The 131,581-nt window shown below is 42.3% G+C and overlaps 2 protein-coding genes across 6 annotated transcripts in view; one reads left to right on the top strand and one right to left on the bottom strand.

The window, feature by feature from the left end:
- The window catches only part of LOC117769123 (probable E3 SUMO-protein ligase RNF212), a 6,195-nt gene extending 5,682 nt beyond the window's left edge, over nucleotides 1-513 (top strand). For all 4 annotated transcript variants that reach the window (XM_034597764.1, XM_034597763.1, XM_034597765.1 and 1 more), the window contains one exon: nucleotides 196-513. In XM_034597764.1, coding sequence (XP_034453655.1) covers nucleotides 196-325 — 130 coding nt within the window. In that variant the 3' untranslated portion in view covers nucleotides 326-513. The remainder of the gene's footprint in view (nucleotides 1-195) is intronic.
- A 10,336-nt stretch (nucleotides 514-10,849) lies between these two features.
- fgfrl1a (fibroblast growth factor receptor like 1a) lies at nucleotides 10,850-80,887 on the bottom strand. Of its 2 annotated transcripts, XM_034597760.1 has the most exons (9): nucleotides 80,459-80,887; nucleotides 78,638-78,744; nucleotides 54,011-54,283; nucleotides 23,185-23,262; nucleotides 17,176-17,463; nucleotides 13,378-13,550; nucleotides 13,102-13,282; nucleotides 11,989-12,415; nucleotides 10,850-11,916 (listed from the first exon to the last, which is right to left on the bottom strand). In XM_034597760.1, coding segments are annotated over exons 2-9 (1,482 nt in total). In that variant the 5' UTR covers nucleotides 78,699-78,744; nucleotides 80,459-80,887; the 3' UTR covers nucleotides 10,850-11,915. The 2 variants fall into 2 exon arrangements, with proteins under 2 accessions (XP_034453651.1, XP_034453650.1); XM_034597759.1 differs by having other exon boundaries at nucleotides 10,850-12,415; nucleotides 80,459-80,886.
- Nucleotides 80,888-131,581: the final 50,694 nt, after the last annotated feature.

Raw genomic sequence — 131,581 nt, 5'->3', positions numbered from 1 at the left:
GAGTCTGATTCTATAACCTGATACATCTTAAAATCATAAAGGTCTTCCTTTTTGTAAGTGGGACATGGTGGGAAAGTTAAAAGTACTAAAAGCTGAACTAATACATGTGAACATTTTTTGTTTTAAATCGTCTTTGAAACATCAGTCAGTTTAACTCTGATTCGTTGATCATGTTGCTCATCTCTCCTCTTCCAGTCGTTTCCAGGGAGCACCAGTGACACCAGACCTTCCATACGGCCAGAGCTCAGGATGGACGTCTCCCATCTTCAGACCTCTGTCCTCCTTCAGACACTCCATGTCCTCCCTGGTCTGCCCTCTTCCCTAACTAACACACAGACATAAACACACATGGCCACTGACGTGCACGGTACATAGAGGTATGAGAGAGGTGTGTCTCTGGAAAATCAGAGTCACCAGCTGATTTGTGGGTTGTTTTTTATGAAGCATTTGAAATCTGACTTATTTAGCTTGAACCTGTGCCACGATGTAACTGTTCATTGATTAATAAATTCTACTTCAGTTTTATTGAATTGTAATTCTTCCAGTCTCCTAATGAATTAAACTTGTAACATTATGGCATAAGTCTTTATTTATGGGTTTAAGTGTAGCTGCCATCATCCTGCAGATATCCTGATGCAGTCACTCCTGTGGTGGTGGCTGGTGTGTAGTCAAAGGTCAAGTTAATCATTAGATTTTTTCGTTCTTTAGCTGTTGTTGTCATAAGAGTGAACTACTTTCAGTAATCCAGCACAGAGACCTACAGGCCTCATGTCACAACCTCACAAGATTTTAGCCAGAGGGACAATTTGACGTTATGCTCCATCTCTTCAATTTACAGTTAAACTGGGATTATGTTCACTAAAAAACTTTCATTTACTGGATTCCACAAGGTTTTGCCTTCAGTGCTGACAGACTGGTGTTGCCTTCAGGCTGCCGTACAGCTAACTACCCTCAACAATAGTTACTGCACTTCTGGCCTGCTGCATGTAACCTCAGGAACACGACTCATGATTTCACCCTGAAATCTTGTTACAAAACAAGTGGAGGCAAAGAAAAGTGTAGCCGTCTAGAAACATGATATCACCTGAAGTCATCGGAACGGGGAGAAGCTGCTGCGTGGAAGCGGGTGGCGAGGACGGCCTGATGTGTTCAGGCAGGTTGATTCGGTCTTTGTCGACCTGCGTTTTTGCCTCTATTGTCCCTGGTTGTCAGGGTGGTGAATGGTGTCTATTGAAGGGGGCTCAGGTGTGACTGTGTGTGTGTGTGGGTTCTGGGTCTGTGCACGCTATGCTCAGGCACTTACTAGTGTGTGTGTGAAGTTGAAGGGTATTGTACAGAGTCAGTAGGCTTGATCCCCCTCTATGCTTCAGTGGGATCCAAAGTCGTTTCCTGTTTTTTAAGGTCCACTTAGAGAGAAATGGCTCCCTCGGGCAGACTAAGCTGTCATGGTGTCACACACTGACAGGGAGAGGACTAAATCAGAAAAATCTCTCCAACACACACACACACACACACACACACACACACACACACACACACACACACACACACACACACACACACACACACACACACACACACACACACACACACACACACACACACAACACACACACACACACACACACACACACACACACATTGGAGGATCTTGGGTCCTGGACAGTAACAATGTGCGTGTAAACACAATTTTTTAGTTCAGCCACAGTTCTGGATACTTTTCTCGCACACTAAAACATCTCCCTCTCACTTTGCTTTGTACACACACATACGCACACACACACACACACTCTGCATGGCTCCAGGCTGTACAAATGAGTCCTGCCACTTCAGAGAGCTAAAGAAAACTATTCTGATGTCAGTTGTAATTATTCAGCAGCGTATTCCCACAGCTTGTCCTCCCCTCCCTCCCTCTCTCCCTCCCATTTCCATCTCCATCTCCATCTGTGTGTGTGTGTGAGAGGGAGAGAAAGAGAGAAGCTTCTCACTTAATCTGATCCAGATTTCACACTTTGTCACTCAGTATTTCAGTCCTGTGCCTTTGGTGCTCGAAGTGTAATCCCCTCCGGGCAAGACACGACATGAACTAAATGATTTCACACGAGAGCTATTTGTCTTCCTGAGGTTTGCAGAGAGTCCTCGTGTAGCTCTCCAGTGTCGATGTGTAATCTATGATCCCCATCATCGTCATTATTTGACTTCAGTGCTGAAAAAACACAGAGGAAGATTAGTGAAGATTTAATATGTTCTTTAAAAAAGCCACAAGGGAGGATTTATTTCTGAATATCATTTAATGAACTCTACACTTACAGCAAACCTTTATTACGATGTTCTTTTAGAACTCACTTTAGTGCAGTTTAGAGAGACACCACCTTTCATAGATCAATTAGTTTGAATGGCTTTGAGGATTCCAGCCCCCAGTTGGAAGAAAAGAAGGCAAAAATATCTGCTGCACAAATAAATACTATTAATACTAATATTACTTTATTTTGTATATGTTGTCAAATCCTATTTTTTCTTGTGACATACTCAAGAGTGTTAACTTTGTGAACAGTACTTTATGTTCTCATGATGATAATGTAATCATTTAAATAATAACGTGTTTTTAAAATGTGTCGTCATCAGTTCAGGGTTAAGGATCAGGGTTGTTAGTTTGATCCCCAGCTTCTCTTTTCATCTGTGAAAGTGTCCTTGAGCAACACACTAACATCCAAATGACTTCCAGTTGTCAGGCCTTGTAAAATACTTTGCCTGTTAAATGGATTAGAGTTAAAGTTAAAGGCGTGATGCTCTGTAAGTGCAGGAATCTACTATGTATAACTGATATCATTCATTCAATTGATTGGCCTGTAGATGGCACTATAGTCTGTGTCAGTCTTCTATCATGATAACTGCGATATGCATTCCTCCACTGTGTGTGTGAAGGTCTTTGGACCCCAGCTGCCTCTGATAGGGATCTACAGGATGAGGAAGGGACGCTCAGGAGGTCACACACACACACACACACACACACACACACACACACACACACACACACACACACACACACACACACACACACACACACACACACACACACACACACACACACACACACACACACAGAGGCATCCCACATGTGAAGGCAGGCTGTTGCCTTTGAAGGGGCCTGGCCTCCTCCAACTGTCCCATGCATGCTTGAATGATGTCAGCACGACTGTGGAAAGATTCCTTTCCTGTCATATACACACACACACACACACACACACACACACACACACACTACTTCTTTATCACACACAATCTCTTTTCACACAAACGCACACCAACTTGCCTTTTACTACTCTCCCAAACAAATATACACACGCTCTTGCTTGTAAAACACACACCGACTCTGATTCTCTTCCTCTCCTTTTCTTTCGCTTTTACACACACACACACACACACACACACACACACACACACACACACACACACACACACACACACACTTGGCAGGATGTGCGGGAAGAAAAAGGGGCCGAAAGACAACACCGAGATTAGGAGGCTTTTGTCACGGCTCTGTGGCAGACTTTAAAGGCCTTGGCTCCCTTCCCATCTGCCAGACTTCTTTCTTTTCTCACCCTGTATGTCCACATCCCTCTCTTTTCATACTGGTGGTGGGGGGTTAACATTTGGTACAGAGGAGAGACAGGAGAAAAGGAGAGAGGGATGGGTGGAAGAAGGATGGAAGCCGCCCGCTGCCCCCTTTTAGCCTCCCTTTACTGTTTTTGTTTTCCTTGTTTTAATGGCGGCTTTGTGGCCGTGTGGAGGATGAGTGGAGAGAGGGAGAGGTATGCAAACAGAGGAGAAGCCTCAATGCCAGCCAGGTGTCTGTGTTGTTCCCGTGTGTGTGTGTGTGTGTGTGTGTGTGTGTGTGTGTGTGTGTGTGTGTGTGTGTGTGTGTGTGTGTGTGTGTGCATGTGTGTCCATGTGTGAGACGCATCTGTGCTTTTGTGTGTGCACCCGCGTGCACATGTTGCATATGCACGTCACTAAACAGTCAATCTGTTTTCTCATTCTTCTGTGTGTGTGCATGTGTGCATGTGTGCGTGTGTGTGTGTGTGTGTGTGTGTGTCAGAGCCCTTCATGGTCACTGACTCCATTCACCTGAGCGCTTCTTTTCACAGTGAAAAAAGGCGGTTGCCGGTAAAAAAGCTCTTTGGACAGCTTCTCCCCATCACCAACCACAGCTGCTGTTGACTCAAGCTCGCAGGAATCTCCTCCACGGGCTCACACCCTTTAAACCAACCAACCGCACACTAGACCCCTCCGCAAGCGAGCAAAAGGTCCTGCAAGGCCTCGACGTCTGAGGGACCAAACATTTGTCCTGGCAGCGCACGAGAGTTTCACAGATAATTGTGACGGCTTCATTTCTCTAAAAGAACTTCTGGTAAATGAATGAATCGCTGGTTCGTGCAAGTGCCGCAGCGTTCAGAGAAATGGAACATTCTTAACTTTCAGCTTCCTGTGTCGGGTATAAAGTGATATTGGTATTTGAAGTTTAGCTCCACCTGCTAAAAATCAAAGCTTGAAACAACCATCACAATTTAGATTTCTATTGTTTTCTCAAGCTTTATGTGGAATGAAAAGAACAAACGATGACTTAAAGTTAACAAAGGATTCCTCCTGCGTCTCAGCAGCTCAGGAATGTCTTCAGTGGATTCACACACTTCTGCTCGGCCTGTCTGACAGTGTCACACACTGGAGGTGAGAAACCTGCACAACCACACGATTCATTCACAGGAAGATTCACTGAAAACACAAAGCTTCAACTCTGACAAAGATGCTTTTCTATGCTGTCCAATTCTTTGTAATAACATTTTTAAGCCTCCTCCTCATGTTGAATTCATCTGTCTATAAAAAGAAAGCAAACATTTACTCTGTGTGAGGGATTCTTTGTATTAATAAACAATGTCTGAAGGATTTCAGTACATTCACTGATTTTATTAAACCACTCAGGGGTTAAATTCGTGTTACTTTTACTTGCTTTTCTATGTAAAGTGAACAATTTATTATTATCAAAATAAAAAAGGTGCATGTTTCATCCAGGCAAAACTCCAGATTTCTAAATTGAATTAGAAAAGTTGTATAAGCAAATGATTAAGGATGTAATTTGTATTCATTAACGCATAATATTCCAATTAATTCAAAGGTTATTAAACACCCACTCACTTCTCGCTGCGAAATACCTTCTTAAATAATGTCACAATTTTCACATTAGTCACAGCACATTGGTTTTGCTACGGATTATTTTGATTTTGTTTCTAATTCATTTCAGATGCTCACTTGAGACCTGATACCTGCTCGTGTGTTTTACCAGGATCATCTCAGCTCTTCAGTGGAACAGAATCTCCGCCCCTGATAAACTTTGTGTTTATTGTTGAGTCGCATTTATTGTTTGCTGACGTCTTTACCCGACTTCTCTGGAGAAAGCTCATAATCTCAGTGAGACTCTCACCTGGTTAAACACAAATACACAGTGGATCATGTGCCCGCAGTGCAGATCACTCTTTTAAAGAGTGTTACTGAAAGAAAAGTGGTAGAATTTCTGACTTTTGTTGTAATAAACAATTCATTTTGCTTTCAGGAATTAAAATGACAAAGTGGAAAAAGAGAAAACGGAAGATGTAAGACGACCTTTTCTCTTCCCTTCCTGTTCTGCACATTTCTTTCCCCTTTCATTCGACACTTCCTCGCTCTCCGCTGATCCCTCTCTCCATTTTCTCATCTCCTCTCCTCCGTGCAGAGCAGCAGTGAGATCAACACATCTGTCAGCAGCTCTGTATCATCCTCCTCCTCCTCCCTGCTTTTCTTCATCCTTTCCACCTCTCTCCATCCTCCCCCTTCATCCTCTCCCCCTTCACCCTTCAAGTCAATCAAATTCACAGCAACACACACACACGCACACACTAAAAAAGAAAAAGCAGGAACAGGCTAATCTCAGAGATAAGAAAAGAATGAGAGTTGAATGTCAAGGATGGAAACGACCCGGCGAATGTTGTTTTTTTTCCTCCTCAAAATCTCACACTTACAAAAATGTGGAGTGTGATATCGTTCACAGCTTTAAATTCTATATATCACTGGCTCCGCTGTTTATTTATCACCGGTGAAGCTTTCCAGATGCAAGGAAATCCAGAGGTTCCAGGATTTGTAAATCCCCGGGTTGGGTTTTACAGTCATGAGTAACTGTTGACTTTGCAGAAATTTCAAAACCACAAATTCCTGTGAGGTATTTTCCTTCTTTGTATATTTTCTTTTTTTGTTCTTCTCAGACTTCTTTTCCTTTTTCCCGCACATTCAATACCCCCCCCCCGACCCCGACCCCCAGACCCGTTTATCACCTCACAGGGCACAACGCTATGAGACTGTTCTCTGCATCTGTAGTAATGATCCTATTTGGGACGTCTAATACACGAGTGGGAACCGGTCAGTGTCAGTGCATCTAATGTGTAACGTCTAATGTAATGTGGAATGACATTTGGAGAAACAAGGGGAAGCAAAGTAAACACAGGATGGGAGAAGATTTTGGCAAAGCTTTTCTTTTCCTTCTCTGCCAGACAGATTTTATTTGAATTATCCTTCTTTTTATGTATTGTTTTACCTGTTTTTGTTGGTTGATAAGTGATTCAAACTATTAATCTGACTGTCAAACTATTGATTATTATAAATTAAATATAGCATTGTAAAAAAGCTCTGATGAATACACTGTACACTCCCTGATCAGTTTTAAATAAGCATACAGAAGAAAGTCAGCGGTTATGTGAAGTGTTCAGCAGATCAAATATTTTCCTCGGGAGTTGAGGAGAAATAGAACTTCAGTTCAATTGGACTTTTATCAGTCATCAGGTTGATCAGAATCACATAAACTACTGCTAATGTTTTCCTGGATATTTAGTCTGCGTCTGAAATCAGTCACTTATCACTACATCGTGCACTGAATACTGAGTTCACTGTTATGCAGTGCTGCCTGAATGTTTTTATACCCTATATAGTGCACTCATTGATTCCCACAATCTTGTGTGTGGTCACTAATCGAGCAATATATACCATCATGCATTGCGCTGGCTGCCACAGTATTAATACTATGTAAAATAAACATTTAGAATTCATTATGGGAGTTTGTTGTAAGTTATAATCCTGTGACTTAATTATCGGTGCAGAGAAAATACGCAGAGTAGTGTCTTTTTTTTTCAATGGCGATGACCTCACTATATAGTTCTCTACATAGAAGTCGCTATATAGGAAAGAAGGGGTTAGTGGTTACTGGGAGGACCAGGAAGTGACCTGAAACGAGACAAAATGTGAGTTTCAAAATAAAACAGGACATAAGAGGAAATATGCAAAATAAAAAGGAAACTTACCTAAAGTGGAGTCTGGTTCTTGTTATGTTTTGTTTAAATTAGTGCAGCAGGTATCCAGAGGGCGGAGTCCTTTTGATGACCTTGGTTGGAAGCCCCTGGGCCTGGTGCTCCCATGGTTTAAAGGCATGAAGCGAATACCGCAGGTCAAAGTTCACCGGAGTTGAACTCCACGTGAAGCCACTCTGCGTTTCTCCTCGCCACAGGAAACTAACGCTCGCTCACTAAGGACCTAAAAAATGAACTTTTATGGCCGGCAATCAAAACACGCACACTCACCACTGACTACTGATGTTTATCTTCTTATTCTGATCTCACGTCCGCCCTTACTGCCTTCCTCCACCCTTTTCCAGTGCCCCATCATTTCAACAGGTTTTTTTCTTTCATCATCGTCCTCTCCTAAAGTGAGTCACACACAGAGAGCGAGAGAGAGAGAGAGACACTGGGCCTTCACACCCTCCGTCTGCACGCAACGCTTGTCCATCTGTCATCTCTCTCGACAGACATGTTGACAAGTCGAACGCCGGCTGCAGCCCTCACAATTGAAGGGCTACAGCTATTTAGAGAGGGACATTCGCTCAAAGACGCTCCCATGGTGCTGCGGTGTGTTGTGCTGCATGCGGCTGGAATCCACGTCTGTGTCTGCGTGACGGAGAATTAAAGCCGCGAGGCAGACAGATCTGGGATGTCGAGAAAAAAAGAAGAAAGACTCCCAGAGGTTTTAGTTTTTTTTTTTTTTTTAATGGCACCAGTAACGTGATTACAAAGGGAGAAAATAATTTTTTATCCTAAATGATGATGATGGGACTGTACAAGATTGTCGATACAAAGATTATCGATAAAATTTTGTATATTCTGTCGGCATATATAAATACAGTATCTTACAATGACATGAACATGGCGTTTGCTACATAGCTTACATTATGACTATAACACAAAATCCACTCATGCAGTATAATGCCCAATTATATGAAAAATAACAAACATGTTTTGAAGAAAATAAATTAGACGCACACTTAAAGAAGAACAACTTTTTTGAATGTTGAGACAATTTAGCATTTACAATGTTTCATGGGCCGTTGTGTTGCTCGAGCTACTTTATGGTCTGAAGCATTCACATTATAAATGATCTGATATTTTAATTTCCACATTAATGCCGTCTCACGTACATACTAGTGGTAGGTGCACGTACATACAGTCTGTCTGTTGGCAGTCCCTTAGCTTTGACACATCAAACTCACAGGTTTGAACATGTGAAATGTGAACAATGGAAGAAATGAGTGACGGGAGAAATGTTTAGTTTTCATCCTTCCAATAACATCTGGGTTTATTCTTATCTTCATTCAAGAGCGTGGACTTTTCAGTACGAGAGCAGGGCTTAGGTTCAGATTTGAGATGCTGTTAATGTTACCTGTCGTACAGATGATGTCTACATTATCTGTGGGCTGCATTTACTCTATTAATAAAAAACATATCTGTCAGTACAATCACATCGAGAACTCCACAGGTATCAAACAAATATTCTTGAGGGCAACTTCAAAACGTACCTGTGAGTATTATTTTAACAAAATGGGCGTATATTTATTTATCCATATTCATACACTTGTACATTTCTCTATTTGAGTTTAAAGATTTATGTGCAAAAATATATGCTGAAGAAAACGACCCCATGTGCAACCAAGTGATTTCAATAAATCACTTCCTGTCACATGGCTGTTTAAAGTTCTCACTGTTGTACTTCAGACATCCTGAAGAACGCCCGCTGTTTACTAAATACAGTACAAATATATAAAACTACATAACAAGCCTACAGCTTCTTTCATATTTCACATATATACAGTACATTTCTACATTTCTATCTTATTAAAACGTCTCTGCACAGCTGCCTCACTACTGAGTGAGAGAGAAACCTGTAACGTAAAACAGCTGAGAGCTAAATCTTATCACAGCGTATCGTTTTACAGAGTTTTCATTTAGTGGTCAGATTCATGAACACACAGGAACGACGAGATGGACACCTGAGAAAGAGCAAGTCTGGTACAGAGGGCTGTGGACTGAGGGGGTTGATTTGTTAACCTCCATCAAGGACGTTTTTCACTTTTCATCATGTTTTTTTACATTTTCCCAGCAAATAATTAATGGATGTTGATGAAAAATATATATTTATTTATGAGTGTGAGTAATTTGGTGCAGATCCTAACAAATCTGTTTAAAGATGATTTCATGATTTCATTTGTGATCTGAGGTTCTGGTCAATCTAAACGAGTTCATAACGGGCGGATTCAAACAAAACGTCCCAACAACTACCATTTATCATCTCAAATACAATATCCGTCCTCTCCTCCTCGAGCTTTCACTGACCAGTAAAACATCCTCTAATCTTCGTGCACTCATTTCTTTGGTCCTCACAGCTGCTCGTGACCTCACTGACACGTTTAAGGCTGCGCTCAGACACCCAGATGTTTCCAGTTTGGCAGATCAGACCTCTGCTCGGGACACTCGGCCACGAGGAACAGGGACCAACTCAGTTTACCAAATTCAATGCATTAAAGAAAGCCCCTTTAACTGTGCAACAAAAGTTGGAGAGGTGTAGATAGTTCAAATAAGTGAATTCCTCACTTGGCCTGGAGTAAATATGAAAACTTGGTGATCAAATTGTACTCAGATAGTTAGAAAAGGCAGAAAATCCACATGTTACAAACATTGTTTTCTTAAGGTTTGTGAAATTAGTGGTAAAGACGAGTTTATAAATGTGTATATGCACAGTGGGTGCTGCCACGGCTCTAAATGTAATGAGAACAAAACTGAAAGTCAATTCAGTTACCAGTTATATTGCATTATTTTACCTTTAAAGTATTTGTAAGGTGTTGATAATAACATTTCAATTTAATTAATCAGGGTGATTGAAGGCACTGCAGTGGAAAATTCAATATGTCGTAGAATGCATCTTAAAAACGTTGCAATAAACGTTTAAGGAGGGAAAAATCAATCAAGCTGAGTTAGTTCAGTTTGGGAGAGGTTCAGGTATTTCAATAAGTGAACACAAAACCTCTGGCAGTGTCGGAGCTTTGGCATTCAGTAAATATGAAACCATAGTGATCAGAGAAAAGCCATAAAAATCCAAACTTTTAGATCTTATTATTTCAAATCTATCAAGGAAATTTGTAAAGTGAGCGTCAACTCTGCAGACGACTGAATAAAAAACGTGCCAGACAGGTTTATGAAATGTGGAGACACTCAGCGTAATGATACAGATATTGGTTTTCCATTCAGTTACCAGTTGAAATGCATTATTTTACCCTTAAAGTATCTTTAAGTGGCATTTTCCATGTTATTAATCAGGTTGACAGACGGCCCTGCAGGTGAGAAGGAGCAGACAACAGACGTCTGAAGAACAGCTCGACCTGAAGAGTTGACGGTTGCAAGTCTCATCCTCGAGTTACATAGTTTAAGTCGCTTTTCTTTTTTTCAAGCCCTCTAAACCATATAGCAGATTAACAAGGACCTGTGATTTATCCGCGGAGCCGAGTGTGAGCCGTGAAATCTGGAAGCAATTCTCCGGAGGCAGCGTTTTTACACCGAGGCCTCGTCGATGATCCCTTTTTGTGCCTATGACACGACGAGAGCCGATATCCTTCAACCCCTCTCACAAGTCTGCAAGCATCAAACACAAGCCGCACAGGGAGACAATGCAAACAGGAAATGCCACCATTCTGCAGGAAGTTTAAAAAAAGGGGGTGGAAAGGACTTATCAAGAGTCTGGAGAGATCTAATGATTACTTCCGCAACCGCTGTCGGGAGAGGAGGTCCCCTGTTTTAGCAGAAATCCCATCATAGCTGCGGAGAGATTGATATCAGCTCTTTTCCAGCAGATAGAAGCTGGAACAATTATGAGAACAGCTGTCGGCCTGAAGAAAAGCCCGGCGGGCCTGATCTCTGCTGGAGGTGCGGGCTCGGAGGAGTCAGTCTCCAGTCCTGGTTCTTATGGCTCAGTTGGGCCGATATACTCTGAAGTTACGCTATTACATTACACACATGCTATATGTTCTTTATAGATTATCCAGGACGACGTAGCATGCTAAAAAGCCGTATAATCATATTCCACTATATACACGAGTAGCTATATTTGGAGGCTGGTAGTGAACAGTGAGCTGTGTTCATACTGAGGAGGTTGTGGTTGTACTGAAAGAACAGAGGCAGATAAATTGCTGGTTTGCTGTAAAAACTGTGAGTTCACTGTCGCCTCATGAGGCCTTTGAGCAACACGGTGAGAGATTTATACATTACACAGGAGGTTCTATTCCACAGGAGGCTTGATTCAAACAGGTTCTTTGGGTTTTCTCTCTGCGATGACGTGGTTCAAAAATAAAGAACTTTGTGTTCTCTCTTTACATTCTTCATCGTTTGTGTCTCGAGTCCACAGCTGCAGCAAAGTGAGGAAGAAATGCGTGATCCCGTGTTTCTTCCGCATGGTCTCTTTGCATGTGGTTTTCCGTGCACGTCAGCAGTTAGTGTGGACTGTTGGGACCGAGTCTGCATGCACAGGAACGGGCTCATGTGAGAGTTGAAGGTGAAAAACACCCAACGCTCGCTGCCATAGCCTCGCTGCTAACACTGGTAGTGAATGTGCTGGTGCTGGTGCACTTTGCCGTCCACATGCGAATGCGTGTGCGTGTGAATATCCGTGTAGATCTTCGGGTAGACCTTCGGAGCCGCCGGGGCGCCCCCTTGAGCCTGGAGCAGCTGCTGATGGGCGACGTAGTCCTCGTACGAAAGGGAATCTTTATCCCCGTTGGCCGGCTGAGCGGGCAGCGTCGGGCAGGCTCTGTCGCGATTGGCCGCGGGTAGACGCTGGGCGGCGGGCAGAGCGGAGGAGGAAGACGGGGAGGAGGAGGAGCAGGTGCGTTTTGATTGGCAGAACCAGAGGAGGGCGGTGCCTAAGATGAAGGCGACGCCTGCGGGTATTCCAATAATGACGGGCCAGGGGAGGCCTGGGGAGGTCGCCGTGGGGACAGAGTTGATTTGGGGCTTCAGATCTGTGAAAGAACAATAAAGATGTTAAATTAATTAAAAGACAAATAGATGAAAATAGGAATTATTTATCTGTTTGCATGTTTGTTTGTTTGTTTGGTGAGTGAAGCAGCATGTTGGCAGTCATGGGAACATGCTACTTAGCTTATATTTATCGCATTGTTAGCTCATTTTTGCGGTTGTAACCGTTGAGACTGCAATTCAAGATTATTTTCGTTACCAATTAATCTTCTCATTATTTTCTCAATTCATTAATCAAAACAAAATCTTTATTTTGTCTCATCAAGAGCCTGAAACACAAATTTTTGTTTACTACCATGTTCCACAAAGAAAAGCATTAGATGAGATTAAATGATAAAAGCAGATATCTTGCATATTTACTTAAAAATACCAAAAAGATCATTAAATTATATTAATAGACAAGTGGACTAATTGTAGCAGCTATTATAGATAGAGGTGTTTGTCAGGCCACATTCTGTGGATAGATATAAGCATCAGTATCTGCTCTTTGATCAGGTGAAATAAGAAATATGGAACAACTGTATCCTGGCTTCACATTAGTAACGATGTTCAAAAAACCTAAGTTTACTGCCTCTATTCAAAGCCGCTGGTCAACCATCTCCCGCTCTGGTATTTTAAATCAGAGGAATAAATACACGTTGATGTTATCTTGTCTCGTTCTTCCTCTGACCTGGTAGCACAGTCAGGTAAGCGCTCCTGAAGCTGTAGCCCATGGTGTTGGCTCCCAGGCAGATGTACATGCCAGCGTCCTCCTCCTTGGCTCTGGTTATCAGCAGCTTGTTGAGGTAAGACCCGTCAGGGCGGGACCACACCTCTCCTGTCGGCAGGACCACAAAGCGATGGTCTCCAACCTTTGAAAGAAAAGCAAACAAATGCATTGATTCATTCACTCAGATTACCCACAATCTGTTGCTGTGTTTTTTTTTTGGGCAGCCGGTGCTCGTACCTCTATGGTGGAGTTGAATTTGTTCTCGTCACCGGGCTCGACTCTTTTCAGCCACTGGATGACCGGCTTGACGTCACTGCGGACTTTGCACTGGAAAGACGTGGTTCCTCCGTAGTCCACGGTGGTGTTGACAGGGTGAGTGCCGGTCAGGATGGGTTTAGAGTTGGTACGCTCTGCAGGACACACACACACACAGAAAGAAAGAAGAATATTAATTTCACATTATTATTATTAAATTACACTGCAGTCAAAAGCTTTAGACCATTTTTCTAGTCTGGAGACTGTGCTGCATGTGGAGCCTCTGTCCAGTATTCACAGACACTTCCTGCACTATTGTCCTTATAATGCATCAGAGGGTGGAGTAATACAGGTGGTTCCAACACCACCTTTGTCCAGATGGTTGGTAAGTAAACCATCAGAAGTTGTTGTGATTTGTTTGCATTCAAATTAAAGGCTTAATTTATTTCCACTGCTACAGGAAAGCAGTAAATTGAGCAATTTCTTAATCCCTGAAAAACAGATAATTCACTTGATTTTTCAGTTTCTTCAATAAGATTCCAATAAAAAAATGGAAAACTGTGGGTCTCAGTTTCCAGAGTGTTAACTTAAAGAGCCAGGTTAATTGTTGTATCTTTTAAACTTGTCGATTTCAGCAGTCATCAGAATTAAAAACACAGAGAGGAAAGACTATACTCTGTTTATTCAATGTATTTGAACCGAGTGAAACACACACACTGGTGCTGAGAGAACGTGATATGTTTTGAAAGCATTATTTGAACAGTATCTTCTGCATTCAACCACCACATCCTCCGTCTCAGCTGAAGACACACAAACAGATCCCTTATCTTCAGCTCCGCCTTTTCTTTCTCAGAATAAACACACCTGCCAGAGACTTTCAATAGTCTCCTCTTCAGAATCTGTTCATGCAATCTCACGGGAACATAACAAGAGAGAATTAACACGATTTTTCTTTTTTCCATCAGCTGTTTTCAACCTGGTCTTGAGCAGAAGTTAAAAGGTTAATCCTCAGTTTGGGTTTTGTTAGAGGATGAATTCATGGAACTGGAAATAACAGTTTCTAAAGTGTCAGTGTCTGAAGGAGGAGGAAGAAAGGTGACAGAGAAATGCTGCAGGTTTAACACTTTGCAGCGCTTGCTTGGTTTTCTTTGTTGTTCTGGTTGACATGGCTACCATACCCCACTTGCAAACAACACGGAGAACTCACTAAGGCAGAGGGGAAAGTAAAAAGAAAAAGTTTATGTGAAAACTTTGGGCACTGATTTTTATTCTTTTGTAGTAAATACATTCTTTAGAACCTGGGATCCCAAACTTTTTCAGCCTCTAACCCTCCAGGTGAAGCTGCCAGAGACATGTGACTCCCATTATCCTCCGAGCTGTTTGAAACATAGAAAATACATTTACATGAGCTAGTTTGTCTCAGTGTTTCCTGTGGTGCTGCAACTGATGCTGTCGTTAATCTTTCATAGTAACTTCTGGAGACACGTGGGGTCAAAGAAAACAGAAGGATGATGACATTTTATTTCTAATTGCTTAAAATATTTAGTTGATTTACGGAAGTCATCTTGCAGGAATAACTCTGAATGGTGCAGCTGAATAACCTGCATTTCATTTATTTAATCCAAACATGATCTAAATCTCATCTTCTCAAAGGATGGTCAGAATGCTGCTTAACCAGGTGCAAACCCATTCACCACCATCAGATAAGTTATTATATTTAAGAATTCCGTGCATGTCGTTCAACTCTATTTATGGATTTATTATGTTTCGTAAGAGCCTCTCAGGTTTTCTCCTGAACGCCATTATTTATAGTTTTCTCTCTAACAGCAGTGAATGATTGACAGCTGAGTAGATCTCTACTGATAGAGAAAATATCACGTTTGACATAAGCGAGCAGCAGTTTGATTTAATCCCTGTGTGTGTGTGTGTGTGTGTGTGTGTGTGTGTGTGTGTGTGTGTGTGTGTGTGTGTGTGTGTGTGTGTGTGTGTGTGTGTGTGTGTGCGCGCACGAATGTCTTTGAGGAAAGACTACAGCTGTAGTCTAATGTACAGCAGATGTGGTGAGTAAAGTGAGAGTCAGGAGAGTTTGATTCTCTCCACAGAACTGTAACACACAATAACCTACAGTTCAGTACACACGCACGCACGCTGCAGCTGGTTCATCCAGCTCCACATTCCACACTCGCTCCAATGATGTTAATTGACAGAGACTGGTGGAGATCAATAAATGCCACTGAAGCAAAAGGAAACTTATAAAAACTATTTAAAACCTCTATATTTTGAACCTTCTGCGCTTGGTGCACACGTCACAGTCAAACCTGGGGGCAGTGGCTCTACGACAAAACCTTGACCACTTGCTTGAAATTAATAACAAGCAGCGTTTAGGATCGTAGTTTAAAATTGTGCTTGACACAAGAGCCCGGCAGAATCACTGGTTGGTGATAATATTGGCAGATTTGAGCCTTTCCCAGACATCAGTGTTTGTTGATATGCGCTGATATGAAAACTTGAATTTTTACAGCATAAACAATGCAGGAAACTTTTATGTATATTATATATGTATATTTCTTATCGAATTTTGTTGACTTTTTTATATTTTATGGATGAAACTGTACAATATGAAATCTCAATGACATTTCTTTGTCATACAGGATTGATAATAACATCTTGGGAATCATTGACAAACATTGTTGTCAGCCAATACAACTGTGAGGGAAAGTTTATTTATTTCTAGAAATCAGTATGGGCCTCTTTATACACAGCCTATGATAGACAGGCTCCCTGTGGTCAAATGTGAGTCCAATTTATTCAACCAAAACAACGGAAGTGTAATTTCCACAACGATGTTTGTGAGTCTAAGTCAACACTTTCCATGTGTAGTTATTTGACAGAGTAAGAAAACTGATGACTGACCATTGTCTTCAGGTCTTTTTCTCTTCAAACCAGATGGAAATCTAAACTCAGCTCTTTTCTGAGCACAAAGACGCATCACTTTGCCAACAAATCATTTCAACGGTTGAAAAGTTAATGATGGGGCTCTCTACCATATGATCTTAGACATTTTTTACATAATCACTGTATTGTGAGTCAGAATGGAAACAAAACCCTGCCATTAGGTCCGGCAGGCCTCTCAGTCAAACAATGATCTACATCCTGTGTACACAGTAGTGTACAGTATGTTATTGTTTGGGTGAGAGACACAATGTATCATGTGCCAGCCGGGACACTCACGCACCACAATTCCAAGAATGTACTTTCAGATGTGTCACGACATGAAGTGACCACATGCTCCACATCATTCACAATCTTACACACACATTTTCAGGATGTTTCAATTGTAGAGCTGAAATGGTCGAGTAAACACAATAACCATTTTGCCTGTTATCTGCTTTTAACCTTAGTCACATGACGTATATGTATGTATATGTCTACATTTTAATCTCATTATAACGTCCTATTGGAGCTTTAACTGCATGTAAACAAGATGGAGCTATGAGTAAGACACTTTAGGGGTGAGGAAGAACATTTTTGCTTCATGTTTTAAAAGGAAATTGATAAAATTAATATTTTGGATGGACGCAAACATCTTAATTTAGAGCTTTTCAAAAAGGTCGCTGGAGCCTTAGACATATGACACAGTGGACACAAATATAAATGAGAACTTGAATGGACCATTCTATTAACTTATATATTTGTGAGTTCTTCTCTCTGAAATACACAGAGATGGTTCTTTAATGGACTGACCCTATAAATGATGCATATAAATCATGGTGGACTCACGTATGACTTCCACTTTGTAGGTGGCGTTGATCTCTCCTGCTCTGTTGGAGACGTGGCAGGTGTATTTCCCGCTGTGCTCTGGGGTCAGGTTCTTCAAACTCAGAGTCCACCTCTTCTTCTTCCCGTCTTTTCCGCCGTCTTCTTCCGCCAGCGGCCGACTGTCCTTCAGCCAGACGATGTCGGGCCGAGGGTTACCGCTGGCCGTGCACTTCAGACGCACTGAGCTGCCCACCGGGCGAGCGATGACACGCTTCCTCATCTTTGCCGGCTGGGTAAAACGTGGACGCACTGTATGAGGGAAAGAGGGACACGGGAGGACAATTGAAACACTAGTCACAGATCTTTTATTGTAAAATAACTTTGACAGTTATTAGCTGCTTAGAGCATAAAGTTAGAATTTCAACGACAAAAAAAAGCCTCTTTCGGCCACTGAGCTGATGCAGATGCGAGAAAGAGAAGAGAAGAAAAGGAGAGAACAGAGGGAGCAGGAGAAGAAATATAAATGGTTTAAAGTGCAGTTTTATTTTTACAAGCACAGTTCTGTTCTTCAGACCAGAGAAAGAACAACGACTGGCAAAGGAATTCACAAGATTCTTATTTGACACTTTTATTGGACGTAACAAGCGATCAAAGCTACATCATCTGAAGAGGCAGTGACACAATGGGACGGTTCACGCATGTTTCAAGCCTCCTGTGGTTCAGATTATTTAACTTTTACATTTCCTAGACATTGTTTTTGCTATAAGAGAAATTTATATATTATTAGCATTTTGAAGAGACGTTGCTTTTATTTGATTATTAAAGGTTTTACTTTATTCTTCAATAGCTAACCAATTGTCCACAATTTGCAGCAATAAATTAGGCTGCAAATTAACAAAATAAAAATTTCACATTGTTTTATTATCTCTTTTAAGGACAAATCTATCTATCTGTCTGTCTGTGTGTAGGCAGCATATCTTGAGAACAGTTGTTTGTCTGTCGCAACAGCAAGTTCACGATAAGGGCAATAACCACTGATTTGTATTCGGTTCACAAAGAAAGCCGACAACCAGCATTAACACAGGCCAAGCAAACAACCCGATTCAGACAGACATGTTTAGAACGGGCACTACACCAGTTTCTTTGAATGAGAAGAAAAGCATGTGCACACTCAAACCTCTGAGTGTGCAGCTAAAACAGAGTCTCATATGTAGATTTTATAGAGAGCCGACAGTGACATGTTGATCCAAACACACCCCTGCTCTTTGTTATATAGTTAAATATCATTTTAAAAAGACATGAAGGGTTTACATCAAATGATTTGGGAGTAATTCATGTTTCCAGGCATCAGCATCATTGAAGCAAAGATCAAAGAGATCAAAGGCTCTGAAGCCACTAACAATCATACTTTACTGACTGCGGAAGAGAAACTACTCAGTGCGATTAGAGCTTGCGACAGAACAACTGCAACAAAGACTTGATTAGTCAACAGCTGAGACTCAGAGTTTGAGAATATGGGGCCGGCACGCAGGAACCTTGCTCTTAATGTCCCGATGAACAGCAGGGAGAGGAGATTGAATGAGGACAAGACACGGATGCAGGCTGGGATTGCGTCATTGCAGAGGGAATTGAAGAATGCCAAGGCGGTGCAGAGAGACGAGTTTGAGTCTATACAGTTCCTTAACAATCTCCCCAAAGAGCAGCAGGTGGACATGCAGAAGATACAAGAGGAGTTGATGGAGTACAAGATAAAGGTTGAGGATGTCACCTGGGATAAAAGATGAACTAATGGTCAATTTCAAAAGTGAAAAGACCGCGCTGGTCATTAAGAATGATGAGCTCATGGCCAAACTGAAGACCATGCAAATTGAGATCCTGCAGAACAAGGTGGACTACCTACTTCAAATCAACACTCTGGAGAATCAGCTATGGACTGAGTGGTTGGAGAAAGATATCTGCGTTCAAAGAATCAAGGAGCTGGAGAGTCTGGTTAAAGCCCCACAGGACAAGTTGCTCAGTGTGCAGAAAGACGTGCATAAGAATGTTGAGCTCTTGGAGAAACTGAAGACCACGCAGACTCAGATCCGTCAGAGTGAGACTGACTGGGATCCTAAAGTCAATGCTCTGGAGGATCAGCTCAGGAGGATCAGCTCAGGAGTGACCAGATGGAGGAAGAGACCTGCCTTAAAAAATCCAGGAGCTGGAGAGTCTGGTTAAAGCCACGGAGGAGAAGTGGCTCATTGTGCAGGAAGACGTGCATAGGAATGTTGAGCTCTTGGAGAAACTCATGGCCATGCAGACTCAGATCCATCAGAGTCAGACTGACTGGGACGTAAGAGTCAACAATCTGAAGAATCCCCTCAGGAGTGAGCAGGTGGAGAAAGAGACCTGCCTTCAAAAAATCAAGGAGCTGAAGAGTCTGGTTAAAGCCACGGAGAAGAAGTTGCTCAATTTGCAGGAAGACTCACAAATCAAAGTTCAGAAGATGGAGTAGGATATTAAGTTCCTCATTGTGAAGACTATTAAGCTTTATTTGAACAATAACTTGTTGGATTGTGAGTTTGTTTCAGATTTAGACTTTGAGAGAGAAAATAATGAAACACGTGTCATCTCTGTCTTTTCAGGAGCTGGCCCTCATGTCAGACAGCGACAAGGCCAGAAGAAGAAAGGATGAAAGAAAAGCTCAGAAGGAGGAAGAAAAGAGACTGAATACGGAGTCCGTCTGCCTTATTGTTTGCAGATCCAGGGCCGCGGCTGCAGCCACATCGCAAATCAGAGATCGGGATCTTAATGGCGGATCCTGTATCATGCCAGCTGATCGTAATCATATTTGCGGATCCTGTATCGTGTTGGCATTTGTGGACTTTGGTGGCATCTGATTGTTGTGGCTGCTGATCATGGACTATGATTACAACAAGACTGCTTGATATACAATGTGTCTACTCAGATACTCGATCATTACTGACAATAATTCCTTCTCGTGTTCTCCATTACACGTGGCATCTATTGCACTTCTCTCCGTCCTGGGAGAGGGATCCGTCACATGTGGCTCTCTCTGAGGTTTCTACGTTCTTTCTACCCTGTTAAAAGTTTTTTTTGTTTTTCCTTACTCTTGTTGAGGGTTAAGTACAGAGGATGTCACACCTTGTTAAAGCCCTATGAGACAAATTGTGATTTGTGAATATGGGCTATACAAATAAAATTGATTTGAAATTTCATTTGATTTGAGAATATAGGACTAGATGGTGAATATCCCAAGTGATTATCAGTTCGTATATAGACTGATATTTAAAAAAACGCACCCATGCTCCTCCAAATATGGTTTCAAAAGACCAAAATGGCGATGGACAAAATGCCAAGGCTTCACGTCAGATATGCTCCATCTTGTTAACAGATAAATTGAAATTATTACGTGAAATGTCAATACATTTTTCAGTATGTGACCAAATATGTCCACAGTTGCACTGTATGTGACAACGGGACTTCACTGTTGGCTTTTAAATAATGACACAAGGTTCCTCTTGGATAGCATGGAGCAAAATAATTATCACACACACACACACACACACAAACACACAAATATAGACACAGCAGATTTGTTATTTTCCACTGATCCAGCACCTCTTGGCCCCGGGTTTGTATGCTTCTGCTGCTCATTAAAAAAAGCCACACATTTTAACTTCAAATCGTTTTTTTTGCCGTGAAAGCTCACTGTAGAACCCACAGCTATGTAACATCACCGTAAATATCTGCTCACGACTCTGTGCACAAGTCGCACAAAGCCAGACAGCGACTGGCATCACACCCAAACCTCCTTTCACCCACGCAAACTCTTTCTTACAAAACACAAAGCCGCCAGTTAACCTCATACACGCATTCAAACAACCACATCCGTCCATACTGTTGCACGACTTGATCCCTTCAAGCCATTCACGGACACATATTCCCTCCTCACAAAGAAATAAAACAGTCAGACAATAACCCCATGCATCTATTCACACACACACACACATCCCTCTCTAAAAGAAGTCCAACAATCAACGAGCAGTGAAAACACATCAAAGAGGGGAAAAGAAACTCTCCAGCAGGGAGGGAGGAGAGGAAATCATTCACAGGAGCGCTTGATTTTTACAGCCCTCATGTTCAAGCCACAGCAGATAGCCATCAACCGGGGCGATAAATCACCCTGAAACTACTGCAGTTGCGTTTGTTTCTTTGGACACAGTTATTATTCCAACTCTGGGTAAACAAACACGGGGAAGAGTTATGTGACGGGTCTGTGCACTCGGGTCCGGAGATTTTACTACGGCTGCATTGCTCAGCGGAATATAGCTCCGAACCAAAGCTGGGCCCGCTGACAAAAAAAACATACCCCAAAGGCTTTTAAGTCTCACCTTTGTCCTGCATGAGTCTTGAGAAAAGCTACTGGACTACTGCTGAACTGGAGTCAATGCATCAATACAGCAGAGCAGCAGAACGCAGCGATTAATAGTTTAATGTTTTGGCAGCGGCTCGCTCTCATGACATAAATTCAACTGCACTTGCTTGAAATGAACAGAAATGAGGATGTGAGCAGCCAAAGCAAAGTGAATCTGATCTGATCTGAGGTGGATTGGATAAAGATGAGACTAGCAAAATACAGTGAGGCGCATTTGAAATGAGCTGATTTATAACGTCTACGCCGAAACCAAATCAAACAGAGGTAGAGGAGAAAACAGATGGAGAGAGAGAGAGAGGGCGAAGTTCGCGTGGAGGTTAAAACACACGCACGGCTGACGGATTGCTGAAAAGCCGACGAAATAAAATGGGAGTGATGGCAGAAAAATTGAGAACAAAGAGAAAGAGTTAAGACAATAAAACAAAGTGAGGGTAAAAGAGGGGGCACAGAGAGAAAGAAAAACAGAGGGAGGAGAAGTGAAAGCAAACGGAGAAAGTTAAGAGAGAGGAGAGACGGGGAGGAGGTGAGAGCCAGAGCGGGCGAAAGGGCAGGCTTGTTCTGGGTCTCAGGGGCCACTTCAACGCCACACTTCACAGTGTAAAAATACTACTGACCCTCCGACACGCCGACTTTGATCAGTGCGCCAGAGAGAGATAGAGTGAACCAGAGTGTGTGTGTGTGAGAGAGAGAGAGAGAGAGAGAGAGAGAGAGAGAGAGAGAGAGAGAGAGAGAGACTTGTGATTTCCAACTTTATATTCAGACACTGAGATTATGGAGATTTTAAAGTGAGGTAACTCTGGCTCATGTTGACTTGAGTAGTTGAGGGGAGAGCTTGTGTCGGTCTTTGCATTAGAAGTTACATCTATACATGTATCTTCTGTATTAAAGTGGATATTAATGTCTATGAGAATAGAAAATGCAGAAAAAGATGCATTTTATGCCAAAATATTTGTGTTTACCCAATTCAAGTTCTATTTGTTCGGTTGTACTTGTGTTGTCTATAGTTATTAATAATAAAGTTTATGGTTAAGCTGTAAATTATCAAGCCTCAAAATATAGGTCGTAAAGGTTTGATAACAACATCCTAAGATTCTTTGACAGTTTATAGACCAATATATCGCTATTGGAAACTTTTTAATTCATAAAAGTGGTATAGCTTCGTCGTTTTTTAATCTTATCAATCAATGAAAATGGATCCACGCCGCACAACTGGACTAATAGCTTCATGGTGATTGAGAAAGAAGAGGATGACAACAAGAGTGGGTTAAGTTACACGACAGGGAGACTATCCAGAGACACTTGGTGGGGGGTGGGGCACCAAATCACACCTCACACAAATAGACTCCTCTCCACTCTGTCAGAGTCAATTACCTACGCAAACAACCACCCTGCTGTGTGCCCGTGTGTATTTCTGTGTGTGTGTTTGTGCTTGTGTGTGTGTGTGGGCGTACACACCCTCACTTTCTTGACTCGGACAGTTTGCAAGGTGTTTATTGTTCAGTCTGCTACTGTATTCCTTTAAAAGTCACACACTCTCCGGTATCCCAAGTGTCACCTCCAGGCTTCCTTCCTATATGTGTGAGGGTGCTTACCCAGTTTCCCAGCAAGCTCCGGGGCGTGTTCGGCGTCACCATTGGCCATCCCTGCTCCACCTCTCGAGCTGGAGTCATCTGGTGAGGAAGACAAAAAGTTATGAATAAAACGCAGCGTGGAAGGAAGAGTTCTGACGCAGGAAGAAGAAATATTCCCTTGAACTTTAATTGTGCTGAATGTTCTTTGATGGGTTGATGATTTCTGCACCCATCTGTTGCTCCAGTGAGCTCACGATAAGCATGAATGATGTGCAACACACAGTTTGAGCTACACACTGAAGGGTTGACACGAAGCCTCAGGGGTGGATGGGAGTCAGGAGGAATTTGTCTGTTTTCTATCAGCGTCTGACAGTGGTTTTATATGATGTAGCCGTTTTAATGTGGGGTCACAATGTAGTTCGTTCACCATCGATTTGAAAAAGTTGCAAATTGGAGGCAGACTGATAGAGGTCAGGGAAGTGGGGACGTAAATACTCCTCAACGGTACCAGTAGGAAATCCCAGGTGGATCAGTGGTTAGAAATCAGACCGAGTGGCGACTGGGGCCGTTTTCAGACATGAGCTTTGGGAAATATCTGAACTATAAGGTCTGGAAATTGTCCGACACCACCAAGCCCTTTCGAATCTCGTCTTTCCAAGCTCACGTCTTCGTCTGTTTCTTTTATGGGCTCACTTGGACATTTTCCAAACACTTTACTAGGAGGCTGGCAGGGAAATATCAGGAATTCAATGCACCTGAAGCTACAGGTCGAAATGTAAAATGTGAAGCAAAACTGAAAAACATGTCCTCCCAATTTCTGCACCTCATTAGAGCTCAAACTTACTTTACAGCCAGAAAACTGCTCAACATGCATTTCTAACTTCTCAGTAATAGACCAGAATAACACTTCTTGTCAAACCCAAAAAATCAAATGACACATAATATGATACAGTGACTGTGTCGAAGACTTGGTGCTGCTGCAAATCACTTGTAATTGAATTCATGCAACTCCCTGACTCATGCCTATGAATAAATATTTTGTCTTAGATGTCTAAAAAGAGGAACAATTATCAGATTCTTTTCCAAAATTTACCTTTATAGGAAAAACAACACGGTACAAAGAAGAAATTCTGTTTTGAATACCTTCATTTGTCTAAATAACATTCTCCAGGATCACATTTCTTTTAATCTCAGTTTCCGACCATCAGCATGTCTTTCCACTGATTAACAAAAAGATGCAAACATCTGTCTGGACCTTCCTGCTTTAGGCACCACTTGAAGATGGAACCAATGTATCTGAGGGGCCCTGTAACAGGAAGCTGTGGAGGGCTCATACAGTGCAACGTCAGATCTGTCATAATACATGTGGGGGGGGGGGGGGGGGGGGGGGTTGCAGTTAACTTGGCTTGAACCTGAGACTTCAACCAAAACCTCATGGTCATAGAAATGAAGAAAAAACGGACTCGGACCACCTGCAGAAAGCACAGGGAGAGCGTGCGTGTAATTTGAGAGGGATCTGTTTATCATGCATGTTGCATGGTGCGGATCTTTTCAGACGACCACCTGAAAGCTCAGAGCGGTTAATGCGTCACCATTTGGATGATGGAATAAAAGACGCATTTGAAATGAAAAGACGGAGCATGACCTGCATCGCCGGGGCTGGTATTAATAGCAGGGAGGCCGCGTGGTGCAGGCCCCAAAGTGTGTGTGTGTGTGCGTGTGCATGTGTGTGTGAGATATGAATTCCTGAATAGGTGTGTCCGTGCATGTGTGTGGGTGCGTGCGTCCTGGCGTTATTTAACTACATGGTAACTTGAGGTGCTGGTATTCCCGTCCAGCCTCACTCCTCCTTCCCTCCCTCTGAGTCGCCCCTTCATCCCTCCTTCCTGCCACATGCAGGCTGTTCTGGGAAAGGGCAGCGCGTTTGAAGCCAAGGTGCGCGGGGGTCTCATCTGAAGGGGGGTACACGGTTTAGAAGCTAGCGGTGTAAACCCCCCCCCACCCCCACCCCCTCCCCAGGAATGGTGTGAGCCTGTAAACCTGATTTGGAGGGGGGCGGTTGGACCACTTCCACTGTCCATATACAATGCAGCCAAAAATCCACAGTATCAAAGTATTTTCTAAATTCAAAACATGCAGCTATATATGGTGATACAGAGACAAATCAGCCTGATAAAATAATATAAACTACACAAATAGATGAATATAAAGAGTGAAATTACCAGATAAATGCTTTTGAGATTTAGCAAAGATTATATTGGTCCTTGGTCATAAATCCAGAGGGTTGTTGTATTCTCATTTCTTGATATTCCAACATAGAGCTACTATTTCCACTGAGAAGGAAAACATCTCCAAACGCATTCAGCACCTTACTCTACAGTTAAAGTTTTGTCTCACACGAAGACAAGTTTTCACTGACATTTTCAGATCTGTAATATGAGGACCGGTGTTGAAGAGGGGCCTCCCATGAAAACCATAAACAGAACTGACTGCGTTTCAAAGATGAGCGACTGATTTCTACACTCAGCCCAACAGTGGAGGCCGGGCTTATTGATGTCCAAACAGAGTTAAGATCAGACTGTTAACACGTGATGTCGCACAGACGACCAGCTGACTCCTCCATTGTCACCTCGGCCATGACCAGAAGAGGAAGCTTTCATCCAAAGATGTTCAGAGAGCGGAGAGAGAGAGAGAGAGAGAGAGAGAGAGAGATCAACGCGTGTGGTCGGCGTCATTAACACCACGTACGACTTTGTCACCTCAGACTCCGGCTTGAAAAACCTGTTCCTCTATATATACATTCTTTTTATGTTTGGGATGTGACACCTTTTAAAACCTTCGGTGAGTAAAACTAAAAACAGCGTATTTCACAGTTAAATCACACGTCTGTCAACATGCTCGACATCCAGAAAACATCTCAGCCAGCAAGAGTCAGTTTCACACCTCTCTCCAGCTCTGTTATTCGAGCGCACGGTTATGGGGGTGGGTGGTGGCGTTAATGTTTCACTGTTTGTTTCGTGTTGAACACACACACGGAGTAGAAAACATATTCCTCCGTCCAGACTTCAGCTGCTTTCAATAAACACGTTTTTGGTTCTGATCCCGTTCCACCTTCTCATGTCCGGCCAGATACTTTGGCTGGAGGTTTTGTACGCAGGTTTCACAGCTCTGCTCACAAGAAACATTTGCTAGAAATAGAGAAGTCGTTTTTTCATTTTTCGTGGCTGCGGTGCAAGGGGTTGATATTTCACCCCCTTAAAGCTTCGGCTTAAAACTCTCCTCACAGTTAATGCTGACTCAGCGCTGATCCATTCTTTAGTTATGTTGCTATAGACGTATGTGGACTGCAGACGATCTCCCATGATGCACTGATGCACAGTTTGTGCTGTTCCTCCCTGTCCTAATTCTGCCGTCGTCTTCAAAGCTGCAAGTTCTTGTCTTTAGTTTTGTCCCACATGTACCATCATGTAGTTCTACAGTACTTAGAGATGATAGGATGTTTTTAATGTGACTATGCAGCACTGGTCATAAAGACAACAAAATATAATTTGCTTTGTGTTGAGTGTCAGATATTAACTTGCATTTTTCTTGTTTACATTTTAAACATTGTTGTTCTTGTATAAAATAAAATATTTTATGATTTATTAGTGTTGTGCTACATTTTACCTTCACCAAGAAGGTTATGTTGTCATTGGCGTTTGTCTGTTTGTCAGCAGGATTACGCGAAAACTACTGAACCGATTTCCATGAAATAGTGTGGAGAGGTGGAGCAAAGCATTTGGAGCAGATCCACATAAACGGCCAAATCCAGGATTTTAAAAAAAAACCTTGTGTCTCTAAGTTCCCTCCTAGATGGTTTATGTGTCAGCAGGAACTACTCAACTAAATTCAACCAAACCTAGTGGAGTGGTGGGCCCCGGGAAGAACACAGTCACATGTTAGTGCAGATGCAGATTCAGGGGTGAATCCATGAAATCTTACTGGACCACTTCCCTCTTTATTTTATATTGCTCTACTATTAGAACTAGACAATAATGTGTAGGACTATTGGGCATTGGTGCCATTTTAATTAAAACTTTAAAACCAAAGTTTGTCTCTCTATCTCTTCAGACTCATGCTTTGTATCCCTCCCTTTTTCATTTTCTGCCTGTTTGTCTGTCTTTTGTTTTTCATTCCTCTCTCTTTTAATCTTCAGGGGGAAGTGGTTCAACAGTGTGCTACATTTCACACATTCACTGGCTGGGTAGCCCTTATGTGAGTGTGTGTGTGTGTATATTTGTATAACCCCTTCTTGTATTTACTTTGAGGTCTGTAGAGAAACAGCAGTGATTGGACCTGAGCACGCTCAGAAATATGAGTCCCGAATGTCCAGTGTGTTACTGTATGTGTTTTCCTAAAGGGTCACGTCCTTCCAGGTTTTAATATAGAGACACTGGATATGTGGACAGAACCTTTCTGTGTGTGTGTTTGTGTTAAAGCTCATGTGTGAGGGGGATTGAGATGTTTCTGACCACTGATTGTTGGAGCCCCGGAGCCAAAACCAGCAGCCCTGACGTGAGTTCATGTGTCTGACGAACCCAGTAGACTACTGTTGGTCCTCCAAACACTGACCAGTATCTCTACTTTATCATGACATTGTTTGAGCTGTATTTCCTATAAGTTGCATCACTTCATTCATCGATTTATACTTAATCAGTGCTGGTAATGAATTGAGTCTTGTTAATGCTGTGACATCTGGTTGCTAATATAACCAAAGTTGAAGTTCAAGCATTTTTGAGGCGTTTACTCTTTTCTGTCCGTTTCATAGAAGTGTAATAAATATTAGCAGCAATTATCAGAACAGATTTGTCTAAAAAAATCCCAATCTCTATCTAATATCTGTTTCAAATGATGGTTTTTCAGTTTTAACTGGTGCATTTAAACTTTTCCAAAACATTAGCTGCAACGTAACTCTATCCAGAGATTATTAGCCAGCACAATGATCATCACTGAGTGAGGAGCAACTCCAATTTGAAACTTTTTTCAAACTTGTGGAAAGATGTGAGAGGAGCCTTTGACCTCTGACGGGACCACACAGACTGCTGATTACTTTTGGGCAGCAGCACAACCTGATAAATGCTGACTGTGTGCATGAGACAGATGAACTTTGGAACCCCCCCCTCCCCTCCTCCTTCGTGGCAGCGCTGCGAGGATCCATCCTGCTCCAAACCCATCGACTGTAACAAGCAGCAGAACAAACATCATTTGTCCTTCAGCAGTTGGTTGAACTGTCAGAGCCCCGACCTCCCGACTACAACACACATTATAACTCTGAAAACAACAAAACCACATGTGGCCTGGTTCTTTCAATGCCTCGTACTTTGGTGATGGAACAGCACGAGAGATGACACATTTCTGAAACTGACGGGATAAAGAGCGGGACATCCCAACACCTCTCTCTCTCAAAGTATTACGCCTGAGTTGTCCTTCATTTCGACCACACGCTCCAAACGTCCTTCCCTCTGCAGCTACAGCCATAGCAGGAACATTTATATGGATTCTGTTGCAGCGTATTGCAACATAACACACAGCGTTATTGTAATGAACGATTAGATTTACAAGCTGCGGCTCCTGATCCAACATGTAATACCGGCGATGTTATGTGGAAACCTTCTGTCTGCCGAGCGGCTCGTGTTTCACATGTAATTCGCGGCTCCTGTAATCCTCTACGGACAGTAGCTGTTTAATGCAGCTCGGAACAAGCCAAACCACTGATGACAGACTGTGCAGAGCAGAAACCGACACGGATATGAATGTAAAGTGGTTTATTTATTAATTTGATTTAGTGAGACCCCACTGTAGAGGAATTAAAAGGTTTTAAGGTAACAAAACATCTATAGGATGCAACTCATATTTCAGTGAGTCAATGAGACAGAAATGTACAAACAGTAAGTTAAGGTTTAAACAAACCAAACTTAATTCTCAAAATGGTCAAATTTGTAAATGCTCTCTCTCGGGTTTTCAACTGGATCAAATACACTTATTCTGTGAATGGAGTTGTCTCAAACGCTGCTTTCAGCCGTCCACTGAACTCAAGATGACTCTTGTCTGAATGCTGCAGACTTTCTCCAGAGTTTCTCCTGCCCCCCACCCCCCCGTAAGAACTCTGGAGAATGCTTGAATGAGCCCATGTGAGAATACAGCAGGAGATTCTCCAGAGGATTCACCCCGAGAGTGAAAAAACTGAAAAAAACAAAAGAATACAAATATCTCAGGACGACAAAGAGGAGCCACACACGTAAAAGACGGAGATGTCAACTTGGACAGACGACAAGAGTCGAAGGGTTTTGCTGACGCCGGTGTCCACAGTTCATGTCTGAAAACAGCTTCAGAGGATCCGTCCTAACGTGAGAAATCCTAAAAGTTTAGGGATGAAACCAGAGCAGCGACTGTGTTGAGCTCATGTGTCAACAGATCCATCCAAAAAGAAGCAAACTACGACATGATGGAGGTCACTGGATACAGCTACAAGCTCAGAAAACCCCACTAAGTGGCTCCTTGAAGTGTTTTCTCAAACTATGTCCGAGGTCAAAAAGGAATCTTTGTGCTCAAGGATGTTGTAATTTGTGGGTAGAACGATTGACTACTCAATTTTAAAAGTAACTGTCTGAAACACTGGCAACGTCTTTCATTATTTATTGAGCAAAGATTACATCAGGTTTCATCTTTTAAAATGTAAGAATTGCTGCGTATTACATTACTGTACATTATTTTGGGGGATCGGCTAATGAAGCAGAGTGAGGACGGACTCTAGGAATCTTATAACCATCACGTGCAAAGTTTTCCTTTTTTTTTACTCTCTGATCTCCTCTGTGTTTGATGTTTTTGGCCGTGTTGAACCTTCGCATTGTGCGATACAAGTGGTGAACTTTTCAAAAGATTAACTGACAATGAAAATAATCAAAAGTTTCACCCGCGATTTTACTGTGGTTTTAAATTCTCTGGTCCCTACAGGGGAGTCTTTTTCCTGTAACCTTTATGCAAGAGCACACACACTCACACACACACACACACACACACACACACGTCACTGTGATTTACGCTCTCGCCTGTGGAGACGCTGTGCAGCCTTATGGAAACCATTATGACTTGCGCTGCTACACAGTCCTCAATTAACAGCATGAGAGAGAGACATTGAAAGGGGCTGCGACGGAGAAAGAGAGCGAACAAGACGGGATCTGACTCAACTTCTTGCCGAGGTCAAGAGGCAGCAGGAGAGAGATGAAAAGACGGAGTTGGAGAGAAGAAACGCCGACAGCGCAGGGAGATTTATTATCTGTAACCACGGAACAGACAATTGTACACTACAGTTAACGGCTACTCGCGACAACACGGTCTTACATGACGGATTAACAGCTTATACATGTGTGTGTGTGTGTGTGTAAACCTGGAGTATTTAGTGGGCACCGATCACACTAATGACGTGTGTTTGAGGCGATGACTTTTTCCAGTGACCATAAAATCATTGAATCACAGCTACACACACACACACACACACACACACACACACACACACACACACACACACACACACACACACACACACACACACACACACACACACACACACACACACACACACACACACACACACAATTTCTAAGGTTGAAAATACCTCATAAACATCTTTTGCTCTGAAATGTTTCTGGAACATTTGATCTCATTACTCTTCGTCATTACACACACACACACACACACTCACAAACACACAGACACACACACAGTGTTTTCTGTTCCAAATATTCACCTCCTCCTCCTCCTCCCTCGGCCCCCTTGGACCGGGCCGGGACAACAAACTTTTTACGAGTGCAACTTTACGATGCTATTTACAAATGTGATTACAAGTTGTGGCATTCTGAGCTCGGCCTCTCTGAAATATGATGAACACACGTCAACGTTTGGCCGGGAATTGCTTCCAGCTTTCTGACCTATTTGGTACAAACCTACATGTGCGAATCAAACACACACACACACACACAGACACACAAACATAGACACGCATGCATTTACGCAGACAGTGTTTCATACCGACATCTGGTACCGTGTACGTGGTTTATTTCTCCCTTTGCTGGTTTAGGTAAGAACTAAAAGATAAGAAAAGATTCATGTGGCCAAATCCTCAGTCATTTATAATGTATTGTGAAATGTGAAAAACTGACATTCATGTCTGTTACGTAAGAATAGATGATGCACAATAATCTTTAATAACTGAACTATAAAAATAGCCAGAATCGTTAGACGATTGCAAGGTGACTGATTTAAAGTAAATTGGCAACACTATTGCTCATTTTCCAGCCAAACATCTTGTGGTTTTCTTCTTCAGATCTGAGGATTTGCTGCTTCTCTGTTTTACATCACAGTAAACTCACTTTCTTCCAGTGCTGGGCTGTTAATGTCCATTGTTATGTTTCTGACCTTCCCTGAGCTTTTCATTGACTGATGACTGTGATAGTAATTATTATTATTTCATTAATTGATAATGAAACATATCAACAATTATTTTTACTTCTATATTTTTTGTTTGGTAAGTTTGTTACTACAATCACCAGGCCAGGATTATCCTCTTTACAGCCATCAACATTTTGATTAAAGAACAAATCATACATCCAAAAGTGTTGAAAGTGTGTACAAATGTCCATGTGTGCATTTTATATATGGGGACATAATAATAAGCATCCATTATCTACACTGCTCATCCTTTGATGGTCGCAGGGTGAACTGCAGCCAATTTCAACCGACATTGGGCGAGAGACGGGGTTCACTCTGGACAGGTCGCAAACGATGTCATTAACACTGACATTCACATACAGTCAATTAAGAGTCTCCAATTAAACTAACGATTAAACTAAAAACACCAGAGTGCCTGTAGAAAACATGCAGACACGGGGAGAACATGCAAACTACACATAAATACCCACGAGATTCAAACCTTCAATGGTAACCTCCGCACCACCATGCAATCCTAAGAGGTTGTTCATCGAGTCATTTAACTTAATCATACTTTGTTTTATGGAACAAAATGTGCCACTTTTAATTTACAATTGAATCCTGTTGACAGAAGACTGACTGTGAAGCCCGGTGTAGGTTTGTCAAAGCAGAATTTGTACTAAGTTTAGTTGAAATGATAAAAATGCTTTTAAAGCTACTTGTCATTCAGGTAAAAAAACAAATGTAAAAACTGAGAATTCTGTACTTGAGTTCTACTGGAGGACAAAAGCAGCATTTAATATTCAGAGTGATGACTACCTCTCTTTTTCTGCTGCCAGTGTTTAGTGAGGCAACGTTTCAACCGTCAACGTTTTCGCCAGTTTTTAAAAAACCCGTCCAAGACCTTGACTGTTGAAAAAGCAGCCAAATGAAACAATGTTCCCGGTGCACTCTCACTTTCTTTTTCACTTGCATGCTAAACCCACGCAAGGTTTCATTACAAAACGGCTCATTGTTATCGTTCGATAATTCCAGTCATGTTAGGATATACAACAAAGAGACGGAGACATGCCTGGTCATCACTATGAAGCGCTGACCACAGAGCGCTCGAGGCTTTTCCTCATCAGCAGCATTATTACTGCTTTTATAACCTTGTGCCCAGCGGCTCGAGCTGCACAGGTTCTGCTTACCGCTGCAGCAAAAAACCAAGCCTGTGTATTCTTAAGGTTGACTGGAGATGTCGAGCATTTCAGGCTTATCTAACTCGTAATCCCCTGCCCTCCACCTTCGCTGTCTGTGTTCTCTGCCCGCGGAGGTAAACACTGAGTCTGTCCGTTCCTGCAGTCAAGTCAAACACGGCTCTGTTTCACTGCAGACTAAACAAAAACAGTTTCGGGGGGAACCTTTTGTACGCCAGCGTATCCCGTTGAAGAGAGAACAAGACAAATAAAAAGTGAGGGTGTATGCATCCGTGAACGTGTGGATATGTGTGTGTGTGTGTTGGGCTTTAGGGAAATACAGAGCCCTGCTTACACACACACACACACCGCAGTTTGATGTTGTGCCATGAATGGGCTCAGCACACTAATTACAGCCACCTGTGTGTGTGTGTGTGTGTGTGTGTGTGTGTGTGTGTGTGTGTGTGTGTGTGTGTGTGTGTGTGTGTGTGTGTGATCGAGAAAAACCTGCTGTTTCCACTCTGTCCACACACACAGGAAAAAATAATGTAGCGTCATACGTTAGAGAAGGTAGAGGGTCTGTTTTCCACTCTTGCGTTAACCCGCAGTGTGTGTGTGTGTGTGTGTGTGTGTGTGTGTGTGTGTGTGTGTGTGTGTGTGTGTGTGTGTGTGTGTGTGTGTGTGTGTGTGTGTGTGTGTGTGTATCTGGCATGTGTCAGACCTGCTACATTCACTCTGGCCTTGATCATATCTCTCGAGCAGGCAGCAGAGTGTCTGAGTTTGTCTTTCCAGCCGTGAGTCAGTCACTCAGCGAGTCCACGAACAAACCGGAAGACAGTTTGAAAATAAACACACAAGGAAACTCATCTTGTTTGGAACTAAATCCAGATCTTCAACGGGGAGACAATCAGCAATCGAGAAAGATTGGGCCATTTGCCACTTGCGTTCACACACTTATACACACATTGACACACAAAACGCACTCTACAAAATGCAGCTATGGACGAAAAAGTTCTTTGGTTCATTTAAAACGTTGAAAAGATGTTTTTCCAAATTGTTCAGTTGAGTTTGTCACAGAAGTGCAATGAATCATGGGATACGTTGGGCTGTGCAGGATCCACCTGGTGGAGCCTCCGCTGCTCGGGGGTGGAAGGATCCATTCGTTGGCTGTATTTGTCGGAGGCTTCGAATTGGAACAGTCTAGTTGCAGCACTGTGACGCAATCTGTCTTCAAGTGCAGCCTCCGAACAATGCGGCAAATTGAGACACAGCTTTTGTAAATTGATAAGAAAACACAGGCGTTTAAATGACATTACTTCGTCCGGCGCTTTGTCTTAAGAAGAACATTATTAAAAACCTCCTCCGTGTTTGTTGTTGTCAGAAACTCTCGACTCTGCGATGCCCTCTAGTGGATGTAATTCCACCATGCCAACATAAGGGATGCATGAAAGTATGTGAGCGGTGACGGTTACATTATTTGAAACAGACGAATCTCTTTTCGAGCGTAAATGCAGCATAAGTGAACCATACGTCAGCTTGAATGTCTCGTGCAGGATAAAGACAGCAGGTGATCAGTCATGAAGCCTCAAAGCACATACACACAGTGTCCTGGTCGTTTAAACAGGCGTTTTTATTGAAAAAAGAAGGATATAATAGTACGATCACAGCTCAAACATCTGGCGTTGCTCTGTTTTACTCATCAACAATGTAATCGTTACGTTTTCTTGAGAGCACGTACGGCTTTAGGTGAAGGTCAGGCAGAAAAAAAACAATTGCCACTGAGAACAGAAAAGCCCCCGAATGTTCCCAGTTCCCTTCCAGGTAACTAATTTAAGGCAGGGAACAGAGTTCTGGCTAAAAGTGTTCAGCAATAAAATCCTGGTCCAGGAAGTAAAATCCACACCCCAAAGGGTGAAAATAGTTCCAGACCCCTGGACTTCTATAGATCTATTGTACAGCTGCGGCACACTGCGCTGCTCTCTTTCTTCTCACCCTGACCACATCCTTTTATTTTAATTACTCCATATTTCATTTCTGAGTGACACATCATCCACAGTGTCAGAGGAGTAAAGCAGCAGAATCAACTCTTCATCACGATCTGCTACTCGTACGACACAGGAGCGACTAAACCGCAGCACATTAACAAAACTGATGAAGAGGAGATTACAGCGTCTGATGATCAGATTTAAATATCACTTATTGTTTTATTGTCATGTTAGTCTCATCCAATCAGCATCATTTTCCGTCGACAGTGAAGCTGAAGCCGTCAGGTAACGTTGACATCTGTCGTGTCAGTTGAGGAAAAAAATGACGCCTTAAGTCTCAAGTCTGTAAAACTACTTAAACTGACTTGTAATCACTTAGTTGATCTCACAGCTGCGTCCGACCATTTCTGCAACCAAACACCTCTCAGGCCAACGCCAGGCTGTGATTGGACAGCTGTGCTCAAGTAAGATTAGTATTTTATCATGAGTTACAAACACAAGCACTTTTTGTAAGTGCAACTCAATGCATATCCTCCTGGACAATGTAAAAATGTAAGAGAGCATTCATACTCAATCTCTGAGGTGAATGTGTTGCTGTTACAATCAACACAAAATGTATGTACTGCTGAGTTAACTGCCATGTATATATTCATCTTTACTGGACTCTATGAATCACTGGGTTGTACATGATCCAACTGGAATTTCATAGAGTGAATATTTCTGCAAAGGCTAAACAGTTAAATTCACCAAATCGTACGGACTCATAAATATCAGTTACCTAAATACGCCGGATTTTTTCCCCATCAAGATCCAGGAATTATTCCATGAGAAATTGGTCAAAAATTTGAAAATGTTTTGGATCCACACTAATATTTTATTCGTTCTTCCCTGACCGATACTGTATCCTGCCATCAGGTTTTTTTTACAAACCAACAAACCAAACAACAGGGTGAGAACATAACCTTCTTGGTGGAGGTTAGTACCGTCTTGTAATATTGGGGCTTGCTCTGTTTTCTTCCACTGGTCATACTTTGTTTTACAGTTTGTTTTCATATTATACTCATTCATTTTTAACATTTATTTAGTAAATTATGTCTATTATTTAACATTTTCTTGCTTTGTATTCAAGATTATTAAACTTTTGCATCAAATAACAAAAGCTCTTGGAAGAGAAATCCATATCTTGTTATGATAATGACTTCCTTCCTTTATGTTGAACATTGCTACAAAACCCTGAATCTAGAAAAGTTTCCCACAGGATGAAATGAAACATTACAAAACCGATCAATAGCAGCTTTTTTTGCCACGTGTAAGTGTGTGAGGAGATTTGTCCTTCAGGTGTCCTTGAGTTAGAAACTAATTATATATCTACTTTCCAGCAGCCGACCCAGGCCCCTAACCTCACTGCAAGGACGCAGAAGGAAGGAATTTGTTTTCTATCGGGTCAATAAATTATTACATTACCGATTCTGACTCTGAAATCTTTTCTTCAGCTGCTGCCTCGCTGAACTGGTGACAGGAAGAGAGAGAGAGTTCATCTGTGTCGCCTCCAGCTGACAAAGCACAGATCCGCCTCATTCAATATCCTTCTTATCCAAATTCAAAATGTGTGATCAACGTGCCACAGTTTTTACGAGGTGTTAATAAGTGCAGCCTCTAGCAGCGTCACTTGTAGATCCAGCTCTGGTTTATTTGCAGACACTGTGGCCAGGCACGAGCCATTTACCCTTGGCGGTCGGGTTAAGCTCAACTACCAGGCCTGGGTTTGGTAGTGACATGAAAAATGTTCTGTGAAAATACATCTAGAACCTTTGGCTCCTCCGACTCCGAACGTGGACTGTGTCCGAGCATAAGACATCAACAGAGCGATGAAATAACACACAGGCACGAGGCACAAGTGGTTCCACACTCGCTCATAAACGTCACAGTGACGGAGTTCATGAGTTCTGAAAACATACAGTGAGGGATCAGGTTTTGGGGTTTTGTGTGGTTGTTAATACATGTCCGGATCTGCACAAGTTAATTTTGTTGTTTTAAGCCCGAGTATAAAAGTAAAGCAGCCTCCTTAGCTGCCTCCTCTTTCTTCTGCTCTCGCATCATCTTTTCCAGATGCACATGTACGTGTGTGTGCCTGTGGAAGTGCATTCATCTTTGCATCTGCGGCGGGTGTGCTCATTCGCGTAGCTGTTTTACATCACTCTTCACACTTCATTGATGGAGCAGCAGGGGTCAAGCGTGCAACACGGACGGAGATTTCCCTAAAATGGAGAGGATATGGACTGCGCACAGGAATCTGGCAAAGGTACAGCCGCAGCCTGCAGCCTTCATCATCCAGCCGGCAGATTTACGTGATGGAGGTGATGTGTTCAAGGACAGAAATGATTCAGGGGGAATTAGTGAATTACTTCATGTCCGCTGCTCATGGGGGGGGGGGGAGGGCTCAGAGATCACAGAAGTGGAAACACTGTGTGCGTGTCAACATATACTATGAAGGTCACACATGTATACATCTAAATTAACTAAACAGACGTGGTTTTAAAGGCAAATTTTACTAAAAACAATACTTTGTTTTTTCCACAGTTAACTGTGCTGACACTGTGTGGGGGTTCACATCCTCCTTCATCATGATGTCATTCTGCTACGCACCTGTCCACCAGGTGTTCATGACTCTATATTCCCCTTAAACCAGTGGTTTCCCAACTGGGGGGTCCGACCCATAGAGGAGGCCTTGAGTTATGAGGGGGGGGGGGGGGGGGGGGGGGGGGAGGCACAGTGAGGTCGAATATAAATGATGCATGGCTGCGCGCCGCTAGCAAAGCATGTACAGGTTTGTGAAAGGACTGTTGGATAACATACAGGAGGTGATGAAGCTGTACCAAATGTCACAACTACCAAAACAAAGACGGGAAAAGACTGGTCAGTAGATCACAGACCACCGCCGAGTCCCAACAGTCCCCTGCAATTCAAATCAAGCCACATCAAATTGATTTTTTTTAAAATTATATCTCATATAAATAAAAAAGCAGCTGATTTAATTTTTTTAACACACGCCACTTTTTGCTGTGCCGATGATTTGAGGGCTTTTCTGCAAAATTTCAACTAACAAAGCAGCTGTAGACAAACTGTTCAATGTCATCCACGCTGACGTGAAGTGGAAGAACTGTTTGTGGGTGAATCTGCAATGGCTGCAAGTCAAGTACGTTTCCCCCATTTTGCATTGATCAAAGCGTATGATACGCCGAGCTGAGCGATGTAATGACAGCCATCACTGCCACAGTAAACTACATCAAAACAAGACCCGCCAAAGCCCAGACTTTTTCCACGCCGTGCGAGGAAACGGGATCCGATCACACAGCTGTTTCGTTTCAGAGCGAGTCCCGATGGCTGTCGAGTGGTTTTATCCAGGGTGGTTGAGTTGTGGGATGAGATCAGAACCTTCTTGGAGTAGAGGGTAACGAACTCGGCCGAAAGATAACAACAACAACAACGTCCTCATAAAACCTGCAAATCACAGAGACTTGTTTCAGAAACTCAATGAACTGCATCTGTATCTGGAAATGGACTTTTCTTATACAGGAGCCTTTCCAGTTTTATAATCAATCATCCACTCGAAGCGCTTTACAGTACACGTCACATCCTCCCTTTAACACACATTATACAGTGCTATACAAGTGCATACAAAAACTAGTGAAAAAGCGGTGACACACACGTAGAAGACACAGACGAAGATGTAGACATGTGCGATCATTGCTACACACCCTTTGGTGTCACATTTTCTCTGTCAGGACTCACGTGGTGCACTGTCTGTTTAAGGTGCACCTCGTCAGATATATTTAGTAATTTGCTCCAACCTCAAACCATCTTGGCTTATTAAAAGAAAATCCAGCCTCATATCCCGAAAATAGCCGCTGTCCCCATCAGTTAGGTATTGCCTCGCTGCCACGTGAGTGTCCACCACTCACCAGGAGGCAGAAACGTTACAGTAAATCCTGGAGGATGATGGATGACGAGGTGACTCACTAATGCTCGTGGCGCTCGTATATATCATCACTTAACTGCAAATATGTTTGGACAAAAAGCAAGAGAATAAATCTTCATGGTGCATTCAAAGAGTCACAGCTGTGGGGTTTGATGAAGAAATCAACAGTTGTATAAATGTGTCTTGGTTACGGAGGGAAATTTAGGTGTGTGTGTGTGTGTGTGTGTGTGTGTGTGTGTGTGTGCTGCGTGTGTGTGTGTGCTGCGTGTGTGTGTGCTGCGTGTCTGTGTGTGTGAGCTGTGTGTGCCCTTTTCATCTTTATTTTTATATACATCCAAATTTATCATCGTGTCTCTGGGCGTGTCCGTCCTATTCAATGTGTGTGAGCGTGTCAGTGTGTTTATGCGAATGAGCACATGTCTGAGGACATTTGCACATATGTACACAATGTGCATCCACATGAATTTCTGTGTGCATCTGCCGTAATGTGAGGACGCCATCTCATTTATCCAAGTGCCTTTGTGTGTGTGTAATCTTATTGTACCTGTCCGTGTGTGTGTGTGTGTGTGTGTGTGTGTGTGTGTGTGTGTGTGTGTGTGTGTGTGTTCGTCCAGCTGCCGCATGTGTAACTTTAGTAAACATCAAGGCAGTGCTTTGCTTTGCCGAATTAATGAATCTCTCACATCCATCGCCACGCGCCGCCTTTTGAAACATACCGCCGGGCCTCGGCTCAGCACTTTGAACTCTCAATCATTCTCTCCCTCGCGCCCACCCTGCTCTTCCCTGTATCAAATTATACTCCGGTTAAATAGCTACTCATTAGTACTTTAGCAGTTTTCTCCCCATTTGACCTCCGACATTCCTGAATTCATTTCTGCAGAGGACCATATGTGCGATCGCAGCTGCCGCCGGGTCGCATGGGACGGAGAAGACAGGAGGAACCAACATTTTGATTCTACTTTATTACTGACTATTTAGCCATGAGTCTTATCGGTCTTTCCTTTAATGGCTTCAACCGCCTGATTCTAATTAACCCTCCTTCTGTCTCTCAATCTGATTTATCGTCCTACTTGCTTTTTAATCTGCTTCAGCTTTCCCCCTGTTTATCACTTACTTATGTTTGTTCTGCACAAAAATACAAGGAATTTAAGATTCAGATTCTAGTGTTTAAGTAGACAAAGTCAAATTTAACAAATCAATAACACAATAAAATACATTTATTGTCGCAGATGCTCGTAATGCAGACTTTTAAGAACCAGGGAAATCAGATTCACTGACATTTTACATGGTTGTTTTTCTCTATGTGTTGATCCTGTGACCCTCTAAGTATAATATATGGATACATCTTAAGACAGGAAATTAATCGAAAAATTATAAATTATTTAGCAGCTTCTTTGTGACCCAGGTCTGTGCGGCTCTGCTCCGACTCCACTGTGATCCCTGCTGGAATGTACGAGACGCCTTAAAACAAGTCGCACTTCAAAGCAGCTCCTGAACCTCTTTACTGCGAGTGTGTCACATGCAAGTGCACAAACATGTGCAGGCGCTTGTTATGTGCACACACTTGCATGTACGATCATTTCTGCATAAATCTGCATACACGCTCACGAGTGTCGACATGCACCCGACATGCCTGTTGTGTGTGCTTTTTCGTGTGTGTTGAGAAAATGCGGTCGTCCTGTATAACTTCAAAGATGCTGGCAGGCTCTGCTGTGTGAGGCTTCACGCTGACAGACCGTCTTTGATGAACAACTATTTACAACAATGGAAAACCAACCCGCTCATCATGATGCACCCGCTGCGCGACGTTCCAACATGACTCACCTTTGTTCAACACTTTTTTTTTTTGTGTTGCTCAGAGCTGTTCTTGGATTAATAATAAAGCCACTTTTATCTTACTCACGTCCAATAGTCACGGTTTTGCGAGAGAACAATTTCAGCAAGGCAGGTGATTGCATGTGTTCAGTCTTGTAGTACAAAGCTGCTGCAGGTTTAGACTCTGAAGCAGTGAAACACGATGTCTCACACTGATATTTGCAGTATGCCCAAGTGGTAGATTCACCTTTGGATTTTCATAAACCTAACCCTTACCCATATTTACAAATAATTATTCTTAGTTTCGGAAATTGTTGCCTTTAAGACAACACATGGCCAGAGTCTCAGACGGATAGGTGCAGAAATCAGTAGTACAGTAGGAGGAGAAGAGTTGGCTGACAAGGGGTTTAACTCTGTGGCTTGTTCTCATCGTTTAGCGACATGTCTGACAGCATCTACACACCCACCGCTCTCCCTTTCTTTCTTCTTACTTCTGTTTCCACTTGTTGTGAGGGCTTTGGTCTTTTGGGCAAAGACCAAGAGGACACACTCGGCTTGTCACGGCGGCTTACATCAGACGAATTTTGGCACGGAGCGCTCCAATGTGCAATCAAAGCAACACCCGCGTTCAGAAAAATTGTCTAAGGATGTTAGCCTTGAATGAAAGCGGGGGGGGGGGGACAAGCTCGCAACAGCCCCAAAATCTCTGGGAAAGTCAAAAGAGATTTAAAAAGGCGTCAGTGTGAAATATGAAGAAATAATCATTCGGAAAGGTGGACAGAAAAACAGATGAAGATCTGAAAATGCAAAATAGTCAGGAGAGAGGAATGTGATGAAGAGATTATGGTCATGGCCACAGTGTTTGTGTGTATCACTTTTCAGCATGCTGTCACACTGATCAAACTTCAGGGTGATAGCGGAGGCGCCGCACAACCATCACTGTGTTTACCTAAGAACCGGGGGGGAACTGCACGCACACACACACACACACACACACACACACACACACACACACACACACACACACACACACACACACACACACACACACACACACACACACACACACGAGACAACACAGCAAAAGCATGTTGCGCATGCATTTATGTGAAATACAATGCGGGGGAATGCAGTGATATTGTACAAGTAAGGACATGCACACACACACACACAGACAAACACACCTGATGGATCAGTCTGTTGAGCTCATTTCTGACATTACTACACAAGCATTATAAATAAATTACATGCAATTTAGATTTTTTTCTTGTCTGCAGCCATTTTCCCTTTTTCATTATCTTTTTTTCTCCGTGTTTTTTACCTCAGTTATGTCAAATGTTAAATATACAAGAGATAAAGCGTTTTTATCAAACTTCCTGGCGCGACATGGCCCCGGTGAACGCTTAAAACACCAGTTGAGTCCACCTGCCTCCGACAGCCACGTGGCAGGAAAACACTGAATAGAAGACAAGGTTTATCAAATCCAAATAAAACACTGGCTTTGGGATACAAAGCTGAAACTCTGATAAAGCTTTTGATAAGCGCAGCAAGTTTTTCCGTTGCCTGCTGCTTTCTTCTTTTTTTTTGTCTCTATCGTCCCTCTCAGTGCGAGTGGTTTTCCGCGCCTGCTCCTTCTCAGTGTGGCGAGATTGGAAAAAGCCAGATGCAACTGCAGGGATCTGAAGAGTGACAAAAGAAGAATGAAGGGGGTGGGGGGGGGGCGGGATCTCTGAGCATAATTCGCTCTTCACATCATCATTAATAGATCAAAGCGGCTGCAGGAGATACAGGGATTTTTTTTTGGTGCTGACACAAAATGCATTCTCGGGCAGAAGGGTTACAAATGAGAGGAGAACGGGAGAGAAAGGAGAGGGAGGAGGGACGCTGTGTGCTGAAGAACCGGACTTTGGCTTTGATGACAGCACAAGAGTGAAGCGGCAAAAAAAAAAAAAAGGGGAGACAAAAGTTTCTAAAACTTCAAAAGGAGCCTTTTTGTAGCACAGGTCCCCCTCTCTCTCTCTTTCTCCTTGATTTTTCCATTCTTTTTTCTCTCCCCCTCCTCTCTTCAAACATGTCTTTGCTAATTGCCGGACCCCGCTCTGCCCTCCGTGGGCTCTCCACTGCTCTCAGGTCTATTCAGCAGGGGGGGTCGTTACAGAGGGAAGGCCTAATAACCAGCTCTGAGTGGGGGGGACAATGGAGCCTGCAGGGCCAGCGACATATCCAGGGCCTAATGAGAAAAGACTCCTTCAGCGAACAAGCAGGTCTGTCAATGGACCGGCCTATTATGAAGTTACAGGGTGGGGGTGGGGGGGGGGGGGTGGAGTATAGGGAGATGGAGTCTGGGTGTCTTTGAGTTAAGTTATAGATCAGTGATGGGTTCATTGTTTTATATGTGATAAAGAAGTAAAGGAACAATACTGAATCAAATAGAAAACAAAATAAGAAATAGGAGGAGAAAGTGTGTGTGTGTGTGTGTGTGTGTGTGTGTGTGTGTGTGTGTGTGTGTGTGTGTGTGTGTGTGTGTGTGTGTGTGTGTGTGTGTGCACGCTGGTACCTCCTGGGGTAACAATAGTGAACAGGACTAATCCTCCAGGCCGTATAATAGCCACTAAGCTGTCTATTCAGAAGTGCACGGCTCCCCTGCTAACTGCTGTGATCAGACACGAATACCAGCACTCACGCATTCACACATCCTTCCCTTCCTTCTTTTATTCATCTATCTATCTATCTATCTATCTATCTATCTATCAATTCTTCACAGTGATGGCCATATAACGCATCTAAAGTTGGATGTTTGTTTGTTTTGTTATGTAATATGTTAACTAAGCTTCATATAAAAAATATGTTTATACTTTGTACATGTTTAAAAACTTATAATCGCCAAGTATATCCTTGTGAGAATCAATTAAAGACATTGACCTATAACATTCTGGTTTATTTGTCAAATATTCCACCTGTTCTTCTATTTGATGAAGTTTTTGACTCCATCTCTTCATCTGTTGCTCATTTTAAATCCCGACTTAAAACAGCAAGAAAACTTTCACCTCTTATGTGAATTGTATTATTTTTTGGTTTTCTTTTATTCAATTTTTTGTTTAATACAATTTTTATTAAACTTTATTGTTTTACTCTTTTGTGAAGCAATTTGTAACTTGCTATGAAAAGTACAATACAAATAAAGCTTATCATCATCATCAATATTTGTAGTAGTATTAGTAGTAATGATAGTAGTATCTCTCCGTGTTTCCTAATCCCCTCTGCTTCTTACTTCCCCTCCTATTTTCTCCCCTCTCCTCCTCCTCTTGTCAATCATTTTTGCATTGTGTGTGTGTGTGTGTGTGTGTGTGTGTGTGTGTGTGTGTGTGTGTGTGTGTGTGTGTGTGTGTGTGTGTGTGTGTGTGTGTGTGTGTGTGTGTATTGATGAGGTTATGGCGAGGTTAAACCCTCTCTCGTGAGAACGCGGAGTCGTTGGAGTTGTGCGTGCGAAGGGACCGGGAGCTACGCAGTGAAGGATGCTGAAGAGCCCTATTTCCTTTCAGATGGAGGTGGGGTGAGGATGAGGAGGGTAGTTGTTAAGTGAAGGGCTGCAGGACACGTCTCCATTAAGAGCAGTGAGTGTCTCCTTGAGAGGATTTGTTGATGTCTTTCACGTCTCTGCTGAACTTTCCCTGCTTGATCATTACCTCAGTCAGTTGCATAATCAACAAACTTCAGCTACTTGAAGACGAGCACCGAACACTGCAGACATTTTCCAGAAATTTTCCCGAGGGGCTGTGAGTGAGAACGCAAGTGTCTCCGGACATTTTCCAGAACTTTTCCCGTAAAATACCAGGAGGGAACCCATGTGAGAATACAGCAGGTACATTTCTGGAAAAATCCAAGGCAATGTTGTTGACATTTCTAACACGTAATGGATGTGAAACCGGAAGAATTAAAAAATCTCATTTGACACTTTTTAACTGTACTCATATGTACTACAGTTGAATAGTTGTCACAGTTAGGTGCAGCACAATCTCTCCACTCCTTCACTCATCCATATATTTCCACTACAGTTTTGTCTTTCTCCCCTTATTATCATCAATATTTCTCTCCTCTCATGTTCTCCTCAGCTCCCTCTGCGTTCGCCTCCGCTCCTCTTTCACGTCTCCTCTCATCTTTTTGTTACCGTTGGACTCACACTGAGCAATTCAGTCTTAATTACATTAAACAAACTAAGGAACTGAGATACTTTTAAGAAGCCCACAAATATTCAGTTTCCCACAGTCGTACTCGTGTTTCAGGACAGCGTGCGTTTCGTGATGTGAGTAATAGTACACTAAATGACCCGTGTGAATTTCTGCTACATTTGTTACTTATTATAATTATACTTTTTAGCCCTACGGATGCCCGCGATGCCAAAACACACAGAAGTAAAGTTATACCTCATATTAGCTATGGGAGAGTTGCTGTGGAAACGCAGAGTGAAAAAACATTTGACTTTGGGAACAGCTGGTCGATGAAGTTAAAGGTAATTTCCACCCTGAAATGAGAATTTAAGAAGGATGGAGGAGACAGAGCGAGGAAAGGTTTGAACGACGGCAGAGAATCGATCCGTATAAGTTCCCGATGCTTAATAATTGTGGATGAACTCAAATTAAAATCAAACGGAAGAAGCAGAATCTGACATCGACAGTTTTCCCTGTTCAATATCCTGCGTTTCACAGCTAATTTGACTCAGCACAAACGTAGCATGACGGCAACACCCGAGTGAGAGGAGCTGGAGGATTTGTTGGGAGGAATGTGATTCAGGGAGGTGAGGTGGAGAGAGTTCAGGGCTCAATGAGACAACAGCAATGAAACTGTCGCACAGTCATAAAAAACAACACACACACACACACACACACACACACACACACACACACACACACACACACACACACACACACACACACACACACACACACACACACACACACACACACACACACACACACACCCTCTGTTTTGTGGTGGATTTCCTCACTGCCTGGAGAAAAAGGCTCGTTGACTGACAGACGGCATCTCGCACGGGGAGCTGGAGTCAAAGCTAGCGGAGGGTATTTAAGACCCATTAGGGGTCTATACGAGAGCTTGGCTTGGCATAAAAATCAGGAGACGCAGGCCATACTCACTTACTCACTCAACTCACATGCACGTACGCACACATGTACGGATGTAAATGGAGCATGAAGGCAGATAGGAGGGGGAAGAACGAGGAGCTGAGAGACGCCTTAAGAGAAGAGATCCCCTTCTATCAGCCGGTGGAGCGGAGGGGAGACAACAGGAGGCTTGTGAGAGAGGACGAGAGAGTCAGAGTGTGGAAAAGACAAAGAGACGAAGCGGAGAGAATATGACAAGCTTTTTAGTTTGGACCATGTCCCGTCCACTAACATGATGGAGGTATAGCCCTATTTACTGCAGCTAACCACTAGGGGGCAATCGAGATGCTTTGACTCACTTTTGGGGAGATGACATTTTGTCAATCTTTATTTACAGTCTATAGTTAACGTTATGTTTTGCTTCTCCGTGTTGCTCAGTGTTGGTCTGTTAATACACCGCACTTTAAACAGACCACCTATCCATCAGTGTGTGTGTGTGTGTGTGTGTGTGTGTGTGTGTGTGTGTGTGCGCGTGTGTGCGTGCGTGTGTACTGTCAAGTCTTTTCTGTCTTTCTTCCGTTAATGGACTTTGAGCTTCAATAGAGAAACAGCAGATACACCTCTCTTTATCCCTTCATCCCCTGTTTTGGATTCGAATGTGACATCTCATCCTGTTAGGACACAGATTATTATTCTCTCTTCTTTCTTCCCCAGACTTGTTGACGTCTTCGGACTGAAGCCAGGAAAAAAAAAAAAAAAGCAAGAGGCCTTTTTACTCTTTGCTTTCTCTGTCTCTCCATCCTGTCCATCTTCTTTCCGTGTCTTTGCTGGAAGTGAAACGAGGCAGAACGAAAGGATGTGGGACAGACAGCCGTGAAATGGAGGCCAGGGCCCCTGAGGAGTGTGCAATCTTCTGCGTGTGTGTGTGTGTGTGTGCATCTGTATTTGGTTCACATCTGTCAGTGAGGTGTGTGTGTGTGTGTGTGTGTGTGTGTGTGTGTGTGTGTGTGTGTGTGCGCGCGCACACAATGTTTTTCTGTCCGGTCTTGTTGATTTATGTAAAAGATACAGGACACATATCTTTGTGCATCTGAGAGCATTTGTCTCAACAGGACTCGACAACAAGGTGGAAAACATCTTTTGAAACTCGACTCCACTGTCGCCCAATGCTATTTCATATTATCACCCTAGCCCACGCGCACACGCGCGCACACACACACACACACACACACACACACACACACACACACACACACACACACACACACACACACACACACACACACACACACACACACACACACACACACACACACACACACACACACACACACACACACCAGCATGTTTATATCTCTGCTCACCACTGTGCCACCCTGATTTCCGGAGAGCCAGCTTTGTCTACTTCTCTGTGCGGGCAGCGTGTTGTTGTTACAACAGCAGGACCCACCTGAACCTAACATCTGATACGAAGCCTCAGGGGACGACAGAAAAACAGACCTAACCCTCCGTTTAACTGTATCTTTGCTTTTTGCAACCCTTGAGAAAATCAATAATCAAGTTTTGTCGAATTTTGTCCGGTCACGCAGCATTTACGCCTTTTAAGATTAATACTTCTGCAGAGCCAAAAGTAGAAATCTTATTGCTTTAACGCTGGAAGGCACAACAGATGTTTTTTCTTGGACTGAGAAAAGTTAAAAACAGTGTTTTCCTTACAAAGGCTCTGGATAAAATCACTCTGAGGTAAATCTAATTTAGAGGTTAATCCTACATCAGAACACTTCATTTCACTCTTTTCAAAATAAATACTTTTTTGGCTGCACACCTGTCTGAGGTGCGTTCACTGCAGTAACTGAGTCGAGGCTGCACCAAATATCACACACTCATAGATATCTGTTCCCTAAATGTGCCTGATTTCTTTTTCCCCACCAACATCCATGTGTAAGTCCCAGAGAAAACTGTAAAAATGTTGTTTCTCACAACGTTAAATCAAAATCCTGGATCCGGCCCCAGACCGGCACCAACTACTGACACCAGGTTTCATGGAAATCCTTTTCAGCTGTTCGTGTCTGATCTTATAGGAACCAACTAACACAAGAACAGGGGTGAAAACATTATCTCTTTTGGCGGACATGATGAAAGTTTTGACATGTACAGTTTATTAGAAAATTCGAGTGTTACAATAAAATAAATGTCTTATCCAAGTGGCATAAGAACACAAAGAAACACACGGAGGAAACTTCTTCAGGGATTTTCAAGTCTACTGACGAGCAGGGACCACTCCATCAACTCTGGGGCCCTTTTTAAAAATAACATCTTTTGAATGTTCTGTATATCAGCCCCCTCAAAAACACAAGACAAAAGAAATCCCCACCGAGGCCTCAAACCCTCAACTGAGCACCACCACAACCAGTGAGCTGCAGCTCCACGTTCACTCCATGCATTTTTCAGCCATTAGTGAAAAAAAAGTGTTGCGTGTAACCTGAGCAGAGGAATCTGGCAGTAAAAACACTAACTCCACAACACACACACATACATACATATGCACGCACACACACACCTTCAGTAAAACACAGCTGCCCTATGCGTTTATCAGGAGGTGGGTAAGGGTGTGTGTAAGAAAGAGATTGAGTTATTTGAAATAGTTTTGGGCTCCATGCTGACTGACACACACACACACACACACACACACACACACACACACACACACACACACACACACACACACACACACACACACACACACACACACACACACACACACACACACACACACACACACACACACACACACACAAGTATGACTCATACTCATTAGGCTGCAAACCTTGGCCACCTCTACATCCTCTCCAGATGAGGCACCAGTTATCTCAATTAAAAACTGTGAAATGTGAGAACACGAAAACAGACGAGGAATCGGGACGGAGGTACTGAGGGACGGAGACATGATGTGAGCCTGCAACCTGATCACGTGTTGGTTTCTGGCCGGAAGACAGCTGCAGTCTCACACGTGCGGGACAGATAAACAGAGAAAGCATAAACCTGATGCAAGGAGTCATTATGTATCAGTTGCTCAGTGAAAATAAATAATTTACAAATCATTATTCAAACGTTATTACGTCTCCAATTGTGGCCAGTTGTCAGCTGCAGTTGTTAAATGTTTAAATCTCCCAAAAATCTGCACATTAGTGACTTCGTGGGATATTACGCTGACATTCATTTCCTGGCGACTTAATCTAACGTAACAAAATATCTTAACCCACCAACCTTTACCAAAACCTGGCATTACCTTAAGATTAAAACACATCTTCAACTTCATGATTTATGTTGGGTGGGGTGGGGGGGTCTAGCTTTTTGTCCCACTTAAAAAGACAAGGCCCCACTTAGGTCCCCACACTAGAGGAATATTTAGACCACACACACACAAATATGTATTGATGAACATGATCATTCAAACTAAAAACTGCATTTTCTACATTCTCACACACACACACACACACACACACACACACACACACACACACACACACACACACACACACACACACACACACACACACACACACACACACACACACACACACACACACACACACACACACACACACACACACGTTACTGTTCACACACCGACGTACACACGCGACTCCAAACCGCTTCCTCCTTCCCTCTTACGCACGGCTTCCCAACTCTGCTCCAGACACGCTCCCATTGTCATCACATCTGGTTTGAACTATAAATTTTCTATCATTAATCTGGGAGGAGGGAAACAATTTGAGAATATCACAGAGCCGAGCGGGAAAGACAGACGGCAGAGAAAAGGGAGAGAGGAAAAAGAAAGAGACGGAGAGAGAGAGAGAGAGAGAGAGAGAGAGAGAGAGAGAGAGAGAGAGAGAGAGAGAGAGATCGTAAGGAGGAGAGTGGGAGGAAGAAACAAGAGCTCTGCTGGCGTTCGGCTTTTGAAGGACGACGAGTTTTCAGGAGGAAAAAAATAAATTTTACTCAGTTTGTTGCTCCCATTAATCTACGCACACCAGTGTATGCATGCACAAGTCCTCAAATCCTCAGATAAACAAGCAACACACACAAGCTATTTACTCACCCATTCATTTGCCAACCCACACATTATAAAAGCAAAAAATACTTCAAGGAATCTTTTAATTTCCCCCCGCTAACAAAAAGCCTTCAGAAAAACGCCTCTCCATCACTTCCAACCCCTGGGCAGCAGTACAGTGGGTGTTTTATGGCAATCGAATGCTATTACACCCTTGAAAAATGGGAAACTGTGAAAATATTGATACAAATTAAGACGTGGTCAGGGAAAAACGAGCCGGCCGAGCGAGGGAGGCGGAATGAGGGCAGAGATTGAGTGCTAATAGGAAAAAGGTGTTAAAGAGAGTTTGGGTTAGAAATTGAGAGGGAAAGACAATAAGACGCGGGTGTGGGCTCATTACTGTGAAACGGAGCGGTGGCAGTGTAATTACCGCAGGACCACACAAGAGAGGAGCGGAGAAGAAGGCCAGGAGGAGGAGGAGGAGGAGGAGAGAGGGAGGAAGCTAAACAGTGAAGCAAGCAGGAATAAAACAAGACGATGCTGTCAAAATAACTCTCGAATTTCATCCCGAGCAGATGAGGACAGGCCGTCACTTCTGAAGACGGAGAGGAGTGCCCGCACGCTTTGGACGACAGATTGCTCCAGAAAACACATCTCCACGCTCACTGCCTCTCAAAGGAGATGCTGCAGCAGGATTCCTGGCCTGCAGCGGGGGCGGAGGCCAGGAAGGGTGGAGCGCAAAGTACCATTTGTGCTGCTGCCCAGGCACCTCGGCACAGGAAGAAAGATTAGTCTGCGTGACTTGACACCTGAGCCACTGAAGCAAAGGAGATCTGTCCTGCTGCTAACTGTCTGCACCTTTTTGCTCGCATTCTTCCTGGCCTGCTATAAGTGACCAAACTCGTTGACTCAAAACTTGAACTTCCTGGTTCTGGAAAAATCTTCAGTCTTGGCCACTTCATTTCCCAGTTGCTAATAGGCCACATGAGGACACAAACCCCCATTCAACTGAGCATTATTCATAAAAACATCCATTTTAACTCAAGTAATTTAAACTCCTTCACTTCCTTTTTTACCATTTTATCCAACATCTACTTTTCTAGTCATTTGTATCGTTTTACCCACTTATGTGATTATCATAACATGAAACAATCATCTAATCAATCATTGTTTGGCTCATTAAATCATGATTCTACTGAACTTCCACTTCCAACTTTTCTTCTTTGCTCAGATCTGTCTCGACCGTGCTGTGGTCCATCTCTCGGCTTCCATTTTTCTGGGCTTGTTGACATCTACGAACACGAGGTCAACTCTGAAGCATCTACAGCATGTGAACTCTGTGCATTTGTTCTTCCTGAAGCTATTGACTCAGATATGGTGTAATAAGCACATTTAGGTTCTTCATCGTTAATTTTTTCCATAAGAAGTGTGATAGTGAGTTTAAAGGTCATGTGATGTGCACTTTTCGGATTTATCATCCAAAAGTTTGATCATTCTGCTTAGAGAGAGTTCTTAAAACCATTGAAAGCTTCAGAACAGTTTGTACGTTCACTTTGAGATCAGATTATTTTGTCAACTGCACCTATATTGCCTTTGGTCCAAAATAAACATCTTTAAACATCTTGTAAAGCCTCAATTTAAATCTATTCATGCAGGTTTGGGTGAAATTAGTTGGTCTCCAGTCAAAGAGAAGTCTCTGAGATGAGCCCGACACACTCATGTGGGTTTGCCCAATCCATTGAATCATGGGCATGTGAGATGTGTGTGTGTGAGAGAGAGTGGGAAATGAATGAAGGGGATAGTGAATGAAAGAGAGAGAAGAACAGAAAGAGACAGAGAGAAAGAGAGAGAGAGAGAGAGAGAGAGAGAGAGAGGCAGCAGCTGTCTGCATGGATGACCTCAGCTGCAGCTGTTGCCCCCCCCCTGCCCCGCTGCCCTCTGTATGCCAGCCCGACTTTGAAGTTCAGGTCAGGACCGATACAGCTTTGGATCACATACCGATAATGATTAGTGGAGAACGGACCTGGCAACATGTCAACGTGTTGTGGGAAACTAAATATATTTTTGTGACTGCTGCTGGGATGCGAAACTTTAGAGGAACAGAAGGACAAACTGATTTTTTTAGTGCAGTTTAAGTGATATCACATTTGAGGCTATTAACTATAATATTATAACAACCTGGAACAAAGATGTGTTTATTGACGACTTTGTCTGTAATCTATAAAATCGTTCAGTTTTCTGCAGCACTTCCTTTAAGATTCACACTTTGCTGCAAAAAAACTTGTTATAATATTTTATCTAAATTCCAAGACTGATGTAAACAAAGTAAATGATCAACAGTAATTTAGATGCAGAAAGTAGTGGCTGGTAATTTCTGCGTGGGAGCGTTTTACTTGTGCCCGTCTTTGAAGAAGCCGAAGCCGGGCAGAGAGAGATGCTTTAGTCAGATTCTCTGGACGGCAACGCTGCCTTAATCTCCCTGTTGGCATCTGCTCTACTGACTGAAACCTGACACACACACACACACACACACACACACACACGTCTCCATGACTTCAGACGACATTACATTAACTTATGCACATTTACTGGAAACTTGCTCAGACCTTATTCATAACTGCTCTTTACCTCAACCTGACCTTAAAATGTAATAATTCATGTTATAGAGACGAGTCCATGTGAGCGGGTGAACAGATTCCGATCCCAACAACATGCGTGATACCGAGACCACACACACACACACACACACACACACACACACACACACACACACACACACACACACACACACACACACACACACACACACACACACACACACACACACACACACACACACACACACACACACACACACACACACACACACACAGTGCATGTGCCCAAACACATGGAATGAGAGGGTTGTGTTGCAGCTTCCTCAGACACACACACACATGGGCACATGCACACACTGACTGTCCTCGCTGGCTATTTTGTTTACAAGCTTGAGAGTTGAGGGAAGCGGCTATTTGAGTCCCAGTTTAGACAGAAACACACACACACACACACACACCTGTATTTGAGCAGCAAGGTTGTCGTAGTCCACAGGGTCACAGACCCACAATAACCACATAACAACTCAGTGTTTGTACAAGTGGAAGAAACACACGCACATGCACACACCCAGACGTTCTGACAACCGCCTGGAAAATGATAACATAGAGAAGAAAAAAAGAACAAAACACAACAATGTCTCTTTCATAGCGACGTCTGAATCGAGTTGCAGGCAAAAACATGACATTCCACACTGCACTGACGCAATGTCCAACACACACACACACACACACACACACACACACACACACACACACACACACACACACACACACACACACACACACACACACACACACACACACACACACACACACACACACACACACACACACACACAGCAAAAACACAAGCATCTCTTTTAACAAATGCCTCATTCATAATTACACAATAATTGTGGTCACCGACACACAAGCATAAAAAAAAACTCAGACAAAAGCAGAGTTCCATTGTCTGGGGACCTACACAGCCTTTAGTACAGTGTAATGGCCCCGCCAACCTAACCTGGCTAATTATATCCTAGAAAAACTCACAGGGCCGCGTCAATGGGAGCGAGAAAGCATGTGAAATCTCAAAGAAAGAAAAGAACAAGAAAGAAAGAAGAATTGAGTTCCGAAGATCGAATGCAGACTTAAATTAAAGGGAAGAAAGGAACAGAAATAAAAGAGCGATTTACTGGTGGATGTCTGTCATCATCCACAACCACTCGGGGAAAAAAATACACAACTCTGAACTGCTTCAACGTGAGACTTTTCTGTTTGATCACAAATCTTCCAAAAAATAAGTCTCATGCGCTGGATCGATTTTTAGCCTAATTTGGTTTTTAAAAAATGGGAAAAACTCATTTGTTGCCACAGTTATATCATTATGGAATTATTACCAGAATCGCCAACACCAGTTCAACTGCGCTAAATCAACGCAGTCATCATTTAAACATTTAGAAAACCTGTGAGCCACCTCCTCCTCCTTTTTCTTCTTCTATTGACTAATACCATTTCCTGCAATCGGTCCGTGCTATCCAAATAAGGTGATTTCCCACTGCACTTTCACATCTGTTATTTTGATTTGGACTAAACTGAAAAGTCTGAAGTCAGCAGTCTGACCCAACCAGGAAAGTGGGAAAGCCCCCAAGATCTTTATAATAAGACACTTACCTATGATGATTAATGTGTAGTTGATGTTCACGCTGCCAAAGCCGTTGATGGCCTTGCAGATGTAAGTCCCTGCGTCTTCCGTCTCCACCTCTTTAATTCGCAGACCGTGCTGCAGCACCCGGAACCGCGTCCAGCCGCTGTGGATGTTGCGGCCGTCTTTGGTCCACATGATGAGTGGCGGGGGGTCGCCCTCCACGGGACAGGGCAGCTTCATGGTGCGGCCGATGCGGATGCTCTGACGGTGGGCCACCCGCTCCGACACCCTGGGGGGGCCTGGATGAGAGATGACGAAAGAGAGAGCGAGAGACTCATTAAAAGTTCTTAACCACGACTCCCACAACAAATAACCGTACAAATACGACATGAAACAAACAGGAAATATCCTTTAACCTTATGTGATTTTATAATGGCTGCACTCAAATGTCGACATTTCTACAAAGACAACAATAAAATCCCGCGGGAGCAAACACTCGGCCAAGCGGTGAGTTTAATATGAACTGAGACGTCGCGTTGAGACATAAAAATCAGGCGTGACCTTGACCAATCAGTAGCTGCTCGACGGTGAAACTGCACACTAGAAAAACAAAAGGTGCTGGAGGAGCAGACAGGGTGACTGGAAGAGAGGGAAAGAAAACAGAGAGAGAGAGAGATGGAGAGAAGTAGGGGTGAAGGAGAAAGGAATAGGAATGCAGGGGAGGAGGAAAGGAGAGGAAGGAAGGTAAGGAGAGAAGAAGGGAGGATATGAAGGGGACGAGGAATTTAAGGGAGTGTGTGTGAGGGGAGAAAGGGGAATAAAATATGGCCGAGTAGGAGAGGAGCACAAAGAAAGACAAACAGGAAGAAAGAGAGAGGGATGTGGGAGTTCAGCGTCTCATTACTGCTTTTGGGTTAAAACAATAGCCTCCAAATATAGTCCTGAAAACACAGAGTGGCCCGAACAAAGTGTCCCGACTGGCCACAAAGGGCAATTGTGTGTAAATGCATCAGAAAACAACCGACTCCAGGTCACGTCCTGGAGGTTAAACGTTTGTCACAGGAAGGACAAAGGGAGTGTGATTTTAACAATGTGCCTGATAGAGGCTTATCAGGCTGAACACATATGGCCTGATAAAGACCAGGAACACATGTAAACACGGCTTGAAACTTACACATCTGAGGTTTGGTACTTTCTTCTTATCACAGAAAACTAACACAGCCCGATGCCAGATATTGTATATGGGGACGTTTGGTTTGTCCTTGTGGACGACTGGTTTAATAAACAGCTGCAGACTGTGAGAGGGGGGTGTTTTTAAGCAGATTTAGCTGGTTCCTGCAGGAGGAAGGGAAAGAGAAGTTGAGGTGTGGTTGCGGAAGATGAACAGGTGGTACTACATCCATCCATCCATCCATCCATCCAACCATCCCTCCATCCATCCAACAATCCCTCCATCCATTTTCTCAAGCAGGATATTCCAGACACCAATGGTTAAAATCTATAAGGAACCGTTTTTATTTGCCATTTTAAAAACCAGGGAAAGACACGATATTGCCAGGAAAACTTTTCTGCCATCAGCAAATTGTTTGTCTATTTCATTTATGGATTCACTACCAGAGGATCTTCTGGAAATTCTGACAAAGACTTTCACATTAATTCTCTTCAATGTGCAGCTGGCGATATTGGAGATAAATTCGGTGTCTTAGAGTAATATTGGCTAAATTAATATGATTATAAAAAAGGGAAAAGTTACAGCAGCAGTCTTCATGTATTTGCTGCTGTTTAAACAGGTCGACACAAAGACGGATGAATGCAGATGTGAATCAAGGTGAAATGTGTGAAAAAGACATTAGTCACATGGAGGTATTCACATCAGTCTCTCCTCCTCCTCCTCCTCCTCCTCCGTCCTCCCTCCATCCTCATCGCTCCTGGACAGATTATTGTGCTTGTTAAACTGTGTGGTTTTCTCATCAGTGGCCTGACAGCTCACTCGTTCTCATTTTCCTTCCTCTCTACCTTGATTTCTTTCTTTCCTCTGCAGCCTGGTTATTAATCCTGTGTTCTCCTGCTGTTCGTTTGCCATTTCTTTCTTTTATGCATCTCCCTGAACACATACATCATCTTTCTTCTTTTATGTTCCTTTCTACCTATTTTTGTCCCATTCCTTTCTCTACGTCTATAATGTCCCTTTAATGTTCATTTTCTTCTTTCTATCTATTTCTTCTCTTCTCTTCCTCGGACGCATTGAAATCTCATTCCCCTGAACTCTCCCTACTCCCCTGCTACCTCTCTCTTTCTTGCCCTTAACCCCTCGTTTCCTCTGCCTCCTCCTGTCCTCTCTCCCCCTGTCATCACTCCCATCGACCTCTCCGCCTCACTCCATTTCACTCTCTTACTCCCCGCTCTCCCGTCTTCTCTTTCGTCACACTCATTCACACCAAATTCTTTGTGCTGTGCCATATTTCCTCTTTTTTTTTTCTTCTTATTTTCTCAGAGCCTGATTTACTCGTCCCCTGCCCCAGATTTGCACACACGGAGCCTCAGCTTCCCCCAGAGGATCACGGGGGCAGGACCTCGAACTGAACCTCTCAACTTTCAACAGTTAACCTCTGCTACACTCTCCCTCCTCACCCACCTTTCCTCCTTCCCATCGCGATCCCCCTCCTCCTGCTTTTGCACGGTCCATGACCATAGAAATGTCTTTTAAAATCTGTCTCCTGAGGTGAAACTGAAGCGAGTAAAAAAATCTATTCTTCTCTTTCATGAGACACAAGTGTGTGTTTGTGTGTCTCTGTGTGTGTCTCTGTGTGTGGGGGGTTGCTGCATGTGTGTAGGTCCTTCCGGACATGTACTGTATGTGCAGCTGAATGTTAGTTTACGTATAAAAAGTGGCAGAGTTACTTTATTTTGTCAAATTACACTGATTATGTGCCTTTGTGTGCTTCAGCATCTTTGTCCGTTTATCTGTTGGGTTGCCTGCATCTTTGTGTGTGTGTGTGTGTGTGTGTGTGTGTGTGTGTGTGTGTGTGTGTGTGTGAGGGGGGGGGGGGGTTAAGAAAATTGCAAGGCTAGAAAACGTTTGTCTGTTTAGTCCATTTGGGGCTTATGGGCGCTCCTTTGCTTAAAACTGACTTCCCACAACAATAAAAAGTTGTCTCTGCGCCTCCAGATGCTCGCACATATTCCGTGCACAGCCTCCCTCTCCTTTCCCTTGATGAAGCAGGGAGTGTGCAATAAGTTAGATGTGCATACCTGACATTATGCAGCTTAATGACAGGAAAATACAGCTCGAGTCAGAGATACACTTCTCACACATGAGGCAGAACCCTCCAGCTCTGAGCTGAACACATCATCCTCCTCCTGCTTGGACCGAGAGAAAGTCTGAAGGCCAAATAAATCAGTTCATAAGCTCGGCTCTTTTCACAGTTACACTCAAAATGAACTGCTCACTTCATTTCTTTGGACAGATTCATTTTGGTGCCTGAAATTATAGAGGACTATATACTGCATAGTATAGCATAGTATATTATGTTTTTAACCTTGGAAATAATAGTTTAACTTAAAACAACTCAAAGTCCAATTTCTAGTTTTAACCATAGACTGAAAATAACGATGGACAACATGACATCTCCCCAAAAGTGAAGCCAAAGCCTCTCAATCGCCCCCTAGTGGCTGGTTACAGTATAGATCATAAACCCTGCCTCCTCCATCATAGCAGATGGGACATGGACAAAATGAAAAACTGAAAATACACATCAAATATCCTTTATAAAGATGATTTCTGTCATTTCAGGCTCCAATCTATCCAATATCGTGGCTCCAAATGACATCATCGGCAAAAGATGGCAGTGTTTGTATCAGGGTTATTTTGGCTTCGTTTCTGGGTAGTAGTAGAAGAGAAGATGTGTTATAAATACACAGTGGGACTCATTTAAATGGTATAAATAGTTAACTAAAGTCTCAGTTAACTAAAGTCTGGACTCATTCATGGGAGAAGTGGAGCAGCCTGGTGCAGCAGGCAGAGGCAGGAAGTTACGTTTTAATTCTGCTGCGGAGATCACGTGATTTCGTTTCCAGCACATCCACACCGTTGTCATCTCTTATCACCACAAACTCCCTTGACATCTTTATCGGTGTCTTATACTTGTGTGGCTCCACTTTTTCACCAGGAGATATTTGTTTCCTTTTTGTTTTATTTCATTTTTGCGTCTGTCGCTTGTTAGAAGCATCATCAACCCCAGTGGATCCTGCTGTGATGTCACATCGGAGTCGAGGGACTTTATGCAGACTTTATACTCGGGGGCTCTCTCTCGGACATTTGCATTCACCTCCTCCGCAGAAAGTGTGGAGTATCTCTGGAGTTCAATTCAAGTCTGAAAGCAGCTTAACAAATCCAGTATACAATGGTCCAGTGTGTATTGTGTAATATAGTTTGGTCTAATCTAACCTAGTTACAGTACGTCTGGTTCTAGTTACAGTAGAGCAGGTTTAGTAGATTCCAGTAAGATCAGTAGATTTTTATCAACTCACACTTTCACTCTTTTCTTTGGTTGTCTATTCTGCATTCTTTTTGAAATTTAAACTCCAGCTAACGTCTGAGCGGAGTGCAGTTTTTTTTTTAAATCAGAGTCACTAATGCCTTTCCCAGACATTTCCCCGAGAGAAAAAAATCTTAATTCCACAATTGGCTGACAATGAAGGATTTGTAATATACTTTACATTTGAGGGAGAACAATAAACACCTACTCTCCATCACAAGGACACATGTGACACTTCTAGAAATCATTTAAAAAAACTTCTTCAGTGTCTGAACACTTGAACGTTTTTCTCCTTGATGAGAAAATACCTGATAATTTGGTCAATTTATGTGCTGCCATATTTCGTGTGACTCTTTATGTTTTGGTTTTGGATCCAGAGTTTGGTCTTTTAATCCCCTTAACGTTCCACTGGTCTTTGAGTCAGATGGGTCCAACACCGAGTTGTTATTGGCAGGGACGTGAGACTGGAGCTGGAGGAGAGAGCTGAGGAATGCTTTTGATGGAGAGCACTTAACAGCGGGACACAGTGTTGATGTACTGCGCAAGGTAGAGGTGTGTGTGTGTGTGTGTGTGTGTGTGTGTGTGTGTGTGTGTGTGTGTGTGTGTGTGTGTGTGTGTGTGTGTACCGAGCTATGTGTCACTGTGTGTTTCTGATAAGACTGGAGCACAGTAACACAAACGGGTCCTAAAGAGGTCATCATTATTATCCCACCAGTTACAAAATAAACTTATTTCTATGTTGTACTTTTAACTAAACCCAGTTCATAAACTTGGCAGAAGGTTTATCCCTTCACATTCTGCTCCAAGGAAAATTTCTGCGTGCTGCTGAAATTACCCGAATACACGTGAGTCTGATATTTATGCAACACTTTGTTTAAACCGTGAAATCCTCTGCCGTTACGCTTGTGTTTCTGAACTCTCTTTATAAGCCTGGATCCAGTTATCACATTTATTATGACCAGTTCAGTGAGATTTTTGGTTGCGTAACACATTGTTTGAACCAACTTGTTGAGTTAGAGCATTTTCACACCTGAGAGTCCCGACTCAGGACATCTGATCAGGTAAGTGTTGGTTTCAAGTTGCAAATATGGGAGCCTGCTACAGACTTTTGTGTGATATACGTTCGTCCTGTCGTCATAAATAAAATGCTTAGGTACTCAAACAATCCTCAAAGATTTATGTGTTTGTAGATGGGCGTGCATCCGTCATTGGTGTGTTGCCAGTTCGGCTAATGCATTTGCAGACAAAAAAAACAGTCTCTCCATTTGAATGAGCCATGGTTGAGTTTGATCCGGACCAAGACCACCTCTTTGGGTCGGGCTTAATTTTTGTCTATTTGGTCGGACGCACTTTCCACACCTGTTATTTTGCTTGCACTGACAGAATTAGCACAAATAAAACATGTCTGTCCTCTTCCATCTCTGTCACTGAGACACACAAACTCAAACACACACTCCGTTGCCCTTCTCGGGCCTGAGGCAACGAGCAGAGTGATGGGAAGACATTAAGTTTCCTTCCTCTGTCGCGCACGTGCTCACACAAAAACACACTCGCTCCACCGACACTTTCTCATTTTGACCCAGTCACTTCCACCTCATCAATAGGTCAACTGCTGCTTGTTACTCCGTCCTGACAGTTAACACTGGGCCTGAGGCCGGGGAGGATACGTCAACGTCACTGAGGGGGACACACAGCAGAAAAAACCTAAGGCTGACACTTGTCTCTCTCTCTCTCACACACAGACACAGAAGAAAAAGAAAAAACACAGCGGCCAGAAAAACGTTGAGGAATCTGCTGAGTGGTTGGTACGGCAACCTGATCCTCAGAGTTACTCCCACCATCGGCTTCCTGAGAGCACACACTCATGAAGGTGTAAAAACCTTTTGTATTCTTGTATTTATTCATTTTAATCTGGTATTTTATTGCCTGATAATGAGTTATATGGTTTATTCTGTTGCTACTTCCTTCCTTATTCTTTCACATCCTCACCCGTCTATCCACCTCTTTCTGCTTCTCTTCTATGAGCCTGGATTTATTGTTCCACCTCTCTTTTCTTCTTGCTGCAGCACCTGTCTGATTTTCACCTTTCCACAAGTGAGATTAAGAATAAGAGCCCAGGCTGTTGTATAGAGGAAACCTACCGAGCAAGTTGAGGAGGAGGAGAAAACCTTAGCTCACCTCATTCAAACAAACAATGCCCAAAATGTTCTCTGCAAAATTGAGTGTAAAAATGAAATAAATGACCACATGGCCACGTCGTTCCTTCCAAAAAAGCAAAGAGCAGTGTTAACATTTCATCTCAACATCCTCTGAAACCTGCAGCGTGAAGAGCAAAATGTACCACAGACCTTTTCCTGTCGGGTTTTATACTTTGCAAAAAACAATAAATTTGCTCAGTTTAGTCCTGGCCTGCAAAACGCAATGATTCATTTCTAATGCCACACCCCCCCTTCAAATGAATCACGGAGAAGATTTATGAAAACGACTCATTTAGTCAACTTGGGCACGAGGAAACTGCTTTGATGGAAACAATTTGCCGTTTCACACTGTGGGAAAAATGTGTAGATTCGCAGTTAAAGAATCAATTAAATCTCAACGCCCACAACTCGTCGGTGCAGCTACAACCTGAAGTTATATCTTGCGGCCGACGCACTGAGGTTCATTCATGCACTTTCAAAAGTCAGATTCATAAAACTGCTTCCAGCCTCAGGTCCAAAAATAAACACTGCACTAGTTTCATTTCATAAAGGAAAGATGGAGGATTGTCAAACACTGGAAAGTGGGAACAAGGTTTTTGAGGAAACTGAGACCATAAAGCTGCACAAACCACCAAGAACCTGAGGGCAGTTGGAGCCGAGAACATTCTTTTAAAGCTTGTAAAGAGCTTTTGAAAAAAACCACATCATGCACAGTATGCACTTGTGTGAGGGTAGTAACACGTTGGGCCAAATTAAGGAAAGTGATTAAAGTACAGGAAGGGAAGAAAGATGAAGTTGTGCGTGAAAGACAGAAAGACAGACGTACACATGGAGACAGACGGCTCAGGAATGGAGACACGACAGGATCAAGAGACGGATTTAATCCACTCAAACAACTACCTGCTAAAATTGGGGATTTGCAGGTCAAGTGCAGGCTGGACAAGGAACTGACATCTTAATGACTACCTGCGATAAAGTCTGTAACAGAATGTGCTTTACTTTCCATGGCCGTGTATTACGTTTACATCCTGTGAGACAAAGAGAAGATTGACAGAGAGACATCCTGAACGGTCCATTGACGTCTCGCAGTCACGACTTGTTTAAACCTGATCTTAACGTGAACGAAGACACAAAACCTTGTTTTCTCTGTTACTTCTGTCTTTGGATGGAGAAGGAGGGGAAAGGACATTTTACACCGTTTGACAGTGAGCATATTAAAATGCCACCTGTCGGCTTTGAAGACGGAGCCGCCAAAGCATCCATGTGACCTGGCGTGGTTTTTTTAACATTATGGATCAAGTTATAAATACACTTCCTACGTCTTAACTCCCCAAACTACAAAACATGTGTTGAAATAAAGAGGAGACTGCCTGATGACGAAATCTTTTTAAACTGAAGATGGAATTGTTTTGTTTTTTGAGCTGCAACTGTGATCATCTTTGGCAAATAGATAATGGGATTTAAGAAATGGGGGGGGAAATGAAGATAATCACATTATATTTCGTTAAGTGGGAGGGGGGGGGGGGGAGTGGAAAAGACCGAATAAATGAGGGAAGAGGGCCAGCTGGGGCTGAAAGTAGGTTAAAGGCCATAAGTACTATTCCAGTTCAGAGAGTGTGTGTGTGTGTGTGTGTGTGTGTGTGTGTGTGTGTGTGTAGGCTGGGGACTGGGTTACATTTTAAGGCAATATAAGACCTGAGACAGACATGGAACAGACGTCCTGATCCACAGCCAATTACTGACGTATGAGACATACGGCGCTAAACTTAGCTCCATCATAACCCACTGAAGTTAAAAAAGTTCACAGAAATAAGTTTAAAAAAGAATAAAGTAAGTTTATCTTCCAGTGAGAAAAATCTCTCCACTATTGAGATTAGCAATAAGAGCCCAGGCTGTTATTTACAGGAAACCTACCCAACAAGCAGCTGTGCATGGAGGGGAAAACTTTAGCTCCTCGTGTAGAAATAAAACCTCTCACATATAAACAGTTTAGAGTTTAATAAAAAATATAAAATGACCACATAGTTGTTTTTCCAAAGGTAACATTTTGTGTTCACCTCCCCTGAAACCTGCAGGGTGAAGTTCAAATTGTACCAGAGACCTTTTCCTGTCGGGTTTTATACTTTGCAAAACATTAATTTGCTCAGGTTACTTCCTGGCCAGCAAAATGCAATGAACCACACCCCCTTCACATTAATCACACACAGAAGATTTATGAAAATGAATCATTCACTGTACTAAAAGGAAAATCTTCCAATAAGAACAATTTGCCGAGAACAATCTGAAATCCTGTTTCACGTTCATGCACTGTGGTAAAATATATGTACATCTGTCTTTCTTTGCACAAGTCATTGGTGCAGCTACATCCAACCTGAAGATAGAACTTGTTTCTAAAGGGGTAAGGACAGATATGAAATTATATGCACTGGTATAATGCAGAGACTCTAAGAACAAGTTAAAAGAAGTAAAATGCAAAGACCGGCTCTTTATATTCATTCACAAGCATTAAAATGTAATGCAATTACATCAAGAAACCTCGTAAAGAACATGTTCAACTTTCAAGTTTTGCATTTTAGGTCCAAAATACATGAATAAAAGTGCAACATTTGCAGAAAACACAGAAATGCAGATGTTGAAACAGCTTCACCGTTTCATTCACGTCAACCTTTTTCCTGTGACATTTAACACACTGAAAAGTCTCCCCCCCCAAAAAAAACTACAGCTGCTGCAGGTGCTGTTAAACGTATGGGAGAAGTCGGAGGTCGGGGTCAATCTACTTATTCCGTCACTGTCAGGTTACAGCAGCGGAGACAAGTTAGCAATGTCCCCCTGAACGAGGCAGTGGCCGACATTTCAAGCCTCTCGTTTTTGGTGGCAAACCTTTATATTTAACGACACTTTACTGCCCTTAGCAAAATGGCCATCGTAAATGCATCCATTTGTATTGTAGGCGGGCATCTTCTGTGTTTGTGTGTGTGTGTGTGTGTGTGTGTGTGTGTGTGTGTGTGTGTGTGTGTGTGTGTGTGTGTGTGTGTGTGCATGCAGAGCACCGCGTGCCTTGCAGATAAGGCCAGACATAGCTGGTGCGAGATAAGAAGTAGTTAACACTCGAGTGTGTGTGGATGTTTGTGTGCATGAGGAGCCCCGACCGGTGTCCTCGACCTGACTTTTATCAGCGTTCTGGAGGCAGACACTGTTACACATTAACAGCAGTGAAAACACACACACAGACACACACACACACAGACGTGCTGTGGTGCCCTTCGGTGATAAAGCTACGAGGGTCTTTCATATTGACGTAACACATATAAAAGCAGGTGACTGATTTTATAAGCGCCTGAATAGATGGAGTTACTCTCGAGGCAGTTAAATAATTGTAGATAAGATATAAATCGGCTGGAGCGAAAAGAGAAAAGAGAAGAATAAATCAACAGCAGCAGAGACTTTTGTGTTGAGGGTTTAATTAAATTTGGTTTTATGATATTCGAACCATATAGGAGTAGGTCTCCTTCAAAAATGTTCACCTTGGCCTCAATGTGTGTTTTCTTTTTTCTTTTGCATCATTCATTCTAATAGAATGATGGTTTCATTACACAATATAGTAAAATATATTTCAGCCACAGCTTAAACTTGTCTGTTAACATAAACATCCATAAATAAGAAATGTCTAAGAGCAGGAAACGAACTGGGAACCTTCAGATTCCTGGACCTTCTGGTTGGCTGTGGTTCAGGAGGTGCAGCTACATTTTATAACAACCATGTACTAATTGGCAGAATTTTTGATGTTTGCTAAACATGACCTGTTAATCTCAGATGAGAGGGAACCTGGGGGAGGAGACTCTGAAGGAAGCTCTGTAACGTTCGGTGCTGTGACCCGTTCTTCATGCAGTCGAACGCAGAATAACTTTCTACTCCTAAATATATTCCGTGTACGTTCATGTGTTTTACCAAATTTGTTGTGTTTTTGGCAGCAATGTCCTTTTACTGGCATCAAGCCTGACAAAATGTAGCCACACTTTTGACCTCTTACATGCAATCAGGCTCAATTTATGTCTTTAAGTTCTGTAAGTTAAGTAAGTAAAACCTTATTTATGACAGCTTTTAAAAATCAGGATTACAAAGTGTCTCATAGTGAGAAAAAACGAATGAAGCACTTATAACAAACAAGCAAAGAAGACTGAAGAGTTAATTAGTTAATCAGTAATCAACACTTCTAAATCCATATTACACACTCGTTGTTGCATGTGATAACCCAGTCCTCCCTCTTTCGCCTCCCTCCATCCTCCTCCTGTATTTCCTCCTTCTCTCCTCCACCTGTGTTTTCTGGTTCACTGGGTGGAGAGTTAGACATTCCAAGCATGCATGTAACACACACACACACACAAACACACATGGACGCACACACGCACGCCCCCTCCCACATTCCACACCAATCCTCAGCCGTGACTAAGTCCATTTGTTCAGCTCAGGTCACTGTCTTTCCTTAGCCTACTGTGTGTGTGTGTGAGAGAGAGAGGGGATTAACGTGTGTGTGTGTGTGTGTGTGTGTGTGTGTGTGTGTGTGTGTGTGTGCGCGCGCAAATGCATGTGCTTAACCTACATCTCTTTTTGTTGACTGACGTACAAATCTCTCAGCAAAATGAAGACGCAACAACTCTACTGATGTTTTACTCAAACTTCAGATGAAGTCACCTATAACCCCTTCACATACGGCTCACACGGGACTGAACCTGCACATACATCATATATACACAAGTAAAAACTGAGGGAGTCAAAGCAGTGTTTCTTTCATTGACACCTGATGCCACCTGAGCGTCGATGAGGGGGATCCCACAGGTAAAATCCTTTCAGGTCCTATTAGATCCCTCAGATGTAGGAAACGTGTATGAAAGATGTTTGAAACTTTTAGCATGAGGATTTAATCTTGGATATTAAAACATGTTGAAGAGTTACACAGCTCCTTAAACTAATGATTGATTATGATCAGAGAAAATGTTTCAGTACATCATAAGATCATTGGATTTAAATTTATATATTAATTTATATTAACATTGTTTGTACTTTATGCACATTCAAGTCTCTCTTTAAACAGGATTCACCTGAATAAATAAAGATAATATAGACAAATTTGGGGAGTGAATAATAATCTCTCTGTGATACTAGCAAATCAAAGTAAAACCTGTAACAAAAATAAATCTTTATTATGTGAATAATTTCGGACGGTCTCAACTCAGTCTCATGAGTTTCATGTAAAAGCTGAGCACTGAAATAAAACCCAGTTTGAGAGACAAGTGTAAAAACTGCTTCGACACGTTGCTCACGTTTGCACATCTGGCTGATCGCTATGTGAAGTGGTGGATTGTTGGTTTTGGAAAGTGAGTAAATGTCTCCACACGATTCATGTAATTTCACCGCCAGAAGGTTTGTGAGGGACGAGGAGCCATTAAGACTCATCAAGAACAGAAAAAGTCTTGTTCATCCGTGTGAGAAGCAAAACGATTCAGTGGTTGAATCATTGCTTTTACAACATGTGTGTGTGTGTGTCACATGCGGAATTGGCAGAGATACACAAGGCAATCTGGGAACAGAGCCTGTGAAGTGTTGATTGACACACCACACACAGACACACACACACACACACACACACACACTCAAAAGCACACACACATTCACAGGCGATTCCAGAATACCGGCTGAAATGAATCAGTCATCATGTTACTTGTAGCTGTCAGTGTGGACTAATCTCTGCCTCAGTCTGCCTCCCTCATGTTCTCTTCAGCTCTTGCACTTGTTTTTTCCTCTCATCAGTCTGCACATGTGTCACTGTGTGTGTGTCACAATAAAAGAAAACGCAGACAACAACAATACGCTACTTTTTTTTAAATCAGTTTTAGGCGAAGTTGCTGGATCTTGCTGCTAGAATCTTTTTACCGTAACCTTTACGTCAAAATCTGATCCCAGGCTGCCTTGTGAGTTGATCTCTTTCTCAGCCAATCAAGTTTGATTAAGAACAGTGGGTGGTTCCCTAAAGCTGTTTTCAGACATGACCTACGGATACGAGAATTGGGTCCGGACTGAGTTTCACACACACCACAACATTTCTTGACATCTTCATCGGTGTCTTCTACGCGTGTGGCACCACGGAGATATTTGTTTTCTTGTGTTGCATCTATTGCGTGTTAGAAGCGTCATCAACCCCCCCCCAGGCGGAGAAAGTCTGCAGATAACCCGGAGGCTCTCACTCGGTCATGTACATTCACACACTCCTCCTGAGAAAGCGTGAAAGCAGCTAAGAGCTAAATCTGAGGCTCGGGCTCGGCCATCAAAATAAATCAGGAGGAAACATGTCAAGACTTTTTTGTTGTTGACACTATTACACAAGTCTTTATTAGATACACACAAACTGTGGACATGTGTATTAACAAGTGTTAAATCATATTACTTTCTACCACTGAGGACGACATGCAGTTGCCAGAATAAACCCCAAACTTTTTTCCTCTCAACTAAAACCAACCACAAGTAATCCAGTGTGGTTAAAGCTGCACACCTAAAGTCTGAAAGCTCGGCTGCACCACTGATCTGCGAGCTTTCCTCTCCCCCTCCTCCTCCGCCATTTTCCACCGTGTCCCACTGCCTTCCCTAAAGCTCCACCAACACAACAGTTAAATCCCAGAAAGCAGCACATAAGTACCTTTGTTAATTACGTGTGGAAGAATAGGCCCGTTGTATCCTGGTGTGATAACGGGGGCCAGCACAACAGAGGGATTACCTCCGGATAATACGTGCGCTGAGCTGACCAGTGTGATGAAGTGTAGTGCAGTGGGAAATAATTAACGCAGCTAACTGGTCTGCAGGCTGTACGTCAGCACCGTGTGTTACTGGCAGGGGTTTAACGTCCCGGGTTACTTCACCGCAGCTGTAACCGATATCTGCAGATACTCTGTTTTTGTAATTTTCTACAGATCTGGTCAATGTTTTTCCTGTTGCTTTGGGAAAAATGCAAGAAATGCCAGTCATGCCGTTCTGTGCTGCTTCTCAAATTATTAACAATAATCAACACAGGATGCTCTGTCTACTTTGGCTGCATGTGAAGTCCTGAAATAGTTGAATCACACTGTGTCCATGCACACTGTCTCCGTCTCCGGGAGGGGAACTGGTGGCTCTTGCCTGTTCGTCTATATGAGCTGAGATTCTACTGCGTTGGAGACACATTTAGAGCCAAAACTCAAAGTGCTTTACAGTGTGTGAAGCAAACAGTATCGTCAGATTCAGACCCGTGATTCGGAAAAGTAGTTACTCTTAAAATAAAACATTAAAAAAGGTATAAACCTCAGAAGAAGCAGCGGAGGAGGGATCCCTCTTCCAGGATGGACCAAGAAATAGATATATGCCCAAAAAAAATTAAGGCAACTAACGGCAAAGCCAAACCTTAAAAATCCAAGTTTCCAAAGTTAGATTTTAATCAACTATAAATCAAAATAACCACTTTTACAGAAAGATTCAACAAGTGTCCCTGTATGGACTGAGGACTAAATGTTAGAGGAGTGATAATGTTAATTGCACAGCAGCCACTTAATCAGAATGTGCGATTCAATAAGTGCTTTGTTGTTTGGTTATATGGTTTCTGTTGGTTTTTATGAAACTGCACATCGTGGGATGCAAGACAAATTTAGGAAGAATAACTGATAATAAAATGTAATCTTATCTTATTTCATCTCATCAGAAGGTCAAGTTGGCTTTGAACAATGATCCCCTCTTCCCCTCTATGGGATTGTGCATGTACAGAACAACTATAATACTTTTTGTCTTGCGATGGTGACAAACACAATGACATACAAACAGGTTATTGGACAGTGACAAAAATTACGTTCTATTTCATTTTGAAGGAAAGGAAAGATCAATAATCAGTAAATACCAGATGACAAGAATGCCCTTCTTTGGCCACACGGTCACATACACTGGTATATGTCCCCACCAGAGTTCCCACCCCCACAACTCTCACAGTCCTCTCACATTCCCCCTGAAGTATGGATTCCATGCTGACAGCTGGCACTGGGGAGAAAGAAGAGTGCATTTGTGTCTCCTCGTGTGTCGCGGTTTTCCACTCTGTGCCATGTTTAAAGTTTTTTTCTGATCTTGAAGGAAGACCAACCCAAAACAGTCTCTGAGCCCATTGTGTTCATTGATATAAAGTCGCTTTAAAACAGACTTTAAGTGGGTTTCCTGCTTTAGTGGAAAGGAAACAGCAGAGAACAACAAGAAAGAGACATAATATCGAGAAATTCCTGGAGCATAGCTTGTCAATCCTGTAATTTCATGCAAACTGATATATGTAAAACCTGCAACCACAAGATCAAGTAAAGGCTGTGTTCGTTTTGTGCAAGCAAACGTTTGAATTGAGACAAACAAGAACTCAAGTGTGTCAAACTACAGCAACAGCTTACAAAAAGTATTTCCTAAAGCCGCCTGCCTTAACATCCTGCCCCTGATCAGCCTCCACTTCCCGAGGTGGAAGGTCACCTGAGCGTCTCGTAAACAACCAATAGGACGAGAGCGTGGCTCACTGTCCATAACATGTCAATCACATTCGAGGCTCAGGTCACAATGGTGGTATTTTTAGGTTTTAGGGTTGGACGTGTGTGTGTCTGTCGGTCAGTCTATCACGGCCAATGACACACACACACACACACACACACACACACACACACACACACACACACACACACACACACACACACACACACACACACACACACACACACACACACACACACACACACACACACACACACACAGCTGCCCTGAGAACTGCATCACCTCCACCCCCTAACCGCCAACCCAACCCACACCCCCTCAACAGACCCAATCTGACAAGCTAAAGCCCAAAGAAAACATAGGGTCTACGTCTCCTGTCGCAGCGATCACCTTTCAGCATCTCATTTGTAACGCCATCAGGAATAACAGCTGGAGACTGTGTGTGTGCGTGTGTGTGTGTGTGTGTGTGTGTGTGTGTGTGTGTGTGTGTGTGTGTGTGTGTGTGTGTGTGTGTGTGTGTGTGTGTGGGGTAGGTGGGGTTCAGAAAAAACAGTTGGAAAGGGTCTGGCTGAAGGGCAGACAGGAGAGAGACAGAGAGAGAGAGAGAGAGGGAAACCAGCGGAGACAAAGAAAGTGGCAGAGGAATTAAACTGTCAGAGAGGGAGATAGAGAGCGACAAAGAGAACAGACAGATCAGAGAGGAGGTGAGATGTAAAGGCAGAACAGTACAGACAATTAGGTGACTGACACTCACACAGACCTCCCTGTAGACAGCTTTAACTCCATCTTTCCCACCTTTAAAAAAAATAGATCCCGGTGAACCATTGAGTGAAAAGTGGTGATTAACCAAAGTGACCTGGAACAGAATAACTTGCTCCTGGGCTTTTTTAAATTTGCTTTAATCTGCTCGGTTTTCTATAGTGACATGTTTCTTCTTTATTATGGACACTAATACTGCAGTACTTAAAGTTTACGGATATTCAAGATTCAAGACTCAAGAAACTTGTCGTCTTGTGTGTTGTGCCTATTTGACAAAGATTTACAAGGGAAATATAAATATACAAACAAGCAACTATATGATAAAATATAAATAAAGGAAGTATAAAGTGTAAATCAAGTTGCGTTATGAAATATCAGTTAACACAAGTCGAGGTGGGTGCAAAGAGCATCTCCAGTCATTTCTGTTATCTTCTTCACTCTCATTCTGGTGCCGGAGGTGTGTCAATTCTCTACTAACTAATACATCCCACTGTGATTAACCTTAAATATATCACTGGAAATCAAAAGCTCCACAAAAAAAAGCATTCTATTAAATGTTTTCTGAAATATTGTTCTACGCAATATTTGGTTTAAAAATAAAACCCTATTAGAGAACCAATATAAGTCATTAAGGCCAAAAGAGTTTGGATGTGTTAATTAGTGTGATTCTGTCACACATGACAATGAAGTGATTGACCTGAGGCAGAGTGAGACACAGGGATAAAGCAGTGAAAGCAGAGTGTGTGTTGTCCTGTGGGGTTCCTGGTGTGTTATTGCAGTCTCCTCTGGTGCGGGCATGTGCTTTCTCTGACCCCCCCCCCCCACACACACACATACACTGTCCCTGACCCCCCTCCCCTCCCCTGATCCACAGGCTGCCCTTTGACCTGCTGTGCTGTAGCACTGACCAAACATACCCCAAACCCACAGAGACCACAATACAGCACTGTGGCGCCACGACCCACACAATACAGCTCTATGTAGGAGAGAGGAGACACAAACGCTGGGGAGGAAAGAGTACGAGGAGGAACGGAGGAGAAAGACGAATGTGCAACATGTCATATCTCCTGCTTTAACAATAACATGACTATAAACCCTGCAAATATACTGTCATGAACATTACATATACTTTGCATATATATGTATGCATATATACTGTGTTTGCAGCTTCTATAACTCTTTCTCTAATGCCTTTAACTGTTAGTATAAACTCCTGTAGCCAAATATTGTTGCAACAGACAGAACCTTTCATTATTTGTGGACGTCCCAAAACCTTTAGAGTTAAAGCCTGAATCTCTATCTGTCTTGAGTTCAGTGTAATATCCTCCAGCTTAAATCAAGAGTGGAACCAGTTCGATAGAGAACATGTGATACTATCAGACAAGGCGGATGATTTTTAGTCTGTCTGAGGTTTAGGGTCACTCCCGTTTAGCCTCTTTCCTCGTCTCTCACCATTTCTCTCCAAAAAGCTTCTCTTTTGATATCCTATCTCCTCCTGTTTCTTTCTGCCGCTCCCCCCCCCACCTCCACAAACACACGTCACATCTTCACATCACCCCGACACACAGACAACCCCCACAGAGAGAGTCCAGACAACCCCATTACCACCCCACCATTAGCAATGTCAAAGCAAACGTTGACTTTATCTAAATGTGGGCTAATAGCCTCTAACATTAACAAGCCCTGTAAAGCAGAGGTAAAAAGTGGGGTGGGGGGGGGCGCTGGGCCTTAAGCCGACAAATTGGTTTCCTGCAAATGGCTTCATGTCAGTGCAGGTTAAATTCTAAGAGCACACAATGCACAATGATTACTTTTGCATAAAAATTGCAAATATAGGATGGAAGAGAAAACGGTTTTGGACGTCTTGGATTCATCATATCTCAAATATTTCATCCAAACCTCAAGTAAAACTTTAAAAAAAGGAGAAAGACATAGATTTAAAGTGAAAAGTTGCATTCTGGGGCATTCGGACGACAGCTCTTCTTGTGCAAATAGCCGGAGAGACAACATTTGGTCCTGACATTAGGATTTAACAAGAGGAACTCAGAGCTTCATCGGTGCTCTTTGAAGCTGCCCTTTGTCTGCTAATCACCACGTAATCAGCAGACACACACACGCATTGGAGATTTCAGCTTTTCTGTCATTTAAAAGACAAAAAGATTATCACCAGACAATAAAGATTAGGTTGGTCACCTAATAGAATGAGTCAACTACTGCACCTCCCAGTTAACAGGCAGAATTAAGAGTTTTATTTGATATGAGGTAAAAGGTATGAAAATGTTCTTTCTTGAAAATTCAGTATTGATCCTCATGCTTTGGTAAAATGGCTTTTCTGTGGAAAATGGAAACCTTAACGACGAATAACACCAGTAACGATGGAACCTGGATCCAGCAGCCAGATGCCCATCATCCCCATCAGGCCACATAGAGTCTATCAGTCTGTCAAATGGCGTTTACGATGGTTAGCTGTGATTTAGGACGCGTTGCATTGCTCAAACAAAGCAGAGCAGATTTACTGATGAGTGGGTCTGGTCACTACGAGGTAGTTTCAAGCATCTGTCTGTGGTATGCAGTCGTTTACTCTATGAGGAATCAAGATGCTGTTCTGCTCATCCACCTCTGTCTCCGTTCTCCACGTGGAGAGACGTGCAAATACTACTGTTACAAATATACTCAGTAAGATAATACTTTACTTTACTTTGTTTTCTATAGGAGAATACAACATAATATGGGTTTAATTTAAACATAGTATTGACATAATGTATCAAAAATGAAGCCTTTTTAGTAAACTACCACCAAGGCGAGCGCTTCCAACTGTGACGTCCTAAAAGTCTGAAACCCAAAGAATTTGAATCTACAAATGACAAAATAATGGTTCCACCTTCACAACTGTAAATATTTCCTCGTCTACAAGCTGCATGTTAGGATTCCGGTGGTTAGACAAAGCAAAGCCATTTGTACACATTAGTTTAGTTTGTGGGAACTTTGGAAACTTGCCCAGTTTGCTGATATTTCATTTACCAAACAATCAATTAAATCAGGATAATCAGTGAACAAGCAAAACTAATTATTAGCGGTAGCCCTCTTTTACTTTTCTGAAACATTTCAAGCTCTACTGTCGATCCGTTGTCCTCAGTGCCCGACGACAATTCTCTCCTACATATCATTGTTAGTGTTGGCCTGCTAATTACATTCCCCAGTCATGAGTGTGTGGGACAGGAGGTTGTTAAGTTACTGTGGTCTGTGTGTATGTGTGTATGTGTGTGTGTGTGTGTGTCTGTCTGTGTTTGTGTGTGCGCTTACATGTGTATAGTCATATTTATGGTTGTATACATTTCCAGCATCTGTGTGTGTGGTTGTTTACGCTCCCCACTGCCTCTCTGTGTGTGTCTCTCCTCCTGCTCCTCCATGTGCATCTCGGATTTGGCAGCGTCGGCGCAATGAAGATGCCTTTTTAATGTTTGTGGCCCTTTGACACTTCGTAGAACAACAAACAAAACCCTCTCATCTCCGCGTCTGTTCCTGTCCCTGCCTGCAGATAACGGGTGGTCTATAGAGCAAAATCACCTGGAAAACATTACATTTGTTTGGACAGAGCAGAGCATCAGGAAACCATGTAAACAACCCACCCTCATCAACTGATTTCTGGGTGTATCCTTTCTTTTCTCTGTCTGTTTCCAGGCAGAGTGGGTGGAGGAGGAAACTGAGAAAGATGTGAACAAGTCTTCAACATCACAGGTAAAAGCAGAGGAAACTAAACTCTACTGGAATCCTGAAAGGACGTCACTGGGGATAAAACCAATACTGGTTTCAATCCCAGATGGTTAGTTGTATGGTTTCGATCTTCAAGGTGTTTTGTTTCATACAGCATCAACCAAACGTAGCATAACATGGCGGAGGGACTGGTGGCCAATGGCAGCAGAGGAGCTCGTAGCGCTCTGGCCATGACCTGCAGCTGCATTTTCAATATCCAGAATCTGTAGATGTTGCTATTAAAGTTTCCTTTCTTTCTTTACAGGATTGAGACCCTCACATCTGTGCATTCAGTAGAAAGCTACAGCCAAGAGACACTTATCTTAGTTTGGCATAAAGACTGGAAATGATGATCAACACATTAAACTACATTTGTTTCTTATGCACAAAAGAAAACCCCAGCAGGTTGTTGTTATACGAGGGATTATGTGCATAAAGCAATGACGCAGAAAATCACTGCTCGGAGCCAAGAAATAGTCCCTCACATAACGGCCTGTAGCTGCCTGGAGGCTTGTTATCCTCCCTTAAATTAACCATCTCCTGGTGGCAGCTTCATATTTATCTCACAGACACAGAAGTGCAATCAAAGTTCTTTTCAGCCTCTCAGTAAGAAAGCAAATAAGCATCCTGAATACTTCCTGAAAGTATATTTTCCAAACGTGAACACAGTCATACGTCCAGAGCAGCAGGTATCCCAGAATGCACTGTGACTTTACTACCAGTGTTTGACCCCTGTACTCGAGCTCAGTGCAGTTCAACCCACAGAGGAGAATGCTAATCTCTCAGCTGCTCAGTCTCATGCTCAACTACACACACACAGACACACACACACACACGCAGACACACACACACAGGCCCCAGACACCAGTTCAAACAGTGCGGTTGTGTAAGCCTCTGGGGAGCAGTTTATGTGACATCTGCTGTAATAAAGGCATAAATGTTGCGTCTTCATCTATTTCTGTTTCTCTCTGTATATTGCTGGGCTTATCTCCGTCTGTCTCCCTTTCTGTGTCATGTCTGCGCCCTGTTGTTTCTCTCCTCTCTCTCCACCTGTATATCCTCTCTCTCTCTCTCTCTCTCTCTCTCTCTCTCTCTCTCTCTCTCTCTCTCTCTCTCTCTCTCTCTCTCTCTCTCTCTCTCTCTCTCTCCTCAGTTTTCTCTTTATCTCTGTGCCGTGCGGTCCAGCGAAACCCCTCAGCCGTTCCAAGGTTCCCTGCTTCCACTGGCCGATCAGCACTAACGGTGGAAAACTAAGTTCGCTGCCATCTAACGCTCAACTCCAAGGACACCCAGGGAAACGTAACTTCCAGTAACAGCCTTTAAAACTGTTCTCGGGGTCTATCAATTCATCTCAGTGCCACGCTGCTGCCATTCCACTGAAGCGAACCATACTTCTCATTTTAGAGACATAACTTCCTGGATATATACAATGGCTGCCTTATATTTACTGCAACCGAGCGCTCCGTGGAAAGAAAGCAGAAAAAGTTCATTTTTCAATTTTGAAATGTCCTGGATTGTCCTCTGATATTTCACGTTTCACTGTTCATTGTTTGTGCAGCTGCCCCGGAGCAAAACCCTTTCGCTGCAGTTTGCATATTCATCTGGGTGATCATCAAGTGACTGATGAACTGATTCTGTCTCTTCTGAGAGTGCAGTGGAGAAGGCAGCCATGTAAAAGTTTCAATATAATCAATCTGAAATTAAATTAGAATTTTGGTACTGAAGAATGGAAACTGTAATCACGACTAGATCTGAATGACTTTTCTATTCAGCTTCAATTAAGTGAATATGACTGTGGTGAGCGATCTAATCACTGGTTGAACTGCCAGTCCCGAACAAAATGATAAAATCTGCTTCCGCTTTGATTTGAGTTTCCTTTCTCTACACTAACATTTGGCCCACACCCTGCTGAGAGCCCGAGACACTCGCCCTGCTTCCTCGAGGCCGTTTTCTGGGGATCTTTAGTGTAAACAGTCTGATATATGCTCTGTTTTTGTCCTCCTGACAGTTACGGGGTTATTTACTGTATTCCAGCCATAGTGGGACGCTGCAGACTTGTGGTTTGTTCCTCAACATATATCGTTCTGGTGTCACAGAACAAAGCCTGTGACTACTTGTATGGTAAAGCTGCTCAGTGGCTTAAGGTCGATCACAGTGGTGGCACTTGGCAACTCCCACCACAGTTAAAGGTTATACAGTTCCACCGTGACCTTGTTAATGTGGGCCCCTGAACTAGTGCAAGCTTTTCTGAGGAATAAAGTGGAATTTGTGGCATTTTCTGCAACTTCTCAAGAAATAGCTTCAACATTTGGGATGTCATCTCCGCCTCAGAAGACAATCCTACAATCTTGTAATTTTATGTGGATTTAAAAGGAAAGAATTTGATGAAATTGGTTGATTTCATCTTTTAGGATTTAAAAAAACCTGTAACAATATACACAAGCGTGTGAAGGGGATAAGATGAATAGTTCTTGAGACGTGCGTTCCATAAAAAGACAGATTTATGGAATTAGTAGACGGATGATTCCTCTGTTGTACGATATTAGACTGTAAACAAGGGATGTCAAAGATGAGCTACAGAGAACAGATGACACGCTGCATTACTCCAAACCACAGATCCACAGAAACATGGTATGAACCTCAGGCACAAGATCAACTAAACATGCAAACGTGGAAACAAACAAAGCTTTTTTGTTTCATTTCTGCAAACTGATTTTCACAGTAACTTTGGTTAAATTGCTCAAACACTGATACTGGACTCTCACCAAGAGAAACAAACCAGGTCCAGGCTCTAACAAGATAAACTTCAGCTTCTAGTAGGTAAACAATGACATTTTGTTCCCCGTGTCCTTTTCACCCTCTCCTGTCCTTTCTCTCTCAGTCGCTCCTGTGATACACTTCCTCTCTACTTCCTTCTCTACTTCCTTTCCCCACTTCCCTTTTTTCTCTTTCATCATCCATTATAACTCCTGTCCTCCAATTGCCTTTATCCTCCATTTCTCTCCTCCACTCGTCCTTCCTCTCTCCTCCATTCTCCCACACTTCCAGTCCCTCTCTCTGCCCTGCTCAGTTGACGGACTGCAGGCAGTGAGGGGGAGGAAATGCTGTGGCATTGCACAGCAAACTTCCCTAATAGGCTAATCTAATCTCATCTCTTTGCGGTCTATGACCCTGTGTTTACTTTCAGCCCCGTGTCTGCACACAGGCTCGGCCTCGCCTCGCTGAATGCAGCTTTGTTCCCGCTGGAAACCCATCACTGGTGTGATCTGGGGAACGGGCACCGACTCTGTGACCGTCGGCCCATGATGCCTGCTGAGTGGGGATCGTTCTCATCTGCGTGCGGCTGTTGTTGTTGTTTGTTGTTATGATGTTAGTTAGCGTGCTGAGGGTACTGAGCTGTACATGATCCTAATCAACGACCTCCTCATGGGGTTGTTCAAATACTGAATACCGCTAAACAGAAAACTTACTGAAACCTGAAATGCTAAATTACACTCCACAGCACTGTTACTCATTGCTCGCTATACATATAACTTAAAAGTAATCTATGGCGACCATCAGTCTGTAGCAGCGGCGGCAGGGACTCATCATCACCACAACAGCCACGTTCACAACGACGACCACTGATTCTCCAGTTCATGGTTCTGTCGGCTGAGTCGAGCTCAACTGGACTGTGAATAAACAGCTGAACGGCTTCTTGTGCAGCAGCAGAACAGTCTCGGGTTCTGTTGGACCGAGTCCTGCAGCAGCTCTTCACCTAACTGCAGCTCACTTTTACAGTTTCAGAGAGAAAGGCTGCAACCAGCATCACCACAGGCCAAGAAAACAGCCCATTCCAAGCAGGCAGGTTTTGAAAGGGCACTAGTACTCGACGCAGTTATGGAATTCGTTCAAACAGGGCAGTATCCAGTGTTCTCAATCAATCAATCATTCAAATTCTATTTGTATAGCCAATATTCACATATCAAAATTTGTCTCATTGGCATCCTCTGTCCTTAACCCTCAACAAGAGAAAGGAAAAACTACCAAAAGAAGAGAGAGAGACTAGGGCTGTTGGATGGGTAAGTACTGGGTTAGTGTAGAAATTTAGCGTGATATATATAAAATATATATCTTATTTATACAGTATACTATAATATACAACATTTCCATATATTTGGACTTTTACTACATTCATATTGCTGACTTAGTATTGCATTGGCCGCATTATAAATCGTACGTTGTGTGGTGACAGATTTGAAGGCTTAAAAGGTCAGGGTGGCTTTTGGTGTTTGGTGCCAGATCCCCTGTAGACTCTGACCTGCCAACACGGCTCGTGTGGGAAAAACAAATTAGGATCACTGCTCGACAGCAAACAGGGCAGAATCTTTGCAAAATAACAAACATCACTTCCAGGTAGGATCGAGACGACCTGACAAGAGCAGGACGCTGCTGAATAACAAGTCAAAGTTCACAGACTAATCTAAAACAGTGAAGTTCATCCAAGGACACGTGTCTAATGTGTCAGTTAATAAAGTTGTCTCCAAAGCGTGGAACAGTTTCCGTTTTAAAAAGTGGTAGAAAAGACACAGTTGAAGTTTGTCCCCGAACTACTATTGTCTTCCCATCATGCTTCTGGCTTCAGACAGTCAGAGGAGTCAAACCACAATATTTAAAAACCACACTCTTTAAAAAAACAAACCTCCTGGGGTTGGAACAGCAGCAGCAACACAGCGAGGATCCAACAACTGAACATGACGCTTCAAATGTCAAACAAAGAAGGTTTTTGCAAGCACTGCAGAATAATGATACAGCCATTATTTTCACTGACAATATGATAATGACCGCCGTGCTCCGTGTCTCTGTTGAAATCAGTGCTTCTGTTACTCACCCCTGGCAGCAGCGGACATCAGGAGCAGCTTCAGAAACACGCACACCCAGAAAATCTCCATTTTGGTTGAATTTCTTTTAGGAAGACAGATGCTCAGACTCTTCAACCTGAGGGGGGAAATGAAATGAAGTCGCTTAATGAAGGATAACAGGTGAAATATCTGTATTTAGCAGAGACAGAGGAATCACCTCCCATCTTGAGGGAGTATTAAGATGACATGTCTGTGTATAAATCATCCCTTTATGATTTAAACAGCTGTATTGTTTGCTGTCACAGTGCGTTTTATTCCAGCCACACTCATTACTGCCCCATCTGATGGGGGCGTTTGATTAATTGCTGCCAAAATAGCTGCAAGCGCGATGGAATCAAAACATGATTTACTGCCGACTGGCTGACAGCTGGAGAGAATGTGAAACCTGCACATGCATATAATAACACATGTGCCTCTCATAATGAGTCGTCTCGGGTTTTAATACTTTTCAAGCTTCTCTGGACGAGTTTCAATCATTTAATTTGTCTTTTCAAACACTAACCAGCTTGAACTTTTAGGTACAGGACACATAGAAGCTCTCACTTACAAAATGTTGCGTTCTAACCTCCAGTTTTTTTGGTCTCGTGTTCGCTAAATATTTTCTCCTCCGCAGAAGAAACTGTCACCGAGTGGTCACCAGTATAAATCTGTCCCAACTCTTCTGAACAGCAGCGTGAGATCTTCCACGAGTACGAAACAATTTTCCCTCGCAGATTTATTCCGTCCACCTGTCCACATGTCTCCCCTTACAGAGGTTTTCATCTTTCCGCCACATAAATTCTTCCCTGAACCTTATGAGGTCTTATTTCTGTGCTTCACCTGCTGCGTCTCTGATCAGCATCTGTCAAAACCTCTGCGTCTCAGAAACACACTCACACATTACACAGTGTGGGATAATTGATATGTGACAAACAAGAGGAGAGTTTCTACCAACACACAGATTTATACTTGTGGAAAGCAGTTTACTGGTGTTCCTATGTTAATAGAGCAATCTTTATTCCATAAAATCCAAAGAGATGTCAAGCAACTAAAAGTTCAAAGTAAGACGCCTTTTTTAAAGCTGACTGATGAACCAAAACTGCAGATCTAATGAATCACTTGTTTAAAATCATTTACTTACAAGCCAAATAAAAAACCTTATTATAAAGCCTAAAGCTTTTTACCCAAACTGAAAGGCAAGTAAACATTCCCTGAATAAAACACTTTGTTCTAGGTTGATGTGTCTGGGCAATAAAACAACAATAAGAATGATCCCAACACAATTTTCCTCAATAGCTATATAACAAAATACTATATGTATATTGTGATTTATTGGTTTTCTTCAGAGTTTTAAAACTGTTTATCCAGTATCTGTCGTTCTCTGCCCATAAAGACGAGTTTAGAATCACAAGCTTCCCTCAGGAGTCTTTAAACTTAAGATATAATAATGTTACATTTATGGTCATAGTAAGTCAACATCGACTGATATGAAAATGTTTATCTTGATAATCTTCCAGTCGTATGAGCTTAAAACCCCTAAACGAAGTCAAAGTAAAGCTTGTGGATCCTGTTATGTTATAAAATGTACTAATGTATTTGCAGTAAATGTAAATAACAGCTTCAGTAGATTAATATCAACGAGGATTAATATGAATGTGACAAAAATGACACTTTAATATGTTAAAGTAAAAGGACAAATTACAATATATATAATAACAATTGTAAAAGTAATGAGATCAAATCCACTTTACTGTATAGACTCTATATTATTATATATATACTTATTTATTCAGAGATGAAGTCAGACTTACTGTTTCCCAGCAGAGATGAGATCTCCTCAGACCCGCACGTTTCTCATCCCGCACAAACACGCAATTCACCTCCTTCAAGTTCCTTTAGTAACGCGGGGGGAGAGATGCGCGTGTCACCGCAACACCGGACACTTCAGAAACCTTCCGAGGGTTCGTGGAAACTCACCGAGCGACCGAGGAGAGAGAGGAACGTGCAGCGGAGATAGAAACACAGTGAAAAGCTGAAGGTGAAAACACGTGAGTCCGCGCGCTGCAGTGTTTCTGAATGACGGCAGGAAAAGAGGAAGAGGAGTAAAAAGGTTTCTCCTCTGAGGACACAAGTTCCCCTCGCGGTGTAAAGACCCGGAGTCTGAATCCTCTGAGTCCGCGTCGCCTCCGGCTGCAGCGGCTGCGTCCGAACTTCAGCCGCAGGCGACAAAACAAAAAGTGACTCCGCCGGAACCGTCCCCACGGCGGAGCTCTGGACCAATCACAGCGCGGGCCAATCAGCCGGCGGGCCAATCAGAGGGCGGGAGGGCGCCGGACAAATTTGGAGCGGTTTAAGGAGGCGAGGAGGAGATAAGAGTCAGATCAGGTGAAGTCATGAGTTAGTGACTGGTGATGAAGTGAGGGATCCTTAAAGAGAAGCAGGAGGAGAGCTGCAGGGCTCATTCATTCATTCATTCATCTTCATCATCCTCTTCCTCTTCTTCTTCTTCCAGTCAGATCAGGTGAAATCATGAGTTAGTGACAGATGATGAAGTGAGGGATCCTTAAAGAGAAGCAGGAGGAGACCTGCAGGGTTCATTCATTCATTCATTCATTCATTCATTCATTCAGTTCTTTATCTTCTTCCTCTTCTTCTTCCAATCAGATCAGGTGAAAGCATGTGTTAGTGACTGATGATGAAGTGAGGGTTCCTTGAAGAGAACCAGGAGGAGAGTTGCAGGGCTCATTCATTCATTCATTCATTCAGTCCTTCATCTTCATCATCATCATCATCATCTTCCTCTTCTTCTTCTTCCAGTCAGATCAGGGGAAATCATGTGTTAGTGACAGATGATGAAGTGAGGGTTCCTTAAAGAGAAGCAGGAGGAGAGCTGCAGGGTAAATCCATTCGTTCATTCAGTCCTTCATTCAGTTATTTATCTTCTTCTTCATCATCATCATCATCATCATCTTCTACTTCTTCTTTTTCTTTTTCTTCCAGTAGTGGTAGTTCTGTAGTAGTGGTAATATTAAGAATGGTAGCGTAAATAAATACACAATGTAAGACAAATATTTTAGTTTTAATTATATTCTATTCATTCAACCTCAATCAAAGCCAGACCTATTTAAATGTTTTTAATTATTATTATTATTACTTTTATGTATTTTTAAATCGTTTTGTTTTTAATCGTGTATTCTTTGTTATTTATTTATTGATTAATTGATTCCTTCCTTCATTCATTCAACTTCAATCAAAGCCAGAACACTTTGATCTGATCCAGCAGTGCCTGCTCCAAGTTTTAACATGGACACTGTCACCTGGTGGCAAATAGACGTTATTACAGCGATGTGATATTTAAACTCCCACTCCATTCACAATGTTGGTGACATGAAGATGCTGCGTTGATAAGATCCTTATTAAATACTAGTTTGTAAGATGCTAGTTCAATACTAGTTTATAAGATGCTTATTAAATACTAGTTTGTAAGATGCTAGTTAAATACTAGTTGATAAGATGCTTATTAAATACTAGTAATAGGAGTTTTACCTTGTCTCAAACTAAAAAAGAAGCACTGTGTTGTCAACATATGATGATAAGATGTTAAGGTTCTTTACTCAGTGAAGACAGTGTGAGTCAACAAGACAAGTTTTAAATGTTATTAATCTTACGTGTGCTTTTCCTCTTTTCCTTCTACAAGATGTCTGTATAAAAAAGACCCATCACTGATCCATATGTTGATCTATCTTCTCCTCAGAGCTTCAGGCTGTTCACTCACTCATCTATAAACTGGAGACAAGAGATTTCTCACACACTGACATCTTAAATCATCATTAAGAACATTTCTTATAAAACATCTTTGTCATTCTACTCTAGTTTATTGTGGTTCACATTGCAGAGCTGCAGCGCCCTCTACTGGCCATGAGAAGAACAGCACCACCCTGCAGTGTTATTCTATTGACAGGAGAACCTGATACAACTTATAAAGCTTTATAAAACCTTATACACTGATCTTTTCTATATTGACTGACCTTCAATCTGTCTTGTTCTATTCATTGTATATTCAGCGTTGAGGTTCACGTTTGGTGATGGTGTGGATGGTGTGAAGTTCCCATTTTTAATTGACCTTAAAGTCATTAAACTCACTGGACACACAAGAAACAATGCAGCATACTTACTAATCATTAGATTATATTTAAAAATGCCTGAACTGAATTGTTTTAAAGTTTGTGGTAATGATGTGGAACAGTAGGTCAAAGTAAACAGGAAATCTGGCCCAGAGGTTTCATCCGTCCCCATTTTATCATCTGTTGAAGATAGGACAGGCGCACTTAATGTTATATTTACAAAAATGGTAAAGTTAGTATCAAAAAGTTGGTCCAATTATTAATAATAAATGTATCTGTGATGTCTCCATCTTTATTAAATGAGTGAAATCAGGTTTGTCTGAATGGGACTGAAGGACCTTACATGACATCCTGAACTCTGTATCAGCCGAACACGTCATTGGATGAAACCATGTCACATGATAATTTGGTTTAACTTTGATATACAGCAGAGTATTGTCTGTGGCTGCGTTCCAGTGCTATGGCTGTAACCACTGTGTTTTATTTCAGTGTCAGGAGGAGGCCGACCAAACTTCCCAGAAGCTGGGAGAAAATATCTGCAGATTTCTTAACGTTTGATGCGACACGGAACTAAATGTGTGACCGATTTAAAATAAAACAAGAGAAAATAAACAAATGTGAAAGTGCTGAAACGATTACTGGGATCAACGTGGAACAACACAATTATTCGAGGTTAAAAAGTGTAATGGGAGAAATTACAGCTTCAAAAGGTCACCAACGAGACATATGGTGTGTGACTGAATCTGTGTCTGTTAGATATGAAGCAGAGTCCAGCAGAGGGTTGACAAAGTTTAGCACAAATACTGGAAGCAGGGGAAACACTAAGTCTGTCTCTGTCTCTTCCAAAGCTCAATAATTAACTCAAAAATAAAAAGAATCCAAGTTTATTTTTGTAATGATCAAACAACAAGATAAAATGTGTTCATTTATAATTGGTTAAAGTCCTATACACCTTTCATCCTTTGAGGGTCGTGAGCTGGAGCCAATCCCAGCTGATACTGGGTGGGAAAGAGAGAGTGAGAGGTCACTAGAGGTCACTGCAGGCCGTGAGCAGTGTGTGTGTTACAGTGACACTAAGGATTCTGGGCAATATCGACCTGAGGGTTCATTCTGGTACAAGCTAAGTTACGACAGCTGTAGGATGCAATAGCTTGTTTGTGTTTCGTGAGAGCAAAAGTTTAATAAACGGTCGTGGCTCAACAGCATGAGCCAGTGAACTTCATCACACTCACCCATCAACCCAACGTGCAGCAGGAAGCTAATGTTCCCGGTGAAAACCACACAGACACACACTGGAGCACGTGAACCTTCCTGCTGGGAGGCCTCAGGAACAACCACTGCACCGACCTCCTTATTTATTCCACTAGATGGCAGCAGAGGATTATATCACTCATATACACATTTACACATCTGCACACACACACGCAAACACACACACACACACACACACACACACACACACACACACATACACACACACACACACACACACAGTCTTTCATGTTTCAAATACAGATGTAAATGTAAGAACATGCTTCTCTTCTTAAATGATCATGACAGATGGTGGGAATATGGGTGAATATGCTCCATTGCAATCCATGAACTGTGACAGGCAGCAGGCTGGAACAACTTCTGGTAAAGACCACTCTGGGTGTGAGTGTGTGTGTGTGTGTGTGTCTGTGTGTGTGTGTGTGTGTGTGTGTGTGTGTGTGTGTGTGTGTGTGTCAGGAGTGTAGTAACTCTGCCTTTAAGAAATTACGTTTATATCTAATCAACTTGCAACAGCAAATATATTCCAGACATAATTCTGGTAATAATATATTCAATAGATCTGTTTAACTTCTATAATTTAAACACACACATGCATTAATTACTGTTTTTCAACTTGTCATCTGATGAACCTCTCGTTATATTATGATTTACCTCTGTTTTACATTCTGCAGTTCACTGCCTCAAAGAAACTGATCATCAGAAGCCAGAAATGTTCTGTAAGTAAACTGAGAGAAGTCGTCAGCTGCGATCGTCACTTGTTTGAGAGGAGCTCGAGATCGTAACTCAAACTTGTGCAGAACATCCCCTGTCAGCGGCAGATTACACATTCTTATTCTCATACGTCCCGACTGTCGCCACAAAACTCCCACACTGAGAATGAATCTGTCACTTGGGACTTTGTCGTTTCTCTGTTACGGCTCCTTCTCTCTGACTGTGAGGGATTTATGATACAACTGTAGAATTATTTCAGGATTACCCCCTTGATGTTCTGCACCATATTTCCAGTGACTGTCTTGTTCAATGGTCACTCTCTACAATTCCTGGGTTAAATGTTGCATATACTCAAAGACCTATGTTTAAACTAGGTTAAGTTATACATTTTATATCAGAGATTTGGGAATAACGTGTCTTTGAGCTTTGTTAAAAGTGATATATAAACAAAATATACCATCATTATTATTGTGCCAAGCAGCTTATGTTTTCATCCCTGTCCATTTATTTGTTCTGTCCAAAATTTACTGGACGTATTAACTTGGTACAATTACACACTTTTACTTCTTTCAATATTTTAGATGTGTTTTTCTCAGTGAATAATTCACGACTCTAGACAGATACAAATTAAGCATATTTAGTGGACTGATATCTTTGTGTGTGTGGAATTTGGTGCAGCTTGATTGAATTCAAAGGGACTGTTGGGCCTTGACAGAGGTGTGCACACACATAGTTATTATTATTATTGTTATTTGAATGGGTTTTACTAAAATATAAAAATACACAAATGGAAGAAATCTGGAAAAATGTCAATTCAACGAACCTCAACTCAACTCAAACAACTTGAAACAAGTGATGATATAAATGCACTTTATACTTCTCTTCCACATTAGCTTAGGGATTGATAAGCACTGTGTTGTATATGTGAGTGTGGACGACCCTCTGCACTCGGAGCATGTAGGACGTCCGTCTCATGTATGATTCAAGGCTGACTGATCCGGTCCAGGAGAGAACTTTCATCTTTTAATCACTTTACCATGGCAACACAACAACAGCACGATACACAATTGAGTGGAAAAGCTGCAACAACAAAGTCTGAGTGAGAACTTCTCTGTGTTTTCCTTTTTTTCTCGTCTGTGGGTCAGTGAGACAGAAACCTGTGAAAATAGCCTTCCAGTTCAGTTAAAGCAATGGTTAGGACACGCTGGTTTTCATTATTAGGTTTTACTGGGCTTCAGCCAGTGCGAGATGGCGTTTATATTCTGCAGGCGCAGCAGAATGTCACATTCAATCTGTACACTTTGTTTTCAAAAGGTCATAATTAGCCGGCAGTTTTGAAACAATTATGGCCAAAGTGCACCAATTTCCCTCCGAAGCAAAACATAGAATAACTCACAGAGCGTGAAGCTGAGCCGCGTGTATGTGTGAAACACTCGTGGTTTGGTGTTGGTCCATTCTGACTCCTGAGTCCAGCATCAAACGCTTTATCTCTGTGTCAACTACACAACTTCAGTGTAGTGAGGAGAGGGGACTGGCTGTCCACCTCCATTCTTTAAAGAAACAATCTTATCTGAGCTGAACGCTGCAGGATTCAAGCAATTTAACACGTTTACACGAGGGAGCAGCTGAGAATAATTACACTTTATTATCCGGGTTGGAGCAGGTTCGGTGATGGGACGGCACACATGAGGCAGATTAAAAAGCAGCTGCACAGAAACAACAAAGTGGGATTTCTTCAGCATCATCATTCCTGCCCCAGTTTTTCTGCCAATTCAGACATGGAGGAACGGGAGAAATCCACTGGAGTGTCCAGGTGGGCTGTGGGCAAGAAGAGGCTTTAACGAACAGAAAAGAAACAACAGCATTAATGTATAACGTGGCTTTGAAGCAGCACCTCAGGTAACGTATTCATGTTAAAAAAAAGAAGAAACACAATGTGATAACAGTGCTTGAGAGCAGATAGAAGAAGAACGAGGAAGAAATATTTCATTTTTATTTTTGCTGAGGTCAAATGAGTGATTAGGTTGTTGTTGCTAAGGAGGTCGGACTGGTTGCTAAGCAGCGAAGTGGAAATGGCTCTGGTTAAAGTTTGAAGGAAAGAGGGGGGTGAGAACTTGTCTTTGTTTTCTATGAACATGTATATATGTTTCGAGTGTTGACGTGTGTGTGTGTGTGTGTGTGTGTGTGTGTGTGTGTGTGTGTGTGTGTGTGTGTGTGTGTGTGTGTGTGTGTGTGCGTGTTAGGGAATGCATTATGTCAATGATGTCAGTGTCCTCACAGGGAGACAAACATCTTTGCCAAGAAGGGACCTGCAGGTGTTTGACTGGAAGAGTCCGTACTCAGCACTGCCTCTACAGGCTGGAGCAGGGACCCGCTAACACCTTGTTTTCTCACACACCTTCGTAGTGTAAATTGAATTAAATTAAAGTTCTTTGATTGTTTTCTCTGGACACTGGAGTTTAAAATGAAATGCTCCCTGTAGGGATCCAACCATTTACCCTGGAGGTACAGAACTGAAGGACCAGCTCCGCCTCTCCTTCCTTCAGTTGTATGTTGGAGTCAAACCTAATCCTGATGTGCTGTATAATTAATACAGTTCAGATCCACGTTTTAAAGGCATCACACGTGTCGGTATATGTGTGTTTGTCCCTTGTTCCACATCTTTAGATGTTTTACAACTGACAGCAGCAAGGGTTGCAATTTGACAATTTGACAATTTGACAATCTTGAAAAGATTTGTATAAAAGCAGTTCTACACGTGTACGTGATAAAAGACATTGAATGAAAATGTTTTATCAGTTTTTTTTTTTATCAATATGACTACAAGTAGTGGTCCACTTTTTTTCGCCTCAGTCTGACATTCGACTGTTGGTAAGGTAGGAATGTATGTGTGTGTGTGTGTGTGTGTGTGTGTGTGTGTGTGTGTGTGTGTGTGTGTGTGTGTGTGTGTGTGTGTGTGTGTATGCTGTAGTATGGCGGGCTCACCTCAAGCCTGAACCCAGTGTAGACGCCGGGAGGGTTGGGCATTTATGAAGGAATTCTGTAATTTTCAAAACTGTGGTTTGAGTTTCACTCTTTTTAACAAGCTGGTTTGGGCACTGATAATGGAAAACGGCTGGAGAGAGAGAGAGAGAGAGAGAGAGAGAGAGAGAGAGAGAGAGAGAGTGAGTGAGACTTTTGGCATCCTTTGCATTTACTTCCCATTTTTTGAGATTTAGTCTTATTGTATGATCATTTCCATTCTTATATAGATAAGAAAACTCTGGACATGTGAGGAAAACTTATTTAATAATGGACGTGAGATCCACACACGTTCATATGTGAAGTCCTTGAATCCCATCGAACCTCTGAAGTTCAACCACGACCTCAGAGTTCAGTTTGAAGACTTGTCTGCTGTATTATTCATGAGATGTTGTTGAACTGGGATCTATCAGTGAAAACAGGATTCAACTGTAAGTTTCTTTTCACCTCAGCGGCTCCATGATGTTAACTTCTCCGTTGTTGTTTTTCTTATTACATCCTAAACAAAAAATCAACACAAAATAAATTAATTTTTAAAACTAAACATGTCAACATTTTTTCATCTGCTGTGTCAAATACAAGAAAATAAACCCCCAAGCCTTTATTAGTCTGAGGAATCGAAACGTACACAAATACAAATGCTGCTCGACAAGCATCACATCATCGTGACGGATATCAGCTCGATTAGAGGAAATGTCTGCTTCACTCAAGTCGTACAGTTGTTAGGACACAATGGTTGTGTTTCAAGCAGAACGTCTTGTTCCACATCTGGATGCCAGGTAGCCTGACCCCCCGCTGCACTTAAACACACGCACATCCCCCCCCCCCCCCCCCCCCCACACACACACACACACACACACATACATACACGTATATATTGTTATTGGTCCAAGCGACCATGGGGGCCAGTTAACCTAACGGGAGATATTTAGCCCCCAGACTGGGAAAATAAAAAGTGTAATGTGATGGAGCCAGCTGTAAAAGCACAGAATGGTACAGAGGAGAATACAGCAGGACGCTGGCTGAGCTGGATGTGCCGGAGTGGAACCAGACCTGAGCCGGGACTGATTCCGATTCAGCAGTGATCTGCTCAGTGGTGACACAGTTAAAGTTTGACAGCAGGTTGTAATGGGAGTGATGGGGAGTCGCTGATGACAGAGAGAAGTTGTGGTCGAAGCTCTTCTGAGTCTCTTTAGATGCAAAATGTGTAAGTGTAATTTGTTCATATCTTTGTTAATATATTATATAAATTTAGATTTAAATTTACACCTGGTTTTACTATTGCAACACTTATCCAACATGCACTTTTCTATCTTTTATAAAATGGAAATTCAGATTATTACCTTCATGTAGGAGGTTATGTTTTCTTCTGCATTTGTTTGTTTGTCTGATTGTTAATTAACAGGATTACGCAAAAACTACTGATTTCTTTCTTCCATGACCCAAAGAAGAACTCATCAGATTTTGGACTAGATCCAGATAAAGGCAGATGTAGGAATTATATTTTATTTTTTATTTATGTTTTCTTTTGATAACCAGACGGTTCGAGCATGAAATGGGGAAGACACACAGCAAAGGGCTGGGTCGGAATCAAACCTGCGGCCGCTGCAGGGGGACTCAAGCCTCTGTGTGGGGGGCACCCACGCTCCCACTGTCTCTTTCTTAAACATGGTGAAGTAGGGTAATTTGCTCTCCGAGTGCCCTTCTAGTTTCATCATATATTTTCCTCAACGTTTAACCTTTTCAAATGAATTTTACATAAGATAATAAGGGTCTGCATAATGCTTGTCCGTGCAACATGAGTTATTCAACATCATAATGAACCCACACCTTCTACTCTCAGTCCAATTAAACCTTCTTGTGAGGATACTTCTCTGTTTTTGTTTCCTGGTTGTGTTTCTTGTGCTCAGGTCTTGCTTCAATGCTTCAATGTGACTACCTGAATAAATAAAGTTGATGCAATGACCCTGTGTAAATCATGTTCATCATAAGAAACGAGGAAAAGGAGGAAAGCTTCCCATGAAGAGAGGGAGGAGAAGCTGCCTGGACTGGTGAGTATTTACATGCCAGTTGTGCCTGTGTGGCCCTTTTGGCACCGCAGCCAGTTATGTTTAGTATTTTTAGTGATGCTGTAAATTGTGTGTGTTGCTATATGTGCATGTGTGTGGGAGCCGGTGGCTTTCTGAGGTGTTGTTTGGTACATTTTCCTCTGCTCTCCTCAGCAATAGTTTTTATTAAACCATTAAAAGTATAAGTTTTAATAACAGTTGTATTATTACCTTAATGTCTCTCTCTCCCTCACACTGAGGTAATGCAGAGAAAAGAGGGGTTTTTATGAGCACTTAGTGTTACGCTAACGCTGCCGTCATGAGCTCATGTCCTGAGCCCCCCCCCCCCCCCCCCCCCCCCCCACCACCACCTCTCACACTCAGCTCATACATAGCTCACTTTCTGTTACCCCCCCCTGCACCGTTAAAGGTGTTGAACTTTGTTGTAACCTTGAGTTGTTCAGTTTCCAGGCGATGATTTACTGTAAATCCAATCACCGTCGACAGTTTTGTTCTTAATCAAATAGTCAAACTATTTTTTTGTGGCCTTTTGAAACAAGTTGGATTTGTGTCAGATGTCAGATTTACTTTATTTACATCAATGTTTAGGTGCAAACTGTAATTTTAAGACCGTTTTGCTTTTTAATGATTCTCAGCATGTTTCACTTTGTGTCTTTTTTATATATCGTTTCTTCTCCTGACATCTGGTTTCTATTTTATCTGTCAATTTATTTTGCTTTCTCTCCCTCTTCAGTCTTATTCTCAAAATTCTGACTTTGCCACCTCTGTCTATTTGCTGCCAAGATAGCACAGCGCTAATATCATACTTAAAGGTTTCATTGCTGCTTTCGTAAATTTGAATTGATGCTTGTTATTTCAGTGAAGTTAATGAAACGATGGGTGGCACGGTGGTTCAGTGGTTAGCACTGTCGCCTCCCATCTTTGCGGTTAATATTCCGGTGGGGAATTTGTGTGGAGTTTGCAGGTTCTCGTCATGTCTGCAGGTTTCTCTCCCACAGTCCAGACACATGCAGAGTGTGGTTAGGTTAATTATTAATTGTCTGTAGGTGTGAATGCTTGTTTGTCTGTGAGCCCTTTTTGATTCGCTGTCGACCAGACCAGGCTGTACCCCGCCCCTCGCTCAGTGTCAGCTGGGATTGGCTCAGGCTCTCTCAAAGGATAAGCAGTACAGATAATGATGGATGGATGGAAAGTGAAATAATATGACCAAAAAGGTGAGGGGCTAAAGCTATTGTAGTAACCATTGTCCTTGATAAAAAGAAAAGATGCTGCTAACCTCCTTATTGTGATACATTCAAAAAACGGATTCCTGAGGCGCAGATGTGTTTTGTGGTTTTTATTAAAACTTTAAACTCAAAACGTGACGGTCAACAACGGATTGAAGATATTATAACTTCCTGACCTGGAAGTTATAATAAACCAAATATCTTCAGCCTAACAATCACAAACACGGGCCCAATATAAAGTTTGGTTTCTGCAGTTATGTATGAGATATCCACATGTGATATTCATGTCCCACTCATTCATGTCGCAACTCCTCCTGCCACAACTCACCTCTTTTATTGTGTTCTCACCAAGTTGTTGTCTATACAGAGGCCCAGTGAAAGTAGTCTAATCTCACAACCAGGAGTACAACTGAATAAAATGCCCCCCCCCGTGTATGAGAGCGCCAACACAAAAGCGATCCAGCTGGCTGTGCTGACTGTTTCAAATCGATCCGTCACGTTTCATCCCCCAGGTTGGACGCCACCATTCCACTTAATCTTTACATAAAAAATAGTTGTTGGCCGCAATATTACTGTTTAAAACATAAAATATACAACTTTTATTTCCTCTTTAAAAAGAAAGACTTGATTTAGTTCAGGCCATAATTATACAAGAATCATATCCACGTCAGAACCATATCATGCATATATACTATGTCACAGCTGAGGATTTAGTGTCTTCTTGCACTTTTACCAAAACAACGACCCACAGGCCAACAACACATTTTTCAAATTTTATGAGTTAATTCAGAAAAGTACGTTCAGGACTTTGTGACTGTAATTACCTCGACCGCCTCCTTCGTTGTGTTAAGAGTAACAGAATCTTTGTTAACTCGTAAATTTCTCTTTATCTGTATTTTTCTCCACGTGCTCCCACACCCACACACACACACACCCACACACACCCTGAGTTACCTCGTGTTTGTCCACCTGTAAATCACAGTCCTGGACTGAAGTTATCAGCCGTGAATCAACGGGCTGTGTTTACTGGCTGCTGCAGGTCCACATCAGAGATTCCTCACGTTGACTGCACGTATGACTTACCGCCTGTTACTCTGCACATGCACACGCACACATGAAAGCACATGAATGTAGGTGAAGTCACACACACACGATCACAAGCAGGGAGCCATTCATTTTTACACTGTTTACCATTCCTGCAAAGGCCCTAATCAGTTGATTTAGAGCTTCCCTCGGCCTGTATGTATTTCAGCATTCTCATTTTATATAACACTCAGGTTTCTGTTATGTCTTACTTTGTTTTATGGGCAAATTTAGAACCACTGAGCTGCCCCCGCCCCCCCCCCCCCCTGTTAATGTCTCAACATGGGTCGCACTCTACGTCCAAAGCTTGTTTTAATAAAACTTCATTCCATTCAGCCGACGGAGGAACCACCCGACACAGTGTTTGGATTAATATTAGTTCATATTAGTTTATGTAACATCGGAATGATGTAATCACCGTATAGAACCATAACGTTTGGAATGGCAGGATAAACAGACGGAAAGATAAATGCATTAATCACTCGACAAATAAATAAAGGAAGGAAGGTGTAAAGGAACTCTGGGTTAAACTGGTGACTTGAAACTGCAGGAAAAATAACATTTGCGGTGAAGTTATTTTTTATGATGAGCCCTAAAAAAAGAGGCTGAGTGCAGTTTGGAGTTAGTGGAAAAGCTGCTTGAGTTACAGTCGTTACTTTATTGTGAGAAGTTTGGTTAATAGCTTGTCTTGGCCTCACGACAACATGACACACGTTTATTGGAATCATATAGGAATTTAAAACTGTGGAGGAAAACGTGATGATGTAAATGTTCGGTGAAGGTATGTTGGCTGCTGGTGGTGAAGACTTGCTGCCCTCTGTACTGAACACCGTGATTTTTTCTAAAACTGGCAAAAATGTGCAAATGTGAGTCATTTCTAGATGAAGCCAAAGAAACAGACACAACCTCATTGCTTTTTATTGCTTTATTAAAAGGTGCAACTATAGGCTGACGTGTTGGCTGCATCCTCATTGGCTCACCTGGTTGAAAAGATCTATATTCAGTACTTTAACTTCATTAAAATCTTCTGTGAGGGTGTTTTGAATTGATGACATGTCTGGGATATAGAAAAATGTAGAAATATGAAACTATTCAAATTATGTATGATGACAAACATTTTCGTTACATAGTTTTTTTGGGTAATTTCACAGCTGTGAATTATGGGAATATATACGAGAGTAAAGCAACCAGCCACTGTTTCCTATGTAGAGATAAAGTGGGGTTATTGCAAACTATACAGACAATAGGAAGTGTATAGAAAAGGACGACGTGACAGCTCCGCAAAGGTGAAGCCAAGTCATTTTGATTGCCCCCTGGTGGTTGGCTGCAGTGTAGGTCCTGCAGTGAGGTTTCAGGGTCCTGGTATTGTGCAGACTGGGTGTAATGGTTTACTGTGGACTTCATACTTTTGGACTTTCTCTGTTATTAATGGTTTGGCTGTGCAGTTTTTCAAGTTTGTTGTGGAAGAAGTCGACCGCCGTGCTCAGAGCCTTGATCTCGACCCCGTTCAACACCATGTCGTCGACCTGGAATGTGGACTGCTTGCCAGGTCTTATCACCCAGCATCAGCGCTCGGCCTCAGCTATGCTCTTGTGTCTGAAATAGGGCAAATTCCTGCAGTCGTGTAGCAAAATATTGTGGAAAGCTCCTCCAGAAAAGTGAAATCTGTGACAGAGGCATATTGATACAGCAGCATATGGTTCTGTATTTAAATTTCCAACAATCAGACATTAGTGTGTGGTTAGTCCCTGGGAGTTCATACTGTTCTCAGCGTGAGGGAAGTGTAATCTCTGTGTGTTTGTTCACTTCTCGTCTATATGAAAGCCTTTGTTCTGTTAACTCGGAAAACAACAGGAAACCTGTGATGCTGCGCAGCTCTAATCTCTTTTTCCACCTCTGCCCCTCATCTTTGCACACAATCACAAAAACAAACATGCAAACACACACACACACACACACACACACACACACACACACACACACACACACACACACACACACACACACACACACACACACACAAAGACGCTGCTCTGTAGTAAGATGAACATCTCTCGTCTGATATCGTCCTTAACGCTACACCTCTCACAATGCAACTCCTGTCTGCTCCCACGCTTCGCCATCTCTAAAGCGATAGTTGCCAAGCAACCGCCTCAGAAAACATCCTTTTCCTCTGATGGCAAAGTGCAGTGGCCCCTCAGATACAGTTGCTGGCATCTGCATAAACACAAACACTTATTGCCGATGCATAAACACAAGAGCGACAGACAAAAGCTCACAGAGGCAGTCGACATGACGTTGGTGGAGAGATTAGACCTGTGCCACCCACTGGTCAACACTGTCTCCTAGAAATGAGATAAATATACAAGTCGTCTGCAACAGCAAACATGTTTTTGTAGGAAACATCTTTGTGACCTGGTTACGTTGCTTATTAACATATTGAGGAAATGTTAAATATGCTGCTTTTGACCTTTTTTGGTTGCACTTGTTGTGATTAACCACAACTTTATTTCTTCTTGCTGAGGCTCTTATTACTTGGTCGGGTGTCAGAAAAGATCATGTTCTGGTTTAGTTAAGGAAAAGATCAAAGTGGCTTCTGACACAAAATGTTAATTTAGTTTATAGTTTAGTTTATTTAAATCTAGTTTATTTAAAACTGTTTTGATTGTGTCCATTGAAATGGTGTTTTAAACCTATTGGTGTCATATTATCTGGACAAATAAAAATTTAAGATTAATCAGAAACAAAATGACTAAGTGAAGGACGACACTACGGAGTGGGACGACACACAACACACAACAAGCACATTATTGTGCACATTGTGAGTTTTAAAAGACACAAACGTATTTTCACTGTATGCTCAAACAAGAGGAAAACATGAAAACTCAAAAAAACACCTTGATGTGTGTGTGTGTTGCTGTTTCAATGGCGACTGCTCATTAAACCTGAAGGAGGCATTTTTCGCCTGCATCCACACAACTATGTTTTATGTTTTCTTTATCACTGTTGCTACGGTTACACCTGCTGTCCTCATTACTCTGGAGTTTTCAAGCGCCCAAAATACAGATTTCTGGAAAAGCTGCAGGCCCCAGGCAGGGCTTTAGTTTCAACAGGCAACAACTCAGACATTTGAAATTTACTATTCCACAGTGTTACACCTGTTTTCACTTCCAGATTGGTTCACTAACTGTGGTAAAGGAAAACATTGCGAACTCTTACTGTTGGTAACATTTCTATCTCGTCATAATCCCCATGAAGGAAAACCCCTGCTCTTAATTTTCACCATTGTTTCTCAGTTATATTTTCTATAAGTATGAAGCCTGGTGCAGAGCAGACAATCTGCTTCCTGTTTACATCTGGGACTGAAGAGGATTGGATTAGAACTACAGTTTAGTATTCTATCTGTGTATCAGCCGTAATCTCTGTGCATACTAACACATGTGAAAACACATTTCATATGATACATGTGTGGTCGTGTGCGTGCCAATGAAAAAACAAGGGATTTCTTGTCTTCGCCTTATGACGAGGTGAAACTGTTATGTAAATACAAATAAATAAATACATAAAACCCAATCAGGAACTGAAAGCAGGTGACCACAGTATTTTTTACGTTTTGTCTCAGTTTCTGCCAAAAATAAAGCCGTAGATTTTAACAAAACAGGATCAGCAGCATTTCAAAAGTTCTCTGAGGTTCATTGAGATGGATCTGGAGATGTGGGGCTCCCAGACATAAACATAGAACATATAGTTTTAAAACTAAAGTGCAGATTTAGCCACAGTCAGCAGTCTGCCTGAACGCTGCCAGTGACCTGATCCCTTATCCTCCTCCGTCCCACTTCAACACTGTGACCTCTATCAGGTCCCTCTCGCATTGGGAGTCTTACCCTCGTCCTGTTCAGCATAAAAACACAAAACACTGCTGAGGACAAAATCACAAAACCAAAACCTTACAAATCACCACACACATATTTCTTATTTCTGGGTTTAACTTGGCCTGGATGCTGATTCCTGAGCTTTCTCTTCCTGCCAAGTAAAACCTTCACAGTAAACAGCAAGTGTCACATTTCTCATTATCTGAGACGACGGGATGTAACACACACACACAGTGGTGGAACGTGAACTAACCTGCGCCCAAAAATACAATTAGACCGAGCAGGGTTCAGAATCCACATTCTGGCACAGCCTCGACGGAGCCGGTTTGACCTCCCACTGCGAGACAGTCGGCACGTCCACGTTCTCTATAAACGCTGTGTCGTCACCCGCTCACTGCAATTGTGGTCCCATTTTTCAGACCATGTCTAGTTTGTCCCGAATGTTATTTCTCAAAAAACACTTCTGGTGAGTTCCAGCTCACGGTGGAAAAAGTAGTGTTGGATTGTGCTCTGTCATAACAACGTCTACCGAGTGTCCAGCTTTAGATTTCACAGAAAGAAAATCATCTGGAACCACAGAAGGATTTCAACCAACACAGCTCTGTTTTTTGTCCTCATGGTTGGTAAAGACAGTATTTGAGGATTTTCCAGATTTTGTGTGAATACAACCAACATCAGGAACCCACATACAGCGTGGACTGAATATCAAGATGGACGACATGACTGCTCCTCAAAAGTGAAGCCAAAGCGTCTCGATTGCCCCCTGGTGGCTGTCAGCAGTATAAGTCATAAACCCTGCCTCCTCCATGGAAGTGGATGGGACGTGGACAAAGCTAAGAAGTCAAAGAACACATCAAATAAAGATGGTTTCTTTCATTGTAAGTAGCTGTTATCAGACTTGTGTAGGTTCAAGTGCTATTTTTTATTGGTAAGTTTGGTTTGAATTAGTTATTGATAATTTGAAAGGTAAAAGGTCACGATTGACAGCGGCTTCCTCCCCTGATCCTTACTGCGCAGACTCTGCCTCCAAATAGACAAGATGGCGGCGTTCACATCCAGGATATTTTGGCTTCATGTTTGGATAGTGGGAGGAAATAGAGACGTGTCGTCCATCTTTATAAAGAATCTATGATATTCAGTAGTTCTGTTTCTGTGCGTATACGACAAAACAGAGTCATGCTTTCCCCCTTTCAGACGTCTCCTCACTTCTCTGCACATTCCCTTTGAAAATGAGAATATATGAGGAATCATGCAGCAGCTGTTTCATAGAGACTCTTGATAAACATATGAAATTGGGTCATTTATTGTTATTGTTTATTAAGTATCTATCCTAACAGGTTTTTGCCCAACTCATTATTTCAACATTTCATTCTTTGTCACCTCTTTTCAAATTTCTTTCAGCTTATTTGTCTTTGCTCTTTTACAATCACAGGTGTGTGCACGCAGTACGTAACACTGACATCATCTATTTTCCATTTTTACATTCTTCATCTGTCCCCCAGTTCGTCTGCTTTGATCCTGTTCCCATGATATTTTATGTGCTTGGCTAAATGGATTCATTCTCTTTCCCCAGCCTGTTTGTTCCTGCTGCCGCGTCAGACTTCAGAGCGACTGTTGTTGTCGCAGCGCCGGCAGCTGTGCAATTAAACTAGTTCATAATGTGAATTTTAATGAAGAGCACTTCATGAACCATTTGTTTATATTACCTCAACTCTGACAACGCATGAAACCTGGTCTGCGACATTTTCCACAACTAATTAGTCGAAATGTTACCGCGGGCGAAAAATGTTTGGGATTAGCAGGAAAGGTAATGTCACACACATGGATATATGTTATTTGTGTTTCTCTAATTGGGAGTAAATCTGCTCAATATCTGTTGCACCGCTGCTTTAACCCTGAGTTCTTACATCTGGGTGTAATCTGTTATTTTTTGTTTGATGGTCATAATCAATGGAGAGCAATGAAACCGGAGATTGTACCTGTTGAGTTTAGCTGCTCTCAGTTTTATGTTTTAGTCAATACATGACGTCGTCTACAACAGCACAGATGTACAGGAGAAAAAAATATCTGAACGCAGAAAAAACTAGACAAAGAGTAAAGCCAAAAAATAAAGTTACATTAACTTTAGTAAAAGTATCTGGAACAAGTCTTCTGTCTTTGACTGCAGTGATTTGTCACGTCCGATGAAAACAGAGAAAATAAAATGGAAATGCAGGGAAAAATAAAATAAAACATGTAACGTGTGATTGTGGATGTAATTTGAATATAAATGTGGAGCAGGTCTTTTTGTTTTTGCACCTGCAGCCGCCCATCCATTTAATCACTTCATGTTTCACATGCTCCAACATCTGCACACACACATGTATTGCATTTACATGTTTGTCACACACAATCATAAATGCATTCTTTATTTTTATGTGTTAACATATAGAATGTTTTCTCTCTCTCCTCCTTTCCTCGGAGTAATTCTCATTCAAATGTTAATTTCACTTGTCTGTTAGTTCCCTCTTCATTTTCAGTTGTTACAGACGCACTCGAGCAAATCGACACAAGCAACCGTCGAGTTTCTCCATCAATCTAATTCACTCTGTGATGAGCAGCTTCATTTTGATTGGTGCTCTTGTGATTGTGGAGGCAAGAGAAACTTCAGAGAGGAATCCAATAAATAACAATAAGGACATTTTGGGATAAAAAATGACTTCAATCAATGTTAACTTTAAGTTGAACAAACTCATTGTGTGTTACCGAGTGAAGTATTTTTATAAGTAGTTGAACAATTTTCTTTTTCAGTGTTTAGAGCCTTTGTTATATTTGCACTGTATTTGCACTTTATGGCTTTTTCCTTGAGTTGGTCAGTTCTGTGATACTTTATATCCTGCAACGCCCTGTGAAGCAAACAACTTGTGATCCCTTAAAATAAGTTTGGGAAAGCTTACTCAGAAAATGCATGCTCCATTTAACTCGGACAGTCTGTGACTGGTTTGGAAGTTAGGGAAACCATTATTCTGGTTTCATTTTAAGAACCGCAGCATTTATCAAAGTGAAAAAGTTTATTAACATCTCGGAACGAGTTTTCAGGGTGACACGATGGGAGGATCTGTTACATGTCCAGAGACAGGTGAGATTTCACAAGAGGAGAATTCCAGTAGAGTCTTTGAACTGACATTTCAGATCAAAGACTGGAGGCAGTAATCAGAAAAGGGGGGAGGGCAGAAAAGACAGGAAGTGAAACACACGAGGAAAAAAGGCTCCAAAGTAAAACAGGAAATAAAGAAGTCAAGTTAAAACAAAGATATAAAATCATCATCAACACTCATCAACTCACTCACAGTGAAACGTGCAGAGAGTCTCCAGCTGTTTTCTCATTTCTGCACATTCTGCTGACTTCTTACCGGGGGGCAGACGGAGAGAATCCGCAGTCTTTCGCCCCTCCAGAGAAAGTGCGGAGGATCTCTGGAGTTTTGTGCGTCTCTGAAAGCAGCTTATGTGACCTCCGTTAACCTCTCATCTCGACCTACCACAAACAACATGAGAAATTACGCTCCGATTCCGAGCAATAAATAAAGTGGCTGGAAGTATGAATGTCAGCGTGCTCTCCACACCCTGATCCAGAGCGGGAGGCGGCGGGCAGCTGTTACTTGTCTAAATATGTCGGTTGTTGTGTGAAGAATACGAGTGCTTTGATTTTCCAGATAGTTGCCGAGGTGCTGATGTAAACGAACCTCCGATAGAGTAACCGTTGGCTGGGTGGTCAGGAAAATCCCTGCAGGAGATATCAAATAGAAATGGAGCAGAAATCCTGTTTGGTGTCTGGTTATTTCATCTCATCACCTCCCTGATGGAGTTAAAACACGGAGTGATCTCCTTTATCCTGTTCCTCGACGTGTCAGCCTGTCTCTGTGCTCAGCTTTAATCTTTCTGGATGAATGTGCACCGAAGTCTCCAATAATACCATATTTCACATAATGGGCTTGACAGTTGTTGCTGATGTGTCTCGTTCTGTGGCTCGAGTGTCTCACTTTGTTGTGTGTCACTGCCAGTCAGGTTACAGGCCAACGTGCCAGCGTTAATGATTGCAGTGATTTTTTACACACAGTTCCTAGAAGTTCAAGTGGCTGACAGCTCCATAACGTATTGACGTATTAATTACTGGACCGAGTCTCAGTAGAGTCGTTGGATTTCTAAACTCTTGGATCGAGCCTTGTTTTCAACTGGAGATATTGTTTTCCTGGCAACTTTAGTTCCTTGAAAGATGGCTGAAATGAAAGTGCACGAGAAAACCTGCCTCTCTGGGATTGTTTGTAATTGTTTTAATCAAATGAGTCACATTTGTGCTGGAAGATGTGTGGATCTGGCTTGAACTTTTAAATGGACAACACATTTAATCTCATAGTTACAGTGTAGGCAGGGAATGGATGTGCTTCACTCAGGTTACATTGACCAGGTGTTTTCTTCTATCTGAAGCCTGAATAGGATTTTAGGGTTCATGCTGCTTTCAGACATGCACTGAACTCCTTCCTGAAATCTTCTGGAGGGGCTGGATGTGAAAACGTGTCCGAATCAGTTGCTCTGGAGCTTTTCCTGCAAGTCCCCTGGTAAAATATCCGTAAAATATCTGAGTGAGGATACAGCAGGAAATCATCGTGAATGAGTGGACGTGTTGGTGATGTTTATAATACGCAGAAGCAAAACCGAAAAAAAAACCATTGATAATGTCGCAAATAACACAACATGCTGTTGTAAATGCTGATGACATAGTTGTAATGAGACACTGGAAAAAGATCAGTGTGTTCTGCACCAAAACAACAAAAACACAACGGAAAAGAGAGAAACAGATAAAATCAGAAAATGCATCAGATAAGAGGGAGACGTGTGTTACCAAGTGGTGTGTGTGTGTGTGTGTGTGTGTGTGTGTGTGTGTGTGTGTGTGTGTGTGTGTGTGTGTGTGTGTGCGTGTGTGGGCTCTCAGAGTTTGACTTTTCATTATTTAGAATGGATGTAGAACAGAAACATTTCCTTCCTATGTGGTCCGAATCACTCAACACACAGAAAATTAGACACAAGCTCGAGACCACTGAGAGTGTGTGTGTGTGTGTGAGTGCTGAAATATATATTTTCTGCATGTGTGTTTTCATTTATTTCCCTTCATTGTGGAGGTCCAGTCCTCACTCTGTGTTTGTGTGAGTGAAAGCCGACATTCAGAGAGTCACGGCTTATTGATAAAGCTTTGAAATTGAGCCAGAAAATCACGAAAAACAAGAAAAGGCTGCTTTTTTTTTTTTCATTTTCTAATAAGTTCAGCTACGATGGAAACATCATTATTCATCCAGACATTAGCGCACATTGAATCTTACCCGGGTGGAGGTGGGTGGAGGAGCCATTAATTCTTAAAAATATTCTCCTGTACAAATGTTATGACAACCATGTAATTTTTCACATATTTTTAATACAGCAAAAAAAAAGGGTAAATATTAAGACTTGTGGGAAGATAATCTGTCGGTTTGAGTTTTTGAATAAGTGCCAACGTTTACAGCAACTTTGACCTTTCTTGCAGGAGTTTGTATCTTCTCGTTTCTGACCCCTCTTCTGCTTTCTTTCCTCCTCTTCACCTCCACCTCCCTGATAAATTCCTCCTTCACTTCAATATCTGTATTTCTGTATTTCTCTTCCTTTCTCCTCACCTGACTCTTCTCCTCTTCCTCTCCTCTCTCCACCTTTAAACGTCTTTCTTTCCTCCCCCTTGTCCTCTTGTAAAATCATATCACTGCAGCCATTTGCTCTTCCTCCACAGGCCTCAGGCAGCTCAAATCAGGAGGACAAACACAGAGAGGGGGCACGGAGGGAGAAAGTGGAAAGATCCAAGGATAAAGTCAGACAACAGAAACTCATGGAGAGATAAAGGAGGAGTGGAAATAGAGACGGAGGAGAGGAGAAGCGGGAGACACGAAGATGAAGCTGAAATTAAAGACAGAGGGAGAAATGGGCATCGCTCTAGAGGACTATGATTTCTCCTGGGACCGAGGGAGGAGATTTACTGTTTTCACATTAAATCAGTCACTTTACAGATATTTAGAAAGCAATGAGATTAAATGCAGTTAGGTTATCTTATTGGGAGAGACAGATGAAACAGATACACGAGTGAAAAGAAAATCGAGGGCGAAAGCCGCAATGATGGGACAAAAGAAACTAATCGAAAGAGAGAAAAATGAAAAAGCTCTTTTTGATCCTTCGCAGCGGTCACAGTAATCTGAGGACTTGATTGAGGACACTCCATACGAACGGAGTAACGTTAGCCCCTGCGACCTCCCAAAGCACTTAACAAGGAAATGACTGCCACACTCTGGGTAATTTGTGCCATGGCAACCACTGATGTCAGGGTATCAGCTGTCCTTTAATCAGGCTGCAGGCATCATCTCCACTAATGCTGGGAAATGTGAGAATTTATGTCCACACACCGAGTCATAGAGCAGACACAGCTACAGTGGACATTCCCATGATGACCTCAGTGGAGCAGGGAAAAACAAAAAGAGATTGAATTTCTGTGGCATGTGCATTATGTCAGGGGGTCATTTGTTCTACAGTTTGCAGGGTAACACAATGAGATCTTAAAGGAAATATCTGGCTATTACATGTGTCTGGTGGCACGGTGGCGCAGTGTTTAGCACAGTTCCTGGTTTGAATCCCGATTTGACCAGGGCCATTCTGTGTGCAGATTGCAATGCATTTGGTGCTTTATCCTCTATATGACTCTAAATGTGACAATAAGCTACAAAATTAGCATCATGCTGTATTGAAGAAGACTTGAAACTTGAGATTTCAACCATTTGTCTTAAGGGAAAAGTTTAAAATCAAGTGACAGGTGGAATCATCGTCTCATAGACTTTAACGAAACTGTTTTCTTTTGCATCATGTGAAATCACTAATCATCAGTGCCAGTTTTCCTGGGGAGCTGAGTTCCTCTGTAATATACTTTTAATGATTAATAATGTATTAATCATACAGAATCTATCTGGTGCAGTTGATCCATTCACCATCAATGCCATGTAGAAAATGATTGCCAGCCGGTATCATCGCCTGCAGCGCTCTCTGTGATTTAGCATCAAGCTGCAGAGACACTGCTGGGTTTCTTCACACCCACAGAGAAACTGTTGTAAGGTGTAAAACAGGAACCGTTTTACAGTGAATGAATCACACAAGTGCCGTTATTCAAAGTGAAGGTTAAAACTTCTCGGAAGCAGGTTGCTGTTCTTATCAAGGGAAGTTAGTGGCCCTCGTCTTTCTTATTACTTTTTCAGAACACGCCGACATGCCACAGGAAGCAATTGGGGGGTTTAACGGGAAACGTGGTCCTAATTTTGAGAAACCAAAAAATGTTACAAGTAGCACCTTTACTATGCTTTATGAGATCCTGCTTAACACTGTTGTTTTTACAGAGTAAAGCCGACCCGTGTGGTTCGGACCTGGACGGACGCCAACGCCATAGAAGCCCCACAAAGCTGCTGGTTCCGGAAAGTATGAGTAATGCTCTCACTTCTTCTGGCACTGTAGTATGAAGACGAGCGCGGCAGGTAACCCCCAGCAGCTCTGGTGCAGCTGATGAAGAAGAGGACTGTGGGGCGGCTGTGGTTTAGGGGGTCGAGCGTGAACCCCAATGGAAAAAAATGTACTGTAAAGTGCTTTGAGTGGTCATCAAGACTAGAAAAGACCATTTTACCTAAAGACCCTTTACCATTTTCTGTGGTTGTGGGATATGGAGCCTTGAAAAAGTGTTGCATCTTCAGCAGGATTTGCCCGAGTAAATAAAGGTTAAACAGAAACCATCACCATCCCAAAGTTTTCCGCCGCAGCTCTGACTCATCTCTGCTGGGGCTGGTCGTCCTCGTCAGCTCGTCTGGTGGCTGCAGAGGGGGGGGGGGGACGGTTGACAATTCAGCATTTTCAGCTGCTGCGTCCCTCCTCTCTTCCTCCTCGTCCTCGTCCCCTGCCCTCCTGGTTTTCATTTTCGGCTCAGGCCACATTGTCAAAAATCACTACATCTCTGGAAGTTGATGATCTGTCCTTGCATCTATATTTAGGCTACTTCAACTGTTGATCTGTCCCTGAGAGACATTGACACACAGAAGGGGGGGGGGGACAAAGAGACCCTTAGGTATTCCCAGTCTGTGTCTATCTCCCCTGTTTGCTTCTGTCCATTGTGGTGGAGGGGAAGCGGGTTCTGCAGGGTGGCCCATGAATGTTGGCTACAAACACGAGAGACAGACACATAATTACACTGTCATGCTGGGGGAGATCCTCCTCTTGTGCAATATGCGTGTGCATGCAAACACGTCCATGCTAATGTGTTATTTGTTTAGAGGTGACACGGTTTTTTCTTTGGTGTGTAATGAGAAACAGCACTTTTCACACTCAAAATCCAACTGGACCACCAACATTTCCAAAGCCTTTTAACCTGATCCTGACTCAGACCTTTGTGACGCTTCACACAGACAAATCCTAAACGTCTGAACTTCCCTATGGGAGATCTCTGACCCCGCACCGCACTGTTGCTAAAACCCCCGAGCAGGACGGGGGTCTGGCCCTTGAGAAGAAGCGAGCGACTCCAACACAGCTCCCACGAGAATCTCCGGAGCTCTGCAGAAATTATGTGGCTTTTCAACACGTGACACTCAGCGTTTGACCGCACTGTGTGGCACCATAACTTTTCAGGAGACAGTCGTGAGGAACACCATGTACGCTCCGCTGCAACCCTTTGGGGGAACCGTTTAATCACATGGAATCCAGCGGTTACGCAGCTTTTCGGAATTGAGAAGTTGTACCACGACACAGATGAAGAGTTTGATAAAGTTCCAAAAAAATGTTATTGAAATAGTCAATAAATGGCATAAATGTTGCCTTCCCACTGTCAAGTGAAATGAAGTGCCTTTGAGCACAGGGATTTATGGTGCCAGGCTCATGTAGTGTTACTGTTTGCTGCAGCGTGTGAAAATGTATTTGTACTGATAAACTGCTGAAAAGACCGAGCGCACTTAACAGAAAATATATGCTGCAGTGTTCCTCTTTCCAATTTTCACTTTCAGTTAGGGTAAGACAAAGAGGAGCATTTTATATTTTGTGACAGGAAAAAGATTCAGTTGTTTCTCTCCTTAGGTTTTTATTTTTTAATACTGTTCCATGTGGCAAAACAGTTTGTTCTCATTTTCATGGCTTGTTTTTCTTTTTTTTTTTAATACTGATGGTACTGGAGACGAAAAAGATCAAAGCAAAACAGAAATATGTAATGATTCCTCCTTCCCCGTCCCTGCGTTTCAGATTGTCTTCTGGATTCAATTTCATTCTGGCACCTTTGATTACCGGGTGGTGCTGTCTAGTGCTATATCTGGTGCTATATCTGGTGCTATATCTCGGTGTGTGCCCAGTACTAGGGTGTGTATTTCTTACCTGTTCCTGGAGCCTGGTTTTCGTGTTGGCAGCGTGGTCCACAGTTGCGTGCTTGGTGTGTTTGGCGTGGACTCCCAGATCTGGCTCCTCAGCAACTGGAAGCCCATAGCTGGTTCATATCCAGCTGTAAGATCTGGAGTGATGCTGTCCACATTCAGGCGTTTGCAACGGAACATTGATTCGTTGAGCCTCTGGGCCACTGTTACCGATTGAGCCAGGGCTGGCCCTTCTAAGCCTCCGCTGGGCCCTCTGCTCACCGGGTGTTGGGCCTGAGTTTCCTGGTGGCGTCGTCCCCGTAACTGATCCCTGACTAGAACACTCAAGGTATCGGTCAGATGGTGGTGGGTGTTCATGTGTGGTTTCTAGCATCCAGACTCAGATTTCCCCCTCTTCTGTGTTTCCGGCTCTGGAAAGCCCAGCAGAGGAGTTGGCTTTAACTAGTGGACCAGTGGGCCCATGTGGGTATCTTCAGGAGCCTGTTTTCTTTTGTTTTCAACAGCACAATAATCATGAAAAATGTTTCTATTAATCAGAACCTTGTTTTTCAAGTATAAAAGGTAAATAAATGTTTCCACACTGCTGATTTACTCACTTTACTTGCTACAGTCTGAAGCAACAGATCATAGGTTGTTAAGAATGACCCTATATGAATATTTCATTTTGTTATCCTTTGTACCTATCCTTGTTTTTTTTCCATTATTCCCTACGAGCAATAATATGTCACAGGCCTCACGGAAGCTGCCTTGCTCTCTGAAGCCGTGTTATTACTGTTATTCTGGCCGTCAGGGTCAGCGACTTGTCTCACTCAGGTCGTGGAATGAAAAATGTTGTAGAACCTGATCTAAGCCATCATTTGTGTGTCTAACTCTCAATTTTTTCTCTGTCGAACAGAGCTCGCTCACGACGATTTAACCAGCCGGCCCTAAACAAAGGTCTCCTGTCAGCCTGATCAAACACTGGTAGGAAAACAGAGTGGGTGCTTTTAGGCATTAGAGCCAGGCCGAGACCCAGCACAGTGGACACACACACACACACACACACACACACACACACACACACACACACACACACACACACACACACACACACACACACACACACACACCAGGTATGCCTCGGCTATGGCTGCATACCTTCAATTCACAACATACATAATTCACACATGCACACTCACAGTGGCCTTGGTTTCTCTAATCCTTGTTCCACTGGTGTAAAAATGCCTTCACAGTTTTTTCCGGCACATCATCAAGGGGCTCTGAGCTTCAGACCAACTCAGAGCTGTAATTCACAGCTAGGGTCTCACAAAAAAACTGGAAACTCTTAATCCATCATTTTCAGGACCAAAGATGATCAGTAAATATGGATCCACCACAGGCATCACATTCGTTATATATGCATAGGATGTTATATCTTCACTCTTCTCCATTTGTTTGTTTGTTTGTTTGTTTGTTTGTTTGTCAGCAGAAAAATGCAAAAACCACTGACTCTTTTATTTTATAATCCTGGATTTTTTTTATCATATACCGTTATATTGCGATATAGGCTTTTTTTTCTCATTTTCACAAATTTACCAGGGAATAATTCAAGGTTGTTGATGAAACAAATGAGGCTTATTTAGGGAACTAAGATTTTAGTGGATCAAAATCCAGATCTAGCATTATGTGGTTATGTGGTTTCATCTCAGGGAGTGTTAGGTCTTAGCAGAGGGATGAACTCTACTGACTGTCATGCTGGTTCATTCTTTTTTTTTGTCATTTAAGACATTGGTTTATTGGGATATGTCCAAGTTGCATTGTTGGACTAGATTGTTTCAATGAAGCCTTTCAAACTCGACATATTGCATTTCTTTCTTCCTTCTTGCCAAAACCTGGTGCCGTCATCAGCCCTAATAAAACCCAACTGCCAATCGTAAATTCTGAGTTTCAGATGTGTTTTGTTAGTTGCAGCTAATGTAGCCTCCAGCAGCTCCACTCAAGCAGAGATGAAGAGTTGTTAAGCACATTTCTTTCTAACTCCACACCCAAGTCTTTTTATTTCATTTTTGTGTTCTTTAGGCCCCAACATCACATGCTTAGTCTGACTCCTGACACATTGGACCAGTGTCCTGAATTGTGAAATGTAAGAGCAGCTGTGAAATAGCAGCTTTTATCAACATTTAATTTTGTTATTTAAAACTGTGGCGTGTCTGAAAAATCTGAACCAGAATGTCACTAAGTGGAATCCATACCTCTGCAGAGACAAAACATGTTCCAGCACCACATCTGGGTTATTATCTGGATCTGAACAAAAGTGTTCAATGATCTCAACACCATGAATATGTCAGATTTTGCAATGCTAAGGAAATGATTTTGATTTGCAGCTTCCACTGAATCTGCACAAAAATTAAGTCAAGTACATTTTGTCTAAATTTGCTGATAAACAAACAATGATTAGCACCATTAGCACTCAGTCAAGCACATCCCTCTTCCAAGGACCAACACATCCAACTTACACTCATGATACCCGTCCCCTCAACATGCCTGTGTTTTATTTCACCAAGATCCATGAATTATTCCCTAGGAAATTGGTGAAAATATGAAAATCATAAAAAGAAATATGTTTCCAATTTTAAAGATCCCCCCTCAAATTCAATTGGTTCTTTCTTGGTCCATTTCCCATCCTTCCATCCAGTTTTGTGTAAATCTGTTTGGTGGTTCTTGCATAATCCTGCTGAAACACAAACAAACCAATAAACAGAGGTGAAAACATAACCTCCTTAATGGAAGAATAGAAGACACTGGCTCTTTTCTGCAGAATCTGACCAGTTGCTTATGGTGAAGGTTATTTCTAATTGTAACTAAATATTCTAACTTTTTTTAAGTAAGCCAATGTTTTAAATTTGGATGTTGCTGTTTTCGAAAAAATGTAGTCCTTTTTTTAGGTAGCGTGGAACATAGTCTTGCTGCAGAAATGATATAAACACAATGTCTGTTTCTACATTTGGACATGAGAGAAATAAAGTTGGCATTCTTTTACATTTTTCTTTATGTCAACAAATCCCAAGAAGCATTTTTTTCTGTCTGTGGCTCTTAGCTTCATGCCCTTTGGTTTCTTCTGTATATCAGGATAAGTGAATTATTTAAAATCGAATTAATTTAGCTAATTATGGCAGCTAAACACTAATTGATTAAAAAACTCATTGTAATGAAGGATCATGTCATGGGCTCATGACAACAATGTGGTCGACAACACAGAGGAAGAAGTTGTTTTATGCTTTGGCTACACAGGCAATGCTTGTCAAGTCTGATTTTAGGAGTTACATGGGCTGACTGTAAAAAAATACAGAATATAACCAGACCTGTTCTTTAAGAGACATTGAATAACATCAAACTATGACTCTGACTGTGGCTCCTCTTCAAACTACTGATCCCGCTGCTCTGTCAGATGGAGCAGCCCCCCCCCCCCCGTGCATTATCATCTGCGGTCAGGGAGATCTCTGCCCGACTCATGTGCTATGCATGACTCTGGCGCAGCTTATCTCGTGTATTTATCCAGCGCTGATCCACTGTAGCTCTGCCTGGAAGCTGTAGCCTAGTCAGGAATTCAGAGTTGTGACAAGGTTTACGTTGGCCAAACCGCCTGAAACTGGAGCCGAGCGCCGCAATGCAGTCAAATAAATCATCTAAAGAGAGGGATGGCGCAGAGAAAGACAAACAAATAGCTTCTTTCTTTTTTTTTCTACAAAACACTGTTTCCAGCAATAGTTTTTTTTTTGGTAAGAGGCAGTGAGAGTGAAAGAGAGAAGGTTGAGAAAAGACACAGACGGGCAGAAAGAGATAGGGTCCACAAACACTAAATACATGTCAGCTCCTTAAGTGAATTTATAGTAAAGGCTTTATTTGAATGAATTCCTCAGTGTCATTATGTGGTTTAGTGGTTTCATTCATAGCCTTAAGCTACACAGCACCAACGAGTGAGAAAACCAATCCTCTATGTGTTTAAATGATGCTGGAGTTCGTAGGAATCACAGACTGATGGCGTGAGCTGAGGTTAAACGAAGAGAAACTGACAAACACATGAACAAATACAGTAAAGAGGAAAGACATGGGAGGATATGTGAAACAGGAGAAGGGAACGCGGGAGTAAGGAGAGATTTAGATGTTGATGTAGCAGTTAGTGTGTCCAACAGACATTCAGAAAACCAGGGAGTGAGAGTTGATGTACGGGCTGAGGGAGGGAGAGATAGGAGAGGGAAGTGACATGAGGAAGAAAAGGAAAGGTGCAGACAGACAGATAGAAGGAGAGGAAGGAGTGAATAATTGTGAATGGCACAGCCGAACCCGGGAGGCTGCTGTAACAACAGCAGGTCTGATTGGAGCAAATTGCTCCTCTCTTTTTCAATCAGTTTCAGCATGAATTAATCTGCTCCCTCTGGTCTCCTGCCACCAGGAGGACTCAACACAGGATTTAAACCAAAACGCTCCCCACTCATCAAATGTTGTTGTCAAGGTGTTGATATGCAACAACTGCTGATTGTTCCAGTGAAGCTGTTCAGTGGGAAACAGTGTAGGGCAGCAACATGGGTACAACATGTTGGGGGCTTCGCATGACGTGTTGAATAATACTTTGAAATTAAAGTTTGTGCATGTTTTATCATCTCTGCACAGCCGCACAGCGACACTGCACACAGCATACTGATCAATGTCATTCTGGTCCAGCAGCTGGGTCCTGCAGTACTTGCCATATTGACAAAAAAGTCAAAGTACACAAGAAATACATTTTTCCCAAAGACGCTTTCTGTTATTTTAGGTAGTTGTAATGAAAAGTGTTAATTTTTCCAATAATTCAAGTTTTGATTAGTTAATTGCTGCTACAACAACGGGGTGAAACATCATGATTGACAGTTGAGACTCACTCACGATTGGTTGAGATGGCCATCCATCCCCCCCGCTCGCTAATGTGTAGACTCCGGTTTCAAACGATGTCATCGCCACAAGATGGCAGCGTTTGTATCCGAGATATTCTGGCTTCATTTCTGGATAATGGGAGGAAGTGGAGATGTGTCATCCTTCTTTATACACAGTCTATGGTTGAGCCCAGAAAACAAACGCTAACATACTAACAAAACAACTCTAACAATAAAATATCACTGTTTTCATTTATTCATTTATTTATTGCATTTAAAGGTTGGTTGTAGTTTGACAGCTGAATGAATCTCCAGTGTTGGAACCTCCTTGATTGGACCATCACCAAGTGCTTTCAAAATATTCCCTGGTGGCATCAGTCAGGATACACAGTGGATTCCTAACAAGCCTTATTCATTGTCATGACATCCTGAGCGGTCTCATTCGTGCCTGGAGGCAACACCGTGCAACACTGTCCAGTTATTCTACGTCACTGTTTAAACAAAGGCTGATTTTCTCCCAAACATCTGCAGAGGAAGGTCCGGAGAGACGGTGAGAGATACCTCAGCTGCTCCCAAACATTATTGTTCACTCGACACCCAATTTAGAAGTACTTAACTTCTTCACACTGATATAATCCAGCCACATGTGTGCATGACCCATTTAAATTAAAGCAAGAGCGGTGAGCGGGTGATCTCAGGCCACGAGTGGATTCGCAGTGATGTGGAATACAACCTCCAGGATCATATCTTAAACAACTGCAAACGTTTAGTCTTAAATGAGATGATTTAATTTTCTAAATGTCTTATTCACCAATTTAAACTTGTTGACAATAAAAGATAAGAATGTGTGTGGCTCCTCCGTCCAACAGAGACTACATGTGTCCTGCTGTCCTGATTATATAATTGAGATTAAATTCACAATCACAGGCTCACAGAGAGACTGGTCCTCCTCCATGTTTCACTCGACTTTTATCTTTCCATTTCGTTTCCATTTGACTCTTGTCTCCTTATGCATCTTTTCTTTGACCTAAAAACACCTACTTTGTTTCCTCTTGTGTAATTCTCTTTTCTCACAGGTTTCTTTCATGCTCACACACACACGGTCTTGTATTATGAGACCTCCACATTACTACTTTCTTTCTCCTTCAACCCTCTGACAGGCAGACATTAGAGGTCGGCTCACCTCTGATCCCTGATTGGCTCATTTCAAGACCCTTCTGACAAATGGGAACGACAGCACCACAGTCTTTATCTTACACATTCATCCTGCGCTTTTACAAGATTACTGGGACGCCAAGGAGGTATTCACAACTATTTATTCTAGGCTCTGTTAAGTTAAGTCAAACCGCAGCACTATACTAGAGCTTGTATTTCATGAAATAGTTTTTTAACTGCAGCTGCTCATGATATATGTGAAAAGCTCCGCCAAGGCTGAACCATCCTACACATCGTTTTGTAGTTCTTCTAGTATTAATATAAAAGTAAAGAGGATGTGGTCTGATAACCTGAAGGATTTATTTGCCATAAAACACAGTTAAAGAGTGAAAAATGTAATCGTGGATCCGCCTCTTAATCTGCATCCACAGTCAAATTTTGCTGGCTCTTCCCTGACCCAGGTCTGATGCTTCCACCAAGTTTGACAGAAATTGATTTAGAAGGTTTTGCAAAATCCTGCTAACAAATAAACCATCCAACAAACAGAACATAACAATAAATAGCCCAACAAAAGAATATCTGATATTGTACTTGTAGTGAATTTTAGTTTTACTGACCAACTCATTTATTCATTTCCTATTATAAAGGCCCCTGCTTTACTTGCTTTTTTATTCCACATGTTCTATTGTTTCGTCTTTGGTAATCGTCAGCTCGTCTCAACATCTTCAAGTTCAGCGTTCCAGCACTTTAATGACGATTTAATTCCTCTGCATTCTCTTGGACTGACTTTGAATCAAGGACCAAGATTTTGAGCCTGATCTGGCCTCAGCGTCTGCATGTGAGTCCTTTGCCTCTGATCAGTGTGATAAAGATCCCCAGTAAAGACTGTGTGTGTGTGTGTGTGTGTGTGTGTGTGTGTGTGTGTGTGTGTGTGTGTGTGTGTGCGTGTAGCTCCATTCATGTATTTTTTTTTCTTTCCGTCTGTTCTGACATTGGTACCAGACCACAATGGACACAATCTGGGGCAGAAAAAAACCTGGTCTTAAACTTTAAACATTCTACTCAATTAAATGTCATTACATGTGTGTAAGCAGTAAAAGTTAATAGAAAGTGTGATAAACTCAGTGTGCAGCGCTGCGCTGACCGAGCTCCCACTGCTGTAAACTCAAGTCGAGGTCGTGATTTGCAGGCAGCGCTCTGAGGAATGTGGATGTGAGTTAAGACTCTGAACCAGTAAAAAAAAAACACGATTGATCTTTATTCTTATAGAAACTGATTAATAATCTATTCATCAAACTCATTGCGGGCTTAAGTCACTGGCTGAGAAAACAATTACACAGTCCCCTGCCTCACTATTGGGAACATATCTTACCATTACAGAATTAAAACACTCTTTTACCTGTCTTGCATTCGAGCAGCATATGTATATGTTTAATTGTCATGTTAGAATAATGTGTTCATAACAAATAAAACCACGGAGGTTTCTGTACCTCCTCTGTCAAACTACTGCAAGTTAAGCAAAGTTCAGGTAGATGAGTGATTTCTTCCACAGACGTTGTATTAAACTCAGTGTGTCAGCCGAGGTGGAAGCGAGGCTTGCAGGAGCTTCAGCCTCCGCTGTTGCAGGAGGAACCAGAGGGCATTTCTTTCTTTCTCTCTCTCTTTCTTTTTTTAGCTTTCTTTTCACGCTATTTCTCCTCCTAACTCAAACCATTCCGCCTCGGCTGCCGGCTACCAGAGAACAGAGGTCGTTAATTGTGCTGTAGATTGTAGGAACATGCACAGATGGAAGAACGGGAGCACATACAGGAGTGCATGTAACGGCCCCCCTCCAACACACACACACACACACACACACACACACACACACACACACACACACACACACACACACACACACACACACACACACACACACACACACACACACACAGTCGAATGATAGTAATTGAAATCCTAAGTGTTGGGTATCCAGGAGTGAAAGCAGGAAGAGGCTCTTAAAATGCAGATCTCCTGAGCATTCTAAAACGCTTTTATTGACTTTTATTTTGCATATGTGTGTGTGTGTGTGTGTGTGTGTGTGTGTGTGTGTGTGTGTGTGTGTGTGTGTGTGTGTGTGTGTGTGTGTGTGTGTGTGTGTACTTGAAGACATGGATGCACTCTTTTATTCTAGTTTCCCGTGCAATCTGCTTTGGCATTGTTGAGTGCCCATGACACCATTTGGTTGTAAAGTAATGTAAGAAAAGGCCTTGGTATTGTCTGAGGGCAAACGAGAATGTGTCCCTGAGGATCATGGGATTGACTGAGGAGGTTGGCAGAGCGGCTGAATTACAGAGAGCGCCGCACAGACCTCATTCTGGGGCGAAAAATCATTCTGAAAACAAATGATGTAGCAACATTTTGCATTTCATGAACCCACAAGCTTATGGCTACAGCCTGAAGGAAGCGGCTCAGAGTTCATTTATTACAATATGAGGAATATGTTTTTTTTTCCTGCCTGATGCCATCTCGTTTCCAATTTCCATGAGGAAAAGAAAAACTTTTCTCTGTTTCTTCAAAACCACAACAACACATAAAGGTTTCTTTCTGAGCACCACACCGAGGTAACTTGATCACATCTACATATAAATGTCCACGTATAAATACAGGCATGTAAGGACACTAACACCGAACTCGGCCTCACGTTTTCACAGATTTGCAGCTTCACACTCGCAAACTCAGCAGGCTCCGATGCTGGAGCTCCACCAATCACAGCTAACACGTCCGAGCTCTCACAGGGAAAGGCAGCCAATTAGAGAGACCAGTAATGTGGCCCATATGAGCCAGGGGCTTCTGGGTAGTCCCAGCAGGTGTCGTGTTGATTATGATCTGACACTTTCGTTGGCTGCTAACTAGAAGCATAGCTGACACAGAGGAGGGAGTTAGAAAGGGGAAAGAAAACTCCTGATGTGATGCGTTGAAGGAACCCGGCTAACAGTCGTCTTTGCAATGACATCTCATCATTCATTTAGTAGGATTTGGGACCACCCAGGGTTTTGCAGCCTTGTACACAAAGTCAGACTTTAACACATGTTGTTCTTACACAAACAAAAGTTTTGTGTCTCCAAAACTTTACAATTTGCACGTCTTTTTTACCGAGCAAATAAGGGTTAAAGGGTCCAATCCTGCTATCTATGTAGCGTTGGGGATCTGATCACACAGATATGTTTCTACATCCCACTTGGGCCCGTGATGTCTCACATTCATCTCCTGTGGCTGCTTTTAATTAAATGTGTCGCCGCATCGCTCCGCCCTGCGCCGTCGATCACGTTTTATGGCCTATGCTGCGTTTAGAAGCGCCGCTCTCTCGGCTCTTTATGGAGGAGAAAACAAATGTCTGCTATCACTCCCACGCAGCCGCAGCGATAACACACGTCGCTCTGGAGTATATTTGCAAGAATATGAATTTGTGTTTTTTTTCTTCCCCTCACATGTTTTTTTCTACATGCGCTTTCTATTATTCACGAGGCAAAAATAATATGTTCCTACCCGGTGGGTTTTACCACACATGTAACAAAGAAATAATGAGTTTTTGTTTAGATACTGTTTTCCATATTTCTCCCCACACTGGTGCGGGTGTGTGTGAGGATTTTTTTACTTCAGGCAATCTGTCCTCGCCTTTTATTTTCACTTCATGTGAACACATTCACTCAGGCATTGCCATTCAAATTAAAATAAAACATGTCAGGGTAACTTTTTAAGATGGAGATGCAGATGTTTTAAATGTGAGAAGATCAAAAAACACATTTTAAAGTAATAAAGGTCTTCAGATGACATGTAAATAAAACCACTGATGGATCAACAGTTTCTCACAAGGATTCTAAAATACTGCTGTGAAGTGGCTGTAAATCCTGAGCTGTAAAGACAGTTCTGCATAAATATGACCTGAGGAGCAGCACAACCTTTTCAAAAATATGATAATCTAATTCTTGCCACATGTAAGATTCAAAGATTGATGAAACTTTTAAATGTAAATTCCAGCCCACAGCAACTGAAACATGGAGAACATCTGAAGTTTGTGACTCAGTAAACACACAAGAATAATTGATGGTTCTGTGATTGTTTCTCGGCCCGGGTGCCGAACCTTCCTGGAGTATTCATGCTAAGCTAAGCTAACTGCTGTGGCTGCAAATCTACAGGACAGACATGAGAGTGTCATCGATCATCAAAAAAGTGAAACAATTCCTTTATCAAAGAAAGTTTCTCGTTTTACTGGTGCGTGAAATGAAGAAGCAAATCTTATTCTTTTCCATGATTGGAATAGTTTCAGCCTTGTCTCTCTGTCCTCAGATGTTTTTGTAGCTGAATTTCTTTAAATGTGTCAGGTAACTGCTTTCACTGCTGTGTAGTAGGAAAAAGATTTAGGTCGTCCTCTATTGACACTAATTTACACATTATCAGTCAATCTTATTGAATTAACCACTAAGCACGTTTATGTCCCCTGTGTTTATCTGATACATTTGGGTATGGAAATAAAAAAACAAAACAATGACCTGCTGCATTGTCCTTAAATACCTTTTCAAAAAGATTTGTCTCTAACAAAACCCATATGACACCAAGTGTAAATGAACATCAATTCAATATGTGTGCGTGTGTTGGTGGAGTTTTACAATGTGAGAAAACCGTATTTTCATATTCCTGGTCTTTTTATTTTCATCTTCACAGTGAACAGTGATTTCTCATTTTAAACTTTAAGTGTTGCTGAAACCTAAATCATGAGCACATGTGTGATTTGTCATCTTTGACCATCACTAGAATATGTTGTGTCTATGTGGAGTTTTAATGTAAAAAAAGAAAGACACAAACAAGCTCTAGTTATGTGTCATTTCCCCCTCAACAGTGGCCCTTTAAGATCCAATACATTTAAAATAGCTCTTATCGCTAACCAAGGCCATATGATGCCACAGGGGGAGGTACATTTCTGCTGCCTGGTGGTTGCATCTGAGGGAAGTTTGTTAAAGTCATCTATCCATGACATGACAGTCGGACCTCTAGCTGTGGTGGAAATCAAACACCCCCATCTTATCTCTACTCAAAGAGCCCTCTCGTAAACTCCTGGCTTTGATCCTGGTCGATCTAAAGGAAAGGTGAAGGAGGGAACTGAGGTGAATCGGAGGATGAGGGTAGCTTCGGATAAAAAGGAAAGCGCAACTGTGACGTTTACAGAAATTAAATGAATGCGAACAGAGCATTGCCCATGTTTATTATTCACTACGGCAGGTTTGGACTGTCCCAGTGTTGGACATTAAGAGTTGTCCCTCCCATAAAGATATGAAGACACTTGACACTAAACCTAAAACCACACAGTCATTAGAAATCATTCTGTTTCTGACCAACAGTTAATTCCCTGGAATGTAAAGGTTAAAGTCTGAGGCTCAGTATGTTTGAGACATTTACTCCATTCACAACCAATTATAACGGCCCGAGATTCTCAACTGCATTTACTAATAAAGCTAAAACCAGAAGAGACGATTCTAGCTTCATTTTGCTCAGTTTTTTACTGTCGCTGAGTATTTTTCTTATTCTGTGGGTAACTGTCTGAGAACTTTCTGTATACTTCATGGTACATTAACTGTTTTGTGGTGAGTGGTCATGGGATGAGAAGAACAACACCCTCTGCAGTGTCCCATAGAAAATATGCATGTCTGCTCATGTAGAATATAAAAACAATTCTTCTTCAACTCCTCCTCATCCATTATTTTGTTATTCATTTGACACTTACAATCGATATTTCTGCTGTTTTCAGATATAAACTGAACTCCAGACATTGTCCTGAAACTTTCCGGATCGAAGGGCTGTATGTGAGAAATGTATAGATGGGATTACATTACATATCATTTAGCTGATGCTTTTATCCAAACCGACCTAATAAGTGCATTCAACATATTGATACAGTATTTGACATCTCTCTGCTCATTGGGTTTCGTTCTTTTGTTGTAAGTTTATAATTCAAAATCTACTTTGAAAGTGTGTTAATCACCAAATTCAAATTAAAACTTCCTTGATTGGAGTATTCTACAAAAAACTGTATTTCCTATATTACGTCACCATTCCCCACATTGTTAGACTTCCTCTGCCTCGTAAATGACCTTAAGTTAATGCCTGCAGTTTATAACACAGAGTTTCTTGGGTAAACTTGTGGTTTTCGATCCCAGGGGACATCACTTAATGACGTCATCAGTTTTCTTTTCATATATAAGTTCTATTAGTTATATAGATAGTACCCATGATGAAAATCTGTGGAGGGCCCTTTTTAAGAGCCCTAGAAGCAATGCCGAGGAATGGCTATAGTGTGTAAATTCTAAATTAAGTGGCACTTTGGGGTCTGGTTTCCCAAACAGAATAGGCCTACAGTGTATAGCTGTGTGGCAAGAGTTAGTATTCTCTGATTTCGCTAAGTGGAATGTGAAATAATACTGAAATGAAACTGTTCTTCATTTTTATTGGGGAGCTGCAGGGCTTCCCTCGTCCACCTCTGATGGGTCTCCAGGCTCCACTCCGGCAGCGGCTGCGACACGAGGATGAAACACGTCCACCAGATGTGGTGGCGACTCACTTGACTGGCAGCGTCGTCCGCGCCGACGGACCTGACGGCCACGCAGAGGTCACTCCTTTGTGTTAGGTTATCAACACACTGAGTGGGGTTGATCGTTTTTGTTCTAGCAGGATCCCGGGACTACCACTGTAACTGAATACAGGTGGGATTCCAGCACAGAAACATGTGACAGCAAGATAAACACGCGCTTAAATATAAAAATGTGGAACTTGGGGTGAAGTGGCATTTAAAGCACACACAGACACACACACACACACACAGACACACACACACACACACACACACACACACACACACACACACACACACGCACACACACACACACACGCACACACACACACACACGCACACACACACACACACACACACACACACACACACACGCACACACACACGCACACACACGTACCTCTGCTCTCACCCCACATCTGAAAGTAATTCTCGATCTGTGTGTGTGTGTGTGTGTGCGGTGGGAGGCCTGCCGGATTCCAGGGCGACCCCCCTCACCAGGATGGAGGAGGAAAGGGGGGAGGGCGGCGGTAGCGGCGGCGGCGGCGCTGGTGGTTGGGAGGCTGGAGGTAGGTAAGCGTTTTGGGAAACATGGAGGGAACAGCAATTAAAATCCCCTTTTCTCCGTCCTTTTGATGGAATTCCCGGCGGAGTCGACTCAAAGCAGAATTAATCGCCAGCCCTCATCCCCCTGAAACCTACATCCCTCACTCCCTTTTCTTTTCTCCCTCTTCCCTCTCCTTCTCTCTTTCTTTCTTTACAAGTGTGTGTCATTTCCTCATTAATATCCTGGGAAAGGAAATCGAGGGCCCGGGCAAAGCAATGTAAACTATTTTTTTTCCTCCCTCGTCTTTGCTCTAAGCTTAAATAATTCTAACAAATGTTTGGTTGAAAGCGTAAAAGACGTCGGCGCTCTCTGCTCACCTCAGTCAACTAATCCACAGACTATTACTGAACCTGGCCCTGATAGACGTTCACAGAAAAGTTAACTGTGATTTTAAACTTGACACGGACGTGTGTGTGTGTGTGTGACAGTGACTTGTGTGTTCGCACATGGGCATGGGCCAACCCTCTGACTCTTTCCCCTGTAGCCAAATGGCCTTGTTATCAATGCAAGCCATGCATTGTATTACAACCTGTAATTTAGTTTACATTGTGCTTGGGAAAGCAGTAAATTACATGGGTTTCTGCTCAAAATGAATAGCCCGTCGCTCCACAGTTGAGACAAATGTCTTTGCTTTTGCTTCTCCAGGCAGAATTTTTTGCTAACAGTGGTCCGCAACATATAATTTCATCCCAAGCTCCTGGCTTTTAAAAGCAAAGTTCAGTGAAATCTAATAAGCCATTTTCAAAAAGGGTTTTTTTCGTCCCGCACTGTCAAATGAATGCTCCTTATTTCGTTTTCCCCACTGGCCTCTTGGATAACGTCTCTGCCCTCTGCCCCTTTCACACTCGCTCCTCTGCATCTGTCTTTCACTCTCCTTCTCTAAAACCAACATCCCAACAACCCTCAGGAAAACACTGCGTGGATGTGCATGCATTTCATCACTTCCATTAATTGGATGTGTGACTCACAGACTTCTATTGATGTTTAATGGTATCAGTCATCTCGTTCTGGCACGAGAAGAAGAGGCCGCTATTACGCAGCTTTAGTTTCTTAATAACTTGCACATTGAGAAAAAACATTTTCATTCCGGGAACACGAGGACGTTTTACACATACGTTCATTAATCATGATCGTTGACGTTCGGCGCTTATCTTTTAACACGCACGTTCTGATAGATTCTAGACTGTTCTCAGCTCTCTGGAGATTTTCTTATTAATGCAGGTATAAACTCCAAAAAACACTCGATAGAGTTTTTTGGCAGTGAAGATTTCCGTGGAGTTTTCCCAGTTGTGCATGAATCATTGAACCGATCATTTTCTGGAAGTGAGATCCAGAGATGAGACCATCAACATCACTCAGTAAAGACAAGTCCTTCCTTCCTTTGACCCCTCGTTCAGAAGGGAGGAATCCAAGTGTGTGTGTGTGTGTGTGTGTGTGTGTGTGTGTGTGTGTGTGTGTGTGTGTGTGTGTGTGTGTGTGTGTGTGTGTGAGACTGATTCAACCTGTCCAACATTATTTATTAGATTAGGAGCAGAGAAAAGTCCAGTTACTCCACTCACAGGTATTGTACGTAGATGTTATAGATAAATAATAATTTTGGAAAGTTGAACATTTACCAAAAAGAATGCTACTTTAGAATCTTGATTTTGATTGATTTTCTGGTCTCTCCACACTGTCCCTATCAAGTAAAGACACAAAAAGGCCACAAGAAATATACTTAAGAAGATATATATATTAAAATATAGATTAAATGATATTATGAGCCACCCCCAAAAAAGGTTTCAGACCTTTTCTGCTTGTATGCAGAGAGTTTGAATAGATATTTCCTGGCTGCTTCAGAAACAGCTGCGTGCCTTCTAACAGCTCATCTAGTCTGTGTATGCAATCATATGATAAAGTAGGAGAGAGGATTACACTGAATACGCCATTAAACATGAGCAACAATGACAAGAGTTCAATGTTTCGTCAGAACTTTGATATTTGGGAAAATATCAACTTGCAAATATCAACTTGCAATATCAATGTATTTATTTAAAACCTCGAGAGACACATGTATGAAAATAGACTGAAAGTATGGATAGTAAGACAGATAGATGGATAGATAGATGTGGATCCTGGATTCAAAAGGCAGCAGCTGAGCTACAGAGACTCAGAGAGTGAGACTCAGGAAGGAGCGACACTGAGCTGAGCTGAGCTGAAAAGCTGGACACCAGCGGAAACTGATGGGACTTTAAATTGACTTTCTGTGAGCTTATTATAATAAAGTTTGCTGAAAAGCACCAGTTTTGTCTCTGGCTTTGTGTGGGAGACCCCGGTGGCATCGTCTATTGCCACACATTGATATTGCATGTTAATTTATTCTTCTACTGATTTCTATCGTTTTGACTGTTCTTTTTACCACTGTAACCAATTTATTTAACAACTCTTATCTTGTTGTTGCTATGGGTGCTGCCCTCGCTGTCACTCATGTGCCCACGTTCAGCCTGGAAATGTTTGCGAGTTTTCTGTACATCTCCCCTTCGTTTGCTTCTATTCTACTTTCCTCATAAACGACACTCACTCATCTTCTCATTCTGCTGTTTTCTGTTTTGAGAATCTGTAAAAACTTGTACTTCTTTGTGCTGTAAACCACTAAAATACAACTATAGCTCATTCTAACAATAAAAAAAGTAAAGACGACGCCTGCAGATCCTGTAAATCTTCCAGCATGAACCGTCTCTGTTTATTCACACTAACAACTGTGCAAAATTAAGTGTCTATTGAGGCACATCCCACATATTTACAAGACTGCGGGTTTGACCCTTGGCACAAGACTTTCTCTCTCCTCCTTATTTCTTGTCTGTATCCACTGTAAAATGAAACTAAATCCCTTAAAGAGGAACAACAAATTATTATGGGGGAGTGTTGCCGTATCCAAACGCTCTCAAACTGCTTCAAATCCCTTAAATCTCCTGTCGTGAGGTCTTTTCTGAAATCTGCCTCACCTGCTGCCTCAATTGTCTCTCATTTATTTTCTCAACTTGGGCTCTATCCTTCTCATCCTTCCATCCATCCTTCAATCCTCCCATCCATCCCCTCATCTATCGCTCAGTGTGTGTGTGTGTGTGTAAACTATCCCCTCAGAAGCCTCTTTTCTTTATTCTTTCCTGATGCTTCTGTACTTTCAGCTTCATTTCTGCTTTATACGATCTCTGCTACCCCTCATTCAATCTTCTTTATCCCCTCCTCTTCACTTTTTCCATCCCTCCCTCCACGCTTCCAATCCCACCTTAGTCTTTCCACCGCTGGCGTTCAATCCCATTCATCCCCTTGTTTTATCCTCAGGAAGCCGTCCCCCCCCCCCAACATTTGGACGCTCTGTCCCTTTTTTTTGTTTTTTTTTAATCTGTCTCTCTGTCAAGTCAAGTTTACTTCGAAAGCTTCGACATATTTTCATTCATCCATCGACCCATCCTCCTCTCAATCCCTCAATCCACCCGTTCACTCATCCATCCACGTCTCCTCAGTGTTTCACACTAAATATTTTCCTGCCTCAATGAGTGCAGGTGCTTTCCATTACATTCGCACACACACACACACACACACACACACACACACACACACACACACACACACACACACACACACACACACACACACACACATACACATACAGTGCACGCACACACACAACTTTTGAAGTGCGGGGCTTCATTGGATCCAAACCGCAGGAAGGGAGATGGCTGATCAGAGATAAGCTAGCAGCATGGAGCCGAGCATGTTCACTCGTGTGTGTGTGTGTGTGTGTGTGTGTGCGTGTTAGCGGGAGCTTGACTCTGGGTGAGTTGGTGTTGCTTGTTACCAGCGGGCCGGGGGCTTTGATGTTATGGCTTCAGTGTCTCGGACTCACTGGAGTTAAAAACGGTGGAAATTACAGTACAGCTACACTTGTTTCATCAAAGCTCGGTCTGGCTCGTGTTTTGAAAAGAGAAACTGAGACGGAGCTGAAGTTTTAGACGGACTGATAAGCCCGATATAATGTAAACCCTATGTGATTTGATTTGTGCTTTTTTAGCAAAAGCTGCACCAATTGGTGTCTCCGGTGAAAGGCATGCGTTCATGTCTAGTGTTGGTAATTTAATTCATTACCTCTGCCAAGGAGGTTATGTTTTCACTCCCGTCCAGTGGTTGGGTTTTTAGTTTGTTTGTCAGCAGGATTACGGCAAAACGGATTTCCACAAAACTCGGTTGAAGGAGGTGACGTGGGCCCAGAAAAAACGAATTTTGCCATGGATCTAGACAGAGGAGCAGATCTAGGAATTCCCTTTCTTTAAAGACATATGTGACATATGCTGAGAACAAGCATATTTTTTATAGTTTAGGTACAATAATGAAATATTCCAACAGCATGTCATCTTACTTTATTGTTTTCTGTTCTCATACTTCAACAGGTTAAAGTGTGAAATCAGTAGATGTCTCTGAGGAATATATTTGAGTATTTCAAGGCAAATCTCACAGGAATCACATTGAGTTTATAAATCTTATCTGTGACAAAACTCTGTCTCATCTGAGTCCCTGGACAGGATCTTGATCATTCATCATGTCGACGTATCCTTAGACCAAGGGACTCATTTGCTCCTCATACACGGAGGAGCTTCTTGCCTGATGACTCAACTGTTATCTATGTGTGGGCATGCTGACAGACACACAGTGAATCACCTTTGAATAAAAGCCTAAATGCACTAAATGACCCAGCATGAGGTGAACTGCAAACCACGTATCATGTAGAAGATAAAAGAGTTTGTTAAGTTTGTTGTTTGACTAATTCGGGGAAGTTTTTATATCAAGATCAGCAGATATGTGCAGGAATCTGGGATGTTCCTATTTGGTGTGAATCACCCTAATAAATGTCTGCTGCAGCAGAAACAGACCCTGGAACAGCCTCATTATATCCTGCAGGACTTACTGGGGGTGGTCACAGACGAACAAGGGTCATACATTTCTTCATTTCCCTTTCCTGGATCTCCGTCCCTCGCCCGACTGTTTCTGCTTGAGGTTTGGCAGTCAGCGGTGGGATTCAAACTGATAACTCTCTGTTTTCACTCTCTCCTCTGACCAGAGGGCAGCTCCGGAGTTTTTTTCCCCGTTATTTTCCTTCTGTCAATCACAACACAACCCGTTCCCTGTGTAAACCTCAGCGTTTTTTATTTCCTCCTGTTACATTATTCTTTCTTCTTCTCTCCAGGCTTGTGTATCTCTGTTATCTGAGCTGCTTCGTTTAATATGCAGTCAGCACTATGTTTACAGTCGGTACTATATGATTTAATCCATAAAATACTAGATACCTTCAGTTTTTAAGTTTTAACATAAGAAAACATACATCACCAGCTGTATGTTTATATACATCTTAATTATACTCAAAAGTAATCAACAAAGACAATTATCCTGGTCCCTGATGACATCAATAAAATTAGAGAGCTCAGTTGTATTGCATTAAATTTAGCCTTACACATAATCACACAAAGAGAATGGCACTCAGTGGGGCGCATACCTTTGCCAAGGCCCAACAGTGCCCTTAAATTCAATCAAACCTCAACAAATTGCACACATTCATCGATATCAGTTCCCTTAATGGTCCATCCTTTCTTCCTTAATCTAATCCGCTTCTCGTTTTTGGGTTGCTGGGGAGCCAATCCCAGCAGACAGCGGGGGACTCACTAGACAGGTCGCCAGCGTAAAGAGACAAACAACCAGTCATGCCCACATTCACACGTACAGTCAATTCTCCAATTAACCTAACTCCAGTATGCATTTCTTTGGACTGTGGGCGGAAGCCAGAGTACGTAGAAAAAAGACCCATGTAATCACAGGGAGAACATGCAAACTCCTCACAGAGAGACTCCGGCCAAACCAGGAACCTTTTTGTTGAATCCACTGCTAAACTTAATGGGTTCTTCCTTGGTCCAAACCCCACCCTTCCATCAAGTTTCAATAAAATATGTACAAAGGGTTTTTGTGTAATCCAGATAAACATCAATGAAAACGTAAGTAAATATACTCAAAACATGGTGTTGACAAAAGACTTCCTTTATCTCTTGTAGTCATTTTCTATCGTTTCAGCCTTTTTATCTAATCACATCCTATTTTTGTTTGCATGTCACTTATTATGGACCACAAAGCCACTGCCAACAGTTACAATGGAAACACAAAGTCTATCTACTGATGGTTACATGCAACATACACACACATCCTCACACACGTGTATGTACATGCATTCAGGTATGCACGTTTCATGCCGGGCTGAAAAAGCTGCATGTTTGTAATCATATCTTCATAAATGGAGCAGATAGCATCACGGGCAGAGAACTGGGGGTGGAAATGAGACGCTGACAGGCTAAAAGCATTACCATAGATCCTGTAACACACACCCATACACACACACACACGCACACATGCACACACACACACACCTGTGATGGTATTCCCCTGGTGGATCAGGTAACATGCTGTAAATTAGCCAGTGATCCATGCTGGCAGTTAAACGGGGTAAAGTCAGCTCAAATTTGTGTCAAAGCATTTAACAAGTGTCCAGTTTCATTAGAGTCTCTTCTGCACCAAAACCAATGCTTCTAATTTGATATAACTTTGATACTGGTTTCAAATTTTAAAATGAAATCATCTGTGTACATTGTACAATGTCCCCCTTCATCAGTTTTTCCATATGCTATTATCTTTATTAGATTAAGATCCAATGATTTTCCAATGATATCAGATTGATATTAAAACCAAACTAAACACTTTGGCAGTGATTTAATAATATATATATTCACCTAATTTTAGTTAAGTTAAAACAGAACACACACGTACTTTGCCTGGCACAGTTTCTATATCCAGCGGCGATTTACGTCTGTTTTGATTGGCCTTCAGAGCAGAGTCAGCCGGAATTGGAGGTGGCGAAGAGGAATGTGTCCACGCTATACACACACACACACCAATTTATTTTTGCATCCCCTTTCATATCTCTAAAAACACACACACCAGCACGTCGCAAAAACAGAGCCTGCCTTTCTCTTTCCCAGTGACACACTCACGTAGGCTGAAACACATCTGTTAACTTCACTTTCATATCTTAAACTAATACACACACATGTACACACACACACACACACACACACACACACACACACACACACACACACACACACACACACACACACACACACACACACACACACATTCTGCGTTACCCACACATTCACAGACCCGGGCGGCGAGCAGGAATGTGTTGTTGTTACGGTGGAGCTGTGGAGCAGCTCAGTACTCAGCACCTCCACACCGATAACACCGCAGCTATCTGATGGACAAGAATGTGTGACAGACAGAGAGGGAAGTGTAGAGATGGATGGAGGGAACGACAGAGAGAAAGTAGAGGGAGACATGGAGTGAAAGAGCAGGACGTCGGGATAGAGGGATGAAAGATTTCCCACTTTGAACTTGTGAACCGCTCCACTGTAAAGTCAGCACTTTCCCTGTTCATACACCAAGCTACTGTGTGAGGGAGGTTTGTGTGTCTACGAGGAAAATGTTGAAGTGCTATTGTTTGTTTTTTAAATGGTGACTGAAGAGTCTAGTTAGTTCACAGTTCCCTCGTCTCACAGTTTGCCTTAAGTTCGGATATATTTGGAAACTTCTCCCACACTAAGGAGGTTATGTTTGTCGGTTGGTTAGTCGGTCAGTTGGTTGGTCAGTTGGTTGGTTGGTTCGTAAGTGAGTCAGTCAGTTGGTTAGCTGGTTGGTTGGCTGGCTGGCTGGCTGGCTGGCTGGCTGGCTGGTTGGTTGGTCAGTAGGATTACTAAAACTACTGAAGGGATTTTTGGTGAAAGAATGGGACATGGGCCAAGACAGGTTCCATTAAATCTTGGCATGGTTTTTGGACAAAGGTGCGAATTCAGGAATTCATTTTATCCCATTCTTTAACATTATAGTTTATTACAATGCACATATTTCTTAGGGAATCATTAAGAACTGATCTCTACGTGTTCTAGTGTGTGCAATTTGTTGCAGATCCAAGTAAAAGATTTAACGAATTCTTAGATATTTGTGTGAAATGGGGAGAGAGAGGGAAGACATGCAGCAAAGGGCTGGGTCAGAACCGACGGGGCTCCCCAGCTATCAGGCGTCCCAGAGCTCTAGTGGATTTGAATGTGGTTTCATAGGAGGACTGCTGGGCCTTGTTGGAGGTTTGCGTTCTAGTCAGTCCATGGTGTCGACAACTCTTCATGCAAACTGCTTTTCTCTTACTACAAAACGGGCAAAGTGCCCATTAAATCAGATTCCTTTTGTATAAATCTGGGCTTTGGGGACTTTTACTCTCAATCATGTTGCACAAGAAGATACTTGGAAATATCCTGAGGGGGAAACTACTAAACCCCTCGTTGCTGAAACATTGATTCTCCTTTTCACACATGAGAAAATAAAACGTGTTTTGATGAAGCTCCATGTATGAAATCGTCTGTTTGATAAAACAAATAAAAGTGGACAAAATAAAGAAGAAAGTTGTGAAATCTTCTGCTATAAGACTATTTGTGTTGGAACTGGTTCTATGTCAGCTGTCACCTGGTTATTTATAGGCCTTATTAGACATCTGGCCTCCAATCAGTCTCAAGTCTCCTTCCCTGCCTCCTTTTACAATTTATCCTTTCATCCGTCTTTCCTCCTCTCCCTCCATTTGTATCGTGACCTCTGACCGTGCCTTGTTAGGAAGGAAAAGGAAGAGGTTAACCTCTGCTCCGAACACACACACACACAGTTACACACACGCATATGATTTCAATGTGAGGGTTCCTCACTGAGCATATACGTTTACAAAGCTACGTGTAAATAATTAGCTTTCAGTCCACATTAAGTGAGGACGACACCGATTTATATAAATGGACTCTCTTCTAATTGAACTATGCTGCTTTAATTGCACGCCATGGAAGATCAAATATATTACACATTGTATTTATATTTGTCACATACATACTTACAGGCTGTAGTAGTTGGTACAGCTTCCATTTGAAAAAAAAACGTGTATATTTTCATCTCTGGGATTTAGTTTCAAAATCGCTTTAACGAAAGAGTGAGGTCAGTATAAAACACCCACACACGTCTTTTCTTGCTGTTTCGGTCAAACACACACACACAGAAACACACACACACACGCAGGCAAACTTTTGTTTACTCAGCTCTGTTATTTTCCTGTCAGACAAAGGGTTGTAAATGTAGTTATCAAGAATCCTGTGTGTGTGCGTGTGTGTACTTGTACTTTACTTCTATGTGAGGACCATTTTGAGCATAGTCTTTTGGAAAAAGTGAAGACGTTTTAACTGGTCCTCACTTTTTCAAATGGCTGTTAAAGGGTTAATACTTGCTGTCATTGTTTGTGTTTTAACTAGATTTAAGTTGAGGGTCAGGGTTAAGGCCAGGCATTTAGTTGTGATGGTTAAGGTTACGATAAGGTTCTAGCGAATGCATTATTCCAATGAGTGTCCTCACTAGTACAATATAATGTGTGCATATAAATGTTTGTGTGTGTGTCTTTTGTCTCTATTTTATCGTCCTCAGGCTCTCAATCACTCACTGAGCACATTTCACTGATGCAATTGGAATAACATTCACAAATATACCACACACACAAAACAAAAGTAATTTAAAATATTTCAGTCCCTGATTTGTCTCACCATTCATGTTTTAAACTGGTCATCACACACACACTCAGACACACACAGACACACACAGACACACACACACACACACACACACACACACACACACACACACACACACACACACACAGACATGTTTCCTGTCTGTAGATAAATGTTGCTGTGCATGTCAGTAAACAGCTTGGAGCGGTGGAACAACACACACACACACACACACACACACACACACACACACACACACACACACACACACACACACACACACACACACACACACACACACACACACCGAGGGTCAGTTGTGCAGATGTGCTGCTGCTCAATCAGTAGTTTAATCACAGAGGTTAGAGTTTAATGAGTTATTATTACTGAACCCTACATCACACAAACATATGGCTGCCCAGCCAATACACACATGGCGTGTGTGTGTACTGTAAATGTGTCCTAGAGCAGCAAATGCAGCAGATGACAAATAGCTCTGTAGAAGGGTATTGCGTTGCTTTCTTAAACATTTCCAGGTCTTGAAATGTGCCTTCGAGGAGATGGACAAGAGAGACATGCTCGGGTCGGTTCAGAAGGAATCACACAGAAGTGGCATCAAGTGATGCAAGTGATTTTGGTTTTACTACTTCCCCAAAAGTTGTGTTTTCATCGCTGTCTGTTTGTTGGTATATTTGTTTGTTTCCTTGGTAGAACGATGGGACACAGGTGAAGAAATAATTTTGGCATAGAACTGGACAAAGGGGCAGATCCAGACATTTTTAGTATCACTGTCTTTAACATTGTGAGATAGGACATTTTTTGGGACATTTTAAAATAAATAATGGATCTTAATTTAAAAAAAACAACAGAGGACTGATATCTATGAGTGTGTGCAATTTGGTGCGGCTTGATTGAATTTATGGGGACTGTTGGTCCTTGGTGCATATATATGTCTGTTTGTCTGTCCCCAGGACTACTCAAAAACTATGAAACCACTTCCATGACATTTTGAATCTGGATAAACTGGTCGATCCAGTAACTCTTTTCACTTTCTTCAACCTGGTGAGATGGGGCACAAGTCTTGGTGGAGTTGTTCACTCTCCGACCTTCTAGTCTATCAAGGTTGTCAGATTGAGACTGCAGCTGCAACCACAACACAATTAGGTCAAACAGATGATTAATGCCATGCCCAAAATTTCCCTTTAAATGGCACAGAAATGTTTCTTCCCAGCAGCGAAAAGAACTGTTGTCCACAGCAAGATTTCCCCATTGTGGGACTAATAAAGGATTATCTTATCATATATCTTAAGATCGAGTGACTACTCAGAAAGAATGAATTGAAAGGATCTTTCTCTGTACACCGTTTTAACTCATACCACACTGTAAAATATGATTATGGTAGGTTTACTTTCACCATTTATTAAAGAGTGAGACACACTATAAGGGTATCACTCTCTGAGTCTGTCTACAGGTATTTGGATCTGCCTGGGCAAAGTAACCCTTCTAAAACACCACCAGGCTGTCGGTTTGATGGTGGTGGTGGGTGTGTTTGTGTTTGTGTGTGTGTGTGTGTGTGTGTGTGTGTGTGTGTGTGTGTGTGTGTGTGTGTGTGTGTGTGTGTGTGTGTGTGTGTGTGTGTCAGTGTGATATTCTAGTAAATTAGACCATCAATCAAACCCAACAGGGGAAGCAGCAAGAGAAAAAAAAAATATCCTTGCAGTGAAACAAAGGCACTGGAGCAACATGTGGCATTATTTAACTGCCCATTCAGAAACATGTGTGTGTGTGTGTGTTTGTGTGTTGTTGTGAAAAGTGCTGCGCGTTGTTTTACTCAGAGCTGAGGACTTTTCTGACCTGTCATCATAATGCAAGGAGTCCATTCAGTAAAAATTATCAGAGCAACTTCTTACGACAATTGCCCTAGCAGAAGCAGAAGTTTTAAATTAGTCTACTGGAATAAAGGCTAAACATTATGACTACAGACAGACTGAGTATTTCAGACAAGAATGTCTGAAATACAGGAGAAACAGCAAAAGTAGAGTTAGATGAGAATGAAGGTTGAAGTCTATAGAAGGCTTTGTTAGTGGGGAACTATTCGGAGATACTTTCTCTACAAAATAATGTCCTCGTTTCCAATTAATTTTGCACTTTGGATCTGTAATAATAGGTCACAGAACAAGCATCTCACACATCTGCACTTCTTATTTGTTTTAAAGTTAAAGTTTCAAGGTTTTAAAGCCCCTAAAATGAAGAAGTGTGGAAATGTTGCTGTCCCCGTTTCAGAATGAAAACTCTGTGGTTGCGTGTTAGTCTGGACAAGCAGAGACTAAAGCCCAATTCATGCTTCTGCGTCGAAGCTATGCCGTAACGTACGTGTAGAATTCGACCCAATGCAGAAACCGGAAGACACTCAACTCCAGCATAAAAACTCTACCACCACAAGCGTTAAGAGAGTGTAATTGTTGCAGCGTGACTCACAAACACCTACGCAAAACTATAAATGATCAGCCCCATGCGTAGGCTAGGTGATTAGATGTGGTGTAGCTTTGACTGCTCTTCTTTTTCATCACTGCTGTTTCTCATATGTGTATTAGCAGAAACTACAACTAATCAAATGCAAATAAACAACCTGCTTTCTGTTTAATCTGGCACGTGCATGACCAGCGTACATGAGAATTGGGTTAAAGTTGAGAGAAGAATAGAACCAGTTGGTCCAGGATGAGAACTTATAAGGACTAAAGTTTGAGTAGTTGGATGACATAAAATAATGGATTGTACTGGTCAGGGATTTCCCCATTTTACCCAGAAATGCTTCACATGTGGTCAATTGTCAGTACACATAGGCATAATTGTGTGTGTGTGTGTGTGTGTGTGTGTGTGTGTGTGTGTGTTCAAAACAGCATGGGGATGTTGTGATAGTCCCCTTTAAATGTTGGCTTTCTTTTTTCTTATTTTCTCTCTCTCTCACAGACATACATACACACACACACACACACACACACACACACACACACACACACACACACACACACACACACACACACACACACTCACACACACACACACACACACACACACACACACACACACACACACACACACACAGAGGAAGTGTGTACTCAGTGTATAGCCAGATAATAGCTTTGCAGGGGCCACAGTCAAGCTTAGCCAAAGATCTGTCTGGCTAAAGGATCCATGA

The sequence above is a fragment of the Hippoglossus hippoglossus genome, chromosome 10, assembly GCF_009819705.1.
Source record: "Hippoglossus hippoglossus isolate fHipHip1 chromosome 10, fHipHip1.pri, whole genome shotgun sequence".
Classification (NCBI taxonomy): Eukaryota; Metazoa; Chordata; class Actinopteri; order Pleuronectiformes; family Pleuronectidae; genus Hippoglossus; species Hippoglossus hippoglossus.
The sequence above is the reverse complement of the archived record's forward strand: the minus strand, read 5'-3'. Positions and strand labels throughout refer to the sequence as shown.

What these genes read in the sequence shown, in the direction of transcription:
- fgfrl1a (XM_034597760.1), bottom strand. Translation starts at nt 78,698, where the DNA reads ATGGAGATTTTCTGGGTGTGCGTGTTTCTGAAGCTGCTCCTGATGTCC. An exon ending in CTACACATTAATCATCATAG is followed by an intron (nt 23,263 to 54,010) that starts GTAAGTGTCTTA and finishes CTTCCTCACCAG; the next exon opens with ATGACTCCAGCTCGAGAGGT. An exon ending in AATTCAACTCCACCATAGAG is followed by an intron (nt 13,283 to 13,377) that starts GTACGAGCACCG and finishes TTTCTTTCAAAG; the next exon opens with GTTGGAGACCATCGCTTTGT.